The sequence below is a fragment of the Hyla sarda genome, chromosome 6 (assembly GCF_029499605.1).
Source record: "Hyla sarda isolate aHylSar1 chromosome 6, aHylSar1.hap1, whole genome shotgun sequence".
Taxonomy (NCBI): Eukaryota; Metazoa; Chordata; class Amphibia; order Anura; family Hylidae; genus Hyla; species Hyla sarda.
Window position 1 is genome coordinate 107360383 of NC_079194.1, and position 144179 is coordinate 107504561.

Here is a 144179-nt window from a genome sequence, read left to right on the forward strand (position 1 = left end):
TTTTAAATATTGGCACCACATTTGCCATGCGCCAGTCCTGGGGAACAGACCCTGTTACTATAGAGTCCCTGAATATTAAAAATAGGGGTCTGTCTATTACATTACTTTATTCCTTCAGAACATGAGGGTGAATGCCATCTGGACCTGGTGATTTGACTATTTTGATTTTTTGTAGGTGGCACTGTACTTCTTCCTGGGTTAGACAGGTGACCTATACTGGGGAGTTTACCTGTATCTCACTGTATTTCACCTGGCATTTAATTTTCCTCAGTGAATACAGTAGAGAGGAATATGTTTAATACATTTGCTTTTTCCTGATCCATGTTTATAATTTCTTCCTCATAATTTTTTAAAGGGCCTACACTTTCATTTTTAACCTTTTTGCTATTTATATATTTAAAAAACATTTTGGGGTTAGTTTTACTTTCTTTGGCAATGAGTCTTTCTGTCTCTATTTTTGTGGCTTTTATCTGTTTTTTACATATTTTACATTTTTCTCTATAGCTTTTAATGCTTCTTCACTGCCGTCCTGTTTTAGTAGTTTAAATGCTTTATTTTTGTCATTTATTGCCGCCTTAACATTTTTATTCATCCATATTGGTTTTCTTTTATTTCTGACCTTTTCATTCCCATAAGGTATATACATCTTACAGTGAGAATTTAAGATATTTTTAAAAGTCCTCCATTTAGTGTCAGTATTCTTGTTTTTGGGGACATTATCCCATTTTATATTGTTAAAGGCTTCTCTGAGTTGATCAAACTTTGCTTTCCCAAAGTTCATTGGTTTTGTGGCCCCTCTCGAGATTCCCTTATTGAAGAACAAGCTATAATATATTATATTATGATCACTATTTCCTAGGTGTCCTTCTACTTGCACATTAGTTACTCTGTCAGGTCTGTTGGTTAATATTAAGTCTAGTAGGGTGCCCCCTCTGGTTGGGCCCTGCACCATTTGGGACAGGTAATTGTCTTTAGCTATAGTCAGAAACCTGTTTCCTTTATGAGATTCACAGGTCTCAGTCTCCCAGTTCATATCAGGATCGTTAAAGTCCCCCATTATTATCACCTCATTCTGATTTGCTGCCTTGTTTATTTGCCTCAGTAATTGATCTTCTGGCTCTTCCATTATGTTTGGTGGCTTATAGCAAACCCCTATCAGGATTTATTTTTATTTTTATCTCCATATATTTCTACCCATAATGACTCCACATTATTGTTATCCTCCCATATATCCTCCCACAGTGCGGCCTTCAGACTCCCACATATCCTCCCACAGTGTGGCCTTCAGACTCGATTTCACATAAAGACAAACCCTTCCCCCTTTCCGTTTTGTCCGATCCTTCCTGAAGATACTATATCCCTGTATGTTGACCGCCCAGTCACAGCTAACGTCCAACCAAGTCTCTGTTATACCCACTATGTCATAATTCTCCTCAGACATCAACCACTTCGCTTCCTCTATTTTATTGGACAGACTTCTGGCATTAGTCAACATGCAATTCAAAGGTGTATGTTTTTTCTTCCCATGAACCATATTAACTATTTTTACCCCTCCCTCCACTCCACCCCCAGGCACATTAGCAAGTCCCCCCTCTCTATATTGTAGGTTCCCTCCTCCAGTCCCTAGTTTAAACACTCCTCCACCCTACTAGCCATCTTCTCCCCAAGCACAGCTGCACCCTCCCAATTGAGGTGCAGCCCGTCCCTATGGTAGAGCCGGTAACCGACAGAAAAGTCGGCCCAGTTCTCCATGAACCCAAACCCCTCCTTCCTACACCAGCTTCTGAGCCACTTGTTTACCTCCCTAATCTCCCGCTGCCTCTCTGGTGTGGCTCGTGGTACATGTAATATTTCAGAAAACATGACCAACTATCTGCCTGACTATCCTGCACCTCAGTCCCAGTATCCTCCCCAACCTCTACCCCAGAGAGTACTTGCTCAGTGAGCAGGATACTCCTCTCCAAGTTGTCAATGCATCTCAGTGTTGCCAGCTGCTCCTCTAGATCCAGGATCTGGGCTTCCAAATGAACCACTCGCACACATTTCGCACAACAATATGCACCCTCAAACTGCTATTCAAACATTGCATACATTGTGCAAGATGTGCACTGGACTGCATTTTCCAACAGGGAGGCCATACTTGATTTGGGGATTGCAAAAATTAATAATAAAAAAAAGCAAGCAAATAATTCAATTAAACTCCCTGATTTTAAAGTCCCTTAATTTTAAGACCCTCTCACTTTTATAGTTACATTCACTTGTATACTTCACACTTGTATACATATTGCAGGAAGTGGGAGTAGGACTTACCATGTGCTTTGTAAAGGAGAGAGGGAGAGAGCGTAAGAAAGTGTGGGCTGTGTACCTGCAAGCTGAGCCAATCTACAGATAATCCACACTGTTCCTCAAAAGTTAATCAAGGCTTCATTCTCATCACTGGCCACCCATAAAGCTTAAGACATCTGCCCCTTGTGTAAATAGCAGTGTACCTACTGCTGTATGTTCATAGTGTAATCTACCTCTCCCGTTAGCTTCTAACTAGCAGCAACAAAAACAGTTCAGTACTTAGTGTAACACTTTCCATGCTGTGATCCTGTTGCTATGTATTTCCTTTCTGCTCCCATAGCACCTTGAAAACCCAGTGCATCAGTAACCCCTTCACCCCCCACGTACCATCTAGTACTGTACTTTTTAAATCATTAGTACAGTAGTAAGTCTTGTGCACATTTTTCCAGCATTATGTCATGGCATAGAATAGAGTAATTTGTGCTTTGCTATGATTAGCCAGAGATATAAGGGAAAGGAAGTCCATGAATGTGTAGCTTTTCAATTTCTTGATTTTTGAAACATTTTTCAATACAGTCTAATTTGTGTTTCTTTCTTTATATTGACATTAAAGGTAGCTAAAATGTGAATAAAATGTAATATACAAAACATCTGAGACTGAAACTGAGGATGATAAAAAACAAACTTCTTTAATAATGAAATCAATGAAATCGGATTTATGGCAGAAAAGTCAATGTACTCTCAGTGATAACAAACTTCCGAAATCTCCATGGCAAGTTCCAAACATTCGCTTGATTCTTGGCAGGCGTCAAATATTCCGCAGTCAAAGTCACAGCCGCAGTTGCAGTCACTATTAGATTGTTCCTCATCTGACGTGTGGTAATACCTGTTAGACGGGCAGCACATGGTGGTCACCATACTCTCGCACACATTAGGTAACATAAGGAGGAAATCACAGAAGTGGCAGAACAAGCAGGCCAGGATAAGAGATGCACATTCCCCTGTAAGGAATAGCATACAACTACATGTATTAAAGGTGCTCTTACTTAGATTGTAGATTGCATATTTGTTTAAAGAGCTCTTCCATAATAACATAAATAAATAAATACACTAAGTGTGATGTTGAAGTCAAATTACTAATACTTTGCAGTTCATTTTATTTCTTTAATTCTTTTTTTTATTTTTTTATATGGAATGGCTGCTTAACCCCTTAAGGACTCAGCCCATTTTGGCCTTAAGGACTCAGACAATTTAATTTTTACGTTTTCATTTTTTCCTCCTCGCCTTCTAAAAATCATAACTCTTTTATATTTTCATCCACAGACTAGTATGAGGGCTTATTTTTTGCGTGACCAGTTGTCCTTTGTAATGACATCACTCATTATATCATAAAATGTATGGCGCAACCAAAAAACACTATTTTTGTGGGGAAATTAAAACGAAAAACGCAATTTTGCTAATTTTGGAAGGTTTTGTTTTCACGCCGTACAATTTCTGGTAAAAATGACGTGTGTTCTTTATTCTGAGGGTCAATACGATTAAAATGATACCCATTATTATATACTTTTATATTATTGTTGCGCTTAAAAAAAATCACAAACTTTTTAACCAAATTAGTACGTTTATAATCCCTTTATTTTGATGACCTATAACTTTTTTATTTTTCAGTATAAGCGGCGGTATGGGGGCTCATTTTATGCGCCATGATCTGTACTTTTTTTTTATACCACATTTGTATATAAAAAACTTTTAATACATTTTTTATAATTTTTTTTTTAATAAAATGTATTAAAAAAGTAGGAATTTTGGACTTTTTAAAATTTTTTTCGTTCACGCCGTTCACCGTACGGGATCATTAACATTTTATTTTAATAGTTCGGACATTTACGCACGCGGCGATACCAAATATGTCTATAAAAAATGTTTTTTACGCTTTTTGGGGGTAAAATAGGAAAAAACGGACGTTTTACTTTTTTATTGGGGGAGGGGATTTTTCACTTTTTTTTTACTTTTACATTTTTTTACATTTTTTTTTACACTTGTATAGTCCCCATAGGGGACTATTCATAGCAATACCATGATTGCTAATACTGATCTGTTCTATGTATAGGACATAGAACAGATCAGTATTATCGGTCATCTTCTGCTCTGGTCTGCTCGATCTCAGACCAGAGCAGGAGACGCCGGGAGCCGGACGGAGGAAGGAGAGGGGACCTCCGTGCGGCGTTATGAATGATCGGATCCCCGCAGCAGCGCTGCGGGCGATCCGATCGTTCATTTTAATCGCGAACTCCCGCAGATGCCGGGATCTGTATTGATCCCGGCACCTGAGGGGTTAATGGCGGACGCCCGCGAGATCGCGGGCGTCGGCCATTGCCGACGGGTCCCTGGCTGCGATTAGCAGCCGGGATCAGCCGCGCATGACACGGGCATCGCTCCGATGCCCACGGTTATGCTTAGGACGTAAATGTACGTCCTGGTGCGTTAAGTACCACCTCACCAGGACGTACATTTACGTCCTGCGTCCTTAAGGGGTTAAAGGGGTACTCAAATGGTGCCAGAAAGTTAAACTGATTTGTAAATTACTTCTATTAAAACATCTTAATCCTTCCAGTACTTATCAGCTGCTGTATACTTCAGAGGAAGTTGAGTTGTTCTTTTCTGTCTGACCACAGTGCTCTCTGCTTACACCTTTGTATGTGGCAGGAACTGTCTGGAGCAGGAGAGGTTTGCTATGGGGATTTTCTCCTGCTCTGGACAGTTCCTGACACAGACAGAGGTGTGAGCAGAGAGCACTGTGGTCAGACAGAAAATAACAACTCAACTTCCTCTGTAGTATAGAGCAGATGATACTGGAAGGATTGAGATTTTTAAAAAGGTATTTAAAATAGAAGGAATTAACAAATCTGTTTAACTTTCTGGCCCCAATTGATACAGAATTTTTTTCCCCACTGGAGTACCCCTTTAGTTGTTGTTTGTCATTGAATAAAATGTTGGTTGTCCTAGAAACGAACATGAGTCTGGCTCTACCTGACATTCACACATGTGACTGAATAGCTTTACTCTGGCGGAGTTACTGTTATTTGTGCCCCACAATGTTTTTCTGTCTCAAAACATTAAACCAACTTTTGTGTTATCTGCACAATCTTTCTTCTTTGTTTTTAGGTCAGCCGATCGCATCCAGAATTGGATCATGTTACACGTCATCGCCTCTACCACCACTGCCCTGCCATGTGTTCTGCCTGCTACCATTTCCATTTTCTTAATTTAGTAACCATACCTGCCAAATGTACTCTACACATATATCTAGAGTAATCCCCATGCATTGTGCAATTATATTTAAATACGTTCTTGCTGCTATAGCACTAGTGCACGTTGTGAGCCCCCATCTAGCTGCCTATCAACTTTGTATGTATCATCCTGAATAAATTTGACTCGTACCCTCTCTGTATGTATTTTGCACTTCATCACTTTGCATCTTTAGCACTACACTCGTTTCTGGCTACCAGACATAAATTCACAGAGTGGTCCTGATTGATACCTTTTTCTGCTATGGTATGACAACGTCGCAATAGTTTGGCACACATAGATAAACATACAATTTTTTCCTTTTTCGTTTGCCATTTATTATTTTTGGATTGAACCCTCGTGTTGGGGTTTTCCAACACATCCCTTTATACATAGTATCATTTATTTTGATTCATGCCCACTCAGTTCCATCTTTTACTGTATCATACACATATTCACTCTACGTATTTTTTGTACACACATCACGGCTTATTCCCCTTCTTTTTCACCTACACTTTCATTCTTTTTATGTATTATCCCATTTATACACTTTCACTATCATTCTTGCACATATATATTTTTCACATTCCATATACACACCCTTCTTTTGCCTCATTTGCCTTTTTCTCCTTTACACCTCATTCTTACATCACATCCACTATTCATCAGTATTATTTATTTTTCCTTCATGCATTTATTTCTATTAGTACTGTGTAATATGTACACCTTTTTTTTTGTTTCATGTGGTGGAGGTGGTCCCCTCACACTTTGTCACTTGGTGTCACCTTTTTCACACATATATTTTTTTTCACAGTTTTGTGGTGTGTCTTTCACTGTGTCTGTCATGTCTATATACTTCCCTGTTGTCCCCATGTCTAAGTTTTATGTCATACAGGTAGTGTTAGCTCAGTCTGCCATGCTCTATTTTGTTTATGCAGGTTCTTTGCATGCTTTTCCCAGTGCACTTCTCCTCACTCCATACCCATCAGTGGAGGTCCCTCCCACTTAATAGTTATGCAGTGGAGGTCCGTTTTCCTTTGGTGCTCGGCACAGAGCCTCGCTGTCTCCGCCCCGATCTCTGACGGAGTACGTCCACTGTCACATGATCGGAGTCCAGTCACGTGATCCGCCATCTGACCACTTCCAGCGCTTCCGCTTTTGGTTTCCCGTCTACTCCCCTATTGAGCACGGACCTGGTCTGGTACGTGTTGTATGTGCAGCGGACGCATTTGGATGACATCATTCGCCACTGGGGAAGTTCTATACTTAGTGCAACAAGTATGTTTGCTATTAGCTCATTTGAGAGGTTGCATAGTTATTTGTTGAGGTTGGAGCTGGTAGGTTGGCAGCACACATGGAGGATGTCTCATTGGTCTCAGCTGTTTTCTTTTTAGGTTCAGCTTCCTATATATGATCACTCTTTTTGTGTACATACCCTCTACCACTCTTTGCCAGTAGTTACACCATTGTGTTAAACCTGTGATACCTTTAAGTGATCTAACTGTTGGTTTATTTCCATAATCATTACTTCCCTGTACTCCCTGTTGATGTGCCTCCTATACCATCTCCCCTTTCTGTATTGTCATGTCAGTGCCTTTGTTTTAATATTTTATCCTACATTTTAAATGTCTGTCCTGTATTTTTATATATGTTTAATAAACTGAGTATTTTACACATCTAGTTCTGTTGTTGGTGTATATCTTTGGAGTCAACCAATTGTGGCATCTCCTTGATAGTCAGCTATACTTTGGAGGTATAATAAGCACCATGAACAGGTGTACTGGAAAGCAATACATGTAAATGTCCCCTGTTTGTAACAGTTTTTTTTTTTTTCTATGGAGAGTGGCTGTACACACATGGTCAAAAAAATAGTCCCTTACTCTAGGCACCCAACTAATCTACGATTGATGGCCTGTGGCAAAGCCATCAGTCGTATGGTCCCAAAAAACACCTAAGGGCTAATTCCATGCAATAAGGTCTTTGATATTAAAGGACTCTATCATTTGTTGTCTGTCAAAGTCTGCTAAAAGGAATTTTACTGTACTGTTTAAATCAGTATTTCCTTCTTCATATCCTGGGGATATATCACAAATGCCTCACAGGTGTCAGTTCTACCTTTGTGAACCTTATCTATTGAGAAAACAGAGGTCCTGCTTAATTTTTCTCATAAAAACCAATGTCGTGGTAGGCATGCTTATGCTTGGCTATCTCAAGAAAAGATCAAGACTGTCATTCCTCGATAGGTGAGGGCCCCAAGTTTGGGACAGACAACTATCAGACTTTTATACAGATATGGTAATAATGCCAAAGACTGGACATTTTGGAAGGTTTGGATTCTATAAATATAACTTTGCAACTTTTATTATGAGCAAACTGAACTCCAGTAATTCTAAGAATAACTGTCTCTGTAGGTTTACAGTGACACATTTAATTATATGAAATATATAAGGCAATATGCAGAAAACATAATTATTCTGTCCAGTAGCCCTTAGTGAAATTAACACTATCCATTCTACATTGGGAATATTACATTAATGATATTTCTTAGGGCACCTTAAGAGAAGACACTCTCTTGAAGGTGCTATATATGCAGATTGTATTATTAATATACATTTTTACATTAAATGTTCTGGGACTTTCCCTAGGGAATCCAAGATAGAACAGATCATCTTAAGATTTTACATTTTTATTTTGAACTGGGACCCACCAACAAAGCTCAATGTTTTAATAATAACATTGCAGCACGCAGAGTTGTGATGGGTTGCAAAGATGCTTTTAAAATCTCATCAAACCATACAGCATGAACTTTACTAATGGATGCAGCACGTTTTATAAAATCTGCATATGGGGCCTTTTTAGCTTGTTTTTAGAGTGGCAGCAAAGATAAATAATTGATCGTGACAATTAGGTATCTATGCATTTCCATATCTGGGGAGAAAATAAGTTTACCACAAAGAATGATAAAAGACTGTTAAAGTGGACCTCCAATGTTGCGGCCACTTTTATGATAGTGCAGCATTGTGCACAATAGTATTTTTTTGGAAATCACGTTCATTCTGCTTTCCTGCTACCACTGCTTATAACTGTGCTCTTCACGAGCCCAACGTTATGTGATTCTATGGCACTGGGTGCTATGGAGACAGGGCGAGAAGATCTGTCTCCTAATTTGCATTTATAAGTAGGGGGGAGCGATAAGAAAGAGCGCTCATTGGAGGTAATCCGGTACCAAATAAAAAAGAAAGGGATTTAGGAAAATAATTCTTATGCACAATGCTGCACTATCATCATCTTTCATAAATGTGCCCACAACATTGGAGGTAGACTTTCAAGTTCATGATATGATTCCGTTCCTACTGTGTAAGAGCAAATTTTAAAGGGGTATTCTGGGCAAAAACATTTTATCCCCTATCCAAAGGATAGGGGATAAGATGTCTGATCGCGGGGGGCCCGCTGCAGAGACCCCCCGTGATCTCCCTGCAGCACCCACATTCTATGCAGGTGCTGAATCTCCAGTTTCGGAAACCTCTAGGTTTCCAGGACTGGGGACGTGACGTCACACCATGCCCCCTCCGTTCATGTCTATGTTGAGCCGAGATTAGTAGGGCTCCCAGAGGAGAGAACCCCATTGATCATAATGTTATGGCATATTCTAAGGATTTGCCATTAGGCAATAAGATAGGAATGCTACTTAAGTCTTCATACAATTCCCTCACCTTCAGAGCCACCTTCAGAACTATCTCCCTATGGTTTATCCCTACTATCTCCTTCTCATGCCATCACTAGGGACATTCGTATTATCATCCATTCTGTTCTATCTTGCAATTTTGAAATAAGAAACAGTTCCTATTTTATGACACAGCTGGGGCTTGACATTACTTTTCTGGACTTGCATGGAGGACTGGGAACACTGGAGGTGAGAGATGTTGTTAGTAGAATTAAACTATATTATATTAATATGCCATTAGCTCATAAGATAGGGAAACTCCTTAAAGGGGTACTCCAGTGTAAACATTTTTTTAAATCAACTGGTGCCAAAAAGTTAAACAGGTTTGTAAATTACTTCTATTTAAAAATCTTAATCTTTCCAGTACTTATCAGCTGCTGAATGGGCCACAGGAAGTTCTTTTCTTTTTGAATTTATTTTCTGTCTGACCACAGTGCTCTATGCTGACACCTCTGTCCATTTTTAGGAACTGTCCAAAGCAGGAGAGGTTTGCATTGGGCATTTTCTCCTGCTCTGGACAGTTCCTAACATGGACTTAGGTATCAGCAGAGAGCACTGTGGTCAGACAGAAAATAAATTAAAAAAGAAAAGAACTTCCTGTGGAACATACATCAGATGATAAGTACTGAAAGGATTAAGATTTTTAAGTAGAAGTAAATTACAAATCTGTTTAACTTTCTGGCACCAGTTGATTAAAAAAAAAATTGTTTCCCAATGGAGTACCCCTTTAAGTCTTCAATCATTCTCCTACTCTTTTGTTCTCACAGAGATAAGCCACCCTCTAAGAGCTGTCTGCCAGTGGCTTATAGATCCTTTCTCCTTTTTTAATGTATATAGTGAGATCAGAAGAGATAGCTGATGTCTAAACACCTATTTAGGGGAGGGTCACAAGGAATGGATCGACAGCGTATTTTACGCTGCAGATCCACCGATGACCCGAGCCTAAATTGTGCCTCCAGCTGTTCCCCCCTGTGTGCTGCTCGCAGCTTCAATGCGCCACTCCGAGCAGCCACACGGGCCTGCGAGTTACTGTGCGTACTCACAGTGTACTCACAGACAACATTGAGCAGCCGCGATGTCTGAATACACTGTGCATGCACGTGATGACTTGCAAGTCCCGTTGTGGCTGCTCGGAGTTGCGCATTGCCGCTGCAAGCAGTGCACAGGGGGAAAAGCTGGAGGCACAATTTAGGGTTGGGGCATCGGCGGATCTGCAGCGTAAAAAACGCTGCAGATCCATTCCATGTGACCCTACCCTAAAGGTGAATGGTCACCTTTAAATACTACATTTATAACTGGAAAATTCTGATTTTGTGTACATTTTTGGAAAAACTGCAATTGTTGTTTATAGTGTGCACTACGCATATCGTTGAAGAAAAACATATGTGCTTCCATTGCATTACCATGTTATATAAAGAATCTTAGTTAAGCCTAAACGGGGGTTGTCAAGGATTAGAAAAACATGGCTGCTTTCTTTCACAAACAGCTCTTACTCTTGACTTTAGGTTGTGTGTGCACTGCAGCTCAGACACATTTACTTCAATGGAGCTGAGCTGCAATTCCAGACATCAGTCATGGACAGGTTTATCATTGTTTATGGAAGAAAGCAGCCTTAATTTCCAAATTCTGGACAACCATTTTAATGATCTAGGTCTAGATCATCTAGAACAGGTGTTTCCAAACTGTGGCCCTTCTAGATGTTGCAAATAGCGTTGCAAATAGCGTTGCTCGCGAATATTCGCAATGCAAATTTTATTCGCAAATTTGCGAATATTCGTGAATATAGCATTATATATTCTCAATTACGAATATTCGTTTATTTATTTATTTTTATTTTTTTCACAGTTCACATCACAGTGATCATCCCTCTCTGCTTCCAGCTTGTGTGGGTAAAGAAGGCTCTAATACTACTGTGTGAGACTGGCGTACGAACTTTCGCATATGCGAAAATTTGCATATGCTAATCTTTGCATATGCGAATTTCCGCTTATGCTAATTTGTGCATATGCTAATTTTCAGATATGCGAATTTTCGCTTATGCTAATTTTAGCATATATAAATTTTCGCATATGCGTATTTTCGATAATATTACGAACATGTGAATTTAGCGAATATATGACGAATATTCATCCATATATTCGCGAAATTTCGCGAATTCGAATATGGCCTATGCCGCTCAACACTGGTTGCAAAACTACAACTTCTTGCATGCAGCCAACGGCTGTCTGTGCATGCTAAGAGTTGTAGTTTTGCCATATTTGGAAGGCCACAGTTTGGAGATTACTGATCTAGAAGAAAGTAAGATGGTCACAAATTCATATATACCTTCATTGTCTGTCTGGTGAGTTGCCATCTGTTTTGCGTCTTTGTAGGAGAGAATTTTGCTACATTCTTCATTTGAAGAATATGTAACAAGTCGCTTCTTCTTATGACTGCTTTCTTGGAAGGACTCATCTCCCGTGTCTGGGCTTGGTGGTGGTTTGTGTTTCTGTGGCAACTTTTCTTTAGTTTTCGGTCTGTCTTCTCGGCTTCCACTGGCAATGTTCTTTTCTGCAACAGATAACTGTGGGTGGTCAAATGAAACTATTAACTACACGGAAAACAAGATAGGGTCCATTAGTTGCCTCATAAACAATGTTATCTCCTAACAGTCTAATATTATTTATGTAATGCTTTGTAATATGTTTCGATGACATCAGATTTTGTTTAGATGGTGACTAATATTTTCAAAATATATAACATTTTTATCAGACCATGAACAAAGCAAGGATGCCAGTCAATAAAACAAAATACAAATAAATAAATAAATAGATAACCAAATAAATACAATAAAATGCAAACTTTAATGGACCCTAAAAGTTCAGAGGTCCAGCAGAAGACAACCCAATGTGGAGGTGATAATGGAGCTATTCACTTGCCATTTCTTGACTCACAAATGATTTACAAATAACCTTATACCTTATTGATGATATACTGAGATCAAAGTGCAAAAGGTAACCCCAAAGCTAATGTGTTGCTACAGTATGGTGCAAAGGGTGATGCATGACCTTTGACGTATTCATCATAGAAGCAAACCAGGCTACGGACATTGATCCAGAGGGAGCAGGGCCGTTATCAGGGGGGTACAGCCAGTACCCCAGTAAGGGGCTCTGGTGCCCAGGGGGCCCAGGGCCACCGCTGCTACCCCTGCAGCAGCCCCAGCACAGAAGCTGAAGACCACTGTTAAAACAGCAGTCTCCTGCTTCCACTGGCAGCTGCCACCTAATACTTACTGCATCTGTCCTCTCCTCCCTGTATGAGCGGAGGCTCTTACAGGCAGCAGCAGCAGCACAGTGGAGCGATTAACTGACGAACATCAGGCTATGTATGGGATGGCAGATGACCTTCCATGATGTCATTACCATGTGATTGGTCACATGGGTGGAAGGAGCCTGACTTCTGTACTATGGAGGCCCAGGAAGAAGTTCCTGTATAGGGGAATGTGTATCATGAGAAGGTAACCTGTAGTACATACACACACACAAATAACTATGTCTGTGTTTTTCAAACAGGGTACCTCCAGCTGTTACAGAACTACAACTCCCAGCATGCCTGGAGAGCCAACAGCTGTCTGGGCATGCTTGTAGTTTTGCAACAGCTGGAGATACATTGTTTGGAAAACATTGCACTATAAAATTCACACGCACTGCATTATATATACAAACCACACATCCCCTATTTCCCATTTTTTTTAAATTAAATAATTTATCCAAACATGTGGTGTTGCCATGTGCGCAAATGTCCAAACTACTACAATATAACGTTAAATAACCCGCATGGTCAATGGCGTAATTGTAAAAAAAGAATACCAAAGTCCACAATTGCTAATTTTAAGTTATTTCATATACCATAAAAAATAAATAAAAAGTAATCAAAAAGTCCCATCAAAAACAAAAAATGGTACCAGTGAAAACTACAGATCAAAGCACAAAAGGTGAGCCCTCACATAGCCCAGTATATGGAAAAATTCTAAAGTTATAGGGGTCAGAAGAGGATGATTTTAATTATACTACTTTTGTACAAAAGGTTATTTAAAAAAATAGTTAAATAAAACAAAGCCTATAAAATGGTTATTAGTGTAATTGTATGGAACTACAGAATAAAGACAATATCATTTTTACTGAAAAGTGCACTTGGTAAAAACAGAATAAAGTGGCATCAGAGGGGGGGCAAATGATATAGCACAGGGGGTTGATCAAGGGGAGAGGGGATAAAAGTGCATGGTGTGGGTATCAGCCCGATTTGTAATGCAGATACTGGTATCATGTTGTACGTCGTAGGACGCGCAACATGATATGTGCAATTGGCAGTACTGTGAGGGGTGTTCAGGGGGCCCAGGCCCGAGCTGTGTAAGGGGCCCCAAAATTTCTGATGGCAGCCCTGAGAGGGAGATGTGGTGTTATGTCATGTCCTTTAGTCACCACTAGGGGAGCTTAATGCATTATGATTTTTACATTGTTTCCACCACTAGGGGAGCTAAATGTATTGTGATTTTTACATCTTTAGTTCAATAGTGACTTATAAAACTAAAAAATGTTGTTATGTACTCATATACCAGAACTCTACTCATAAATCAATCACAGTTCACAGGGGCATTAGCATTTTTCAGAAAAGGTTTAGACAAGCAAAAACAACTTACAATTTGACGTGTTTTTTGTATTTTTTCTTTTTCTTTTTCATTCTCCTGTTAGCTTCATGTTAATAAAGATAATAACAAACGTATAATTTCCTAGCCAAGATTTAAACACAACAAAAGCTTGTCAGGATCTAACGCATCGTGTTTTGAGGGGTCCACCCCCTACTCATGCGCACAAGTAAAGGAGTGGCCCCCCAAAAGATTGGTTCAGATCCTGACAAGCTTCTGGTATGTTTAAACCTCGGATAGGAAAGTATACATTTGTTATAAGAAAATAAGAATGAAAAGAGAGAAAGAAAAATACAAAAAAAGAACCATTGCTGAAAAACGCTAATGCCACTGTGAACTGTGATTGACAGCTCTCTCAGAAGTAGGCATATCATTTGGATCTGAATTGGTAAGATTTATCAATATATCGACAACATATTACAGTTTTCTGGCATAAATACAAATACAAAAAATGTGTTGTTCAGAATTAGTGCTATACTTATGAAGCTCCTTGAGTAACCAAGGCTCAAAGTGAACCAACCCAGAAGAACCAGGACAGGTGTGAGAGTAGTCAATTAGTTGGGGTCATAACCAGGAGAACATAGTAAATCAAGACAGGAGGCACAGGGTAAATCAGAAAACAGTCTACTGTTAGAAAGCCCAGACAGAAAACATAATACAAAATTTACCAGGCAAGGGATAATTATCGCAAATACTTATCCAAAGTCAGAGTATCAACTAAATGCCAATGCAAAGGTAAACAGCAGTGGGTATGAGCCAGAAAGCAGTAAAGAATCATGCAGTCAGATTGGCTGACCCCCAGTAAGCCAGGGGCATAGCTATAGGGGGTGCAGTGGTAGTAGCCGCACCGGGTCCTGGTGCCTAAGGGGGCCCAAAGGCTATCTGCCCCATAAGAGACCAGTATTCTAATTAGCACATTTTGCATCGGGGCCCAGAAGCTACAAGTTATGCCTCTTCATAAAGCCAAACATAATGGAGTGACCACTACTGGGAGAGAGCAGATACAACGAGAGTGTAAACAACAGTAGTTACACTTCAACTGATGGGCAAAGACGTAGTGCTGCTTCTTTTTTTATTTCTTATTTTTGGACTATTCATGGCATTAAAGATTATTTCATTTATTTACATTGCCAGTCATTTTCTATCGTTATTGCCCAGTCGACATTGCTGTTCCGTGACCGATCACTGTAAATGAGACGTTACAGGGATCGGTAAAGAACAATGCGTAAAACACAATGATTTTTACTATTTATACAGAGAAGTTAATAACAGTAACCACTTTTCTTTGTCTCCGTATAAACATTTTATTCACTACCCATCAAGATCAAAGAGTAACCTGTCTTCTACTTTCAACTGGCGGGCATACTACCAAACTGTATGTCTGGCCAAAAATTATGGGACAAAGCATCTGCTTTTATTTTCTGCAGCTCATGATGATGTGTTCTGTGTTCTCTCAAAAGTTTCCCCTAGATTTGTGCTTACAAAAGTATGAACTGCTTCAAACCTTTTGTCTTATTCTGTATAGTTTAAGAGACACGATGAAAATGTTTGAGGCTTGCTTCATCTGCATGCTCTGCCTATACATCTTATAATGGGGGTAGGGTTCTGCTTGAATATCAATATGTTATATTACCGTATATTCTGGCGTATAAGACGACTTTTTAACCCCGAATTTTCATCTGAAAAGTCGGGGGTCGTCTTATACGCCGGGTATTGAGGTCCGGGATAGAAAAACTTCTGATTATCTGCCCGGGCCACCTCCCGTGTGTGGTTGCAGGCGGGGGGCCGGCCAGTGCAAGTAAAAACTAATACTGTATACTAAAAACCAGGGTGCCTCCAGCTGTTGTAAAACTACAACTCCCAGAGCGGCAAAGGCTATCCGGGCATGCTGGGAGTTGTAGTTTTACAACAGCTGGAGGCCCCCTGGTTTTTAGTATACAGTATTAATTTTTACTTGCTCTGGCCGGCCCCCGCCTGCAGCCACACACGGGAGCCGGCCCGGGCAGATAACCATAGGTATTCCTATGCCAGACATCCCTGTGTCCCGAAAAATGTTTTCAGGACATAAGGATGTCCGCCGGTCACTTACCATTCCCCGCCGTCCTCCTGCGATCCTCCTTCAGTCCTCCGGCGGTCCGGTCCTCCGTCTCTATGGTTGTATGCATGGGACATCAGTGACGTCATGTGCCTACAACCATAGAGGCAGAGGAGCGCAGGACCAGGAGGACCGCAGGAGGACGCGCGCCGACTGGGGCCTGGTGAGTGACCGGCCGTGCTATCTTAAGTGATGCAGTCACCGCTCTCCGGTCCCGGCACCTACTGCTATGGTCCATAGGCCATAGCAGTAGATGGTGACCCGGGCTGGAGGAGCAGTGATCGGAACACTGTGGGGGCAGTACAGACATACAGCCTGCAGCCATACACTCTATATGGCTGGAAGCTGTATGTCTGTTGGGGGGAGCTGCCAATCTAATGTGGTAGGAGCTGTCTACTATTGTGGGGGAACTGCTGACCTAATGTGGGAGGAGCTGCCTACAAATGTGGGGGGAGCTGCCTACAAATGTGGGGGGAGCTGCCTACTATTGTAGGGGAGCTGCCTACAAATGTGGGGGGAGCTGCCTACTATTGTGGGGGAGCTGCCTACAAATGTGGGGGGAGCTGCCTACTATTGTGTGGGAACTGCCTACTATTGTGGGGGAATTGCCTACAAATGTGGGGGGAGCTGCCTACTATTGTGGGGGAACTGCTGACCTAATGTGGGGGGAGCTGCCTACAAATGTGGGGGGAGCTGCCTACAAATGTGGGGGAGCTGCCTACTATTGTGGGGGAACTGCTACTAATGTGGGGGAGCTGCCTACTAATGTGGGGTAACTGCTGACTTAATGTGGGGTAACTCCTGACCTGTTGTGGGGGAGATGCCTACTATTGTGGGGGAACTGCCGACCAAATGTGGGGGAACTGCCGTCCTAATGTGGGGGAACTGCCGACCAAATGTGGGGGAGCTGGCAATCTAATGTGGGGGAACTGGCAACCTAATGTGGGGGAACTGGCAACCTAATGTGGAGGGAACTATACTGCCTACCTAATGTGGGGGGAACTATACTGCCTACCTAATATGGGGGGAACTATACTGCCTACCTAATGTGGGGGAACATGATGCCTACCTAATGTGGGGGGAAATACAAGGTACTGTACATCGCGGTAGGAGGGGTAGTCTTATATGGCGAGTATATCCCAAACTCTATATTTTAACTGTAAAAGTTGGGGGTCGTCTTATACGCCAAGTTGTCTTGTACGCCGGCATATACGGTAATTTAAAAAGATCAGCACCTCCTCTGACAGACATGGAAAGAATATACATTATATGGTTTCAGCTTTCCAGGAGATAACTGCTTGCCCTTCCATACTGAGCAAAGTGTTGGGGCAGCAGCAAATGAAGAGTTGCCAAATAATTCTTTTAGTTTTTGTATGGCTGGACTGGAGAATAAGTGTATGCAATATTTTATATACTGTATTAAAGGAGAAGTATCATGCCCAAAAACATATCCCTTACTAGCAGGATAGGGGATAGGTTTTAGTTTGCAAGGGGTCCGACCGCTGGTACCCCCTGTGATCTCCTGTACAGTGCCCCGGCTCTACCCGGGAACGGAGTGTGTCAATCCCCGCACGAAGCGGCGGCTGACACGCCTCTTCCATATATCTCTATGGGAGAGCCAAAGATAGCCAAACAGCTCTCCCATAGAGATAAATGGAGGGGGCATTGCGGCCGCCACTTCGTGTGGAGCTCGACACACTCTGTTCCTTGAGAGAGCCAGGACGCAGTACAGGAGATCGCAGGGGTCCAACCTATCCTGCGAATAGGGAATACGTTTTGGGGCATGAGAAATGTCCTTTAATGTGAGCAACATTTTTCCATAAAGTGTTTGTATAAAATAAAGCATTATTATTTAGTATTTGTGAAATATTGATTGGAATTACAATGGAGAAATTATCGTAATATAGCTGATAGAATCTGGGTCAACTTTAAGGACAGTGTCCCCCATTTGCAGCATACAGGGAGTTGCATACAGTATATGTGATCACAGTTTATTATAGTGAAAAGGATATGAGGGAATAGCTGGTGTGCCTAAGGCCACAATGAAAGGTGACCTCACATGTACAGCCATCACTCTGCTGCAAACAGGGAACGTGGGACCTGGCAAATAATGTCATGACCTCAATTGAAGTCCCCAACTAAGGCCAACATAATGTGATAGTTGACAATCATTGTTATCACTGCTTCAAAAAACCTTTCAGATATTTAAACTTTTTAAAAACTTTAGGAAGAGTCCTAGTTGTTCCAAATATCTTCAATTAAAGAATTATGGGGCCAGTGTGCTTTTGGGAACTTTCAGTGCAGCAAAAAGGTTTTTGAACCCTTTTCCAGTTATGTGGCTCAACACAATCCTGTCTCTGAGTTCTACAAGCAAATCTTTCTACCTCACGGTTTGGTTTTTGCTCTGAAATAAATTGTCATCTTTGAGATCCATCTTACATATACAGGACTGTGTCTTTCCAAATCCTGAACAATCATATGAATTTACCACAGATGACTCCGTTTAAGGTGTGGAAACATCTGAGAGATGATCAATAAAAATGGAGCTAGAGATAATTTTTGAGCTTCATAGTAAAGAGTGTCAATGCAGTACTCTAGATTTTTCTATTCAATACATTAACCAAATATTTCTAACATTCTGTTTTCACTTTGTCTTTGTGGCTTAGTGAGTGCAGATAATGGGGAAAACTTATATTTTTTTATTTTAGCACAAAGCCAGAACATAACAAAATGTGAAAAAAATGTAGCAGAGTAGAAAATGCATTTTGATGGAGATTTATCATCTGCAGTGTTTTGTTATCGAATACATATATAAAGTTCTGCCAATTTTTAGTTTTCTGCATTTTCTAGGAGGTACACACCTCTTAGTAAAGTCCGCGGCTCTGTGGCTTTCGTTGCACCAGACACACTAATATACACAAGCTACGAGCTTAGGTATGTTTATGCAACTTTGTGTCGCATGAGAAGCGGGTGCAAACCCTGCATATCCCCTTCCTATAAAGCCTAGCCCGCTTTTAACACCCTTCCTGCCTTCGTCCTTTTTCGCCCTTGGAGCGATCAGTGCAAAACCTTAAAAATTTGCTACTTTTGAGGATTTGCAATGCTGGCATGGCTTAGTAAATGTGCCCTTTTATGTTGTTTATATACCTCTAAATAAATAAAAATTAAGCCAGCATACTGATCACCTTCAGGTACAGTATGTCCATGTATTCTAATGTTCCGTCCGTATTGAACACATATTGGATGACCATGGTGGCCAATCACATGCTGCAATGATAGCATTGTTATGTGTGCCACCTTAGAGCAGGGATAGGGCACTGGAGTTAAACAAGTAAGGTATACCCAAATTTATTTTCAAATTTTGGGTTATCCAGCAGGAAATTTTTTCCTATATGGCCAATGTGTAGAATATATATAAAAAATGTATCTTTACTTTCTAAGAGATGCTATTTTGGAATATCTTGATAAAAATAAATGTATGACTCCGTATCAGCATGGATTTATGAGGGATCGGTCATGTCAAACTAACCTGATCAGCTTTTCTGAGGAGGTGAGCTCCAGACTGGACCAGGGGCAATCGCTGAATGTTGTATATCTGGATTTTTCCAAAGCATTTGATACGGTTCCACATAAAAGGTTGGTGCATAAAATGAGAGGGATTGGGCTGGGGGAGAATGAGTGTAAGTGGGTAAGTAACTGGCACAGTGATAGGAAACAGAGGGTGGTTATTAATGGTACTTATTCTGATTGGGTGACTGTTTCGAGTGGGGTACCACAGGGGTCAGTATTAGGTCCTGTCCTATTTAATATATTTATTAATGACCTTGTAGAGGGGTTGAATAGTAAAGTAGCAATCTTTGCAGATGATATGTAAAGGGGTAAACACAATAGAGGACAGTGCACTGTTACAAATGGATCTGGATAGGTTGGAGGTATGGGCTGGGAAGTGGCAGATGAGGTTCAAGACTGATAAATGTAAGGTAATGCACATGGGGAGGAAAAATCCAGGCTGGGATTATGTATTAAATGGGAGCACAATTCGGACGACTGACGTGGAAAAGGACTTAGGAGTCTTAGTTAACAGTAAATTTAGCTGTCGTGACCAGTGTCAGGCAGCTGCTGCCAAGGCAAATAAAATCCTGGGGTGCATCAATATGGACATAGATGCCCACGACAAGGAAATAATTCTACCACTGTACAAATCATTAGTCAGACCACACATGGAATACTGTGTACAGTACTGGGCACCAGTGTACAAGAAAGATATAGAGGAGCTGGAGAGGGTTCAAAGACGGGCAACCAGGGTAATACGGGGAATGGGAGGACTACAGTACCCAGAAAGATTATCAGAATTAGGGTTATTTAGTTTAGAAAAAAGAAGGCTTAGGGGAGACCTAATAACTATGTATACATATATCAGGGGGCAGTACAGAGATCTTTCTCATGATCTATATGTACCCAGGACTGTATCTATTACAAGGGGGAATCCTCTCCGTTTAGAGGAAAGAAGGTTTCTACACCAGCACAGATGGGGGTTCTTTACTGTAAGAGCAGTGAGACTGTGGAATTCTCTCCCGCAGGAGGTGGTCATGGTAAACTCTGTAAAAGAATATAAAAGGATGCATTTTTGGCGAATAATAACATCGCTGGTTATGGATTCTAGATTTATAGGGACAGAACATTGATCCAGGGATTTATTCTGACTGCCATATTTGGAGTCAGAAAGGAATTTATACCTCTAGTATGAGGGTTTTTTGCCTTCCTCATGATCAATTCAACTCAGTAGTACCTTATTAGGGTTATAGGTTGAATTTGATGGACTCTGGTCTTTTTTCAACCTTATGAACTATGTTAATATGTTACTATGTTACTTACCTTCAGAGCTCCCACAGTGCCTCCAGCGTCCTGCTCTGGTCCCCCGGGGAAATTGTCTTCCTGAGCTGCTGTTGTCCCCAGGAAGCACCCAGGCCTAATGTGTCATGATGCAGACCACATATTTCTGTCTGAGGCAGGACATCTCTGTGGCCAGCAATTTGCTGAGCTTCAGTATGACACATTGGGCCTGGGTGCTTCCCAGGGACAACAGTCATGCTGCACCTCAGGAAGACAAAGGCTTTGATGGACCAGGCAGGACACCGGTGGCAACGCAGGAGCACTGGAAGTAGATGTTTATACTATTTATACTCCAAACAATGACCATAGTTAAAAAAAACAAGACCCTCACGCTTGACTGATATTCTTTCCCGATCTTTTGCAATGGAGAATTATGCAAATACAAATTTAAAAGTGCTGACCTCAAATCGGACTCTGATGTGCCCACATGATGATGGGAATGAGGTGCAATTGCAAACCTAGTGCACATTCAAAGATTAGAATGGGGGGGGGGCTTTGTCCCCCATCAGACACTAGAGCCCATGTGCCACTCTCACCTCTAGAGCATATATAGCCATATCCCTAAACTAACTCATATATATTCCTGTTCTACATCCTTCACAGTTTGCAAACAATAAGTACATTTCTCATGAATAATTTCCTCTTACTTCCTCCTTATTGGACAATTGTCACTGACATTACGAGTGTATGACTGATAATAAATTATATAAAAACAGAATAATGCCATGTGTCCAAGGGCACTCGAGATTAGTGCTATCTTATGTAGGATAAGCAGCTTCCAATTACGGAAACCTTAAAGTAAATAAAATGGATTAAACACCACACGCAGGCAATGTCCAGCTCTGTCCTGAAAATTGCATATTTCAGTTTTCTGACATACAAGTGCAAAGGTCAAGTTAGACACAGAACATAAATGTTTTTCTTCGTCTGCAAAGTGATATAGCTAAATGACCTCCGATAAAACACTATGCAAAATAAGCTTCCTTCTTCCATCGATATGTGCAAATTATAGCTTTCCCAAGAATTTAAATTGACTCAAATACTTGAAAATCAATGGTCAACTGTTATCCCTGTAATGAAAAAAGTACATTTCTTAATGTACACAAGATGAAGACATTAAAAATGTACATAATTTAGAAGATACGACTCTGTCTCAGTCAAATTTTATTCAGAAGATAATTATATGTGCATATAAATACATACATTTATAATCAACATGTTAACATTTAGGAACAGCTAATGGAAACATTTACCAAAGATCGTTGTGCAGCGAGATGGGGACATGACCATTCCACTGATGCATAATATGGTCGGGTACATGAGGGGAACTGAGCATAAATGAAAGTAGAACATAAAGATTACAACAGCAAGCAGGCTTTCTCTACAGACAAGGTGCCATATAGGATTTGGTATCCTGGGATCCCATTGATCACAAAAACAAAGCAACCAGGCTTTCTTTAACATTTTCTTTGCCCAAAGACATTCTAGATGAGGTGTTACTCTATGCAGAGGTTGGTAGGATGCTCTTTGGCACAAAAATTGATGGGGTCCCTAATAAGCATGTCATAAAATATGCTCTTGTAATATAATGATGTTCTCCCAACCTTGTATGCCAAAAAAGTCTGATAGAAATCATATCAGAAGTCTGGTTGCTTGATTTACCGAGAAGAAACTGCTGCTTGCTTGGCTCTTTCCATAACTCACAAAGACTTAATTATTCTGTAAATAAGAACTTAAAGGAGTTATTTAGTGAAATATAACTTATCCCCTATCTAAATGATAGGGGATAGGGGATAGGTTATAGATTGCGGGGGGGGGTTCTCCACTGGTTCTCCTGAACGGGGACCCTGCAGTCTGCTGGAAGGAGGCGTGCAAACCCCTTCCAGCAGGGAGTGGCGACTGACACACCTCCTCCATGTATTACATAGAGATTCATGGAGGGGGCGCATTGGCCGCGGCTTCCTGCGGGTGTCAGAACGGATGCTTCTGGCAGACTGCTGAGGCCCCATTCAGGAGATCGTGGGGGGTCCCAGCAGTCAGAGCCCCCGCGAGTTATAACTTATACCCTATCCTTTGGATAGGACATATGTTATATTTCACTGCACTACTCCTTTAACCCCTTAAGGACCCAGCCATTTTATACCTTAGGACCTGGCCATTTTTTGCACATCTGACCACTGTCACTTTAAACATTAATAACTCTGGAATGCTTTTAGTTATCATTCTGATTCCGAGATTGTTTTTTCATGACATATTCTACTTTAACATAGTGGTAAAATTTGGTGGTAACTTGTATCCCTTCTTGGTGAAAAATCACAAAATTTGATGAAAAATTTGAAAATTTTGCATTTTTCTAACTTTGAAGCGCTCTGCATGTAAGGAAAATGGATATTCCAAATAATTTTCCTTTTATTCACATTATTATTATTCACATATTCACATATTATACAATATGTCTACTTTATGTTTGCATCATAAAATTGATATGATTTTACTTTTGGAAGACACCAGAGGGCTTCAAAGTTCCGCAGCAATTTTCAAATTTTTCACAAAATTTTCAAACTCACTATTTTTCAGGGACCAGTTCAGGTTTGAAGTGGATTTGAAGGGTCTTCATCTTAGAAATACCCCACAAATGACCCCATTATAAAAACTGCACCCCCCAAAGTATTCAAAATGACATTCAGTCAGTTTTTTTACCCTTTAGGTATTTAATAGGAATAGCAGCAAAGGGAAGGAGAAAATTCACAATCTTCATTTTTTACACTTGCATGTTCTTGTAGACCCAATTTTTGAATTTTTACAAGGGGTAAAAGGAGAAAATGTATACTTATATTTGTAGCCCACTTTCTTTCGAGTAAGCACATACCTTGTATGTCTATGTAAATTGTTCGGCGTGCGCAGTAGAGGGCTCAGAAGCGAAGGAGCGACAAGGGGATTTTGGAGAGTATGTTTTTCTGAAATGGTTTTTGGGGGGCATGTTGAATTTAGGAAGCCCCTATGGTGCCAGAACAGCAAAGAAAAACCAAATGCCATACCATTTTGGAGACTAGACCCCTTGAGGAACGTAACAAGGAATAAAGTGAGCCTTAATACGCCACAGGGGTTTCACGACTTTTGCATGTGTAAAAAAAAAATTTTTCACTAAAATGTGTGTTTCCCCCCAAATTTCACATTTTTTGCAAGGGTTAATAGCAGAAAATACCCTCCAAAATTTGTAACCCCATCTCTTCTGAGTATGGAGGTACCCCATAAGTTGACCTGTAGCGCACTTCGGGTGAACTACAATGCTCAGAAGAGAAGGAGTCCTATTTGGCTTTTTGAGAGCAAATTTTGCCCGGGGGGCATGTCACATTCAGGAAGCCCCTATGGTGCCAGGAAATAAAAATAAAAAAACACATGGCATACCATTTTGGAAACTAGACCCCTTGAGGAATGTAACAAGGAATAAAGTGAGCCTTAATACCCCACAGGTGTTTCACGACTTTTGCCTATGTTAAAAATAAATTAAAAAAATCACAAAAATTTGTGTTTCCCCCCAAACTTCACATTTTTGCAAGGGTTAATAGCAGAAAATACCCCCCAACATTTGTAACCCCATCTCTTCTGAGTATGGAGGTACCCCATAAGTTGACCTGAAGCGCACTACTGGCGAACTACAATGCTCAGAAGAGAAGGAGTCCTATTTGGCTTTTTGAGAGCAAATTTTGCTCAGGGGCATGTCGCATTTAGGAAGCCCCTATGATGCCAGGACAGCAAAAAAAAAACACATGCCATACCATTTTGGAAACTAGACCCCTTGAGGAACATAACAAGGAATAAAGTGAGCCTTAATACCCCACAGGGGTTTCACGACTTTTGCATATGTAAAAAAAAAAATAATAATTTCACAATCGGGCTTGAGGACCGGTCCCACGGTACCTCGCACAGGGACAGGGGTGCTGCCATTCCCATGAATAGTGGTCAGCATAAGGACATCCCTCTTATCCTTATACTTCACCAACAACAGGTTATCATGGGTCAGGGCACGGGACTCACCCTTGGGGATAGGCGTCTGGACCAAATTGTGTGCGGGGGGGGGGGGGGGGGCAGGGAAGTATGTACTGTGTGGTGCTTGGTGTAAAAAGTTTAACAGTAATAGGAAAAAAAAAAAAGCTGCTGCCCAAAAAAAAAAGGGGTGGCAAACGCAGCTCCCTGAACCCCTAATAGGACCAGGGGTCAGGGATCAGACCCTAATAGGACCCTGGGGACCTATTAGGGGGTCGGAGGGGGGGGTACTTTTTTTTTTTACTTTTTTTTTACTTTTATTTAACTTATTTTTAACTGATTTACTCCTACCTTTCCCTGCAAACCGCTGTCCCTATTCTAAGCCTCCTGATTGGGCTCCGGAGCTCTGAGGGGTGATCCAAGGCTTCTTCTCACTGCTGCACCCGCTGACTGAACGAAGAGAGCGGGTGCAGCAGCGGAAGGAGCCGTTAACTCCTCCTCTGCCGCTCTGCTATTGGCTGGACGATTGCCAGCCAATAGCAGCGTTGCTGGGGCGGCGACAGTGTTGTCACCGCTCCCCAGCAACGGCAGGTGATTGGCGGTGAATTGTACACAGCCGATCACCATTTATTCCTGGGTCATCGGGTCACAAGTGACCCGAATGACCCGAATCGCCGAAGATTCCTTGCGTGATTTCGCAAGCGATCTCCGGCGATCGCCGACATGTGGGGGTCCCGGGACCCCCCTCGGCATTTGCACGGCATGCCTGCTGAAGGGTATCAGCAGACATGCCGTTCCGATCTCTGCCCGGCGCGCGGCAGGGACCGGAATATGCCAGATTTTTTATATATCAACTGGCTCCAGAAAGTTAAACAGATTTGTAAATTACTTCTATTAAAAAATCTTAATCCTTTCAGTACTCATGAGCTTCTGAAGTTAAGGTTGTTCTTTTCTGTCTAAGTGTTCTCTGATGACACATGTCTCGGGAACCGCCCAGTTTAGAAGAGGTTTGCTATGGGGATTTGCTTCTAAACTGGGCGGTGTCATCAGAGAGCACTTAGACAGGAAAGAACAACCATAACTTCAGAAGCCCATAAGTACTGAAAGTATTAAGATTTTTTTAATAGAAGTAATTTACAAATCTGTAGAAATTATAAATATAAAATATTTATGTGAACCAGTCCTCAAAAGCACAGGGGAGAGAAAAAGGAAAAGACTAGTGGAGATGGGATCCAAGAAATGGTCTTTATTTTATAAAAAGGATATATATGACCAATCGCCTAGCAGGGCCCTTGCTAAAGGCGAATGGAATATACTGGGTAAAAAATAGATATCATAAAAAATACAGAATATAGTAGGATTAAAATGAAATAAATATGATGGGTAAGTAGCACCAAAGAAAATTCATTAATTAAATATCTGCTGCATATATCAGGAGAAAACGTTCTCAGTCCATGTAATTCATAGGGATATTTCAATGAAAAATCCACAAGAAATGTCCAGAATGAAAAGTCACAATTAGTTTGGGTGTGTCCGGAGTAACGGTATATGGTAGTGAGTGTAGCGACAATAGCTACAATAGGAAATTCATGGACAGGTAATGCAGACAATGTGGCAAACACTGTCAGCGATGAAGATGTCAAGTCTCGGTGCACAGCACCACTCACCCTCCTTTGTAGTCCTCAGGTCCGGGCTGGCACGGCTGAGTCCGGCACTCTGGATATCAATGCCCGCCTGGGTGGTATGCTGGGTGAATGGCTGAATCTCCGGGGGTCCGAGTGTCCTGGGCTGGCACGGGAGGCGTCCGGCCTTGGGGAGGATGATGTCCAGGAGTAACTCTGCCGACCGGGGCTGTGAGAGGATGCAGGTAACAGGTGGTGCGGATTGCACGTATGAATAAGGTGCTAACAGCGCGCGTTCAGCAGTGGTCCCGGAATCCTGGGCATCCAGCTGTTGCAATTGGAATATGGCAGATACAGTCTATTTGAAGTGATATACACTTATGGATAAGGTGCAGATAATGGGCTATGAATTACATGGACTGAGAACGTTTTCTCCTGATATATGCAGCAGATATTTAATTAATGAATTTTCTTTGGTGCTACTTACCCATCATATTTATTTCATTTTAATCCTACTATATTCTGTATTTTTTATGATATCTATTTTTTACCCAGTATATTCCATTCGCCTTTAGCAAGGGCCCTGCTAGGCGATTGGTCATATATATCCTTTTTATAAAATAAAGACCATTTCTTGGATCCCATCTCCACTAGTCTTTTCCTTTTTCTCTCCCCTGTGCTTTTGAGGACTGGTTCACATAAATATTTTATATTTATAATTTCTACATATTACATTAGGCCTTTTGGGTGAAGGCAACACCTTTAACCTCAAGCACATTATTTCTTTTATCCTAAGTGAGCTACACATATTTTACATTTCCTAATTTACAAATCTGTTTAACTTTCTGGAGTTGATATATAAAAAAAGTTTTTTTCCCGGATAACCCCTTTAACCCTTTAATTCATCATAGTTGAGTGCTCTGGATTTTTTTTTACAGTTGCCCATGGGTTGAGGAACCTACTGAGCACTTGTTTTACATAAGCTGTGCAGTACCATATTTTCTGCTTTTTATAATGGTCAAGTGAACCTATCGCTTTGTGGTCAAATGTGACCCAATATGGGCAAAGACATCTAATGATATATAAAGAGTTCAATATCTAATAAGTATATGTAACTCCTAGGGTCTGATGCTCAAGATTCAGGGGTCTTAAATCAGGAAAACAAACAAACAAAAAAAAAAGCATTATTGATTTCCTGCAATATTCTAAAGTTTATTGTTAATTATCTACATTATAACTAAATAATAATACACATTATACATCTTATTCTCCTTTTCTTTAAATAAGGTACATTTTCTACATATGTTTTTACAATATTGTGCAAAATCACACATGTGAAGCTGCTGAAACAAAGGCAACTTGTGGTGATTGGTCGGCTTGTGCCGCCTCGTCTTCTTGGGCCCATATATTAAATAGATGGGCAGGAAGGGTTGGCAGATAGAAAATCTTTGATGATTATGGAGATTGTGGAGCTATTTACTTGCAGAGTTAATTAACAATCAATCCAAATTATCACACGGAGCCAGACTGCATGTCATCTCAGCACCTCTCCTGAAGAATTCCTATAGAATAGAGAGTGCGTAAGACAAAAGAGCCATTCTAAGACAGAGATGTAAAAAACAAAGTTAGTCAGCACCTTCTAATCTAAAGAAATGAATAAAATATGCAGATGTAGCAGAGCTGATTGCAACCCAGATAAGTTTATTGGTTAACTCATGGTAACATCCGCAGTTTTCAATAGGGCTGCAGATAAACCTACTAATTCTTCAAGAATGAAGCAAATTTTGTAATTCAAGGGGTATTCCAGCTAAAGGTATTCTTCAGACCCAAGACATCCCATGAACACTACAGGCACCCAAGACATTCCATGAACACTATGAGCACCCAAGACATCCCATGAACGCTATGGGCACCGAGGATATACCATCAACACTATGGGCACCGAGGATATACCATCAACACTAAGGGCCCCAAGACATCCCATGAACACTAGCAATTGAAGTGCTTGGATTCACCATGCATCACAAAGGGCACCTACTATCTTGGATAAAAATCTAAGTTTATTCCTTCTTCTTTCATACAAATCTTTTTTAATTTATCATCCATTTTCTGATAACTATTGTAGTTCTTGATGGTTTGTTACACATTGAGCAGGGCAGGCCTACAGTGTGCGCCTTCACTTCAGTAAAACCCATTCAATTCACATACTACTTCAGCGGTCTTAAAGGGGTGCTCCAGTGGAAAACTTTTTTTTTTTTTTAAATGAACTGGTGCCAGAAAGTTAAACAGATTTGTAAATTACTTCTATTAAGAAATCTGAATCCTTTTAGTACTTTTAGCAGCTGTTTGCTACAGAGAAAATTCTTTACTTTTTGAATCTCTTTTTTGTGTTGTCCACAGTGCTCTCTGCTGACACCTCTGTCCGTATCAGGAGCTGTCCAGAGCAGCATAGGTTTTCTATGGGGATTTTCTCCTGCTCTGGACAGTTTCTGATTTGGGCATCAGGTGTCAGCAGAGAGCACTGTGGACAACAAAAGAAAAAATAAATAAATAAATAAAGATTTTCATCTGTAGTATACAGCTGCTAAAAAGTACTGAAAGGATTAAGATTTTTTTAATGGAAGTAATTTACAAATCTGTTTAACTTTCTGGCACCAGTTCATTTAAGACATTTTTTTTTCCACTGGAGTACCCCTTTAAACTTTGGCTCGCCAGATGTTGCAAAACCTCAACTCTCAGCATGCCCGGACAGCCAACGGCTGTCCGGGCATGCTGGGAGTTGACGTTTTGCAAAATCTGGAGGGCCACAGTTTGAGGCCACGTCACTACTTTATCCTCTCAACCTCTTTTCTGTGCAGTTCCTATATTTCCAAATAAGTCTGTGGGTTTGTCTCTGCAGTCGCCCATGAATTTAATGCTGGATGTGATAGTGTGGAGAGGTGGAGAGCTTCAGCTTGTCCTGTATAATGAGTGGTTAAACATTCTTTATTTTATTTCAGGCTGCACTCCACGGATTAATAATGGCCCAAGTGCTTGGAAACACAAATGAAGCCAAATAGGCTTTTAACAAAGCATTATGTACAAATTGAAAACATTTAGTGTCAATGTTATATATGAAGCTAAAAAATAACAGCGTAATTACAAGGGAGGCTGAATGTGTCCTCACAGCAGCTACAAACAGTATCAATGGTCGGCATGTAAGCGCTACCAACGTGTCACCAATTAAGAATATTTCCATCTCTCTGCCTTTTTACAGACGTGATGGCGGTGAATTAACCCTTAGCGGTATTCCCCAAACGAATGCAGAGGACTAGAGTTTTGTAGCTTTTGAATGTGTATGTCTTCTGTCGAGGGCATTACCTGAAACAAATCATTTGAAATAAAAGGAGCATTTTCTTTCTAATTTAAGAGCATTCAACACATCTCTGTGTTACGCGCACATTATATGAACTTTTAAATTTGCTTGTTATATATATTAGAATAGACTTCACCCCTTATGGACAATGGACGTAAATGTATGTCCTGATGCGGTGATACTTAACACACCAGATCGTACATTGATGTCATGTACATGACGTAAGCACTGGTCCTGGTGCTCACATAAAGCACGGCAGGTCCCGGCTGAAATCAGCAGCCAGGGACCCGCCGGTAATGGCGGACATCAGGGATCGCGCTTATGTCCACCATTAACCCCTTAGATGCCGTGATCAATACAGATCACAGCATCTGAGGCAATGCAGGCGTAATATTGGATGATTGGTGCCGCAGGGAACCGATCATACAAAATGGCGGACGGAGGTCGCTCTCTTGGGGTCTTCTGCTCTGGTCTGATATCGAGCCGACCAGAGCAGAAGATCGACGATAATACTGATCAGTGCTATGCCTATGCAGAACACTGAACAGTATTGGCAATCAAATGAAAGTTTAAATGATAGAAAGTTTAAAAAAAGTTTAAAAAAAATTGAAAATTCCCCTCCCCAATAAAAAATGTAAATTGTCCCCTTTTTCCCAATGTACCCCCAAAATCGTGAAAAGAAAATCAATAAACATATTTGATATCACTGCATGTGTAAATGTCTTAACTATGAAAGTATAATGTCAATGATTCTGTACAAGGAACAGCATAAACGTAAAAAAAAAATTGCCAAAATTGTTGCTTTTTGGTCACATCACATTCACAAAAAAAAAAAAAATGAAAAGAAACTAAAAAGTCATATGTACAAAAAAGTGGCACTAATAAAAATACAGGTCGTCACACAAAAAATGTAGCCCTCATACATCCCCGTATACTGAAAAATTGTCAAAATAGGGCGATTTGAAGCATACTTATTTTGTTAAAAAAAAAATTGAAATTTTTTAAAAGCAGTACAATAATAGAAAAGTATGTAATGATGGGTATCATTTTAATCGTATTGACCCACAGAATAAAGAAAACATGTCATTTTTTTAGCGTAAAGTGTACAGCGTGAAAACGAAATGTGAAAAATTGCAGTTTTCATAGAAATTTTCTTACACAAATAATAATTTTTGGGGTTTGTCATACATTTTATGGTAAAATGAGTGATGTAATTACAAAGTACAATTGGTCACGCAAAAAACAAGCCCTTATATGGGTCTGGATGGAAATATAAAAGAGTAATGGATTTTAGAAGGCGAGGAGGAAATAACGAAAATGCTAAAATATCAGACATCTTATCCACTATTCTTTGGATAGGGGATAAGATGTCTAGGGGCAGAGTACCCCTTTAAGGCCAAAATGGGCTTAGTCCTTAAGGGGTTAAGGAAACCCGTTGTTACAAAAATGCTGTCTAATCTATCAACATCATTTTATAGAACAGGTAGAGCCTAGGAAATCGATACATATGTTTGTGGGAAAAGATTCAGTATAACTTGTCACTTATTGATTGAAATCCCTGCTCATTGTATTGGACAGCGTCACTCAATGATAGGATCACACACTGGACTCTATAATCAGACACAAGATCAGAGATTTCAATTAGTAGGTTACAAGTTATGCTGAATCTTTTCCCATATATATATATATATATATATATATATATATATATATATATATTCAGTTCTTTCTGCTCTATAACATGATGCAGAAAAAACGGGTAGCATTTTCATAGTGACAGGTTCGCTATAAAGTGTACCTGTCATATCACAGACAAAAAATGCTTCTATATGCTACTCACTAGGCCATGCAGATGCTTTATGTGTCTTTTTTATGTGTTTTGCTTCTGTATTTGGCTAATAAATTACTCTTTTCTGCTGCTCACTCATTCTGAAATCCACTGCTCAGGAAAGCATGCGTTCCAGGCAGGCACTGAGCCGGCCCTCACTCATTATGTATTCACTTCCTTCCTGAATTTGCTGTTCTGTGCTGGGTCTCTTCACCCAATCACTGCAGGCTGCACTGTAACCTCCTCTCTGTTTTCAGACAGGAGTTTGTAGGACAAGGGTGAGTACAAAGGATTGCTAGTCCCGCCCTCACCTATTAAATTTTGTCCCAGCTTGTACTTCAGCTTGGACAAAGATGATTCTGGAGCCAGAAAGGATAATATTCTGGATGGTATGAGAACCCCTATTGGTCTTTTTTTTTATAAACTATGATTTCTAGAAAAAAGAGATAATTTTTTTAATGAAATGAGAGGTTAATGTTTTGCCAAGATGTGCAACATATAAAAAAAAAAGCCCATTGAAGTATTTTTGCTCAAGAAGTCTAATAGACTAAAAGGAATTGTCTGGGGACATAAAAATGTGTAAAGATGTTTTATAATGTAAATTATAAGTACCATTTCTAACCTACTTTGGATTTTTCCTGAACTGCGCCCGAACTGCGGCCGGAAATTTGCATATACGAATATTTGCAAATGCAAATATTTGCATAAGAGAAATTTTGCGCATATTGATCCCTCCCTTCTTTTAGCTCTTTTATCACACGATATTGCGCATGCAAATTTTTTGGTGAATGCGCATGCAAATTTTATGGCACATAGTAAAAAAGGCAGCAAATATTGCGAATATGCGAATTTTGCGAATATATGATGAATATTCGTCCATATATTCACGAAATATTGTGAATTTGAATATGGCATATGTCGCTCAACACTACTAATGAACTGATCTGGTCAGCCACCTCCCTTCAAGTGCATCACAGCCTCTGAAAGGGAAGGAAGCTCTTTGCCTGTGACAAAACAAATAAGGACCACTGCATCAGCACTGAAATCCGGTACATAAAATCCTATTAGCAAGTTCTATTTATTTTAAAACATCTAAACCACATTTTAGGAGGCATTTACTAAGAACGGTCTTTCACAGGCACTTTAGCAGCTGAGAGTCTGAAACACTTTGAAATCTATGGTAACTCTGAGCTAGCATAGATTTAAGATAGAACTTATGCTTGCTCTTTAGTGTAAATTAGAAATCTGGCATTTAAGGGAGGCTACGGACTCTTTCCAGTTACTTTACAATAAGCCCCACCTATTTGGCATATGTAGCGTGAATGAAGTTCAACAAAGACGCACATTTTTGAACAAACTTAATGCAAGTTTTTGATTACTGAAACCATATTGGCTTTACAAATTCCCATTTATGTCCCTACACAACCATTTCTTTAAAGACCTTTTATTTTACTCCACAATTTTTATCCCCTCATCAGAGGATAGAGGGAAAATGCTTGATCAAAGAGGGCCCGCTGCTTGCTATCACCATCCATCACTAGAACAGGAAGTTTCAAGTTCTCCGTTTACCCTCACAGGTGGGATTTTGGTGAGGAGAAATTTCAAGGGTAAGCTGTACACCATTTGTTCCTGGAAACTGTAATAAACTATTGACAATTAACTTTATTTATTTATGCATTTATTTATTCATTAAAAACGGTACTCCGCCCCTAGACATCTTATCCCCTAGCAAAAGGATAGGGGTTAAGATGACTGATCACGGGGATCCCGCTGCTGTGGACCCCTGCGATCTTGGCTGCAGCACCCCAGACATCCAGTGCACGGAGCAAATTTTGCTCCGTGCCGGATGACTGGCGATGAGGGGTGGAGGCTCGTGACGTCAAAGCCACGCCTCCTCAATGCATGTCTATGGGAGGGGGGGTGAATTCCAATAGACTTGCATTGAGAGGACATGGCTGGGATGTCATGAGCAGGGCATCACCATGACATTACGAGCCTCGGATGCTGCACCCGTCTCTCTAAACGAACGCCGGGTGCAGCAGTGAGATCATGGGGGCCCCAGTGGCGTGACCCCCGTGATCCTTTGCATAGGGGATAAGATGTCTAGGGGGCGGAGTACCCCTTTAAGTATTTATTTATTTTTCTTTATTTAGAATTTAAATGTAGCCAGTCAACAACCATACAACCTCCTGTATAAGCAGAGCCAATAGGGATTCCCCTATTTCCTAGCAAAGTGCTTTTGCTTAAAACAAAACCCTCTTGGTTCCAGTGGTGGCTCCAACTCCTAGGACCCAGGTCCCCACACCCTACCCTTCCCTCTTAAATAATACAAATATAATAAATGAATTGACTATATTTTCCATTTAATTTCTGCATTTGTTTTGCTACTTGCATGAATATAACTCTCATGTAGCTGGTAAACTGATATGTGCAAAATAAGGTTTACGACTATTTCATCCCATAATCAAAAGAATTATCAGCTTGGCACTCCTGTCAGCTCTATTAAAGCACCATGGGGATTATTTCAGTCCCACTTTTCCTAAAAATATGAAAATCATTTATCAGCTTTGTGAACAAAATGACATAGCTGTTTGCACCCTTTGTATATCCTGTTTCCCACCGCATATTATTTGACATGTTCTAAGCAAACTCCACCTCCGCTACATACACGCAGTCTGTTTTGTCTTCCTTGTGTGAACTGGTGACAAGAATCTTTCTGTACGGTGAGAATATATCAGTCTTTTATCCTGTACATGCTAGAGAAAATAACATTCTTGTTAAAATATCAAGAAGCTGTTCTTCTTTAAACTGCGACCAAAGCAAGTGTCACATGAAAAGCTGCAACATTTGTCTGTTGCACGTGCAGTATATAAATAAATGAATTATTATTATTATTACATTTATTGCAAATTCACGTTTTTACCTTCAATAAGAAAGATTCTGTAGTTATTTAATACATTTACTTTCTATATAAGGTAGTTAGAAAGAAAAATTGATTTAAAAAAAAGGCAGGAAAGCAGCACAGTCAGGCGTGATAAAGGTGGTGTTTAGGGATGAGCGAATTTACAGTAAATTCGATTCGTCACGAACTTCTCGGCTCCGCAGTTGATGAATTTTCCTGCATAAATTAGTTCAGCTTTCAGGTGCTCCGGTGGGCTGGAAAAGGTGGATACAGTCCTAGGAAAGAGTCTCCTAGGACTGTATCCACCTTTTCCAGCCCACGGGAGCACCTGAAAGCTGAACTAATTTACTGTAAGTTCGAATTTACTGTAAGTTCGCTCATCTCTAGTGGTGTTATCAGGTAATATGGATTTTGGTCAGAGCTCCTCCATAAGAAAGAAATACATTTTTGTCACTATACCATCCGTGTTCTGTTGGACTCTACTTCTTTTAGATAGATAGATATGAGATAGATAGATAGATAGATAGATATGAGATAGATAGAGAGATAGATATGAGATAGATAGATAGATATGAGATAGATAGATAGATAGATATGAGATAGATAGATAGATATTAAATAAATAGATAGATAGGAGATAGAAAGATAGATAGATAGATAGACATGAAATAGATAGATAGATAGTATCTGGATAATGGGCAGCACTGTAGGTGAGGAGGACGTGCAGGCTGGAGTGACCTGGTCAGGGTCCGATATATCCACAATGAAATCAGCAGCACGCTGGACTTGTGAAGTAGTGTGGCTTTATTCACCAAAACATCACAGACGCGACCTTTCAACCGTCTCGCACGGCCTTTCTCAAGGCTTGACAAAGGCCGTGTGAGATGGCTGAAACTTCGCGTCTGTGATGTTTTGGTGAATAAAGCCACACTACTTCACAAGTCCAGCGTGCTGCTGATTTCATTGTAGATAGATAGATAGATATGAGATAGAAAGATAGATGGATGGATAAATGGATGGATAGATAGATATTAGATAGATAAATAGATAGATAATAGATAGATAGATAGAGTAGATAGATAGATAAAAATAGCAGTACATCCATCCATTACATCACTAACTAGCATAAAAATGATAACAAATGTGTGATGTCCCAGTACAGCACCTAGTCCTGTACTACCCTTAGGCCCTGTCAGGTTGAGACCCTCAGTGACCTGGTGGGCTCCCCTGCAAGTTCTCCCCCTGTTGTTTCCAGAATGTTGTGTATATTGCTTTGATGCCTATACAGGATCCTAATATATAGCTAGTCTAAAGGACCTGCGAGTTGTCTCAAGGACCTGTGAAATGTCACATGTTATGTTATGCAGTCACATGATTTGTTGTCACATGTTCTCCCAGAGAGCACCAGCTTAACCTATGACCCGCAGTTTGATCAATGGGCTTTAGTCCAGCCCCCCACTATTTAAAGGGGCTGCCATTACAATTCTTTTCTTTTCTGCTGCAAGCAGCTCATGGAGATCAAGTCTTTACTGAGCACAAATTGCAATACCCTGAGATGGGTCCTGGGGTGGGCTGGGCGGTCTCCTGGTCCTGTTTTCACTCACACATATTCACATTTTCACATATACACAATTCTCATTAACCCCTTCCCGACCTATGACATACCTGTACGTCATGGGTGGCAAGGTGTTCCCGACCCATGACATACAGGTACGTCATGAACATTACTGCCGCTACTCGCGGCATCCCGCAGCGCCCGGAAAGATGGTGGCTATCACTGATAGCCAGCCATCTTACCGTGCAACCACGGGGGTTTCGTCCCCCCCCCCCCCCCCCCAGCGATCGCTGCTATCAGCTGGTCAAATCTGACTAGCTGATAGCAGCGTTTCGCTATCAGAATACTTAGCAGCGCGGTGCGTGAGTCCCGATCACGGGGATCGGGACACACACCGCTCTGCTAAGTGTCCCTGACCCGTCCCCCGGCGTCACTTACGCGTCCGAGCGGTGTCCCGAGCGGTCCCGGCGGTCCCGGCGTCCTCCATGCGGTCCCGGCTGCGCTGCGTCCCGGCGGTGAGTTTCCGGCAGCAGTGCGGCATCTTCATTGGCAGCAGTGAGATCGCCGTAAAGCGATCTCACTGCTGCCTCTGAGAGTTTCAAAACTGCAACTTCCAGCATGCCCAGACAGCCTTTGGCTTTCTGGGCATGCTGGGAGTTGTAGTTTTGCAACATCTGGAGGCCCACAGTTTGGAGACCACTGTATAATGGTCTCCAATCTGTGCTCTTCCAGATGTTGCAAAACTACAACTCCCAGCATGCTCAGTCTGTCCAGGCATGCTGGGAGTTGTAGTTCTCTAACATCTGGAAGAGCACAGATTGGAGACCATTATACAGTGGTCTCCAAACTGTGGACCTCCAGATGTTGCAAAACTACAACTCCCAGCATGCCCAGACTGTCCAAGCATGCTGGAAGTTGTAGTTCGGCAACATCTGATCCTTCAGATATTGCCGAACTACAACTTCCAGCATGCCTGGGCAGTCTGGGCATGCTGGGAGTTGTAGTTTTGCAACAACTGGAGGCACACTAGTTGGGAAACGTTGTCCGTTTCCTACCTCAGTGCCTCCAGCTGTTGCAATTGTTGCAAAACTATAACTCCCAGCATGCACTGACAGACCATGCATGCTGGGAGTTGTAGTTTTGCAACAGCTGGAGGCACACTGGTTTGGAAACACTAAGTTTGGTTGCAAAACACTTGAAAGTTTATTACTTAACTTAGTGTTTCCAAACCAGTGTTCCTCCAGCTGGATGTTTGCCCCCTCCCCCCAATGTGAATGTACAGGGTACACTCACATGGGCGGAGGTTTACAGTGAGTGCTGCAAGTTTGAGATGGCGCAAATTTTGCGCTGCAGCTCAAACTTCCAGCGGCAAACTTGCTGTGAACCTCTGCCCATGTGACTGTACCCTAAAAACACTACACTACACTAACACTAACCTAAAATAAAAAGTTAAAAACACTACATATACACATACCCCTACACAGCCCCCCTCCCCCCCAAAAATGAAAAACGTCTGGTACGCTACTGTTTCCAAAACGGAGCCTCCAGCTGTTGCAAAATAATAACTCCCAGTATTGCCGGACAGCCATTGACTGTCCAGGCATGCTGGGAGTTTTGCAACAGCTGGAGGAACCCTGTTTGTGAATCATTGGCATAGAATACCCCTATGTCCACCCCTATGCAAATCCCTAATTCAGGCCTCAAATGCGCATGGCGCTCTCTCACTTTGGAGCCCTGTCGTATTTCAGGGCAACAGTTTTGGGACACATATGGGGTATCGCCATACTCGGGAGAAATTGCCTTACATATTTTGGGGGGCTTTTTCTTCTTTAACCCCTTATGAAAAGGTGAAGTTGGGGTCTACACCAGCATGTTAGTGTAAAAAAATAAATTTTTTACACTGACATGCTGGTGTTGCCCTATACTTTTCATTTTCACAAGAGGTAAAAGGGAAAAAAGACCCCCAAAATTTGTAACGCAATTTCTCCCGACTACGGAGATACCACATATGTGGGCGCAAAGTGCTCTGGGGGCGCACAACAAGGCCCAGAAGGGAGAGTGGGCCATGTACATTTGAGGCGATTTGCACAGGGGTGGCTGATTGTTACAGCAGTTCTGACAAACGCAAAACAATAAATATCCATATGTGACCCCATTTTGGAAACTACACCCCTCACGGAATGTAATAAGGGGTGCAGTGAGCATTTACACCCCACTGGTGTATGACAGATTTTTGGAACAGTGGTCTGTGAAAATGAAAAATAAAATTTTTAATTTGCACAGTCCACTGTTTCAAATATCTGTCAAACGCCAGTGGGGTGTAAATGCTCACTGCACCCCTTATTAAATTCCATGAGGGGTATAGTTTCCAAAATGGGGTCACATGTGGGGGGGGTCCAATGTTCTGGCACCATAGGGGCTTCCTAAATGGGACATGCCCCCCAAAAACCCTTTCAGAAAAACTCACTCTCCAAAATCCCATTGTCGCTCCTTCCCTTCTGAGCCCTCTACTGCGCCCGCCGAACACTTTACATATGCATATGAGGTATTTCCTTACTCGAGAGAAATTGGGTTACAAATTTTAGGGTGATTTCTCTCCTTTTACCCCTTGTAAAAATTCAAAAATTGGGTCTACAAGAAAATGCGAGTGTAAAAAATGAAGATTTAGAATTTTCTCCTTCACTTTGCTGCTATTCCTGTGAAACACCTAAAGGGTTAAAACACTTACTGAATGTAATTTTGAATATTTTGGGGGGTGCAGTTTATATAATGGGGTCATTTATGGGGTATTTCTAATATGAAGACCCTTAAAATCCACTTCCAACCTGAACTGGGCCCTGAAAAATTACGATTTTGAAAATCTTGAGAAAAATTGGAAAATTGCTGCGGAACTTTGAAGCCCTCTGATGCCCTCCAAAAGTAAAAACTTGTCAATTTTTTTATGCAAACACAAAGTAGACATATTGTATATGTGAATCAATATGTAATTTATTTGGAATATCCATTTTCCTTTCAAGCAGAGACTTTCAAAGTTAGAAAAATGCAAAATTTTCAAAATTTTCATGACATTTTTAGATTTTTTACCAAGAAAGGATGCAAATATCAGTGAAATTTTACCAATTACATAACGTAGAATAAGTCACGAAAAAACATTCTCGGAATCAGAATGATAAGTAAAAGCATTCCAAAGTTATTAATGTTTAAAGTGACAGTGGTCAGATTTTCAAAAAATGCCCAGGTCATGAAGGTGAAAATGGGCTGGGTCATGAAGGGGTTAATTATAGAAGTCCCATTGAGTCCATGTGGGTCATCATACATATTTTTAGTCACATGCACACACACACACAGAGGTTATGGACACAGTTTGGTCACATTTGCTGTGGGGTGGTTCCCCTTGTTTCTTATTATATCATTATGGGTGGAGGATTAGTTCTGAATGGCTTGGATCCAATAGTACCCTTGTTATCATATTTTATACAATATATTTTATTTTTACTCTTGATTTTTCCACCATCATTACACATTTTGTATATGTTATGGGTGGATCCATTGCAGGCAGAGAGAGTCCACTAGAATTGAGCTCCAAATTAAAATCAGCCCAAATCAACACCAATGCAAATCCCACCTAATACTGGGCCCTACATAAGTATTAGGACATTCTGCTATAATGACATAAGATTGGTTGATTTGGACTATGACGTTCCCTGGGAGGAATAAAATAACATGTTATAATATAGTATTTTCCTGCTTACAATCTATCATTATATAATACAGACATATCTGATGGTGTTGAGAGATGGGGACCGCGGGGCCATAAAGTACATTGTGAGATGACAACTCAGCCCACATATAGGAATGTCAGAAGAGACCACGGCAGGATCCCAAGGGAAGGGAGAAGTGACAAAGGATGGATGATCAAATATCTATTAAATATGGACTCTCATTCGTACAAGAAGGAAGAAACCATGGCATACTTGAAGGAATTTCTCAAACAAGCCATGCAGGTCTGGCAATAGAAATAGCAATCATGGAAAAACAATGGATTTATCTATGGCTGGCTATCCAGGATTTGAGATTCCCTAGTAGACCCTAAGCAAGGGGAGCTTTTGTTTGACTTGCCAAGATAAAGAATGGGATTTAAAGGGGAGGTTTTGGGATGTGCCAAAATGGGACTCCTACTCATGGGTCCGAGGTATGCTGGACTCATATTAATATGAGACGTCTTTCCGACAGAGTTACAAAAACAATCTAAACGGTAAAACTATACATTACGCCAAGAATTAGAATAATTTTAATTTTGAATCATCCATTATGAATATCTAGAAACTGCTTATAAAGATATAATTGCAATGTCAATATGGCCACATTTATCTTATTGTGGATGGTGTATATTGCCTGGCAGGTGTGAGATATGTGACACGTCCGATTAGAGTTTACCAATTACTCTGGGACTAGTCGTTGCCCATGGTACTGTCAATATGTTAAGGATATTATAATTGCAATATGTTGTTTTGAGGTGATAGTAATACAGTTATAAGATAGTATATCACAAATCGGTTTTAGAGGGGTATATACACTAATAACAACACTTGTAGATACATAATAGTACTAATAATAAAGTAACAAAAAATAAATAAAACTAAAATAATAAATAAAAAAAATTAAAAGTATAAAAAAATCTAATAAATAAAGAAAGAAAATACAAAAAAGTAATACATAACATAGTATAAACAATAAGGATATAAAATAATATTCTATAAAAATATTTTTATAAAAATAATAAAATAACAAAAAATGAATAAATAAAACAATAAAACATAAAAAAGATAATAAATAATAGAATAAAACATAAATAAATACAATAATCAGTTATGGAACATCTTATATTTAGGAAAGGGTTGATATAATATTATTTATACTTTATAATTTTAGCACTATCACCAAGCTAAGGAAAGATTTGGAGAAGCAGGTATAACTGTGGCAATTATGGGACACTATAGATAACAATGTATATGTATATAACACTATGGTGATTGGGTTTATAGACTTATAAGATACACATGAATTTATTGCATGCTTGGTGGCAATTCACACTATACTAAGAGATATCACATTATAATTCATTCACTCATATAGGGTTTAGCGTAAAGAGAATGTAATAAAATACAACTATACAGTTGCCATGGGTAACAATGTTTGCAGAATTGATTATAATGAGAACCATTCGCAGTATGTGCAGTTTTTCTGTGTGGCTTATACACACATGGTGGATGTTAACAGCAAAAAGCACATGCGCCAGTAGCATAGTGTTGGACCTTGACCACTGGGTATAACACAGACAAGGGCGCATGCACGTCATATGACGTGCATCATGTGACAGTAACCAGCGCTGCGCGTGCGCGGAATTGATTCTGCGCATGCACAAAATGGCTCTGACAACCTAACATGATCCGGGATCCGGAAACCAGAATAGCAAGGTGCACACATGGGACGCGCTGCTCCACACTTGCCAGGTATCTGTTTAATCACAAGATATGTTAAATCAGTCTAAAGCATGATATCCACAACACCCCTGAGGAAGTCGCTTGCGATGGAACGCGTGGGGTCCGTGGCTCCGTCCTTGCTTCTGCAATCTGTGTCCCCTGGCGCCAATTGTTTTGCTATGTTCATAGACTGTACCTTTATATTACACCTTGTTTAATATTTTCACTAGATGTTGCACATGCATGATTATTGCAATTATTATTGTGCATACCAGTAAAGAATCAGATACCATTATTTCTATCTTTGTGCATGGTGATTTTTTATGTATTGTGATGCATATATGTAGCATAGTGTCTGGAGCCATGTAAAATCTTATCATTTGCTGCAGGACGGGTGTAGGGGTTCATGTCCCTGCCCTGGGGTGGTGTTGTGGACCTTGGTGAGCTTTTTAAATGTTTTTAAATGTATGTGATCTATGTCATTGTTATTTAATAAAAATCATGTGAATTAATTGTAAACATAAGATGTCTGATTGCGGGGGTCCCGCCGCTTGGGACCCCCACAATCTAACATGCAACATCCACCTGTAAGTACTGCCCGAAGCACTGGAGGTTTTCAGTTTTTTGCCTCCCGACCACAGGGACGGATTATCGTGATGTTACGCCTCTGCCCCCGTGTGAAGTCTTGCATTGAGGGGGGCGGGGTGTGACATCACATGGGGGCGGAGTCGTGACATCGCGATAATCCGTCCTCGTGGTCAGGAGGACAAAGCCTGAGAACCTGCAGTGCTTCCGGTAGTACTTACAGATGGGTGCTGCATGCTAGATTGCGGGGGTCCCCAGAGGCGGGACCCCAGCGATCAGACATCTTATCCCTTATCCTTTGGATAGGTGATAAGATGTCTTGGGGCTGGGGTACCCCTTTAAGATTACCTCCAAACTTGGGACCAGTCACGATGCCACGTATAAAAACATTTGCAATTTTTTCTTCCACGAGGGTGATCTCAATCATTTATTATATATCGTGGGGAAATACTTTTGGGAATCCAGTTTGATTTGTTCTACTGTATGTGGGAAGATATGGGTACTTCTTCCAGAATTCAGGGATGCATGGATCAGTGTCTTGATTGACAGTTCACCTGACAGTGTCTGTAAGGGGTTGTCATGTAGTTACAGCCGGAGGGGTCTGTGTTCTATGGATCTAATCCTGAGCTGTCCTAAGCTGTCCCATTAATTGGAAGATTGCTCTGCTTTAATCCCCATGTTGAATGTCATTGTTTGTTTGGGACTCCCGGTGTATTTTCCCTACATGTGTCATATAAGCAGACATAGCTCTCTCTTTTTGCTTTCATTTATTCATTCATTCGTTCCTGTGTGCTGAACAGTGGTATGATGCCTATGAAACTGCCGTACTAATTTGCCTCTAACATGTCGGCGATCATCTATTCAAGAATATGCTTTGTATATCAAGTTACATTGTAAGGGGCTCTGCCTAGGCTGAGATAGTGATGAGAGTTCACCTCTGCATTTTGAGCATGCGCTGACCTGCGCAGCCAACCAGAGCGGGTTACCAAGGATGCTCCTGTTGTCAGAGATACGATCCCCTCTCACAAAAGTCTTTAAATACAGAACTAAAGAAAACATAACAAAAGTCCACCTGTAATCCTTAGGTGTTTGTTCACACCTGAGTCCATGCCATGCGGCATCAAGCAAGTCTTTTCCAGGCCTCAGGACAGACTGTGCACCAGCTTCCAACCTTGGAGCAAACAGAGGGAAGAACTCCACATACAGCTCTCTCTGGCAGTGTGAGCTGCAACTAAACCGGTGAAACAGGTTGCCTTTAAGGCCAACAAAAGGTGGACTAGATTGTGGGGAATGACCCCCACCCTGCACTTGGTCATTCCCAGTAAGAGCCGTCCTGGATTGGCCTTCCAGCCATACTACGGCCACAGTTTCAGACCTCATTGCAGCACAGACACTGACTAAATAATACCGGCTCTTACTTCACCAAGGCCAGGAGCCTTGGTGACACATAACGCCCATCCACCACGATGCCTTTAACCTTCTCACTATATATATATATATATATATATTGTGAGATAGTGACAGGCAGAGTTATTGAGGGAATGTATATTTCTCCTAGGATGCTCTCCTATGCTGCTTTAGGCAGCTTGTGGACAGATACGTGTCACCGAAATGCCTGGGTTTCGGTGAAGGAAAACCGAAGTTATGTGTGTCAGTGATACTATGTTACTGGCACATTCTAGTTGTAGTATAACGGATCCAACCCGATTAATCCAGGTCGGTTTTTCCTGGAGTGACCAAGTGCCGGGTGGGAGGTCACTCCCACATACCAGGTGAGGCTGATTGCAGGCTCCATAAACCTGGGTCTGCAGGCCTGTGTGCGGCTGCTGGAATGTTAAGAACCATGATGTAAGTGGCCGTGTTCTACTGTTTTGTTTCACGTTCGGGGGCACCTAGTGTGTCTCTAGTATAGTTAGGGTCGTACCTTGTTTAGTCAGAGCTCAGCCGAGCAGGTATTTATTTTGTATGTTTGGCCTGATGTTAAGGCCGTATTATTGTGTTGACACTTAAAATAAACCCAGACACAGCCTGGACTTGGACTTTACCTACAGTGTCCCTGTCTCTACTTGTGAAGCCCAGGCTGCCAAGCGACATTTGATGCTGTCCCTCTCTCTCTCTCTCTCTCTCTCTCTCTGTATATATATATATATATATATATATGTATATATATATATACAGTACAGAACAAAAGTTTGGACACACCTTCTCATTCAAAGAGTTGTAGATTCACGCTGAAGGCATCAAAACTATGAGTTAACACATGTGGAATTATAGACATAACAAAAAAGTGTGAAACAAGTGAAAATATGTCATATTCTAGGTTCTTCGAAATAGCCACCTTTTGCTTTGATTACTGCTTTGCACATGCTTGGCATTCTCTTGATGAGCTTCAAGAGGTAGTCACCTGAAATGGTCTTCCAACAGTCTTGAAGGAGTTCCCAGATATGCTGAGCACTTGTTGGCCTTTTGTCTTCATTGGGTTCAAGTCTGGTGACTGTAGAGGCCATGTCATCTGGCGCAGCACCCCATCACTCTCCTTCTTGCTCAAATAGCCCTTACACAGCCTGGAGGTATGTTTGGGGTCATTGTCCTGTTGAAAAATAAATGATGGTCCAACTAAATGCAAACCAGATGGAATAGCATGCCATTTTCAAGATGCTGTGGTAGCCATGCTGGTTCAGTATGCCACCAATTTTGAATAAATCCCCAACAGTGTCACCAGCAAAGCACCCCCACACCATCACACCTCCTCCATGCTTCATGGTGGGAACAAGGCATGTAGAGTCCATCCGTCCACATTTTCTGGTCGGAAGCAAAAATCTCAAATTTGGACTCATCAGACCAAGGCACAGATTGCCACTGGACTAATGTCCATTCCTTGTGTTCTTTAGCCCAAACAAGTCTCTTCTGCCTGTTGCCTGTCCTTAGCAGTGGTTTCCTAGCAGATATTCTACCATAAAGGCCTGATTCACACAGTCTCCTCTTAACAGTTGTTCTAGTGATGTGTCTGCTTCTAGAACTCTGTGTGGCATTGACCTGGTCTCTAATCTGAGCTGCTGTTAACCTGCCATTTCTGAGGCTGGTGACTCAGATGAACTTATCCTCCACAGCAGAGGTGACTCTTGGTCTTCCTTTCCTGGGGTGGTCATCATGTGAGCCAGTTTCTTTGTAGCTCTTGATGGTTTTTGTGACTGCACTTGGGGAGACTTTCCACCTAGAATATGACATATTTTCAGTTGTTTCACACTTTTTTGTTATGTCTATAATTCCACATGTGTTAATTCATAGTTTTGATGCCTTCAGTGTGAATCTACAATTTTCATAGTCATGAAAATAAAGAAAACTATTTGAATGAGAAGGTGTGTCCAAACTTTTGGTCTGTACTGTGTATATATATATATATATATATATATATATATATATATACATACATATATGTGTATATATATATATATATATATATATATATATATATATATATATATATCCTTAAGAGGTCATGCACAATTGTATGGGTACGGATTTAACATATTTTCATGATATGTACACAATACTCACTTTGTTAATATATGCTAATTTATTGATTGATGATGTCATCCAATGATTGTGGGCAGTGTATAAAAGCCCAACAGCTATCACTTGTAGCCACTTGAGAAAGCCAGTGTGAGGCTGGTGAAACGTTGTCTGTGATACATTATGGAATAAACTACTCACGTTAATTCTACGTTCGTGGGGTGCTGCATCTATGTTGATATTTAGATAGATAGCTACAACATTGATAGATATATAGATAATAGATAGATAGATATGGGATAGAAAATAGATAGATAGATAGATAATACAAAGATTCAGAAAAGCAGCACAGCCAAAGTGCATAGGTGCAGGTGCCCGCAAACAGACAGCCTTGGTCCAGGACTATTCAGATACAAAAAAATAATAATTTGCAGCACTCCAACAAAATAGTTATGAGCAGCAGGGGCCATATTCCAATTCACGATATTTCACGAATATATTGACAATTATTCGTCCTATGTTTGCCAAATTTGCATATTCGCTATGTTCATTCACTTTTTCTTCCATGCGAAAATTCGCATAAAGATTTGCATGTGAAAAAAAATGAAAATTTGCATGAAAAATTTGCATTCGTGAAAACAAACAAACAAAAAAAAGAATATTTGTCATTACTAATATATAGCACTATATTCTAAATATTTGCACAATTGCGAAGTGCCGATTTTCGTGATAAAAGTTTGCTTTACGAATATTCGTGCTCAACACTAATTGTGACCATTTTCAAGCATGCTTGAAAATGGTCGCAATAGGCATCCGAAACGTCGCACTTTGGATGGTATGAATGTCTATTCGTTTTCAATTTAACTATTTTGTTGGAGTGCTGCAAATTATTCTTTTTTTTTTTTTTAGATAGATACAGATAGTAATAAACATGACGTTTTAAATATGTTTAAAAAAATGAGGTTTTAGTGGACTACAAGACAAGGGTGAGTGCCATCTATTTTATTTGGATACTTACCGTAATTGACAATTGAGCACCACTCAGTCTGTTTAGCTCTCTGCTTATTTTACATTGTATAGTAATTCTGAAATACCTGTTGCTTTGCCGTCTCTATCTTTTTGCTGGACTGTTTAAATATCAATGCAAAACATTTTTTTTTCAAAGTAGGAAACCATAATAAAGTCAATATAACTTTGTAACTTTGTTATTATTCTAATCATACTGTCCCACAGGATAAAGTCCACATCTTATTTTTACCCCAATAATAAACTAAAAACATAAACTACCATAAGCCTCATGTCATGCCTCCCACTAATCTTTCAACAAAGTCTCATTTTGCAGTTCACCAACATTTACCGAAAATGACACCCAGCAATTTGTCAGTCAAAATGCAAGAAAAATTTTTTTTTGCACATTTTCGCACCTACGCATCCAGCTCCTTTACCGTATTATTTTATTCTTCAAGCAAGTAGTTTTTTTTTACAAAAATTCTAATTCCTCATCCAATTATTAACACAATGCAATGAGCATTGCTCTAAATGCTTTCTGAAATTATGAGTGCAAGGTTATTAATTCCTCCAGCCAGTGTAAACCTAAAGCCAAGCAAGAAGTTTGAGTTTTTATGACTAATAATCACCTTCCATTACTGTATGAGATGAGTTTAATAGTTCTGGTGATCTCTGGGGTAGTGATTCAACTGATACAATGCAACTATAAAATGTTTTATAGGTGTGATAGGTGCATGGAACCGTGTACTAGTAAGTGCCTAATGGCAGCACATTTCTATTCAACTACAGCAGCGACAAAAAAAAAAAAAAAAAAAAAAAAAAAAAGACATATTACCCTAATACTGATAGGGCTGTTTGTAATAATCTTTAATGGGTCTGAACAGGAATATTGCATGCAAGCTCAGCATTAGGCTCTGTTTGGCTATCTTAATGATTTTTCCAAATTTTTGTGTTTTAGGAACATTGAAGAAAGCTAAATATCAAAGGGCTCATTGAGGACATATACATAATTTTGCCATGGTGGGGGCTTGATGGGTATGGTTATGCACAAACTCAAAGAGATGTACGCACACACAGTCAATTCCTACATTATAAAACAAATTAATAATTTGCTATACTGCGCATATAAATTATGCTGCCATGCTGTACACATAGCTAATTCCTGATATAGTTATACATCCAGCAAAAAGCACAGACACACAGTTTTGTGAAATAATATTGCTACATAATAAACACATAACATACCCATATCACAAAAGCAGAGTGTCCTCATTAAAAGTGTCATCTTAGGCTCATACACAATAGTGTAGTAGTATTCTATGTTGTGGTCTAGAGCAGTAAAGGGGTCAGTTTAGAGCAGTTTTTAAGTGAAAAACCCTCTACTCAAATACATTTGTGGTGGACCACGAGTGTATGGCGGGACCACGGGTGTAGTGGTGTAGGTGGTGGGATCAGATGGTATTAACCCTTAGTGTTTGTGATGCCAGAGTGGTTTTGGGTACCGGAACCACCCAACGGTATCTCCTCTATTCCAATGGCTAGTAGTGAAAGGAGAGTCCAAAACCAGTCATGATTTAACCCCTTAAGGACGCAGCATTTTTCCGTTTTTGCATTTTCCTTTTTTCCTCATCACCTTCTAAAAATCATAACGCTTTCAATCTTGAACTTACAAATCCATATGATGGCTTATTTTTTGCGCTACCAATTCAACTTTGCAGTGACATTAGTAATTTTACCCAAAAATGCACGGCAAAATGGAAAAAAAATCATCGTGCGACAAAATTGAAGAAAAGATTTCATTTTTTAACTTTTGGGGGCTTCCGTTTCTACGCAGTGCCTTTTTCGGTAAAAGTAACACTGTATCTTTATTCTGTACATCCATACGGTTAAAATGATACCCTACTTATATAGGTTGGATATTGTCGTACTTCGGAAACAAATCATAACTACATGCAGGAAAATTTCTATGTTAAAAATTCTCATCTTCTAACCCCTAAAACTTTTTTATTTTTCCGTGCATAAGGATGCATTTTTTGTGCCGTGTTATGAAGTTTTTATCCGTACCAATTTTGTATTGATCGGACTTTTTGATCGCTTTTTATTCATTTTTTCAGGATATAAAAAGTGACCAAAAATACACTGTTTTGGACTTTGGAATTCTTTTGCGCGCACGCCATTGACCGTGCAATATAATTAATGATACATTTTTATAGTTCGGACATTTTCGCACGCGGCGATACCACATATGTTTATTTTTATTTTTATTTACACAGTTTTTTTTATGGGAAAAGGGGGGTGATTCAAACCTTTAATAGGGAAGGGGTTAAATGACCTTTGTTAACTTTTTTTTTTTTTTCACTTTTTTTTTTGCAGTGTTATAGCTCCCATAGGGAGCTATAGCACTGCACACACTGATCTCCTATGCTGATCCCTGCAAAGCCATAGCTTTGCAGGGATCAGTCAGATAGGGGCTCGATTGCTCAAGCCTGTAGCTCAGGCTTGGAGCAATCAATCCCCGATCAGACGCCGCGTAGAGAGGTAAGGAGACCTCCGCCTGCGTCCCAGCTGATCGGAACATCGCAATTTTATTGCGATGTCCCAATCAGCCCGACTGAGCTGCCGGGAACTCGCCGCGTCTGAAGGGTTAACAGCGCGCGGCACAACGATCGGTGCTGCACGCTGTTAGCCCAGGGTCCCGGCTATCGTTATCAGCCAGGACCGACCCGGTGTGATGCGGGGTCTTGGCGTGACCCTGTTTTTCACACCGGGCTTAGGGCGTACAGGTATGCCCTACGTCCTTAAGAGGTTAATGGAGGCTTGACAGAGTTTAAGACAGATGGAATTATCTTCACAGCTAGGCCAGAATCACAGAGAGGTGTCCAGGAACCCAGAAGGACCTCGCAGCTTGCTGGACCAATATACTTGTAATTAACTTGACTCGAGATTGGACTTGACTTGACTATATGCAGGACTTGACTAGTTTCAGTGACAGCAGACATAAACTTGAGACTTACTGGAATGACTGTAGCTTTTGGGGTCTTCCAGATGCTGATCCCTTGCACTGAGATCTCTGGTGCTAACTGTTCCTTAGCAAAGGTCATTAGGAGACTGTCTAGGCATTAAAGCAATACACACAACTCTGGAAACAACAGGGGGAGACCCTGCAGGGGAGGGGAGGGGGAGACCCTGCAGGACCATGTCCTGTACTGGGACATTACACATTACTCCAAATGGCCCCAAGGATGTGATCTTACAGTATGCTTTCTATTAGAAGCTCAGCATTAGCACATTGAGTAGGGTGAGCACAATCTAGGAAACAGGGCATGTACCCCCTAAGGAACAGGAAACCCAGGTTTAGAACCTATGGTTTCTGTTTGTTATTGGAGGTTCAAATTGTCAATTAATGTAAAAATACAACCCTATAGAGGATCGGATACAGAAGTCCAAAATCCTTGCATCTATCCACAAAACTATTGAGTTACATGATGGAAATGTGGATACCCATAGTCACCACTAGAGGGAGCTCACTGAATACAGATTTATTCAACCTTTATCGAAATCACATGGGGCTACATGAAAGCACTTTGTAGTGGCACCCGACTACAGATAGGTATTTGTCATGATCAAAAACAACTGAGGACTAAAGGGAGAGGCTTGACCCCCCCCCCCCCCCCACACACACACACACACACACCTTATGTAGTCTAGGTTCTGTAATGGCATGCTGGTAGTTGAGGTTTTGCAATAGATGGAATGCTATAAGATTAGACTCATCTAGAATGTTTGCCAACATTCGTAATCCAAGTGCCCCACATTCAAATGAGTCAAAATACGAAAACTACCTCCAAGATAATGATCATACACTGTGTCTACTAAGGGCATCACACATATATGCATTGATATGGCCTAGTAAACTGGAGACAAGTAATGCAACAACTGTTTGCCAAGTGCTTTATTGTCCACTGGCAAGTTATTTCTATAGGCCAGATGGGGGAAGATCAAGAGAAATAAAGTTCCACTGACAGTTATTGAAAAATGATGGACACCCTTAGGCTTTAACATTATCAGATGGACATTCAATGTCTTTTTGCATAGTGAGAATGTGGTAGATCATTCATAACAATGAATATTAGACATAAAAATGATCATTTCTAAGAGAAGGTTGGAAATTGGGGGTTAAGTTTATCTTTCACCCATAACTGACCTGAGAAGGGATGGGGTAATGCTGATGTATTGTATTCTCCAGTCTATTTATCTCCTTGTAATACAAATTGTTCGTGTCTTGTACAGCAGCGTAGGTGTTAACTTTTTAGTGCTAATTCCACGTTCTTTTCAAAATGATCAACTCAAGCTGACACACTTAGTTTTGTCTGGGAATCACTCTGCCTTCATGACACAAAAGACGAAGATGGCAGGGAATGAATGTCAAATAAAATCTTTAGATTGCATCTTTTTACATGATGATAACATTTGCCAGCCACATGGGGTTCATTAATTTTGACTAAACGCAAGAGGTTTTTTGCAATGAATTTCAAAAAGTAGAACACTTGATTTGAAAATGTCAGTCTATGGGCTTCTGATAATACATCTCATAACTATACATTCGTAAAATATAGTGTTGTTTTTTTTTTTTTTTTGAGATGCATATGGAATTTTAACTAATAGACCTGACATTCAATGCAGTTTTATCTAAGGATTTTTTTTTAGGGGGGTAGATATTTTATTAAAAAAGAAAATATTCTTCACTTCCAGATAATCAGACATTCCAATATTTTTATACAGTATTTGAGAAAAGTGATTTCAGAAAAATCGTCCTAAAAATTGCAGTTAAAATAAATTAAAAAAAGAGAATTTTTATTTTCCAAGATACATAACTATGTGAAACAATATGAAAATAAAGCTTTGTCTTACTATGTAAGATACAGTGAAAATGCATTACTTTTCCTTTACCTTTTGAGAATTTATTTATTACATTCCTTTTTTTTTTGCAGTCTATATTGTTTTTACATTTTTTGGAAGGGTATGTACATGTTTGGAAAAAAATAAAAGGAAATAAAAAATAATATTAATAATAACAATAATAACTTTTCTGACTGACTACAGTGCTCTCTGCTGACACCTCTGTCCATGTCAGAAAGTGTCCAGAGCAGTATAGGTTTGCTAAAGGGATTTGCTCCTGCTCTCGACAGTTCCTGACATGGACAGAGGTGTCAGCAGAGAGCACTGTGGTCAGACAGAAAAAAAATTCAAAGAGAAAAGAACTTCCTGGAGCATAAAGCAGCTGATAAATACTGGAAGGATTAAGATTTATAAACAGAAGTAATTTACAAATCTGTTTAACTTTCTGGCAACCGTGGATTGAAAAAAATTTTTTTCCACAGGAGTACCCCTTTAACCCCTTAACAACCACGGATGTATATTTACGTCATGTGGCCAGCTCCCGATCTGTGAAGCACGCTCAGAAGGTGAGCGCCCTTCACATCTGCGGGGTCCCGGTTGCAATCAGCAATCAGGACCCGCGGCTAATACCGGACATCGCCGATCGGGCTGACGTGGTATTGACCCTTTAAAGTTGATCACAGCGTCTAAAACAGTAGAATACACTGCCGGTTAGCTCAGCGGAACTGTTCGGGACCGCCGTGGTGAAATCGTGGTGTCCAGAACAGCGGGTGAGTGGACAGTGGGAAGTGTCTTACCTTCTTCCCGGCTGTCCGATCGGCGTTTCATTGCTCCAAGCCAGAAATCCAGGCTTGAGCAATCAAGAGCAGAAAACACTGATCAATGCATTCCTATGACAATGCATTGAACAGTGCCTGTAATCAGTATATGCAACATTACAGCCCCTAGAGGGGGTTATAACACTGCATAAAAAAAGTTTTTTTTTTTAAAGTTAATAAATGTGATTTCCCCCCTTCCATAATAAAAATCAGAATCACCCCCCTTTTCCCATAAAAAAAAAGTGTAAATAAAATAAAAACAAACATATGTGGTATCGCTGTGTGTGTAAATGTCTGAACCATAAAAATATATTGTTAATAAAACCACATGGTCAATGGCGGGCACACAAAAAAAAAAATCCAAAGTCCAAAATAGCATATTTTTGGTCACTTTTTATACCATAAAAAAATGAATATAAAATCGATCAAAAAGTCAGATCAAAACAAAATGGTAGCGATAAAAACTTCAGATCACGGCGCAAAAAATGAGCCCTCATACTGCCCCATTCATGGAAAAATAAAAAAGTTATAAGGTTAGAAGGTGACAATTTTAAATGTATTAATTTTCGTACATGTAGTTATGATTTTTTTTCCAGAAGTACGACAAAATCAAACCTATATAAGTAGGGTATCATTTTAATTGTATGGACCTACAGAATAATGATAAGGTGTCATTGTTACTGAAAAATGTACTGCGTAGAAACAGAAGCCCCCAAAATTTTCAAAATTGCGTTTTTTCTTCAATTTTGTCACACAATGATTTTTTTTCCGTTTTGCGGTAGATTTTTGGGTAAAATGACTGATGTTATTACAAAGTAGAATTGGTGGTGCAAAAAAAAGCCATCATATGGATTTTTAGGTGCAAAAAACGAGGAAAAAACGAAAGTGCAAAAACTGCAAAATGCTGGGTCCTTAAGGGGATAAAGGGATTATTCTGAAGCAGAAAATGTATTACCCTTCTTCACTCCTCGGCATTCTACTTCTACCTTTTTTTCATCTTGATCATCACAAGTGGGCTAAACCATGACTGCATGCAGTGACTATTTTGGCTGCACGACAGCAGCATTGGCAACTTCGTGTGGCTATTGGTCATGTTTTGCATGGGTTTCCTCCCATTCTCCATATTTATAGGCTAAAGCGTCTTGCTAATGACTTGGTCAATTTTCTAAAAAATATAAAAATTACTACTGTTTCAAATTAGTAGTGAAACAATTGTTAGCCGTGCAAAAAAGACTACTATGTGACTTTTTCAAGTTGACATCTATTTCAATATCTGTGCCTTAATCCCCTCCCTACTATGTATTAATGTTCGCTATGGGATAGACCTTCCTGCTCAGTCTTCACAACAGTCATCTCCAGCACCCATAGAATCATGTTACACTTCACGTTGGGGATGGAGCAAAAAGTTCTGTCTTGTAATGTAGAGCGATATGCTGCGGGATCGGGGAGAACTGAATTTTGTTTGGGCATTTAAACCCTATTGTGCATAGTGCTGATCGATAGTTATTGTGAGCTACACTGGGGACAGTAAGTGATGACAAAATACTGCAAAATGTTTCAGTGCTATATAAACAATGCAGTTTAGGTTATAAGCGTCATTTTTGCAATTGATTTGTTTGATTTGGGCTCATATTTATTTATTTTTTTACTAATATTTTATTCAATGGCAGTTGCTCAGCCAAGAATTACAGCACATCCAAAACATTATTAAAATTAAAATATATCCTTTTTTTTTTCTTCAAATATGTATGGTATATAGAGTATGGCAATACTTAACAGAGCTTTATTTTTTTTTTTATTTTTTTTTTTGTTGGCTTCATTTTCATTACATTATTTTAATGCTTTATTTTATTAACAAAACTTTCACTATGAAGGCTGTGCTGACTATTTAGTGCCACAGCTTACCTTGTATACAAAGAACTGTATATATATATATATATATGTATATATATAGTGGTAGGGAAAGCAAGGATAAGGATTGTTATGTAGAGGGTGCCTGACAGTTAGGCACCTGAGCCACATTTTATCAATGTGCAGCTATTAATCTACGGCACAAAAAAGATGCATTGGTAGTCAATAAGTGGAAAAAGGTCTGCTATCTAAGTAAACCCTTTCACTGCGTAGGGTATTGTACAGTACCTGGGGCTGGAGAACAAATTTCCTGCCATTAACAAATCTACAAGGTTGCCCCCAGCCTTTAAAGCTTTATTGACACTAACAGCAGTGAGTGATAGCTTGTAGAGCATCAATTAGTCTGGATGTTCCTTTGTCTGTGTCTCATGCAGGCTCCCAGGACCAGGCTGTCAGACAGCCACCTCCTCTCTTTGGGATCAAACTGTCAATGCAACTAGGCTTTCTTTTCATTCTGAGCTAAGACACCCCCAGAGAGTGAAAGCTTTCAAAAAAGCTTCACACTAAATTACATGATACTAGCTTTAGCTGAGCAAGCTGACAGACCTTTAAAGAACAATTACAAAGGTTTGTTTTGAATGACTTGTTAACTGTAATGAATAATTTCTGAAAGCTTCAGAAGTAAAGACTTACCTACATTTGACCTGAGAAAAGTAAATCTCATATACCTGAAGGTATGCCGAGTACAATATGTTCAGGAAAAAATACCCAAGTTTTGATGCAAAGTCTTTATTTCAAAGCAAAGTGTCATTATAGTAATGAATTGTAGGCACATGCATCCACGGAATAATTCCTCTGCTGTGAAGCAGAATGCAGGCGAGTGTCACTCTTTAACCCTTTGAAGACTGAGAAAACAGATAATATCATTAAAGGGTTATTCTCATTTGAGATATTTTTAGCATGTCCACAGGGCACTCTATAAATGTATGATAGGCGTGGGACGGACATCAATTTGGGGATCAAGTCCCCCCTGACCCCTCCGGTCCAGTTGTGGCACCTGGAGGTTGTCAGGAAGTCAAAACAGCTAAAAGGGCTATGTTAGGCTGGGATAACATATGTCCGGCATAGGTAAACTCAGCCTAAAGCAACTGATGCCACAACTGATGACAATGTGAGTCGGCATCCATTGTTTCTGGCACCGGACAGGGGAATGCAGCAAGTTGCATTCCCCTGTCCGGTGCTGTCCAGCATGTCAGACCATCCGGTGTCAAAATTGGGGCGCTGGATGATTGTAAACAGTCCCATTCAAATGAATGGGATACGTTCTAGCATCAGTTTCCCTCCGGTGCATGCCGGAGGGAAACTATGCCAGACAAGTGATATATGTGAACTCAGTCTTACTTAGTTTATGTACTTGTAGCATCCACCAACTAGATTACAGTGGTGCAACCTCTCACCAGTGCAGTCCATATCTCAGCGGTGCTATCTACATGGTGCCCTATACTACCCGTAACCTTTTCTGAAATCTGTGCATGATCAAAGGAATAAAACTGCCTTTACGCTACCTATGTTAAAGAGGTGCCCAGCCAACAAAGTCCTAGCATTCATAGTGCTTCTTCACTTTGGCACCTAGCCTAACCGTTCTGTCTGTATACTAGAAGTGTAGCATGCTACACCAAAAAACAAGCCAGCCAAGTAGCACCACACATGACCTGGTACCGATTGTAAAGACAAACAATAGTCAAGTAACGACTTATCTGCAAGGCATCTTATCAGTGAAAAATGTCAACCCCAGTGGAAAATAGGCAGCCTCTGACAAATACACATCTACATCTGAGGACTTATTTTAAACAATGGGGTTCCTATATATAACAGACTATATATAAAGGAAAAAAAAAGTAAAACTGAGAAAAAAAATTGTTAAAATAATTATCACTTTATTAAACTACGCATTTAACCACAAAAGTATGTCATAAAAATACATAGATAAGACACCAGGCAAAAAAAGCAAAATGTGTTGGGTGTGATAAATACTTTTCTTTTTTTTTGACCATTTTATTTCAGATTTTTCTGTGTTTCCAATAGGTATGCCTATAATTGGCAATTATAAAAGAAAAGCTGCGAATGCAGACATATATTCAAAGATTACGGCTGCATACAGTCACCACTATGAGGAGCATAGGACCCTCCTGCATACTGTGTTATTATTTAGTTTAATGTATGAACAGTATGGTGGCTTTTGAAAAATTTTATAAAACTATTTATATGCAGGAGATTTGGAACTTTGTATGAGAAAAATGGAGCTCCAGACACTACAAAGATTTATTAAGAAATAAATCAGCACAGATTTTATTTTAAATCTAAATTCACTTAACACATTATTAAAGAATACCATTCAAAACTAAAATAAATGTCCCCTTTAATTCTCAAAAAACCCTTAAAAGCTTGCACTATAACTGGAAAAAAAGAACATAAGGTTGACTGATGAAAAAAATGAAACTGACAAAAATAATATAATATCAAGTTGCAAGTCTCTTTAGGGCAAATGCAATTAACTTTGAATAATATGATCAAACTGATGGCTGAAAATGCATTTTTTTTGAACAATCACAGGCTGAATTATTATGGCCTCTTTTGAATGGTGCTAGTGTTAGGTAGCGTACATTAAAATATTGTTTTTTAAATGGCTGGCAGTCTGAAGTAGGGAACGCAATTAAAAATATGCATACACAATTGTCATCTGTATTTTGGCTATGATATTAGTTTTAATATCCGCAGCTACCTGATCTAATCAAGAATATAGCCAGTCAAGTTCGGGAACGTTTGTCGCCGTCGATACCCCCGCACTTTTGGGATTTAAAATTACTAAGAAGGATGCGGGCTACAGGTTGAAGAGGAGAAGTTATTATTGAAACACAATCTCAATCTCTATACTTTAATGGGTAATTCAAATTGTTCATTTAGAAAACGACTTGGCTATTTATTAATTCTCCAATAGGCTTTAAATCTGAGCGCTTTAATAATCCTATTTTAACAAATTATTTCATTTCTAGAATACTTAAAAAAAAAATTAAAGCTTTTTATTTTTTTTTTAAATAAAGATGCTTGTGGCAATGACGTTCTTGAAAAAGAATGAGTTTATTTCTGATTTCCTATTGAGAGTTTTTAATATTCTGAATAGCGTGCAAGGAGCCAACTTAATTTTTAATTGCGACCTTCACTAAAGTGGCAACAGTTTTATGAGTGTAATTGAGATAATGCGAGAAGAAGCGAAAAACACATAACCATTTATTTTTTATTTTTATATATATTGCAGAGCATACAATTAAAAAATACATTAATAGACACTGGTAGAAAAATAAAAGTCATAGAAAAATATATGGCCTGGATTCGCTCGGTAATAAAATTGGGAGTTAGCTGTGTTTTTTTTTCTTCATAATTTTGTTTGGTTTGTTTCCTGGTTCTTCTTTTGTGACAAAATTACAGTAGTTTTTCCATTTTGAAAGAAGTTTTAACCCCTTAAGGACCCAGCCCATTTTCATCTTAAAAACCCGGCCATTTTTTACACATCTGACCACTGTCACTTTAAGCATTAATAACTCTGGGATGCTTTTACTTTTCATTCTGATTCCGAGACAGTTTTTTCGTGACATATTCTACTTCATGTAGATACTTGCATCATTTCTTGGTGAAAAATTGAAAATTTGGTGAAAAAATTGAAATTTTAGCATTTTTCGAACTTTGAAGCTCTCTGCTTGTAAGGAAAACAGACTTTCAACATAAATTATATATTGATTCACATATGCAATATGTCTACTTTATGACTACTTGATAAAGTTGACATGTTTTTACTTTTGGACAGCATGCAAGTTTAGCAGCAATTTCCCAATTTTTCACAACATTTTCAAAATCAGAATTTTTCCGGGATCAGTTCAGTTTTGAAGTGGATTTCCAGGGCCTTCTTATTAGAAATACCCCAACAAATGACCCCATTATAACAACTGCACCCCTCAACATATCCAAAATGACATTCATTAAGTGTGTTAACCCTTTTGGTGTTTCACAGGAATAGCAGCAAAGTGAAGGAGAAAATTCAAAATCTTAATTTTTTTTACAGTCGCATGTTCTTGTAGACCCAGTTTTTTTAATTTTTACAATTGTAACCCAATTTCTCTCGAGTAAGGAAATACCTCATATGTGGATGTCAAGTGTTTAGCGTGTGCAGTAGAGGGCTTAGAAGGGAAGGAGCAACGATGGGATTTTGGAGAGTGAATTTTGCTGAAATGGTTTTTGGGGGGCATGTCGCATTTAGGAAACCCATATGGTGCCAGAACAGCAGAAAACCCCCACATGGCATACTATTTTGGAAACTAAACCCCTCAAGGCACGTAACAAGGGGGCCAGTGTGCCTAAACACCCCACTGGTGTTTGATGACTTTTCGTTAAGTTGTAAACACATGTGGCCTTCAATTCCAGACTAAATTTCTCTTCAAAAGCCCAATGGCGCTCCCTCTTTTCTGAGCATTGTAGTGCACCCGCAGAGCACTTTACATCCACATATGGGGTATTTGTATACTCAGAAGAAATGGGGTTACAAATTTTGTGGGGCTTTTTTTCCTATTTTCCCTTGTGAAAATGAAAAATTTAGGGTAACACCAACATTTTAGTGAAAAAAAATAATTTTTTTCATTTTCCCACCCAATTTTAATGAAAATTCTTCAAACACCTGTGTGGTGTTAAGGCTCACTATACCCCGTGTTACATTCCGTGAGGTCACATGTGGGTATTTTTCTTTTTTTTTTTGCGTTTATGTCAGAACCGCTGTAAAATCAGCTACCCCTGTGCAAATCACCAATTTAGGCCTCAAATGTACATAGTGTGCTCTCACTCCGGAGACCTGCTGTGCGTCCGCAGAGCATTTTACGCCCACATATGGGGTATTTCCGTGCTCAGGAGAAATTGCGTTACAACTTTTGGGAGTCTTTTTTTTTTTTCCTTTTACCGCTTGTAAAAATAAAAAGTTTCCTGCTAGGAATTTGCGCTGCAGCAAAAAATTTGCCGTAGCTCAAACTTGAAGCAGAAAACTCACTGTAAACCCCCACCCTTGTGAATGTACCCTGCACATTCATGTGGGGGGCAAACCTCCAGCTGTTTCAAAACTACAACTCCCAGCATGCACTGACAGACCGTGCATGCTGGGAGTTGTACTTTTGCAACAGCTGGAGGCACACTGGTTGGAAAACCTTCAGATAGGTTCTGTTACCTAACTCAGCATTTTCCAACCAGTGTGCCTCCAGCTGTTGCAAAACTACAACTCCCAGCATGTACTGATCGCCGAAGGGCATGCTGGGAGATGTAGTTATGCAACAGCTGGAGGTACGCAACTACAACTCCCAGCATGCTGAGACAGCTGTTTGGGAATGCTGGGATTTGCAGTTTTGCAACATCTGGAGGGCTACAGTTTAGAGACCACTGCACAGTAATCTCCAAACTGTAGCCCTCCAGATGTTGCAAAACTACAAATCCCAGCATGCCCAGACAGCAAACTGCTGTGTGGGCATGTTAGGAGTTGTAGTTTTGCAAGATCTAGAGGGCCACAGTTTAGAGACCACTGCACATTGATCTCCAAACTGTAGTCCTCCAGCTGTTGCAAAACTACAAATCCCAGCATGCCCAAACAGCTGTCTCAGCATGCTGGGAGTTGTAGTTTTGCAAAATCTGGAGGGCTACAGTTTAGAGACCACTGTATAGTGGTCTCAGACTGTAACCCTCCAGATGTTGCTAGGCAACTCACCGGCTTCTGTAGGATCCAGGGAGCCGCATCGCTGTCCTCTTCTGCCCCCGATCACTGCCGCTGATCGCCGCCCGCTGCCGCCGCTGATGGGTGGGTGGACTTCGGCGCCGGTCCCTGTCGATTTCCCCGTTCTGCCCCACCTATTGTGGGTGGGCAGAATAGGGAAACTGAAAGTTAACCCCCGCGCCCCCGATCTGCTATTGGTCGTCGATTCTTGACCACCAATAGCAGGGATAGGAGGGGTGGCACCTCTGCCACCTCACTCCTATCCCTTCAGGAGGATCGTAGGTGTCTTAGACAACCGTGATCCCCCTAATTTTCCAGGTCACTGAGTCACCATAGACCCGTATAACCCGGAATTGGCGCAAATCGCCGGTGTGAATTCACCGGCGATTTGCAGCAATCGCCGACATGGGGGATCTCAGGACCCTTTTGGGCATTTGCAAGGGATGCCTGCTGAATGATTTCAGCAGGCATCCCGGTCCGGTCTCCGCCCAGTGCGCGGCGGGGATCGGAATTCCCACGGGCATATGGTCCTTAACGATCGGAATCCAGGGTGTATCCATACGCCCTGGGTCCTTAAGGGCTTAATATATATATATATATATATATATATATATATATATATATATATACAGTACAGACCAAAAGTTTGGACACACCTTCTCATTCAGAGTCTTCTTTATTTTCAAAATTGTAGATTCACATTGAAGGCATCAAAACTATGCATTAACACATGTGGAATTATACAATTGTAGATTCACATTGAAGGCATCAAAACTATGCATTAACACATGTGGAATTATATACATAACAAAAAAGTGTGAAACAACTAAAAATACGTCATATTCTAGGTTCTTCAAAGTAGCCACATTTTGCTTTGATTACTGCTTTGCACACTCTTGGCATTCTCTTGTTGAGATTCAAGAGGTAGTCACCTGAAATGGTTTTCACTTCACAGGGGTGCTGGTGTGGAGGAGGTGTGATGGTGTGGGGGGTGCTTTGCTGGTTGACACTGTTGGGGATTTATTCAAAATTGAAGGCATACTGAACCAGCATGGCTACCACAGCATCTTGCGGCGGCATGCTATACCATCTGATTTGCATTTAGTTGGACCATCATTTATTTTTCAACAGGACAATGATCCCAAACACACCTCCAGGCTGTGTAAGGGCTATTTTACCAAGAAGGAGAGTGATGGGGTGCTGCACCAGATGACCTGGCCTCCACAGTCACCGGATCTGAACCCAATCGAGATGGTTTGGGGTGAACTGGACCTCAGAGTGAAGGCAAAAAGGGCCAACAAGTGCTAAGCATCTCTGGGAACTCCTTCAAGACTGTTGGAAGACCATTTCAGGTGACTACCCCTTGAAGCTCATCAAGAGAATACCAAGAGTGTGCAAAGCAATAATCAAAGCAAAAGGTGGCTAGAACCTAGAATATGACATATTTTCACACTTTTTTGTTATGTATATAATTCCACAAGTGTTAATTCATAGTTTTGATGCCTTCAGTGTGAATCTACAATTTTCATAGTCATGAAAATAAAGAAAACTCTGAATGAGAAGGTGTGTCCAAACTTTTGGTCTGTACTGTATATATATATATATATATATATATATATATATATATATATATATATATATATAAATATATATATATATATTTCCTATAAATCCTCTGTGGACTCTTTTTTACATTGGTCTCTTTGTTTAACCCCTTAAGGACCAGGTCCATTTTGGCCTTAAGGACCAGGACAATTTTATTTTTGCATTTTTGTTTTTTCCTCCTTGCCTTTATATTTCCATCCACAGACCCATATGAGGGCTTGTTTCTTGCAGCACCAATTGTACTTTGTAATTATAGCACTTATTTTGCCATAAAATGTACGACACAACCAAACAAATATTATTTATGTGGGAAAATTGAAAAGAAAACCGCAATTTAGCAAATTTTGGAAGGTTTTGCTTTCACACTGTACACTTTACGGTAAAATTACATGTTTTCTTTATTCTGTGTGTCAATACGATTAAAATGATACCCATGGTTATATGCTTTTCTTTCATTGTACCACTTAAAAAAAAATCTCAAACCATTTTAACAAAATTAGTATGTTGAAAATGCCCTATCTTTGCCACCTATAACTTTCAAATTTTTCCGTATATGGGGCGGTATGAGGGGTAATTTTTTGCGCCATGATCTGTAGTTTATTAGTAGAACTTTTTTCTTAGGTTTTACTTTACTTTACTTTTTATACATTTTTTATTTATTTTTTTGGGAATAAAATTGGACAAAAAAGCAGCAATTTTGGACTTTTTTTTTCTTTTTTTTTACGTTTTTGCCGTTCACCATACGGGATAATTAACAATATATTTTAATAGTTCAGACTTTTACGCACGCACGCCATACCAAATATGTGTATTAATTATTTTATTATGCTTTTAGGGGGGTAAAATGGGAAAATGGACGTTTTACTTTTTTATTGGGGGAGGGGATTTTTCACATTTTTTTACTTTTTTATTTTAAACACAAATAAGCCCCAAAAATTGTGTGTTAGTACAGCCTGGGTTACAGGAAATGAAAGGGTTTATCCACCGTAAGTGATTTCAGTATGTACCTGTCAGACAGTAATGGACATGCTTAGGAAGGATCTGTTTGTCTTGGGGCTAAATGCTATGTTGTGAGATTACCATAACGTTGAGGCTATCTTTTTGTGAACTGGGTATTTCCCTTTGGAGTTCCTTCTCTCAAACTGCAAATCCCATAGTCCCTTGTTTATTAGTGTGAGGTCACTTTCCTCCCTCCCATACATTAGCCACCCCACCCATTGAAACACAAATGAGCTGTATTCCTTTCAAAAGACCAGTGTTTTCTAACCAACATGCCTAAATCTGTTGCAAAAGTACAAGTTGTAGAATGATCTCTCTCCCACCCAGCGGTGGCTCCACACACTAAAGCAAGACAGCCTCCCTTCGCCCATCTGACTAGTGATGTTATGTCTTGGCCGCATTGCAACCTGGGAAAACATGAGACATGAATAATTTTCTATGCTGTTAAATATAAACAATGGGGTGAAAAATAACAGGAGAATTGCGAGACCACTGTTTCACACAGGTACAGACACTATATTATCAACTACACTAACTTTACAGCCCGTGAAGCATAGTTAAAATAAAAATAAAAAAATCCTGGAATGCCCCTTTAAGACTAATAGGAGCTTGTACAGTTACAGCTGCATAAATGACATGGGCTCATTTTAGTATTTATAGTTGCCTACTGTTTTGACTTGACTACGGGGATGACAAGAAAGAGTTGGCCACTGCACTTGACATCTTCTGAAATGCCCTTTTGATAATTGTTATTAACCAGCCATGGACAGGAGTGAAAACTCCACAAAGAATACAGTTATGCATGCAGCCTTATACTAACTATAAATACATACGTATATGAAGATTCAGTATATGCAAAAGGACAAAGCTGCACCATTGTCCTATGTGAAGTCTTATTGTTGTAATATTTCCTATAGTTGTGGAATACATAGCGAAGTAAGAAAGTGTGCTTTTATGTATGTCTCCCTAATATGAATATTAATGTACACTAATGTGCATGCCCCCTGACGAAGCGCATTTGGCACGAAACGTACCTAGGGGTAAGTGTAGGAGGTGCATGGCTCTGCATTGGTAACCCCTCTTTGATTCATCTCTGTGTTGTTTGCGAAATATCGCAAATTCAAATATGGCCAATGCCGCTCATCACAATACATGACAAACAAGTTCTACATGAACTGGCAATGCAATATTCCTTAAAGCTAGCGTATAACATTACCTAAGAGCTCTGAAACCCTGTATAACACTGCTAGGTCATCAAGTTAAAGTACCATATTTATTGGTGTATAACACACATTTTTTAAACTAAAATATGATGCAGAAATCCTACCTGAGTGTTATACGTGAAAACTGCATGTTATATGGCAGTCCCGGCATATAACACGCCGCAAGGAGCTGCCCAGGCTTCCCCTGAACAGCGTTCATGTGCGCCCTCTCTGATGCCAGGAGCAGGGTTATGATGTTGCTCCGGTCTCGACATCAGCACATATAGAATGTGGCATACGGGCCTCTAAAAAAGACCTAAAGTTAACCCCTTTCCCGACTCAGGATTAACCCCTTCCTGACATACATGTATGTCATGGGTAAGGTGAGGGAAGCGTGACGCAGGACGCGAATCAGATCTGCCCCATAACCTGCAGATGCCCGCTGCTATCAGCAGCTGACATTTTCCAGTAATGACGGACATCAGAGCTGGCTCCAATGTCCATCATCTAAATGGTTAAATGCTGTGATCAATTGCGATAATGGCATTTAAACACTAAATGCTGGTAGAATCCCTGGTGTCTAGTAGACACATCTCCACCATGCAATGTAATCACGTGTTGGAGATGGGTTGCAGGGGAAGCTCAGGGCCTAACCGAGTCTTCGGCGACTTCCTCGGCTCTGTTTTTTTAAAATATAAAGAAAACTCCCCTCCACAATAAAAATGTTAATCACCCCCTTTTCCCATTTGTTCTTTAAAGAGTACCTGTCATCAAACCATATTTTCTAAACTAACTCAAACTATATTCCATAACTACTCCAAACACCCCTCCTGCCCTTAATTTGTTCCCCCCAAGCTTTAAAAAGCCCTGTATCATACCTTTCCCCCTTGATCTCATTGTGTGAGCTCCTGGCAGGAGAAAGTGGCATTCCCCAGGAGGCGCATCGTCACTGAAGCCTGTGAGAGCTGTGCCTCGCCATGTCCCGCACACACTTCCTAAGTTTGGTCTCCTGCCAGGCCGGGAAGAGACTAAACTAACTTTGTTTTTGCAGAGACAGCACTGTGTCTGATTTTCTGCATCTGGTGGGATAGAAAAGAATTTCCACACCCAGAAAACTGTAAAGTGGTGGGTACCTCACCATCCGACTGTGCCCCTCCTCTGAAAGGCTTTTTTTCCAAGCTTTAGATGTAGCAGCATCACCGTCACCTGCTACTGAGCTGATCATACTTGCAGGACTGTGTCTGGTATGTTAAACAGATGTTCTGGCCATACCTCCGCTCCGCTCTTCATCACTGATATCATCATCAAACTCCTCCTCATAGTCCTCTCCATTCCTGTCAGTATGAACTTCTGATGGTTGATCGTGGGCTCCTTATTTTTAATGCAATTTTTAAAGAAGAGCAATATACATTTCTGTCTCTAGGGGGGCTGCAGTGAAAAGGTTTCCATTTAGTTTAGCTGGGCTCCATCTTGTTGGCATAGATAAACTGATTATTGGTATTAGGCTGCATTTCCACTTGGCAGTTCTTTGGAAATGTCATGTCATGCCCGCTCTATTCATGTATATGGGTGGGGATGATGGCTGTATACTAGCCATCATGCCCCGTCCCATAGGCATGAATGGACGGGGTTTGGCATGCCATCATGAACACGAAAGCCCCAGACGTCCGTTTTCAGAACGCCACAATGAGGGGGGTCCCCGTGTCTAGGGGCAGAGTACTCCTTTAATGTTCTGCCACGCAGATGTTTGCCTATTTTCTAAATCTGGCTATTTAATTTTTTTTCTTTTCCTCCTCTCAATAGAATGGAGAGACCAGCATCCAGCATTGAAATGATTTTCAATTTCTAAAACTTTTTAACATTTTTTAGAAAAAAGTGTTTTTTTCCATGACTTCAAGATTTCCAGAAATATTACATCTCTAATCATGCCTACCAGCATCAACCACACTGGTGCTATGCTTGGCCTCTGCTTCCACCCCTGCCACCTCAACTCATTTGGCTGACATGGAATCAAAATGCCATGTGTTCCTCATACCTTCTGCTATAATAGCGCCGTTGCCATGCTCGCATGAGCCAAGCCTGGCAAAGTTTTAATGTTTGGCAAAGGCAATTTTGACCAAATTTCTGAGAGAGACCGGGTTCGGCAGACTCAGCTTACTTATGTATACTCCTAAGGAGACCAATGCTGTCATCTTCTAGTCACCAGAAGCACTGGTGCCACCATAAGCTATGCATAAGGAGGTCTCCAGAGAATGTTTCTTCTGTACTTCGGTACTGCTCTTAGAATTTTAAGTTCTGGGTCCCTGCCACAATTTAAGACAGCCCACAATGCACCACTGAGATACACATTATTTGCTAAGTTGCACCCTAGTGACTGGTTCTAAGGCAGGCTAGCTCCAGCCTAGTTTCTCCTTTCATGCACCTCATGAGGTTCCACCATGCTCTCATCCTGTCTGGCACCAAACATTTTGCCGCCTCCAAACAGCATTGTGCTGAAATATCCTGGAGCTGCAAGTCTCACATCTACATCAGTATCAGGCTTTGATGCAGGAATTTCCAGCTCAGAAAAACGTTTACCTTAAAGGGTAGGATAGGGGATAAGAAATCTGATCGTGGGGGTGCCGGTGCTGGAGGCCCCGTGATCTTGGCTGCAGCACCCCAGATATCCGGTGCACAAAGCGAACTTCGCTCCGTGAAGGATGACTGGCGATGTGGGACGGAGGCTTGTGAATTCACGGCCCCACCATGCTCGTCACGTCATGGCCACACACCCTCATTGCAAGTCTATAGGAGGGGGCGTGACGTGACATACTGTGAAAGGACAGCCAAAAGTCATCACTGGCTGGTGTTTTACTCAAATAATTTTTGAAACGTACAGTAGTGCATTTTTCTGCCCTCATAAGTGCATACCACATACATACATCTAAGTAGTGTACTATTTTGTACCTGTTAATATGTTAAGGGCCTAGATACTGTGAAAGTCCAGGCAAAAGTAATCACTGACTGGTGTTTTACTAAAATAAGTTTTTTTTTGCGTACCGGGGCCCTAAAACTTGGGAGTTAAAATTTAAATATCAAAATCCTCAATTTCAATTTCAAAACCTTAAATTTCTATTTAAATCTCCTCATGCTTCTACCAACTCCAGGCTGTGTCATTCAGCCGCTCTATGGTCTCCTCATGCTTCAGCCAACTCCAGCCTGTGTCATTCAGCCACTATGTTTTCTCCTCATGCTTCAGCCATGGTTTACTGATGCTGCTGGGCCTAGGCCTGGGCCTAAAAATGTTTATTTCAAAATTCATCTTTTAATCTTAGGGATTGTGAAGCCTTAGTGTCTACTCATGCTGCTGCCAGCTCCAGGCTGTGCCATTTAGACATTATATGGTCTCCTCATGCTCCTGCCAACTCCAGGCTGTGCCATTCAGACACTATATGGTCTCCTCATGCTGCCAACACCTCCATGCTGTGTCGATCAGCCACTATATGGTCTCCTCATGCTTCAGCCACATCCAAGCTGTGTCATTCAGCCACTGTATGGTCTCCTCATGCTGCCAACACCTCCACACTGTGTCATTTAGTCACTCTATGGTCTCCTCATGTTGCCAACACCTCCACGCTGTGTCATTCAGCCACTATATATGGTCTCCTCATACTGATGCCACCTCCAGGCTCTGTCATTGTGCCGCTCTGCAGCAGTGATTCTAAAAGCGATGCCTGTAATCTGCATGTCATTCTGAATAACAGTTTTGTTTCACTACCCCAGCACCGGGATCACCGAACAGTGTTTTGTCATCCTGGCGCTCAAGTTCGTCACATCACGGATCGGGTTGACAGGTTGCTGGTTGGTATATATTGGCACCAATGTCAAAGTAAGAGGTAGGTGGAGTGTCCTTAAAAATGATTTCAGGGACTTAGGCCGCAAGCTTAACCCCTTAAGGACGCAGGACGTAAATGTACGTCCTGGTGCGGTGGTACTTAACGCACCAGGACGTACATTTACGTCCTAAGCATAACCGCGGGCATCGGAGCGATGCCCGTGTCATGCGCGGCTGATCCCGGCTGCTAATCACAGCCAGGGACCCGCCGGCAATGGCCGACGCCCGCGATCTCGCAGGCGTCCGCCATTAACCCCTCAGGTGCCGGGATCAATACAGATCCCGGCATCTGCGGCAGTGCGCGATTTGAATGAATGATCGGATCGTCCGCAGCGCTGCTGCGGGGATCCGATCATTCAGAACGCCGCACGGAGGTCCCCTCTCCTGCCTCCATCCGGCTCCCGGCGTCTCCTGCTCTGGTCTGTGATCGAGCAGACCAGAGCAGAAGATCACCGAAACACTGATCTGTTCTATGTCCTATACATAGAACAGATCAGTATTAGCAATCATGGTATTGCTATGAATAGTCCCCTATGGGGACTATTCAAGTGTAAAAAAAAAATGTTAAAAAATGTAAAAGTAAAAGTAAAAAAAAAGTGAAAAATTCCCTCCCCCAATAAAAAAGTAAAACGTCCGTTTTTTCCTATTTTACCCCCAAAAAGCGTAAAAAATTAATTTTATAGACATATCTGGTATCGCCGCGTGTGTAAATGTCCGAACTATTAAAATGTTAATGATCCCGTACGGTGAACGGCGTGAACGAAAAAAAAAAAAAGTCCAAAATTGCTACTTTTTTTTATAAATTTTATTAAAAAAAAAATTATAAAAAATTTATTAAAAGTTTTTTATATGCAAATGTGGTATCAAAAAAAAAGTACAGATCATGGCGCTAAAAATGAGCACCCATACCGCCGCTTTTACGGAAAAATAAAAAAGTTAGAGGTCATCAAAATAAAGGGATTATAAACGTACTAATTTGGTTAAAAAGTTTGTGATTTTTTTTAAGCGCAACAGTAATAGAAAAGTATGTAATAATGGGTATCATTTTAATCGTATTGACCCTCAGAATAAAGAACACACATCATTTTTACCATAAATTGTACGACGTGAAAACGAAACCTTCCAAAATTAGCAAAATTGCGTTTTTCGTTTTAATTTCCCCACAAAAATAGTGTTTTTTGGTTGCGCCATACATTTTATGATATAATGAGTGATGTCATTACAAAGGACAACTGGTCGCGCAAAAAACAAGCTAGTCTGTGGATGAAAATATAAAAGAGTTATGATTTTTAGAAGGCGAGGAGGAAAAAACGAAAACGTAAAAATTAAATTGTCTGAGTCCTTAAGGCCAAAATGGGCTGAGTCCTTAAGGGGTTAAAGGGGTATTCCAGGCCAAAACTTTTTTTTATATATCAACTGGCTCCGGAAAGTTAAACAGATTTGTAAATGACTTCTATTAAAAAATCTTAATTCTTCCATTAGTTATTAGCTTCGGAAGTTGAGTTGTTGTTTTCTGTCTAACCACTCTCTGATGACTCACGTCCTGGGAGCTGTGCAGTTCCTATGGGGATATTCTCCCATCATGCACAGCTCCCGGGACGTGACATCATCATTGAGCAGTTAGACAGAAAACTTCAGAAGCTAATAAGGATTAAGGAAGGATTAAGATTTTTTAATAGAAGTAATTTAAAAATCTGTTTAACTTTCCGAAGCCAGTTGATATATATAAAAAAAGGTTTTGCCTGGAATACCCCTTTAAGGCAAGGACCTCCAAGGTAATATTCTCTGAAATATTACGTGTACCACAAGCCACACCAGAGAGGCAGCGGGAGATCAGGGAGGTAAACATGTGGCTCAGAAGCTGGTGTAGGAATGAGGGGTTTGGGTTCATGGAGAACTGGGCTGACTTTGCTGTTGGTTACCGGCTCTACTGTAGGGATGGGCTGCACCTCAATGGGGAGGGTGCAGCTGTGCTTGGGGAAAAGATGGCTAGAAGGGTGCAGGAGTGTTTAAACTAGGGAATGGGGGGAAGGGAATCTACAACATAGAGGGGGAAAATAGTGTAGATAGAGAGAGGGAACTTATTAATGTACCTGGGGGTGGAGCAGAGGGAGGGGTTAGAATAGTTAATAGGGATAGGCTTCCAAGGAAGAAAAAACATACACCATTGAATTGCATGTTGACTAATGCCAGAAGTCTGACAATAAAACAGATGAACTGGAGGGGTTGATATCTGAGGAGAATTATGACATAGTGGGTATAAGAGAGACTTGGTTGGATGATAGCTGTGACTGGGTTATAGTCTATTCAGGAAGGATCGGAAAAGGCCACACTGTGGGAGGATATATGGGAGGGAAACGATATTGTGGAGTCAATATGAGTAGAAATGTATGGAGATAAAAAAAAAATTCTGATAGGGGTTTGTATAAGCCGCCAAACATAATGGAAGAGGCAGAATATCAATTAACGAGGCAAATAAACATGGCAGCAAATCAGAATGAGGTGATAATAATGGGTGACTTTAACTATCCTGATATAAACTGGGAGACTTGTGAATCTTTCAAAGGAAACAGGTTTCTGGCTATAGGTAAAGACAATTTTCTGTCCTAAATGGTACAGGGCCTGACCAGAGGGGGTGCCCTACTAGACTTAATATTAACCAACAGGCCTGATAGAGTAACTGATGTGGAAGGACACCTAGGAAATAGTGATCATAATATAATACATTATAACTTGTTCTTCAATAAGGGAATCTCTCGAGGGGCCACAAAAACAATGAACTTTAGGAAGGCAAAGTTTGACCAAATCAGAGAAGCTCTTAACATTATAAAATTGGATAATGTCCTCAAAAACAAGAATACTGACACTGAATGGTAGACTTTTAAAAATATCTTTCTCTCACTGTAAGATCTATATACCTTATGAGAATAAAAGGTTCAGAAATAAAAGAAAACCAATATGGATGAATAAAAAGGTTAAGGGGGCAATAAATGAAAAAAATAAAGCATTTCAACTACTAAAAGAGGACGACAGTGAGGAAGCATTAACAAGCTATAAAGAAAAACGTAAAGTATGTATACAAACAGATAAAAGCCGCAAAAATAGAGACAGAAAGACTCATTGCCAAAGAGAGTAAGACTTACCCCAAAATGTTCTTTAACTATATAAATAGCAAAAAGGTCAAAAATGAAAGTGCAGGCCCTTTAAAAAACGATAAAGAAGAAATTATACATAGGGATCAGGAAAAAGAAAATATATTAAACAAATTCTTCTCCACTGGATTCACAGAGGAAAATGAAAAGCCAGGTGAAATACAGCAAGATAAAGTAAACTCCCCAGTAAAGGTCACCTCTCTAACCCAGGAAAAAAGTACAGTGGCGCCTACAAGAAATCAAAATAGACAAATAATCAGGTCCAGATGCCATTCAACCCCATGTTCTAAAGGAATTAAGTAATGTAATAGACAGACCTCTATTTTTTATATTCAGGGACCTGTTCTTTTAACCTCTGTTGTATGTAAATTGTTTGGGGGTTTTCTAAGAGATGCTATTTTGGAATAACTTGATAAAAATAAATGTATGACTCCATATCAGCATGGCTTTATGAGGGATCGGTCCTGTCAAACTAACCTGATCAGCTTTTATGAGGAGGTGAGCTCCAGACTGGACCAGGGGGAATCTCTGGATGTCTTATATCTGGATTTTTTCAAAGCATTTGATAGGGTGTCACATAAACGGTTGGTGCATAAAACGAGAGTAATTGGGCAGGGGGAGAATGTGTGTAAGTGGGTAAGTAACTGGCTCAGTGATAGGAAACAGAGGGTGGTTATTAATGGTACTTATTCTGATTGGGTGACTGTTACTAGTGGGGTACCACAGGGGTCAGTCTTGGGTCCTGTCCTATTTAATATATTCATTCATCACCTGGTAGAGGTGTTGAATAGTAAAGTAGCAATCTTTGCAGATGATACTAAACTCTGTAAAGCGGTAAACACATTAGAGGACAGTGCACTGTTACAAATGGATCTGGATAGGTTGGAGGTTTGGGCTGGGAAGTGGCAGATGAGGTTAAACACTGATAAATATAAGGTAATGAACATGTGGAGGAAAAATCCGGGCTGGGATTATGTATTACATGGGAGCACACTTGGGACGACTGATGCGGAAAAGGACTTGGGAGTCTTAGTTAACAGTAAGCTGTAGTGACCAGTGTCGGGCAGCTGCTGCCAAGGCAAATAAAATCATGGGGAGCATCAATATGGGCATAGATGCCCAAAAGAAGGAAATAATTCTACCTTTGTACAAATCACTAGTCAGACCACACATAGAATACTGTGTACAGTCTCTTCTTCCAGTTCTATAGCCTTCACCTGGGCCAACTAAACCTAGCTTTATTTACATGCTCTCAAGCAAAAAGAGTTAAAAATATACATTACTATTATTATTTTAATATGTGTGGTTTAGAATAGTAAGGCGGCATAATATTTTTTTTTCAGCTGAATACAATTTGAAAGAATAAAAATTGTGTGCTCCTGTGCAACTATTCATTTCCTATAAAAAAAAATCAATAAATTTTGATGTTATATAGTTTACTGGCATTTTTTTTTTCATCATTTACAGCCCTGGGAAGTATACATAATGTAAATTCATTGTTTGCTGGCTCTTTAGATATTTACATTTGAATCATTCGTAACTGTATTACAGAGATACAAAATCACCTGTGAAGAGAAGCTGTATTTAAATATTTCGTAAATACATCATACGAACTAAATGTAAAATATCCATTCCTTTTAGAATGCAGTTGTAAAATATTTATCACCAGGAAGGAGACATGCTGAGTATACACTAATACATTTCCCATTGTACATAAACAATGAAGGCATTGTGCAACTGTATATGAGCTGTATTTACAGGTCAGAAGAATGTCTATATAATGTGAGCGCAAAAGAAAACCCCTAAGCGGCTATGAAATGTTAATGTTATAAACAGATATTATCACTGGAAATATTTGCATAAAACAAAAATATATGCTTGACAGCAAAAATCATAAAAATACCATTTAAAATATATACTCGGGCCATTCAATATAACGATTTTTACATAACAGAATAGTTTTTTTTTATTAAGAGTTTGAAAAATATTTTGAGCATATGTTTTACCACCCCAAATTCAATCATAAACTGCATCTCAAATGTATTTAACCCCTTCACGACGAGTGACGTACATGTACGGCGCCGCAAAGTGTCACTTGACGCGCGGCGATGTACATGTACGTCGCTGGGTTCCGGGAGCGCCGCTTCACCGGTAGCGGTGATCGGGCCGGGATGACTGCTGTTATCTAACAGCAGGCATCCCGGCACATCGCCGAGGGGGGTCCTGAGACCCCCCCATGACCGCAATGCGTGCAAATCGCAGGTCAATTCAGACCTGCGATCTGTGCAATTCCGGGTCATACGGGTCACTGGTGACCCGGTGACCCGGAAAATAAGAGGGATCGGGGGTGTCCGAGACACCCTCGATCCCCCTAAAGGGATAGGAGTTTGGTGGCAGGGGTGCCACCCCTCCTATCCCTGCTATTGGTCGGCCGAGTGACCGACCGATAGCAGACCGGGGGAGGGGGGGGGGGGTAAAGTTCGGTCCACCCGTTTTGCCCACCTATCGGTGTCCGGGCAAAACGGGGGAACCGTCCAGGGAAGGTCGGCGCCGAAGGTCCCTTACCTGGATCCCGGATCCCCGTTCGCGATCCCCCCCACGTGCGGTGGCGGCAGCGGCAGCAATACTTCCGGGTCCTGCTAGGTGAGTTGTTGCCTAGCAACATCCGGAGGGTCACAGTTTACAGTGGTCTCTAAACCGTGGCCCTCCAGATGTTGCAAAATTACAACTCCCAGCATGCCCAGACAGCTGTTTGCTGTGTGGGCATGCTGGGACTTGTAGTTTTGCAATATTTAGAGGGGTTCAGGTTGTAGATCACTAAATGGTCTCAAACTGTAGCCCTCCAGATGTTGCAAAACTACAACTCTCAGCATGCCCAGACAGCAGTTTGCTGTCTGGGCATGCTGCGAGTTGTAGTTTTGCAACATCTGGAGGGCCACAGTTTTGAGACCACTGGACAGTGATTTACAACCTGAACCCCTCTAAATCTTGCAAAACTACAACTCCCAGCATTCAGGAACAGCATAAGGCTGTCTTGGCATGCTGGTTGTTGTACTTGCGTGCCTCCAGCCATTGCATAACTACATCTACCAGCATGCCCTTCCGCAGTCAGTACATGCTGGGTGTTGTAGTTTTGCAACAGCTGGAGGCACACTGGTTGGAAAATACTGAGTTAGGTCATAGAACCTAACTCAAGGTTTTCCAGCCAGTGTGCCTCCAGCTGTTGCAAAACTGCAACTCCCAGCATGCATGGTCTGTCAGTGCATGCTGGGAGTTGTAGTTTTGACCCCCATCCCATGTGAATGTACAGGGTACATTCACACTGGCGGCAGATTACAGTGAGTTCCCCGCTACAAATTCGAGCTGCGGCAAATTTTCCGCCGCAGCTCAAACTCCTAGCGGGAGACTCAGTGTAATCTGCCTCCAGTGTGAATGTAACCTAAAAACACTACACTACAGTACACTAACATAAAATAAAGAGTAAAACACTACATATACACACGTACACTGCCCCCCCCACCCCCCCCCCCCCCTCCCCAATAAAAATGAAAAACGTATTGTACGGCAGGGTTTCTAAGATGGAGCCTCCAGCTGTTGCAAAACAAAAACTCCCAGTATTTCTGGACAGCAATTGACTGTCCAAGCATGCTGGGAGTTTAGCAACAGCTGGAGGCACCCTGTTTGGGAATCACTGGCATAGAATACCCCTATGTCCACCCCTACGCAAGTTCCTAATTCAGGCCTCAAATGCGCATGGCGCTCTCACTTTGGAGCACTGTCATATTTCAAGGCAACAGAATAGGGTCACATATGGGGTATCGCCATACTCGGGAGAAATTGCCTAACAAATTTTGGGGGGCTTTTTCTCCTTTTACCCCTTATGAAAAGGAACAGTTGGGGTCTACACCAGCATGTTAGTGTAAAAAAATAAAAAAATTTACACCAACATGCTGGTGTTGCCCTATACTTTTCATTTTCACAAGAGGTAAAAGGGAAAAACGCCCCCCAAAATTTGTAACGCAATTTCTCCCGAGTACGGCGATACCCCATATGTGAGCGCAAAGTGCTCTGGGGGCGCAAAACAAGGCCCAGAAGGGAGAGTGCGCCATGTACATTTGAGGTGATTTGCACAGGGGTGGCTGATTGTTACAGCGGTTCTGACAAACGCAAAAAAAAAACACACCCACATGTGACCCTATTTTGGAAACTACACCCCTCACGGAATATAAGGGGTACAGTGACAATTTACACCCCACAGGTGTCTGACGGATCTTTGGAACCCTGTGAGGGGTCTAGTTTCCAAAATGGTATGCCATGTGGGTTTTTTTCTGCTGTCCTGGCACCATAGGGGCTTCCTAAATGTGACATGCCCCCCGAGCAATCTGCTCTCAAAAAGCCAAATATGACGCCTTCTCTTCTGAGCATTGTAGTTCGCCCGCAGTGCACTTCAGGTCCACTTATGGGGTACCTCCATACTCAGAAGAGATGGGGTTACAAATTTTGTGGGGTATTTTCTGCTATTAACCCTTTCAAAAATGTGAAATTTGGGGGGGGAAACACACATTTTAGTGAAAATTGTATTTATTTTTTTTACATATGCAAAAGTCGTGAAACACCTGTGGGGTATTAAGGCTCACTTTATCCCTTGTTACGTTCCTCAAGGGGTCTAGTTTCCAAAATGATATGCCATGTGTTTTTTTTTTGGCTGTCCTGGCACCATAGGGGCTTCCTAAATGCAACATGCCCCCCGAGCAAAATTTGCTCTCAAAAAGCCAAATATGACTCCTTCTCTTCTGAGCACTGTAGTTCGTCCGCAGTGCACTTCAGGTCCACTTATGGGGTACCTCCATACTCAGAAGAGATGGGGTTCCAAATTTTGGGGGTCTTTTCTGCTATTAACCCTTTAAAAATGTGAAATTTGGGGGAAAACCAACATTTTAGTGAAAAATTATTATTTTTTTTTTACATATGCAAAAGTCGTGAAACACCTGTGGGGTATTAAGGCTCACTTTATTCCTTGTTATTTTCCTCAAGGGGTCTAGTTTCCAAAATGGTATGCCATGTGTTTTTTTTTGCTGTTCTGGCACCATAGGGGCTTCCTAAATGCGACATGCCCCCCAAAAACCATTTCAGAAAAACGTACTCTCTAAAATCCCCTTGTCGCTCCTTCGCTTTTGAGCCCTCTACTGCGCCCGCCGAACACTTTACATAGACATATGAGGTATGTGCTTACTCGAGAGAAATTGGGCTACAAATATAAGTATACATTTTCTCCTTTTACCCCTTGTAAAAATTCAAAAATTGGGTCTACAAGAACATGCGAGTGTAAAAAATGAAGATTTTGAATTTTCTCCTTCACTTTGCTGCTTTTCCTGTGAAACACCTAAAGGGTTAAAACATTTACTGAATGTCATTTTGAATAAATACTTTGGGGGGTGCAGTTTTTATAATGGGGTCATTTATGGGGTATTTCTAATATGAAAACCCTTCAAATCCACTTCAAACATGAACTGGTCTACTTTATGAGGGAGAGAATCCTGGAAGGGGTGGCTGAGTATTTAAACTAGGTGAGTGGGGGGAGGATAATAAAGCAAAGAAAGCAGACAGTGGGATGGATAGGTTAGAGAGGGGTCAGGACATAATGGTGGGTGGAGAGGAGTCCTGTGGGGGGAGGTTAAGAGCAGTGGATAAGGTGTTTCATGCATTACAAACCAGCTGTAAAAATAAATGTAGCCCGAAAAATTGTAATCCCAATAATTCAAAAAATTCCATTAGCCCCAATAACTCAATAACTACAATAAGCCCCATTAACTCAAAAAATACTGTTAGCCCCAATAACTTAAATAACAACGTTAGACGCAATAACGCAAAAAATCCCATTAGCCCCAATAACTTAAATAGTACAATTAGCCCTTATAACTCAAATAATAACATTAACCCCAATAACTCTGAAAATCCCATTAGTGAGACTATATGTGTAAAACTTAATGGAAATGTAAAGTGTATGTTCACAAATGCCAGAAGCCTAGCAAATAAAATGGGGGAGCTTGAGGCCTTGATACTGGAGGAACATATTGATATAGTTGGGTTCACTGAGACATGGCTGGACTCCTCGCATGACTGGGCCGTTAATCTGCAGGGGTTTACATTGTTTCGCAAGGATAGAATGAACAGAAAAGGTGGTGGAGTCTGTCTGTATGTAAGAAGTGGTATGAAAGTCAGTGTGAACGATGCCATAGTGTGTGATGATTCTGAGGAGGTGGAATCACTGTGGGTAGAATTACAAAAGGAGGGAAATACTGAAAAAATAATATTTGGTGTAATCTACAGACCCCCTAATATCACTGAAGAGATAGAAGGTCGGCTGTATAAACAAATAGAGAGGGCCGCCCGGACAGGTACAGTGGTAATAATGGGAGATTTTAACTATCCAGGTATAGATTGGGGCCGGGGGCTGGCTAAAACTACAAAGGGGAGAAAATTCCTAAATTTATTGCAGGATAATTTTATGGGCCAGTTTGTGGAGGACCCAACAAGAAGTGATGCCTTGTTGGATCTGATCATTTCCAACAACGCAGAGCTGATTGGTAATGTAACTGTGCGGGAAAACCTTGGTAATAGCGACCACAATATAGTTACTTTTGACTTCAAATGTAGAAAACAAAGAAAGACGGGGAAAGCAAAAACATATAACTTTAAAAAGGCAAATTTCCCTGGGCTCAGAGCTGCACTACAGGACATAGACTGGGGGAGGTGTTCTCAAATACGGATACAGAAGGTAAATGGGACATCTTTAAATCAACTCTAAATAACTGTACAGCTAAATATATACCAAAGGGGAACAAATATAAACGATTAAAACTAAATCCTACATGGCTGATAAATGAGGTTAAAAGAGCAATAAACAACAAAAAAATAGCCTTCAAAAAATTCAAATCTGATGGGTCAGCTATAACATTTAAACAGTACAAGGAGCTTAATAAAATCTGTAAAAATGTAATAAAAACAGCAAAAATTCAAAATGAGAGACAGGTGGCCAAAGAAAGCAAAACTAATCCTAAATATTTTTTTAGATATATAAATACAAAAAAACCAAGGACAGAGCATGTAGGACCCCTTAATAATGATAATGGGGAGGTTGTCACGGGCGATCAAGAGAAGGCGGAGCTACTGAATGGGTTCTTTAGTTCTGTATATACTATGGAAGAAGGAGCTGACATTGGCCAGGTCAGTGCTGGTAACACATCATATAATGTATTACACTGGCTTAATGTAAAGATGGTACAAGGTAAGTTAAGTAAAGTAAATGTAAGCAAATCTCCAGGGCCGGATGGACTACACCCAAGAGTTCTTAGAGAGGTAAGTTCAGTAATATCTGTACCCTTGTTCATGATATTTAGAGATTCTCTGGTGTCTGGTATTGTGCCAAGGGACTGGCGCAAGGTGAATGTGGTACCAATCTTCAAGAAGGGCTCTATGTCTTCGCCAGGCAATTATAGACCGGTAAGTCTAACGTGCATTGTGGGTAAATTGTTTGAAGGACTTATAAGGGATTACATACAGGAATACATAGGGGATAATAATATTATAAGTGATAGCCAGCATGGGTTTACTAAGGATAGAAGTTGTCAAACCAATCTAATTTGCTTTTATGAAGAGGTGAGTAAAAGCCTTGACAGAGGAATGGCTGTGGATATAGTGTTTCTGGATTTTGCCAAAGCGTTTGATATTGTCCCTCACAGACGTCTGACAGGTAAGTTAAGGTCCTTGGGCTTGGAAACTTTAGTTTGTAACTGGATTGAACACTGGCTCATGGATTGTACCCAGAGAGTGGTGGTCAATGATTCGTACTCTGATTGGTCCCCGGTTATTAGTGGTGTACCCAAGGTTCTGTACTGGGCCCGCTGCTGTTTAATTTATTTATCAATGATATAGAGGATAGTATTAACAGCTCTGTTTCTATCTTTGCAGATGACACCAAGCTTTGTAGCACGGTACAGTCTATAGAGGATGTGCATAAGTTACAAGATGACTTGGATAGACTAAGTGTCTGGGCATCCACTTGGCAAATGAGGTTCAATGTGGATAAATGTAAAGTTATGCATCTGGGTACTAATAACCTGCATGCGTCGTATGTCTTAGGGGGGATTAAACTGGCAGAGTCACTGGTAGAGAAGGATCTGGGTGTACTTGTAGATCACAGACTACAGAATAGCATGCAATGTCAGGCTGCTGCTTCCAAAGCCGGCAGGATATTGTCATGTATCAAAAGAGGCATGGACTCAAGGGACAGGGACATAATACTCCCCCTTTATAAAGCATTGGTACGGCCTCACCTGGAATATGCTGTTCAGTTTTGGTCGCCTGTTCATAAAAGGGACACTGCGGAGTTGGAAAGGGTGCAGAGACACGTGACTAAACTAATATGGGGCATGGAACATCTTAGCTATGAGGAGCGATTAAAGGAGTTACAATTGTTTAGTCTTGAGAAGAGACGTTTAAGGGGGGATATGATAAACGTATATAAGTATATAAATGGCCCATACAAAAAATATGGAGAAAAACTGTTCCAGGTTAAACCCCCCCAAAGGACGAGGGGGCACTCCCTCCGTCTGGAGAAGAAAAGGTTTAGTCTAAAGGGGCGACACGCCTTCTTTACCGTGAGGACTGTGAATTTATGGAACGGTCTACCTCAGGAACTGGTCACAGCAGGAACAATTAACAGCTTTAAAACAGGGTTAGATACATTCCTGGAACAAAATAACATTAATGCTTATGCAGAATTATAAAACTACATCCCTTTCCCTTATCCCCTTACACCCTTCCCTTCAATTCCCTGGTTGGACTTGATGGACGTATGTCTTTTTTCAACCATACTAACTATGATGACTATGACTGTGATGCAATCATAAAGTATACATATTGTATATGTGAATCCAAGAAAAAACATTTTTTGGAATATCTATTTTCCTTACAAGCAGAGAGCTTCAAAGTTAGAAAAATGCTAAATTTTAAATTTTTTCATCAAATTTTGGTATTTTTCACCAAGAAAGGATGCAAGTTACCACAAAAATTTACCACTATGTTAATGTAGAATATGTCACGAAAAAAAATCTCAGAATCAGAATGATAAGTAAAAGCATTCCAGAGTTATTAATGTTTAAAGTGACAGTGGTCAGATTTGCAAAAAAGGGCTTCGTCCTAGAGGTTAAAATGGGCTCCGTCCTTAAGGGGTTAAGCTGTACATAGTAGATAAGGTTATGACCATGCTAGGCCAAATAATGGGTTAATGACTGTAGTCTTGTACATGTAAATGTCTAAAATGATAATGGCACCTGGTTGTGGTCAACACAAGACTCAAAAAAGTTTGCATGTGTGAATATAATCTAAAACCCCTAGTTCACATTGGTGTTCCTAGCCTAGAGAACCAGAAAAAATTAAGGGGTACTCCGGCTATGAGACAGCTTATCCCCTATCCAAAGGATAGGGAATAAGATGTCTCACCTGCCGCTGGGGACCCCCACAATCTTGTATTCCCCACCCACCTGTTTGAGCTGCACGCCGCGGTGCCAGCTCACAAACAGCCGGGTGGCAACCACGCGGCCGGAGTATCGTGACGTCACGACTCCGCCCCCATGTGACATCACCTCCCACCCCCGCTATGCAAGTCTATGGGAGGGGGTGTGATGGCCATCACGCCCCCTCTCATAGATTTGCATAGCGGGGGCGGGGGTGACCTCACACGGGGGCAGAGTCGTGACATCAGGATACTCCGGCCGCGTGGTCGCCATCCGGCTGTTTGTGAGATGGCAAATTTCAAGATTGCGGGGGTCCCCAGCGGCGGGACCCCCGCGTTGAGACATCTTATCCCCTATCTTTTGGATAGGGGATAAGATGTCTCAAGGCTGGAGTACCCCCTTAAAGGATAGGGGATAAGTGTCTGATCATGGGGGGGGGTACAGTCGCTGGGATCCCTGCAATCTCCTGCCCGGCACCTTGGTAATCTGGATGCATGGAGCAATCTTCACTTTGTGCCAGATTACTCTCGACCACAGCCTGAAGCTGTGCTCAACATGCTTCCTCCGTATATATTCCTATGGGAGATCTGGAGATACACGAACACTTGGAGATATAGGGGGCGTGTCGACCACTGCCACTCTGAAGCCTAGCACAGACGGCATTCAGAACACAAGGGTGCTGGGACGGACACCTCAAGGGTCTCAGCGGTTGAACCCATCCCTAGTTCCAGAGTTTCCCTTTAAGGATTTTGAAAATAAATGGATTATATACTATAAATGGCCCATGGTATATGCAGGGCCTTTTTTCAAGCTTTTTATTGGTTCGTAGAATGAACAAGTTTTGCCTTTTGATATAATGACTATATACAGTATATATCATTTATATACATAATAAATAAATATATATATATATATATATATATATATATATATATTGTGAAAAGGTGAAAGGGATGGTGATTGAAGGACGATATGTGTCACCAAGGCTCCTGGCCTTGGTGGAGTAAAGCCGAATAGTTTTCCAGTGCAGCCTGAAGCTGTGTTTTTAGTATGGCTGGAAGGCTAACATGGGACGGCTTTACTGGGAATGACCAAGAGTAGGGTGGGGGTCATTCCCCACAATCCAGGACAATTTTTCCTGGTTTAAAGCCAGGCTCCCTCACCAGGTAAGGGGGATTGTTTTTTGGCAGCTGACACAGATAGGAGAAGTGGTGTGTTTGAACTCTGTGCTGGATAACAGGAAAAGCCATTGCTTTGTGCCATGTGCCACAAACCCCAGTGTGAACTGTCACCAAAGGACTTTTGTTTTGCTGTTTCATTTTTCCCGCGTTAAAGACTGTGCTTGCCATTTATTTGAGTGTGAATAAAACACTGGACTTTTGCTTTAAAAACGCTGTCATCGTACCTCAATACTGCCAACTGTACCTCATGACAAGAGCGAGTCGTCATAATATACAGAGGGAGAGAGAAATATATATATATATATATATATATATGTACAGTGACCCCCCGACCTACGATGGCCCCGACATATGATAATTTCAACAGACGATGGCCTCTCAGAGGCCATCACATGTTGAAGACAGCATCAACATACGATGCTTTTGTATGTCGGGGCCATCGCATAAACGTCTATCCGGCAGCGCAGACTGCTTCAGCTGCTGCTGGATAGCCGTTTAAGGTGCCCTGTGTGGTCTGGTGACGATCACTTACATGTCCCCGGCGCTCTGGACCGTCCTCTTCGGGATCCCCTGCATCGCCGCCGCTCTCCTTCGTCGTCATCACATCGCCGCGCACGCCGTCCCGTCATCCAATAGGAGCGGCGTGCGTAGCAAAGTGATGGCGGCGATAAGGAAAGACGATTCTGTGCAGCGGAGACGCTCTGGAGCAACGGGGACACCACGGGGACGGGGCGACAGCAATGGAGGGCGACATCCAGGGCAGTGGTGACGGTCCGGAGTGGCGGGGACAGGTGAGTATACCTTCCTTTATTTAACATTGCACGGATCCCTCAACAAACGATGGTTTCAACAAACGATGGTTCATTTGGAACAAATTACCATCGTATGTTGAGGGACCACTGTATGTGTGTATATATATATATATATATATATATATATATATATATATATAAATTCCAAAAATAAGCAGCACATCAAGAAAAATGAAGGTCTGCAGGCAGGGTGCACGCATGCTGGAGCTGAACACGTCGGATAAATTTGATAGAGCATGTGACAAGATGGCTAGACAATTCCTACACAGAGGTTACCCGGCTGAAATCATTCATCATCAGAGATGTAAAGCCAGAGAAAGACAGATTACTAATTTTATTTCCAAAATTAACAATAACATGCAGCGTATTCCATTCATTTCCACTTATAGTGAGAGCTCTAATGCCATAGCTAAAATTGTGAGAAAATATTGGCACTTGATAAAAAACAGTTATCCACACATCCACGCATTTCAGAGCCCCCCTCTTATGTCATATAGGAGGGCCAGAAATCTTAGAGACCACCTAGTAAAATCAGATACATCCAGATACAGTGGATCTACCCAAAAATATCTAACTGTACAGGCAAAAGGCTGTTCCCCTTGCAGACACTGTGTCATTTTGTGGTGCCCATGTGACTTAATATATGTGGGGGAAACGAGGAGAGATCTAAAAACCAGACTTAACCAACATCATTATTCCATAAGAAAGGGGAGGAGGGACTTGCCAGTTTCTAATCACTTTACGGAAATGGGTCATAAAGAGTTTGATCTGAAATGCATGGTGGTCGACCATATTCCGCCCCCTAATAGGGGGGGGGGGGGGGGGGTGATAGAATCACCATGCTTAAAAAGCGAGAATTAAAATGGAACTTCGATTTAAACTGTCTCAAACCCAATGGGTTAAATATTGAATTTATTGTCTCTCCGAAAATGATGAAGTAATTTGATGGTCTAGCCCCGGCTGGGGTATAACGGTCTTCCCTATGTAGGGTGATCTGTGATACATTATTTAACTACTTCTAATTTGTTCTAATACTCTATTTTAATCATGTATTTTCTTTTGTTTTTATTTAGGTTGCCCTCTTCCTGGGGGACAGTCACGGTGCCGAGCCAGAACACTGCGTCAATACATCCTCCGTCACTATGGGAATCAGATCGCTTGGGCTTGGACATATAATTCTGACATTATATGGGGTAATGAAACTGTGGGTCAGTGTGTATGTGCCTCTGTGTGGGGGAAATTTGAGCGCTTCCACCAGCACTAAGAGGGGGGTGAATTTGTGGATTGTATGACGGATCCTGTAACAGTACCTGTGCGGGTCTGCCTTCTCCGCACACTGTAGGTACCTTACCCTCATTAGCAGGACGAATGCTGCGCTCACATCCCCAGTGTATGCATCTGTTTGTGACGCCAGATACATTCCCCATTTATGTTTGCATAGTAATCTATTTTTACTTTATATCATGGACCTCTACATATGATGGATGCCTTATCTTACATCAGCTACATGATGTTTTCATGATTATTACTATTAGTCTTTGTTTTTATGGACGCTGTGGCTACCAAGCACTGTCACTATGCAACGCGATGCTCAGCGCTGCTAGTATCGCGATCTTCTATGAACCGGAAGTGACGGACCGGATGTTGTTCTCTGCTGACAGTGCGATGTCGCTGACTCTGGCGTTCCACAAGAATCGCGGCGGGAGGCTATGGACACCGTGGCTGGACCCCAGAGGCAATCTACACTTATATTTTCACAGTAAGATGTACACTATTAGCTATATTACCAGTGATGGACTATAATATATAGCAAGTCTGGGTCTGGATTTGATACAATGATCTATATTTAATGCACGATTATGTCTTCTGATGTTTATTTATGTATGCTAATACACTTATGATGTCACTAATTGTTGGTGGGCGGTGTGTATATATGCCCGATTGTATCACTCATTATCACTTGAGAATGCTGGCGTGAGGCGGGCGAAACGTCGCTTTTGTACCACATGGAATAAAGCACTTTGCATGACATTTCGGTGTGCTGCATATTACTACTGTTATATATATATATATATATATATATATATATATATATATATTAGGGATGCACCGATATATCGGCAGCCGAAAATAGCTATTTTGGGGAAATGCCGAAACAACAAAAAATTTGCCGATAATGACCCACCTCCCCTGCGTGGGAGGGAGCTGCCTACAAATGTGGGGGAGCTGCCTAATATTGTTAGGGGGAGCTGCCTAATATTGTGGGGGAACTGCCTACTATTGGGGGGAACCTGCCTACTATTGTAGGGGAAATGCTGACCTAATGTGGGGGAGCTGCCTACTATTGTGGGGGAACTGCTACTATTGTGGGGGAGCTTCCTACTATTGTTGGGGAGCTGCCTATTAATGTGGGGGAGCTGCCTACTATTGTGGGGAAATCCACGAAACAACGTTTGTTGAGGTGCACGGGGTCTCCTGATGGTCACTAGAAGTATGCCTGTCACAGGTAATGCATTGATGTATTATTCTAATCTTATAGGGTCTATGGTTGACATTATCTTATAGTGTTATATGGAGGAGGTATTTTTGTTATCTGGCATACTCCACTATTATGGTTGATGGTACCTGGGATCCCATGCATAATTTGGGGTATATGTTTTTTATGGGTTAGGGGTTGTCTGTCCAGTTGTCATTATATTGTTCTATATATTTTTCTATTAATAAAGTTTTCTATTTTTGCAATTTATGGTAGTGATTTTTTGGGGTGACAATTGTAGGTGCATATACTGTGAGTTGTTTTGTCACTTAGTATATGAATTGTTTAAGATTATTTTCCTAGGAGGATTGTAGGTGTTATATTGTGGGGGAGCTGCCTACTATTGTTGGGGAGCTGCCTATTAATGTGGGGGAGCTGCCTACTATTGTGGGGGAGCTGCCTATTAATGTGGGGGAACTCCCGACCTAATGTGGGGGAGCTGGCAATCTAATGTGGGGGAATCTAATCTAATGATGTGTATGTACGGTATATATATTTATATTGTGCGTATATTTATATGTGTGTGTATATATATATATATATATATATATATATATATATATATATAAAACCTCTGGGTCAACAGTTTTATAGTCTAGTGGATTATCAAAACTTGTGCAGCCTTTTTGATCACCAGGTATTTTACTAAAATAATGTACTGCTAAGGCATTGTACTGTGTGTCCGACAATTGCAATAGAAAATTCTAACGAATACTCACACAACTTCAGGGAAAAAATGTACTATGCAGACACATATTCCACTTAGAAAAAGACCTTTGGCATTGGCTTCTCTTCACCTATTGAAAAATTGTTATACGTAAAGAAGACACGCGTTGAGACAATTGGCGATGAACTTTCATCCTGCAATAATTGCTGTACGTTCTAATGTGTTTGAGATAATAACCCAGCATTCTGCTCTAGTGAGACTGGTCAGGAGGGCAAAGACGGACTGAAAATATAAATACATAAATAGGAACCAAATGACAATTGCTGTCATCAGTGGGAAATATACAGATGTTGGAGTCAGACACAAGGGTAGTGGTTTCCAACCTGTGGCTCTCCATCCGCAACTACGACTCCTAGCATGCACTGACAGAGTTAGGCAATGGAAAGAGCTTCATACAATGTGTTTAATAGATAATGTCTTGAGGCTCTATAATGGATTCACAGCTTTGAAGTACCAATTGAATGGATGCCAACAGTCTTATTGTTTGTGGTGTCAAGGAACAGAAGTTACAAGGCAGTGCCATGATCTTATTACTTTTACTATTGTTCTCTTAAAGATCTTTGATAAACCATGCTCTCTCTGTCCCTTCCACTGTGAGTGCAGATCATCTAAAAGTTGTTTAACTTTGCGCAAACCAAGTGGTTTGTGCAAAGTTAAAAACTTTCACTGGCCTGCGCTCGGTAACAGGCTTTCATGAATTTACCCCAATAAGAATAGAGCTCTACAAGTCCATTGAGGCATGAGGGGCGGGAGTGTATGATTTGATATCAATTTGAGCACTGGGAGAAAAAATTGTGTTTAGTTGGATTTGAACAATAGTAACCACTGAGCGACCATGCTGCCTTATATACTGGGGTTTAACAGTATAACTCAAATTTCAGAAACTAGGTTCTGATTTCAGAAATGTATATGGTATGTGTGGGGGTCCAGGCTCTGAAACTTCCTACATCCACTAGTATGGAGCTTGGAGGGCATAACTTTCAGTGGCTTTATACAACATTACTACAGACAACAAAAAATGTCTGATGGGCCAGAGGTCCCCAGCCCAGTCCTCCAGTCTCCCCATCAGTACAGGATTTTAATTTATCCCTGTTCTATTCCAATGGAGTAACTGAAAAAAAATGTCAGAATGTCAGTGGGCCCTATGTACTTGGTTGGGGACCCTGTGATAGACCATTATTTAATTCAACTTGTTGCATTACACAGGGTAGGGGATACACAGGATAGGGAATAAGTGTCTGATCCTGTCTGATCTCCTAAACAGGGCCCAAATCTCTTGGAGGAGCATGTGCTGGGGACAGCATGCACTTCATTTATCCTTTTTTGGAGCACCACAGATGTTCAAGTACAGCACTCGGGTCTCTTCAACACTCCCATAGATGATGAATGGAGAGCATGCTGTCCCCAGCTCATGCCCCTCTGAGAAACCCAGGGCTCATCCAGGAGATCATGGGGGCGGTTGGACCCCTCACGATCAGACACTTATCCCCTATACTGTGGCTATGTTACTTTTCTCTGTACAACCCCTTAAAGTTCTCCTGAGTAAAGCCTGGAAAGCCAAGAGGAGTTGAATTTGATATGCCCTACAATTTAGTAGTTTTATTCTTAAGGATGGTAGAAGGACTTGGAGCCTGGATCCACCAAATGAAAACTTCAAATACAGTACAGACCAAAAGTTTGGACACACCTTCTCATTCAGAGTTTTCTTTATTTTCATGACTATGAAAATTGTAGATTCACACTAAAGGCATCAAAACTATGAATTAACACATGTGGAATTATATACATAACAAAAAAGTGTGAAACAACTGAAAATATGTCATATTCTAGTTTCTTAGTAGCCAACTTTTGCTTTGATTACTGCTTTGCACACTCTTGGCATTCTCTTGTTGAGCTTCAAGAGGTAGTCACCTCCACAGTCACCAGACCTGAACCCAGTCGAGATGGTTTGGGGTTGAGCTGGACCGCAGAGTGAAAGCAAAAGGGCCAACAAGTGCTAAGCATCTCTGGGAACTCCTTCAAGACTGTTGGAAGACCATTTCAGGTGACTACCTCTTGAAGCTCATCAAGAGAATGCCAAGAATGTGCAAAGGAGTAATCAAAGCAAAAGGTGGCTAGAACCTAGAATATGACATATTTTCACACTTTTTGTTATGTATATAATTCCATATGTGTTAATTCGCAGTTTTGATGCCTTCAGTGTGAATCTACAATTTTCATAGTCATGAAAATAAAGAAAACTCTGAATGAGAAGGAGTGTCCAAACTTTTGGTCTGTATTGTATGTCTTAATGACATATCAAAAGTTTTCATCAACTAGATTAACTCTTTCACCTCTGCAAATTTACTTGCAATCCTAATATATCATAAACTTGTGAAAATTATGTCAAATGACTCTGCTTTTTCTATTTTCTTACTTTTTGAGTTATTTCTCACTACTTTATTTTTTGGACTATGAGGGGCATTTATGAAAGTTTGCTTGGGTATGCTATTTTTTTTTTCACTTCCATTCTGCTTACGTGTGACAAATTTACTATATTGTTGCACGGCGTTAATAAATTTTTCGCAGGTATGCAAAAGCGGGAGTCTTTTCTCACCTAAGGGAAAACAGTAGTCAGTTTCTGTTAGTTAAGCCAAGGTTCGTCTGGTGTATATTTAGTAGGTTTATAAAGCCTTAGCAACTTTTGCGAATGTCACGGTTGATACATTTCTGACTATGGCAAGTCAAAATTGTAGAAACGCTTGTGTACGCCGATTTAAAAAAAGAAAATGCTTTTCTCACTCTTGTGGCAGATTGTCACACGAAAGAAGACAGTGGCGCAATTGCTAATTTTTGCGACAATTTTATGCGAAAAACATTGGGTAAATCTGTTGATAAATGTCTGTCTATAAGCTTAGGAGGATGGAAAAAATGTTGAATCCCCAAAAGAAGTCATACAAAAAATGCCATATGTTAAAGGCTCCACTAAATCTACTCAGTTATATTACATAAATACAAATACATAAAGCAGCAACTTACCACAAACCACATTGAGCTACTCAACGTGCATTAGACGTTTATGCAAGAAAGCATTTGCTAAATTATAGACCAACAAATAAGGACTGATTCCTATCACATTGGCATTCTATTACATAAAATAATAGTTTTGGGATACTTTCCCAAATATTAATATTTATGCAAGGTGAAAATGACAAAATCTGCCACTTTCAGATGAACATTTAACATTCTGATAGTATATACTTTCTATAACCCAATACTATTAGTGCACTATAAGAGATAAGAAGTACACAAAAGTCCAAAGGCTTAACTTACACAGCGTTTTGTATAGAAATCAACATTAACGCAACCTACCTTCTGCCAGCCAAGCGATGGTCTCTTGCTCATTTTGAAAGATGACTATACCTTTATTAGTCTTGGTTTCTGACATCTGAAGAAAGAAGAATCCCTTAGAATGGTGCTTTAAAATTCAACAAGAACTGTAAGCCAGGCAATACTTCTACCTGAGGATCTGACCATTCAGAATTAGTAATAATATAATTATTTAAAAAAAGAATAAAATGAAGAGATTGGTCGGGACTTCACCTGCTCACTGAGCGGACTTGCTTTGTTTTTTGTGTTGTCCAGGCTCTCTCATACTGACAGCAGTGAATTGATCAGGATGCACTCACTACACAGTGCCAGAATTGTCTTAGTGCCAGGATCATCTAAGTTACTACCGAGGGGATTTTGCAGACAACATTAGATGAGATGTTTAAAATCAACTCAGCATTTGCAAAGCTTCCTAAGCATAAAAACACAACAAGGCATATTAACCATTTCAGCAATGACGGGGATTACCTAGAAGAACCTTGATTGTAAATACCTTAATAACTTATTTTCTATAAGTTGTATAGTGCTGACATATTCTCTAGTGCTGTACACAGAAATTGCTTCTGTATAAATTATATATTGCTAAAGTATTATACTATAAAGTGTTTATACTATTTATACACAGTTAAATGTGGGTATGATGATGTCATCCCTTATATTGAAAGAGACATTATGTGACCCGTTCACTGCTTAGTGACATCATAGGTATTAAAATGAATACCGGGGGGGAATTATAAAGTTCTACTTATAAAAAATAATGATACTTGTATATAAAATATAGATAGAAGATGGTGACATATATTAACTTTAAAACTAGACCCAAACATAAACCCTTGTCCCATAGAGATCATTTTGCAGTATGAATCACAGTAATTCTGTAGTGTTGCGGTGGAGACCTAGCCTATTTGACTTGCACCTCCATTTTTATTTCTCAACAAAAGAAAGTAACAGTGTCCCCATAACATTGACAGCCACAGTGTCCCTTATAATAGTAACAGCTGCAACTAACAGCAACAGACACAAAGCCTCTATACCAATGTTTTTTATAAAAGCTAAAAAATAAAAAAGGAATCAGTGCACAATACCAATATATATATATATATATATATATATATATATATATATATATATATATATGTTGGCTATGTAGATTATAGTGCTGCTATATGAAGTGACTCACAGGTGACATCATCTCTGATCGGAGTCACTCACTTTCCCTTTTGTGTATCCATCAAGCCTAGACAGTCATGTTTACTTCTTCCAGCCACTTGTCCAAGGTAGCTAGGACCCCCATGTAGAAAGTTGATGGGCTCATTTTAACTTTATCAACTAAATAACTATAAAAAAAGGGCTTGTAGACTAAACTCCTTGTACAAAGTAAATTTTTAATTGACATGTTTAGCAATGACATGAGAGAGTTAAAATTAGTGTAGTTTAAAAACTATTCATGTTAAAGTGTACCTGTCATCAACAAAAACATTTTACATAATGTAGATAATACCATTATATTTGTAATATATATTGTATATTTTTGTCCCTGCAGCTATTGTTTGTGAGCCTCTTTGACAAGACCAAATTTAGAAAGTGTGTGTGGACAAGCAGGGCTCTGTACACTGAGGACAAGCAGGGCTCTGTACACTGAGGACAAGCAGGGCTCTGTATGATGAGGACAAGCAGCGCTCTGTACACTGAACACAAGCAGGGCTCTGTGCAGTGAGGACAAGCAGGGCTCTGTACACTGAGGACAAGCAGGGCTCTGTGCAGTGAGGACAAGCAGGACTCTGTACACTGAGGACAAGCAGGGTTTTGTACACTGAGGACAAGCAGGGCTCTGTACGCTGAGGACAAGCAGGGCTCTGTACACTGAGGACAAGCAGGGCTCTGTGCAGCAAGGACAAGCAGGGCTCTGTGCAGTGAGGACAAGCAGGGCTCTGTACACTGAGGAGAAGCAGGGCTCTGCACACTGAGGACAAGCAGGGCTCTGTGCACTGAGGCTCTATGACACACTTCCAGCTCACACAGCCAGGAGTCTGCACAGAGCCCTGCTTGTCTCGCCCATGCTTCCTATATTTGGTCTCCTCACAGGGACACACAGACAATAACTACAGAGACAGCATTTTTTTCACCCAAAAATGTACTCATTTTTTAACCAATGTATATTACAAATATACATATAATAGTATCTACATTATATAAGAAGTTTTTGTTGATGACAGGTACACTTTAAGTTGTAGAATGTCACATAGCACCACCTAAAGTGTATTGCAGTCATCATGCATACTGTGCCTAATGAAAGACACTTCAACCATCCAGTGTTGTTGTGAAATTGTGTAAAAAAAAGAAAAGTAAAATTATCTGTTCATTTATTTAACCATCCCCTTAAAATTGTGTGCAGGTCTTAATACCAGCTTCCCATTGCAGTGACATATGCATCCCATCACAACAACTACAGCTCTTCCCCTATGCCTTTGCAAATTTTTACTGTGAATATCGGCACTTCGCGATTATGCGAATATTTAGAACATATGGATATATATTCGTAATGACGAATATTTGATTGTTTTATTTTTTACTGTACACATCACAACAATGATGTGTACTGTGTAAAAAAAAAAAAAAAAGTGATCATCCTTTACTTCTTCCAGCTTGTGGTCCAAAGAAGTCTCCAATATTATTTACTGTGTAAGTTGGTGTAGAGCGTGAATATTTCGTATATGCGATATGCAAATATTCGCCAACACCATAGGTAGCATCGAGACTCTGAAGCTTTCTTTCAAGATGAGGCACGTTTTGGTTGAATATGGAAACTTCTTTGGAAAGTTGAAAACTAGCACTTGCATTCCTGTTAATGCACTTTACTGGAAAATTCTGACCATTAGCAAGAACGATCCCATGTCCAAGTTACAGAAAACACTCACTTAGAATGACAGTTGGCACTATATGGAGTTTGATAAAAGCTTTTTACTTGTTTTCCAATTAAAATGTTTACTGACAACCAGGAGCTCATCCATAGTACAATATCAGCGGAAAATTCTGGACTTTCCTGGATTGAGCAATGATGAACAATTGAATTAGGGTTCTTTTCACATCATTTTAACCATTATGTTCAGCATACTGTACAGTATCTGCTGGAGAAAATTCTTGATATGTACTGAACTTAAAGGATAGGGGATAAGTGTCTGATCACAGGAGGTCCAAACGCTGGGACCTCCCGCAATCTTCTGTATGCGTCCCCAGCAGCTCTCCCAAGCATGAGGCATGTCTGCAGCATGACACTGTGGCCGACACACCCCTTCAATTTATCTCTAGCAGCGGTCGTGTATCTCTCTGGCATAGAGCTGTATGGAGGGGGAATGTCTTCAACCTCAGTGAGATCGACGACATGCGCATTAGCTGCGGTAATGCCGAGTCCCCATACAGGAGATCGCGACACTCATCCCCTACCCTGTGGATAGGGGATAAGTGTCTATGGCTGCAGTACTCCTTTAAAGCTCACGTCATATACAACTGCAAACCCTATTTTATTCTCATTGTGGTTTATTGTTATTCTTGTTATGGCTTGTACACTTTTATACATTGTACAGCACTCAATATTAGTGATGAGTGGCAAGAGCCATATTCAAACTCGCAATAATTCGCGAATATATGGACGAATATTCGTCCCAAGTTCGTGAAATTCACATAATCGCTATGTTCGTTAATTTTTTTTCCATGCGAAAATGTGAAAATTTGTAATGAATTTGCATAGTGTAATGCAATTCACATAGTGTGCATGTGCGATTATATCTTTCACCTAAAAGAAGGGAGGGATCAGTGTCCTCTGGAAGTGCAGACATTCACGAATATTTGCATATCGCATACACAAAATATTCACGCTCCACACCAACTCACACAGTAAATAATATTGGCCCACAAGCTGGAAGCAATGAAGGATGATCACTTTTTTTTTTTTTTTTACACAGTACACATCATTGTTGCGATGTGTGCTGTGAAGGAAAAAAACAACAAATATTTGTCATTACGAATATTGTTATGTTATGCGCTCCGGCCGCACACGCTGGCAGCGAGCACATAGTCCCATTAACAGCTGCTGCCGGCGGGACAGAGATTCGCATCGCGGGATGCGCCCACATGCAAATCCCAATCTGTCACTCACCTGGTGCTTCTCTTGCCCCCGCCTCTGCCTCTCTGCTCCGGCGCACATGTACCCATCCCCCTAGGGCACGTGTGTGCCAGAGCTTTAAGATTTAGACAGTGCATCCATTAGTGAAGTAACACCTGTGGCTCATTGATAAATTCCTCCACCTCCCACACTTCCCTGCTAGATCTTGGTTGCCCTAGAGCCTTAGAGAAAGCATTCCTGACCTTACCTTGTGCCTGCCTACAGACTATTTGGTACCTTCCTGACTACGCTACTGTGCCGCCTGCCCTGACCTCCTGCTATTTAGACCACGAGTTGCCTTATCCCACCTATGCCTCGAATCTCCTCAGTCGCCTGTGTGGTCGAGCCATGCCAGTGGTAGCAACCTGGGTGTCGCCTGCCGCAGCAAGTCCATCCTGCTTTGCGGCGGGCTCTGGTGAAAACCTTAGCGACTCCTTAGACTTCCTGGTACGGTCTGAGTCATCTACCATACAGGTCCGCAGGACCCACTATCATCAGTGTTCCAAACTACTGAAACGTGAGTGTTAAAAATATATATCGGTATATTCTAAATAAGCGCAAAATTGTGAAGTACCGATATTCGTGGTAAAAATTTGCATTTCGAATATTCGCGCTGAACACTAGTCAGTATTAACATACTATGTTAAAACTGTCTGACATGATTACAAAAATTGGTCCCTAGCCTATATGCTAGAAAACCACCTTAACAGGCACCTAACAATGCCAGCACCCCCAGAAAGACCAGGGTAGTATCTGAGCCTCACCTTCTGTAGTCAAACTCTATTCCAAATGTATAAAATACCCCTTTATTTACCTTTTATTTGTCTCCTGATTTATGTGTAATATGAAATAAGTACAAAATGGTTTATAATTATGTTTCTAAACCTGAAATTTCCGCAATCATAAAAAAGGATGGGCTGTCTATAATCCCTTCTGTGAAAACTTTCTTCCCGGCTGCCCTTTACCAACAACTAGGGGGCGTACCTATCAATTGCACTAAGATGCACTGCTCTAAACATTTCCTGACAGCATACATAAAAAAGAATATTGTGCTCCTGGTATGGAGACACTGCAGATGTCTTAAGCTGCACATTCCTTTAACTAGAGGGTTCCTTAAATAGTTAAATAGCAACTAGCCACTTTTAAGGGGTAGTTAAGATGGTCAGGTTGGTTGGGGGGTATAAAGGGTAATGTAAGGAAACATATTGCTGGTACAGGACTCTTCTTCATTACTAGGCAAACTAGGTCACAACAAGATTACAGTAGACGTATAAAAGTACCTTCTACCCAGCTGTGAATCTAGCCTCTCTGCTGCCTGATGCAAGCTAAAGGTGCTTCCCTATATTAAATTGCCTATATTTTTCCCTTTATAATACAGTACACATGCAGAATGCCTGATGAAGCAGCAGAAAGCTGTGACATGCGTTACATTCTGGGTCATACACTTTTCTTAAGCATAAATCTTCATGTGGATGTCCCTTTAGAGTCAATCCTGCTATCCTCTGGAGGAAAAGTTTGTATGTTGCCCAATCTAACAGTAGGAAGGCTGCAGTGGAATTAACATACCTGTCTTACATACCTTGTTCAGTGTTGTGCAACCTTGTCTGGTAAGCTCTTAATGATTTGAGGCATTTAATTGTGTTGGTTTTATTTCACTATGGAGTGCTTTTCTACTCTTTCCTAAATTTGGAAAGTCACTCTTTGACAAAGGACTATATGTAATTCTGGAGAAGCTTTTGCCATTTTGAATTGACTCTGGTACTCCGGTTGAAAACAATTTTATTCAAATCAACTGGTGCCAGAAAGGTATACAAATTTGTAAATTATTTCTATAAAAAAAAATCTTAATCCTTCCAGTACTTATCAACTGCTGTATACTACAGAGTAAATTGCATTGTTCTTTTCTGTCTGACCACAGTGCTCTCTGCTGACACCTCTGTCCATGTTAGGAACTGTCCAGAGTGGGAAAGGTTTGCTACAGGGATTTTCTCCTACCCTGGACAGTTCTTGACACAGACAGAGGTGGCAGCAGAGAGCACTGAGGTCAGACAGAAAAGAACACTCTGAAGTATTAAGATTAAGACTTTTTAATCTGTTTAACTTTCTGAAGCCAGTTGATTTGTATAAAAAAAAAAAAGAAATCCACTGGAGGACCCCTTTAGCCACAAGTTAACTATGTCATACAAAACTTCCTGGGATTAAATAATTACTAGAGCTAGTTGTTTCTTCATTATTCTACTCTTGTCTCATAATCATAGACATGACCAAGAAGGGGTAAAATTCCAAGGTATGGACTCCATAGGAAGCACTTCTTTCAGCATTTCTTCTTTCATAACCACTTTAATTCTATGAAGAAAAATATCAAAGCTGGTGTTCTCTTCTGCTCTTGTGAACCCTTGGATTCTTAGAGTATGTTCACACTGAGAAATTCAAGAGGAATTTACTTGAGTTATTCTGCTTGTTTTTTTCTGTTCCAATTTATTCCTCAAGTAATTTTTCCATTGACTATATTGGACCTTCTGCTGTCGTTCATCCTGAGGAATTTCCGCTAGCGGAACTCCGAATCGCTGAATTCTGTTCTGCCTGAACATGTTCAGCCTTCAGGCGGAATCCATGTTCATTCTTCAGGCGGAATCCTCGAGTAAAAGCCCATGGAGGTTTTTTACCTGACAATCTTTTTTTCATGTGGAATTTGCGCAGAATTCATGCAGAATCCAGAAAAGTAGAATTGAATAGTGTGAACATACCCTAAGGAGACCATATGGTGGCTGAATGACACAGCCTGGAGTTTGTGGCAGCATGAGGAGACCGTATGGTGGCTGAATGATACAGCCCTGAGGTGGCGGCAGCATGAGGTGACCATAGAATGGCTGAATGACACAGCCTGGAGGTAGCGGCAGCATGAGGAGAACATATGGTGGTTGAATGACACAGCCTGGAGTTTGCGGCAGCATGAGGAGACCATATAATGGCTGAATGACACAGCCTGGAGTTTGTGGCAGCATGAGGTGAACATATGGTGGCTGAATAACACATCCCTGAGGTGGCGGCAGCATGAAGAGAACATATGGTGGCAGAATGAGACAGAATGGAGGTGGCAGCAATATCATCAGGAGTCCTGAAAGTGACCTGGTGACAGAGTGGTGCAGTGGGTGGCAATAACAGTACCCGGTGACAATGGTGGGTGAAAAAAAGGTCTGATGTGGAGGAATGTTTGTAACTGGGGATCAGCACCTTAAATCTGTTTTGCACTATCCGTATTTGTGATGTGTTGGTGTGGCACCATGGTCAATCTACTCTGATGCATCAGGCATTGGTGGGTGGAAATTCTGTCTGATCCATGCCTGATTCATCTTCAGAAAGGTCAGTCTCTCCACATTTTTCATGGACAGATGAGTTCTCCTTTCGGTGACTATGGCCCCTGCTGCACTAAAAAAACGTTCTGATGGCACACTAATGGCCGGGCAGGACAGCTTTTCCAGTGCAAACTCCAGTTGCAGCCACAAATCAAGTTTGGCTGCCCAGAAGTCCAGCAGATCTTCAAGGTGTGTTGGCAGGGTCATGTTAAGGTATGCCAAAACCTGCTGGTTCAGGTCTTGCTCACGGTCTACCTGCTGCTGAAGAGTTGCTTCACTATGCGGGTGAAGAAAGGTACTCACCAGCGACTGTAGACTCAGGCTGCTACTGATGGAGCTGGTACTGCTCCTGCTACCCCACCACTCCCCAGCAGCCATGGCAGTGGAAGGTGAGTGCAGAGGGCCCCTCAGTTAGACCTGCGAGAGGATGGTTGATGGATGATGATTGCCTAACTGACTATGTAGGATGTCTACATAGGAAATTAGGCAGTGGATTGATGTTTTTCATTCTGTAATCCTGGCGACTGACTAATAATGTGGCTTCCTTAAAGGGCCTGGGCAAACAGCAGGTGTCACGTATGAGCTGCCACTGGTTGACATTGAAATTACAGAGGGGAGTCCCCTATCCCCTTGGATCATAGAGAAATCGGTGATGGCTTTTCTCTCTTCGTATCGTTGGTCCAACATATGGAGGGTGGAATTCCAATGTGTGGCAACGTTGCAAATCAGACTATGTTGGGGGATACCGTTCTGATGCTGCAGCTAAAGGAGGGTGGGCTTTGCGGTGTACAAGTGGCTGAAGTGCATGCAAAGTTGCCTTTCCAGTGTTAGGATGTCTTGCAAATGGGTGGAACACTTCAGGAACCACTTGACAACCAGATTAAATATGTGTGCCATGCAGGGCGCATGGCTCAGACTTCCTTGTATCAGTGCAGACAAGATGTCCTTCCCGTTGTCAGTCAACATGGTTCCCATTTCCAGCTTTCATGGAGGGAGCCATGCTCTGATTTCTTTATGAATGATGTTTAGAAGTTCCTCCCTTGTGTGACTCCATTTGCCAAGGCAAACCATGTGAAGAACAGCATGACACTGCCGTGCCCTGCACACATGGTATGCTGAAGGGGCACTGAGACTTGTCCGTGCAGTGGAGGCTGAGGACATGGTGGAGAATGAGGATTCGGAGTAGAACACTGTCACAATACCAACGGCCTGAGAGCAAGGCAGAGGAAGCGGCGTGACCTGTCCAAGTTGCTGTTGATGCTGTGTGGGACCCACATTCACCCAGTGGGTGAATTGTCCCTGACATCTATTGTCCCTAACCATAGTTACAGCTCCAGACTTTGTCGCTGCCGTGCACTTTGGTACACACCGACAGGCTCAAGGACTGGACTACCTTCTCTTCCACAAAATTGTGCAGGACTGGTACTGCCTTCTTCGCAAAGAAATAACGGCCTGGGACTCTCCACCTCGGCTCGGCACAGTTCTCTGAAAGGTGCAGAGTCCATCACTTGAAAAGTGAGGGACTGCAGCAGCAGCCACTTGGACAGGAGCACATTCAGTTTCTGTGCCGCTGGAGGAGTTGGCGCATAGTGTTGTCTCTTAGGCATGGCTTTGCTGGTATATTGCTGGTGGAATGACTGACTCAAAGTAGGAGGAGCAGGAGCATCTGCTGCAACAGAAGGAGGGTATGACACACAGCTCCCTTCGGCTGAGGTGGAGCCTTGGCTGGCTGAAAGAGGGAGCGGCGTGCCACTGGGTGATGCCGCAAGCTTGACCACCACATCGGAGCCACGGTTCTCCCAGGCGGCTTTATGGTGGCGCAGTATATGTTGATACAGGACCATGGTGCCAACATTGGGACCCTGACCACGCTTCACCTTCTGCCAACACATCTTGCATGTGGTTATGTTAACCTCCTCCGGATGCTTGCTAAAGAACTTCCACACCTAAGAGTAGCTGATTTTGCCACCAACAGTCCGCACTGATTGACTGCTACTGCCGCCATCTCCAGGAACCCCTGTTCCACTACCTCCCGGGAAGGTAGGCTGCTGCGAAGCAGGTGGTCTCCCCCGGGCATGTTTGGCTCCAGAATTTCCACTTCTGCAGCCATGCTGACTGCCAACCATGCTACCACCTTAGTGGCTCAGTTGCTGCCTCACAGGCAACCTGTAACCCTCTTCTCTTGATGATGATGAAGTCCCTTCTGCACTCGGCTACCAATTGCGATCGGCTTCATCATCATCAACAAGTGTCTGCACGTCACTGATGTCCTCCTCAGGTTCCTCAACAGTGTCTGCTTCAGGACACTGAAGGCTGGCAACACCACTTCCCTTACGTCACTCTCCTCATCACTACTTGCCTGCCTAGCGGAGGAAGCGGGGGATGTCTCCTCCACTTCTTGGCAGGGCAGTAGCTGCTGACTGTCCTCTATTAGATCGTCCTCACTGAATAGTGGAGCTCAACCCACAGCATAACATACTTCTGTGGGGGAGGGAACAGCATAGGACAGTTGCAATGGGAGGGCAGGGACTGCTCCCAGGCCATGCCAACTGAGGGTTGTGTCTGTATCTGATGTCACTTGTGATGAAATGGATGACAGTGTTAACTAATCGATGACAGCAGATGGGTTGCTGGTCGAGACACCACCGTTAGCTGATACCGGGAGATCAGGCCTCTTGCTGCGACTCCTGCTGCCACTCGCCCCTAGTCTGCTGTGACCTCTGTTTGCGCCTGATGAATTTAGGCCTCGACCACTCCTCTGTGCACGTCCTGGCATTTCTCTGCCTGACATACTTAGTGTGTATATGAGCGGAGTACAATACGCTTCACTATGCGTAAAACAGTATTTGTGGAGGAGGACTTGCACTAGAGGACTGGTAAGTTACCAGCTGCACGTCAGCTTCGGTGCTCCGAACACCGCCCCTCCTGTCCCAGGACCTACTGCTATGGCCTATAGGCCATAGCAGTAGTTTGTGACCCCTGACCAGAGGAGCAGTGGACGGAGCACTGAAGTGGGGCAGTACACAGGCATACAGCCTCCAGCCATACACTGTATATGGCTGAAGGCTGTATGTCTGTGGGGGTACTATACTGCCAATCTAATGTGGGGGAACTATACTGCCAACCTAATGTGGGGGGAACTATACTGCCAACCTAATGTGGGGGAACTATACTGCCAACCTAATGTGGGGGAACCACAACCTAATGTAGGGGAACTATACTGCCAACCTAATGTGGGGGAACTACAACCTAATGTGGGGGAACTATACTGCATACCTAATGTGGGGGACCTACAACCTAATGTGGGCGAACTATACCGCCAACCTAATGTGGGAGAACTATACTGCCAACCTAATGTGGGGGAACTGTACAAAAATATAAAATTGTACTATTCGGATCCCTATAACTCTTTTATTTTTCTGTGTATGGGGATGTATGAGGGTCATTTTTTGTGCTGTGATTTGTAGTTATTGGTACCATTTTTGTTTTGATGGGACATTTCAATAGCTTTTTTGATATTTTTTATGGTATTTGAAGTGACAAAAAATGTGCAAATCTGATTAGTGCACTATTACGACTTTTGGGGCCCCACTTTTGATTTTGCCCACGGCCAAGCTAAGCCTAAAACAGGCCCAGCTTAGATGTACGTATGTGGTATGCACTTATGAGGGCAGAAAAATGCACTACAGTACGCTTAAAAAAGCATTTGTGTACAACACCAGCCAGTGAGTACTTTTGCCTGGCCTGTCACAGTATCTAGGCCCTTGAGACTTTAACAGGAACAAAATAGTACATCACTTTGGTGTACGTATGTGGTATGCACTTATGAGGGCAGAAAAATGCGCTGCAGTACGCTTAAAAAAGTATTTGTGTACACCAGACGGTGAGTACTTTTGCCTGGCCTTTCACAGTATCTAGACCCTTGAGACTTTAACAGGAACAAAATAGTACACCACTTAGATGTACATTTATGCAATGCATTTATGAAGGCAGAAATTATTTTTTCCTGAAATTCGTAACTAATTCGGATTAGTCACATTCGATTCGCTCATCCATAGTTGGCTGTATGGACTGCCCTTACATATTGTCTTAGAAAAGGGAATACACTTCACCTTCCAATTTGAGGTTCTTTCAGTAAGATTCCTACTGTTTTTATCCTCAGACCAACAACCAGCTAGATTGTTTGAACCAAGTTCTTGGTTGTACATACGTACATCTAAGTGGAGTACTATTTTATTCCTGTTAAAGTCTTAAGGGCCTAGATACTGTAAAAGGCCTAGCAAAAGTACACACCGGGTGGTGTGGTGTGTGTGGTACACACCGTGTATTGTACTCCCCTAATATACGCACCAAGTATGTCAGTGAGAAGTGCCAGGACGTGCACAGAGGAGTAGCAGTAGAGGTTGCATCAGACTAGGGGCGAGTGGCAGCAGGAGATGCAGCGAGAGGCCTGAGCTCCCGGTATCAGCTAGCGGTCGAGTCTCGACCAGCAACCCATCATTGATTGGTTAACTCGGTCATCCACTTAATCACAAGTGACATCTGACACCCCCAGTCAACAGTCGGTGGGTTCCTCAGACACAACCCTCAGTTGGCATGGCTCGGGAGCAGTCCCTGTCCTCCCATTTCCTCTGTCCTATGCTGTTCCCTCCCCCACAGAAGTATCTTATGCTGTGAGTTCAGCTCCCCTATTTAGTGAGGATGATCTAGAGGACAGTCAGCAGCTACTGCCAAGCCAAGAAGTAGAGGAGACATCTGCCGCTTCCTCTGCTAGGCGGGCAGGTAGTGATGAGGAGAGTGGCGTGGGAAGTGGTGTTGCAAGCGTTCAGGCTCCTGAAGCAGACACTGTTGAGGAACCTGAAGAGGATATCAGTGACGTGCAGAAGCAACTCGATGACGATGAAGCCGTTCGCACTTGGGAGCCGGGTGCAGAAGGGGCTTCATGATCATCAGGAGAAGAGGGTTGCAGGTTGCCTGTGAGGCAGAAGCTGAGCCAGCAAGTTGGTAGCATGGTTTGCAATCAACTTGGTGGCAGAAGTGGAAAGTCTGGAGCCAAAAGCCCGGGGTAGACCACCTGCTTCGTGGTAGCCTACCTTCCCGGGACATAGTGGAACAGGGGATCCTGGAGTTGCTGGCAGTAGCAGTCAATCAGTGTGGACTGTTAGTGGGAAAATCTGCTACTCGGCAGTGTGGCAGTTTTTCATCAAGCATCCGGAGGAGGTAAACATGGCCACATTCAAGATGTGTCGGCAGAAGGTGAAGCGCGGCCAGGGTCCCCATGTTGGCACCAGGGCCCTGCGTCAACATATGCAGCGTCACCATAAAGCGGCCAGGGAGAACCGTGGCTCCGATGTGGTGGTCTAGCCTGCTGCATCACCTAGCGGCAAGGGCTCCCGGTTTTAGCCAGTCAAGGCTCCACCACCTCAGCCAAAGGGAGCTGTATCATATCCATCTTCTGTCGCTCCAGATGTTCCTGCTCCTCCTACTTCGAGTCAGTCATTCCACCAGCAATCCATCAGCGAAGCTATGTCTAAGAGACAACACTATGCACCCACTCATCCAACGGCGCAGAAGCTGAATGTGCTCCTTTCCAAGTTGATGGTGCTGCACTCCCTCCGTTTTCAAGTGGTGGACGATGCACCTATCAGAGAACTGATGGCTAGTGCAGAGCCAAGGTGGAGAGTCCCAAGCCGTCATTTCTTTGCGAAGAAGGCAGTACCAGCCCTGCACAATTTTGTGGAAAAGAAGGTGGGCCAATCCTTGAGCCTGTCGCTGTGCACCAAAGTGCACGGCAGCGCCGATGTGTGGAGCTGTAACTACAGTCAGGGACAATACATGTCCTTAACGGCCCACTGGGTGAATGTGGTTTCTGCACAGCAACAACAGCAACTTGGAGAGGTCACGCCGCTTCCGCCTACACCCTCTCAGGCCATTGGTCCTATGACAGTGTGCGATTCCACCTCCTCATCCTCCACCGTGTCCTTAGCCTCCACTGCACGGACAAGTCTCAGTGCCCCTCCAGCATACCATGTGTGCAGGGCAAAGCGGTGTCACGCTGTTCTTCACATGATTTGCCTTGGCGAACGGTGTCACACAGGGGAGGAACTGCTAATAGTAATTCATAAAGAAATTGAATCATGCCTTACTCTACGAAAACTGGAAATGGAAACCATGGTGACAACCACACAAAGAACATCTTGTCTGCGCTGCAACAAGGAAGCCTGAGCCATGCACCCTGCATGGCACACAAGTTCAATCAGGTTGTCAAGCGGTTCCTGAAGTGTTTACCCCATTTTCTGGACATCCTAACAATGGGAAGGAAACTTTGTGTTACACCTAGCACTCCCCTGTTCTGTCCACTTCTGCTGATGGGCCCAGGATTTGCATCTCGGGATGTGCCCACAAGCGAATCTCGCACGTGTTCCCACCTCTTAGGGAGCGCGGGCGCTGGTGCTTTAAGATTTAAAGGCCCAGTGCAATCTTGATTGTTGCTTTCACCTGTGCCTTGTCTATAAGTGTGATCACATCCTTGCCAGATCTTTGTGCCTAGTTCCTCAGAGAAAGCAGTCATTGTGTTTGCCTTCCTGTATTCCTGACTACTCCACTCGAAACCTGACTACGCTCCTGTGCCGCCAGCTTACTGACCTCGCTACGACTTGACTATGTATCTGTCGCGCCTGTCCTGCCTTCCTGCCAGCCTCTCTACTTGTCATCTCTCCTGAGTTAAGATACACCTAGCAGCCTGTGTGGTCGAGTCGTGCCAGGGGTAGCGACCTGAGTTCCGCCTGCCACAGCAAGACCATCCCACTTTGCGGCAGGCTACAGTGGAAACCAGCGGCACCTCAGACTCCGCTCCCTAGTATGGCTCATGTCATCTTCCACACAGGTCCAGAGGATCCTTTTCCACCTGCCGTAACAGCAAGATCCGGCCTTGGATCACACTGAGGTGCCTCTGCCAGATGTTATGGCTTTTTCTACCATTGTGGCTCAACAGTCGCAGCAGTTAACTCGTCAGGCACAACAACTGAATGGTGCAACAGCTTCTTGCAGCCCAGCAGCAACAAGAGCAACTGCAGCCGAAACCTGCTCCTGTGTCTCCTCCTGTACCTGCAGCTCCTTCCGGATCCAAGCTTCATTTATCCTTGCCCACAAAGTATGAAGGGGATCCTAAGTTGTGTAGAGGCTTCGTGACTCAGTGCTCTATTTATTTGGAGCTCATGGTGGATCAGTTTCCTACGGAGCGAGCTAAAGTGGCCTTTGTGGTCAGTTTTTTGTCCGGTAAAGCCCTGGCCTTGGCTACTCCCCTCTGTGATCGTAATGATCTGGTGTCTTCAAACCTGCAGGCCTTTCTCTCAGAATTCCGCGATGTCTTTGAAGCACCCGCACAGGCCTCCTCGGCCAAGACGGCACTTCTGAACCTCAGCCAAGGGAATTCCTTTATTGGTGACAACGCGGTTCAATTCCGCACTCTTGCCTCTGAACTGGCTTGGAACGACAAGACCTTGTGTGCTCCATTTATAAAAGGACTGTCTTGTAGAATCAAGGATGCTCTCGTTGTTCGTGAGGCCACTTGAATTGGTGTGCGTTTTGCTGAGAGGCAGGAGGAACTTCATCTGGAAAGAGAACCTGTCCGAACACGGCAATTTCCACATCTGGCACTCGTTTACCAACGTCCACCTCTACTGTCTCCTTTGCCTCCTGCCGAAGAGGCAATGTAGGTGGATGCTGCCACCAACTCCAGGCTGTGTCATTAAGCCACTATATGGTCTCCTCATGGTGCTGCCAACTCCAGGCTGTGTCATTCAGCCACTATATGTTCTCCACATGCTGCCGCAAACTCCAGGCTGTGTCATTCAGCCACTATATGCTGCCGCCAACTCCAGGCTCTGTCATTCAGCCACTATGTGGTCTCCTCATGCTGCCGCCAACTCCACGCTGTGTCATTCAGCCACTGTATGTTCTCCTCATGCTGCCACCACCTCCACGCTGTGCCATTCAAGCACTATTTGGTCTCCTCATGCTTCCAACACCTCCAGGCTGTGTCATTCAGCCACTGTATTGTTAGGATTCGGCTAGGTGGATGTGGATCCTCTGTGTCAGCGATGGATTGGCGTGGACCGTGTCGGTGGACCGGTTCTAGGGTTGCTACTGGTTTTCACCAGAGCCCGCCACAAAGCGGGATGGTCTTGCTGCGGCGGTAGCAACCAGGTTGTATCCACCGGCAACGGCTCAACCTCTCTGACTGCTGAGAAGGCGTGGGACAGAAGGACTAGGCAGAGGCAAGGTCAGACATAGCAAAAGGTCGGGGCAGGCGGCAAGGTTTGTAGTCAATGAGGATAGCAGGAGATCTGGAACACAGGCTTTGGACAACACTAAATGCTTTCACTGGCACAAGGCAACAAGACCTGGCAAGGAAGTTCAGGGGAAGTGAGGTAAAATGGACAGGGAGCAGGTGGAAGCTAATAGGCTGATTGGGCCAGGCACCAATCACTGGTGCACTGGCCCTTTAAATCTTAGAGAGCTGGCGCGCGCGCGGCCTAAGGAGCGGAGCCGCGCACGTCAGGACGAGACAGCCGGGGACCGGGACAGGTGAGTGACTTGGGATGCGATTCGCGAGCGGGCGCGTCCCGCTATGCGAATCACATCCCCGCCGGCAATGTCAGTGCAGCGCTCCCGGTCAGCGGGTCTGACTGGGGCACTGCAGAGAGAGGAACGCCGTGAGCGCTCCGGGGAGGAGCAGGGACCCGGAGCGCTCGGCGTAACATGTATGTTCTCCTCATGCTGCCGCAAACTCCAGGCTGTGTCATTCAGCCACTATATGCTGCCGCCAACTCCAGGCTGTGTCATTCAGCCACTATATGGTCTCCTCATACTGATGCCACCTCCAGGCTCTGTCCTTGTGACGCTCTGCGACAGTGATTCTAATAGTGACGCCTCTGATCTGTATGTAACAGTATTATTTCACTAACCCAACACACACCCTATGCGTGTTACAGCAAGGCAAAGTGTTCTACACCCCTATTGAGGCTCTCTGTAGGCCAGAAATAACAATGTTTAGTGGCAATTCACCGCAAATAAATTCAGACAAAAAAATTTTGTGGGAAAATTTGATGAATCGGCCAAATCAAATTTTTCAAAAATTCGCTCATCTCTAGTGGTTATCCCCATCACTTTGTAGCTTGCCACTTCCTATAGCTGTATCTTCCAAAACTCCTGCTGCCAACTCTCTGGTCTGAGATTCAAAGACATCTGGCAAGCTACCAAATATTCTTTTTCCCCTGCTAAGTCCCGCTACATGGCTCAAGCTGACAAGAAGTGGCCTTGTGCCGATTACAAAAGATCTAATATTGACGCATTGGTGCCAAGGTACCACTTTCTTTAGTAAGAAAAAAAAAGGGTTATGAAATGTTTTGATTTTATGCTCCCTGACAAAGCTCCCAATAGCGAAACGTGCGGTCTGGTAGGTAGGTATGGACTTGTTCCACACATGGTTTTTGAAGTTACTCCTTATTAGTTTCTCGGAATCTGTTGTATATTTGCCATTTTTTCTCCCCACAGTAGTGTTTTTCTGCCATTTTCAGTGTTAGATTAGTATTTTGGCTTTATTTGTCCTCTCATTATCTATCTTATATGTATCCTGAGTCCCAGGGTTTGTGTTACTTTCCATACATGTCATCCAGTATGTTTTTCGGTGTCTTCACTTCTTATGCGGTTATGTTTTAATCTGAATTTGCTTAAATATAGGCATATTTTATTACATTCAGTTTTTGTGCACTTTTTTGGTCAGCTAGTGTAAGTAGTGCACATACTAACCTGCTATTGATGGTAGTGTTTTCTGTTGGTGATTAAGAATCAAGTTGACAAGAATCAGCCTTGTGCCCATCGGGAAAGATCTAAGGTTGACGCAATTTCGTTTGTTAAAATTTCGTTTGTTAAAAAAAAAAAAAATTAAATGGTAAAGCTTTGATTTCAGAGCTGATTAAATGTTGATGTCATATGGAGGCATATGGAGGTTTATACAAATTTTACATAAAGAACAGTGTTATGTGTTCCAATGCATGCGGTATGTCTGAAGGTATTCTAAAAGAAAAATTCCTAAAAAAAATGACAGAGCTGGCTCCTTACTACATGAGCTGTACAGGCTCTATGCCAGTGTGCATGAGCTGTAAATGTAAACATGTAGCAAAACATTTTGTATCATACCTGTCCTTTACATTGTGACATTTAGAAGATTGTATAGCTACAGGCAGTCATCCCATGCCAGTGTTTTCTAAGCACGGTGCCTCCAGCTGTTGCAAAACTATTACTCCTAGCATGCCCAAACAGCTGAAGGCTGTCCGGGCATGCTGAGAGTTGTAGTTCTTCAACAGCTGGGTATAACCTGCTTGGGAAACGCTGTCATATACAATGGTCACTCATTCATTTCATACAATGTATTTTTATATTGTTACACTGTTCTTTTCTCAACTGCCCTATACATCACTTTTTTACAACCTTAAAAAACGTTCCATCCCTGCGTATTTTCCAGCAACACATCCACGCTTATTGCACCGATTTGATCTCCGAATGTTACTATTTGTACAGATTTGAAAAGCTGCCGGTCTGTGCCCAGAAAATTCAGAGATGAATGGTTTTCCTCCTTTCTCTATATTTGGCTTCATTTTTCCCACTAAGTGATTTAAAAAAAAAAAAAAAAGTCATAAAAACCCCATTCCCTTGCATTTTCTCACAGATGTGACCTTAAAGATCAGAGCGTAGAGCGCGCATGGCCCACGTTCTGCTTTTGCTTGTCTCGTAATCTTCAATAATGCATGGTAATTCCTCAGTGATGTATATTGATGTTGTATGAAGAGGAATTTATCTTTACACAGAGATCTTCCAACCTTTCTAGATTATTGTTTAGAGTGCATGATCAACATCTCCAGAGTAAATAAATACCCGAGTCTATCAGTCAACTGATTGATGGCAACTACCAGCTCAATTATATAATTGACTACGGCTTACAACTGCTGGAAACGGTCTACGGAGCCGATCATCTCCGAGCTTTTCACATGAATGGTTTTACGCTGCTCAGCCAAGGAAAGGCACAATGCTGAGCTGGCTTTGCATCTTTATGTTTCTTGGATGAAAAAAAAAAAAAGAGAAACAGTATAAATTTTCAAACCTTCTGTGTTTTAAATGAGAGGTGTAGTAGTGCTGAGTTTGTCTTTCAACAAACCTCAACCTGACATCACGAGGGTAATGTTCACATTAAATCCATTATGAAATGTCCAATATTGTCCAATAATGGAGGGGCCCCTGGACCAAATAAATCAAAGGCCCCCTGTGAGACTCCACCCCGGACCATGCCTCTGTCATGCACGATTTCCACTCAAATCCCTCCTCATGTCCTACTCCTATACACACACACAAACATGTTAACGTGGGTAAGATCATTTTCCATGACCAATAATACCAGTATACATGGAGGAAATATACATACCGCTACACAAGAACTGGATAATACCACCATACTGTACTGAATAAAACCACTATACACAGACCAGTAATCCCCCATATTTTTGTGGATACCAGCTGTACACAAGATCTGCAGACCATATAAGTGATTACATACATTCACCATATAGAGGTATATATATCAGCTGTACACAGGATTTGTATACCATATAGATGATTATATACAGGCCATATAGAGGTATATACCAGCTGTAAACAGGATCAGTATACCATATAAGTGATTATATACAGGACCATATGGCAGTAGATATCAGCTGTACACAGGATCTGTATACCATATAAGTGATTTTATACAGGACCATATAAGTAATTATACACAGGGCCAATGAGCTAGTTACCAGCTGTCCATAGGATAACTATACCATACATATAAGTGATTACAGTTACATCTAGGGAACTCACAGTTGTCTTTTTTGATCAGCAGCATTCTCTTTCCTTTTCTTTTTCATTCGCATCAGACCGCCATGTCCACTTTGTCCATCCAAAACTCAGCTCTGCAGGATAAGTATGTTATAATCTGCATTTTTTCAGTGCCCATTCCTCCTCCACACAATCTCCCCGTCTATAGGCCCTGAACTGTTATAATGCTCACCCTGGTGTCCTGCACAGAAAAGGGCAGGTAGGTAGCTAACTATGTAGTTAAGTAGCCAGATATGCAGGTAGATAAATAGCCAGTTGGGTAAATAGCCAGGTAGGTAGGTAGCCAGGCATGTAGGTAGGTAGCTAGCTAGGTAGCCAGGTATGAAGGTAGGTATGTAATTAGGTAGCCAGCTATGTAGGTATCCAGGCAGGGGCAGACTGACCAGCCAGTCTGATCGGACGTGGTCCGAGGGCCCGGCTGGGTAAAGCGCGGCCGCTGCTACTGAGGATCCAGGACACTTTTCCAAGATTCCAGACAGACAAACAGCACTGCCTTCTGCTGTATGTGCGGCACACACACATATAGCAAAAGGCATCCCTCTGTGTGAGCCGCATCTGTGGCCTACACAGAGAGGAGACGTGACCTCCGCCCCCCGCAGCATGCAGTGCAGGCGCCAATGATGTCACTCATCGGTGCCCGCACTTTGAAGTAAAGAAGATGTTGGCCCTTGCTGCACTTTGAAGGTGAAGATCACTGTGTGGGACATCAGGTGAGCATATATTTTTTTACGACCTGGGGAGGGGAAAAAACTCTGCTGCCTACACCTACTGGGGGAGAGAACTCCGCTGCCTACACCTACTTAGGGAAGGGGGAAAACCCTTCTGCCTACACCTACTGGTGGGAGGAGGAAAACTCTGCTGCCTACATCTACTGGGGGAACTCTGCTGCCTACACCTACTGTGGGGGGACCCTGCTGCCTACACCTACTGTGGGGGAACCCTGCTGCCTACACCTATTGTGGGGGGACCCTGCTGCCTACACCTACTGTGGACTGTGGGGAGACCCTGCTGCCTACATATACTGTGGGGGGGCCTGCTGCCTACACCTACTGTGGGGGAACTCTGCTGCCTACACCTACTGTGGGGGTACCCTGTCAGATTTGGGCAGGGAAGAGTGAAGCCCTAAACTCACCCGCTTCCACTTGCCCTGCCTACTTGCGTACCCGCCTAGTTGCGTACCCGTACTCTAGGCGACGGGTCCACAAACATGGTGACAGTCCCTGCCTGAATAAGCATAGGGAGTAAAACGTCAACAAAATAAACTTACAATACAGACGGGGGTCAAGACACTGTATGGAAACACACACACTAACAGAAATAATAACTTAGCATACACACACAATATGTCACAGTCCACAAGCCAAGTCAGTACCAAGAGATGATGGAAAAGCCAAATCGCAGAAACAGGAAAGGAGTCAGAGCAGAGCCAATGGGTCAAATATTCCAAAAATATAAGATACAGTACAAACATTAGCTAGGAGTATGAGCTCTTTTGCAGACAAGGCCTGGATGAATACTGAGGGTTTAAATAGGATGCGTGCAGGTGAAAAGCCAACAAGGTCAGCTGACCATCCAGAGAACAGGGGGTTTCCTCAGTAACCAGAATAACAAAAGACCTCAGTGCAGATTAACCCTACGGGTTCTTTCAGCAGCTGTCTGGGGGATTTACCTACAGGGGGCATGACTACCTACCTGGGGGGACATTACATATCTGAAGGCATGATCTACTAGGAGCCACTACATCTGGGGACATTACCTACCTGTTACTTCCATAAGCAACACCTTATTTTCTGTCCGCTAACACAAAATACTCTGACAGTGCCCCTGGCGAGACTAGACTCTGGATCCGCCATGTGGAGGGAGGTTCTGGCTACCTACTTGACTAACTACCTGGCTACCTATCGATATACCTGGATGCCTAACTACTTATCTACATATCTGGCTATCTAACTACCTACATACCTGGCTGCCTAACTACTTATCTACATGTTTTGCTACCTACATACCAGGTTTCCTAACTATTTACATACCTGGCCTCATACATGGTGCTTAACTACCTAGCTAGCTACCTACCTACCTTGCCTTTTACTGTGCAGGACACTAAGGAGGGCCTATAGATGGGAAGATTGTCTAGAAATAGGGAGGGCACTGGAAGAATGCAGAGTCTAACATGTTTGTTTTGCAGATGTTAAGAGATTGACATGGCGGTCTGATCCGGACGGAGAAGAAAAGGAAAGAGGACACTGCCAATCAGAAAATACGTAATTGTGAGTCCCTAGATGTAACTTTCATCACCTATATGGCATGCAGATCCTCTGTACAGCTGGTATCTACCGCTATATGGTCTTGTCCATAACAACTTACAGTATAAAGTATGCAGATCCTATATGGTGTACTGGTTGGTGTATAGTGGTTTTATTCAGTACAGTATGGAAGTATTGTCTAGTTATTGTGTGGTGGTTTACATTTACTCCTTGTATACCGGTATTAACCCCTTAAGGACCAAGGACATACTGGTACATCCTTGGTCCTGCTCCCCTGATATAACACGGGGTTACACGGTAACCCCGCATCACATCACGGCGGGCCCGGTGTCATAGTGAAGGCTAAAACCGAAAGTGAAAGCTGCCGGTTAACTCAGTGGGCTGTTCGGGATAGCCGCGGTGAAATCGCGGAATCCCGAACAGCTTACAGGTCAGCGGGAGGGTCCCTACCTGCCTCCTCGCTGTCCGATCGCCGAATGACTGCTCAGTGCCTGAGATCCAGGCATGAGCAGTCATGCGGCAGAATCGTCGATCACTGGTTTCCTATGAGAAACCAGTGATCAATGATGAAGATCAGTGTGTGCAGTGTTATAGGTCCCTATGGGACCTATAACACTGCAAAAAAAAAGAAAAAAAAAGTGAATATCATTTTAACCCCTCCCCTATTAAAAGTTTGAATCACCCCCTTTTCCCATAAAAAAAACAGTGTAAATAAAAATAAAAATAAACATATATGGTATCACCGCGTTCGGAAATGTCCGAATTATAAAAATATATCATTAATTAAACCGCTCGGTCAATGACGTGCGCGCAAAAAAAATTCCAAAGTCCAAAATAGTGCATTTTTGGTCACTTTTTACATAATTTAAAAATGAATTAGCCCTCATACCGCCCCATACACGGAAAAATAAAAAAGTTATAGGGGTCAGAAGATGACAATTTTAAAAGTATTAATTTTCCTGCATGTAGTTATGATTTTTTCCAGAAGTACGACAAAATCAAATCTATATAAGTAGGGTATCATTTTAATCGTATGGACATACAGAATAAAGATACGGTGTCATTTTTACCGAAAAATGTACTACGTAGAAACGGAAGCCCCCAAAAGTTACAAAACTGCATTTTTTTTTTTTAATTTTGTCGCACAATGATTTTTTTTTCCGTTTCACCGTAGATTTTTGGGCAAAATGACTGACATCTTTACAAAGTAGAATTGGTGGCGCAAAAAATAAGCCATTATATGGATTTTTAGGTGCACAATTGAAAGAGTTATGATTTTTTAAAGGCAAGGAGCAAAAAACGAAAATGCAAAAACGGAAAAAACCCAGGTCCTTAAGGGGTTAATGGTCATGGAAAATTATTTTCCCTACCTTAAAGTATTTCCTATATATAAAGTTTATTTTATTTTGTGTGTAGGGGTGGGGTAGGGATTTTGTTGGAATAGCGGAAGAAGTGTGACCAGCGGCAGAGCATCACAGGGGCCCTTGCTTTTTTTGGTCCGGGGGCCCTGAGTGTTATCAGTCTGCCCCTGTATCCAGTTAGCTAGCTAGGTAGTTTGGTAGCCAGGTATGTAGGTTGATAGTTCTGTAGCCAGATATGTAAGTAGGTAGTTAGGCAGCTAGGTATGTAGATAGGTAGCCAGGTATGTAGGTAGGTAGTATGGTAGCCAGGTATGTAGATAGGAAGTTAGGCAGCAAGGCATGTAGGTAGTTAGGTAGCAAGGTATATAGGTGGTTAGGTGGTTTCATAGCCAGATATGTTGGTAGGTAGTTATGTAACAATGTAATTAGGTAGCCTTGTATGTAGTTAGGTAGCCAGGTATGTAGGCCAAGTATGAATGTAGTTGGATAGCCAAGTATGTATTTAGATAGCCAGGTATGTTGGTCAGGTACAAAGGTAATTAGGTTGCCAAGTATGTAGGTAGGTGAACCCCCTTCCCCCTTTGCTGCAGGTTGAGTGTTGCCTTTGGTGACTGCACTGTGCAACAAGGGCGGAGGTTACGTCTCTCGGTGTAGTGTGCTGCTCACACTGAGAGGAGGCTTTCAGCTGTATGCATGTTAACCACGCATAAAGCTGAAAGCAGCGCACGCCGGTCTAGGGATCCAGGGTAAGTGGATCCTGGATCCACAATAACACCATCATACAGCGGGCCTTTTACCCAGCCAGGCCCTTGGACCATGTCCGAACAGACCAGCCAGTCAGTCCGCTCCTGAATGGATGTCATTGTTAACTGATCTATAACTGTTTAATTAAATAAAAAATAATTAACTGTTAAAGGGGTACTCTGGGGGGGGGGGGATCCCCTGAAGCATATAGGAGCAAATAAGTACAGGAAGGCTTAAGATTTTTATTTTTTTCTTTAAATAGTTTTTTTTATTGAATTTTATCCTAATAGAAAACATAAACATGTATAAAGGACAGACACAGCTGTCAACTTATTATTTTACGACAACAAACACAGCGAACATTTGTTTACTGTATATAGGTAGACGTGGTTGTCGATTCAATCTTATATATGAGGCAGTTGTTTAACCAAACCAAAAGGAAAACAGAAATAAATAAAAATAAATAAATAAGAATAAAGGAAATATAACATCTCCGACATGACATACATAGTAGTATGCGTGTGTACCAATAATGTTATATATTTTCTTTTTCTTTTATCCTTATATATCTGATGCATGATGAATCGTAGTAGAAAAGTGAAAATGCCAAGACAATACTTATAGAACAAGATGATGATAAGGTTTAATTCTAATAATGGATGTCAATGTGCCTCTTGTAACATAATGTCTTTGCGTGAGTATCATGTCAGTGGAAAAATCACTGTTACTCAAATATCTCTACAATGAGAGGACAGAAACCATGATAACCATCTGGTGTTAAATTTATCCAACTTTCTAGAACCCCTAGCTATAACATTTTCGAATGAATAGTATTTATTTTATTCAGGACGATATCAAAACCAATGGAGTTTTCCAGTTACTTAGTAATGTGTTTTTGGCAATTATCGTGATAATACAAAATAATTATCTTAGTGGAGGGGGTATATTTTGTAAACCTATATAAAGAAGGGCTAGTTGGGGATTCCACGGAATGGAACAGTTAAATATAGATGTCAAGAGATTTTTGCACTCTGACCAGAATATTTGGATGATTGGGCAGTTCCATAGTATGTGAAGGAGAGTACCTTTATGACCGCAACCCCTCCTACAAAATTTTGAAGAACCAGGATAAGCTTTTGCAATCTTTTCAGGAGTAAAATACCATCTGAGGATAGTTTTGTAAGCGGATTCAATGTGAGAAGAGCAGTGAAATGATTTATGCATATATTTAAAGGCGTATTGCCAGTCTTCTGTTTCTATGTCTAATCCTAAGTCTCCTTTCCATAACTGGAATGGGTAGCTTTTGTAAAATGTATCACATTTAATATACAAGTTATATAAAGGTTTTTATGTCATTTATAGGGGATGAGAAATATTGTAAAGTGCTACTATCCAATTTTAGCTGAGAAGGCATAATTGTATTTATAAAGTGTCTAATAATTAGGTATTTGTGAAATTCGTTATTATAAACATGATAACTTGAATGAATATCTTCCTTCGAAAGGCATGATTTCAGTGTTTCATAATATGTCTGATGTGGGTGATCCCTCTATCAAACCAACTTTGTAGGTCCAATTCAGGGGAATTGACAATGACTATGGAGAGGGGAAGATCCTCTATAGTTTATAAAATGTATATAGTTTATAAAAATTCACTAGCATCGGTTATGGAAAATATAGATACATTTGGATTAATATCTTATTACCATCTAAATAATACATAAACCCATGCTTTACCATTAAACATTACTCCTTATGCTCTTTAACTTCTGAAATCCCATTATAATTTTGATTGGCAAAATAATAGTATTCAATATTTAGGGGTACACTTATCTTATCCCCATGACTCCCTATATACTATTAACTATGAACCCCTGTTAACCCATATCTCTTCGGAAACAAAAAAAAAATCACAAAATTGGATATCTCCTGGATGGGAAGAATAGCCACATTCAAAATGTTCCTGCTTCCAAAATTCTTATACCACTTTAGGACCCTTCCTATCCTCCTCCCTAAGTCCTTTTTTCAGAACTTTATCTGGGCAGGCAAATAACCTAGAATTTCATTATCTATTCTTACTAAATCCAAAAGGGCTGGTGGATTAAGCACTTCGGATATTAGAGGATACTACATCACAACATTTGTTTCTTTACTGAAGCATTGGTGGAATGTAGATACAATTTCCTCATGGGCCATGATTGAACAGCTTTCTACTTATCCATACACATTATATGACATGCTCTTCCTTCCTGCCTGGAAATGACCAGTCCCTAAATTATATAACCCGTTAGTCAGAGCCTCCTACAAAGCCTGGACACAATATCTATACTCATTAACCCTCCTTAAATATTCAACTATAGACAGTTTTTTTTTTTTTTTTTTTAATCAACTGGTACCAAAAAGTTAAACAGATTTGTAAATTACATCTATTTAAAAATCTTAATCCTTCCAGTACTTATTAGCTGCTGAATACTACAGAGGATATTTTTTTCTTTTTGGATTTCTTTTCTGTCTGTCCACAGTGTTCTCTGCTGACACCTCTGTCCATTTTAGGAACTTTCCAGAGCAGCATATGTTTCCTATGGGATTAGATCTTTCTCTGGACAGTTTCTGACACGGACAGAGGTGTCAGCAGAGAGCACTGTGGTCAGAAAGAAAAGAAATCCAAAAAGAGAAGAATTTTCTATGTAGTATTCAGCAGCTAATAAGTACTGGAAGGATTAAGAATTTTTAATAGAAATAATTTACAAATCTGTTTAACTTTTTGGCACCAGTTGATTAACCCCTTAAGGACGCAGGACGTAAATGTACGTCCTGGTGAGGTGGTACTTAACGCACCAGGACGTACATTTACGTCCTAAGCATAACCGCGGGCATCGGAGCGATGCCCGTGTCATGCGCGGCTGATCCCGGCTGCTGATCGCAGCCAGGGACCCGCCGGCAATGGCCGACGCCCGCGATCTCGCGGGCGTTCGCCATTAACCCCTCAGGTGCCGGGATCAATACAGATCCCGGCATCTGCGGCAGTTCGCGATTTAAATGAACGATCGGATCGCCCGCAACGCTGCTGCGGGGATCCGATCATTCATAATGCCGCACGGAGGTCCCCTCTCCTTCCTCCGTGCGGCTCCCGGCGTCTCCTGCTCTGGTCTGTGATCGAGCAGACCAGAGCAGGAGATGACCGATAATACTGATCTGTTCTATGTCCTATACATAGAACAGATCAGTATTAGCAATCATGGTATTGCTATGAATAGTCCCCTATGGGGACTATTCAAGTGTAAAAAAAAATGTAAAAAAAATGTAAAAGTAAAAGTAAAAAAAAAGTGAAAAATCCCCTCCCCCAATAAAAAAATAAAACATCCGTTTTTTCCTATTTTACCCCCAAAAAGCGTAAAAAACATTTTTTATAGACATATTTGGTATCACCGCATGCGTAAATGTCCGAACTATTAAAATAAAATGTTAATGATCCCGTACGGTGAACGGCGTGAACGAAAAAAAATAAAAAAAAGTCAAAAATTCCTACTTTTTTAATACATTTTATTTAAAAAAAAATTATAAAAAATTTATTAAAAGTTTTTTATATGCAAATGTGGTATCAAAAAAAAGTACAGATCATGTCGCAAAAAATGAGCCCCCATACCGCCACTTATACGGAAAAATAAAAAAGTTAGAGGTCATCAAAATAAAGGGATTATAAACGTACTAATTTGGTTAAAAAGTTTGTGATTTTTTTTAAGTGCAACAATAATATAAAAGTATATAATAATGGGTATCATTTTAATCGTATTGACCCTCAGAATAAAGAACACATGTCATTTTTACCATAAATTGTACGGCGTGAAAACAAAACCTTCCAAAATTAGCAAAATTGCGTTTTTCGTTTTAATTTCCCCACAAAAATAGTTTTTTTTTTGTTGCGCCATACATTTTATGATATAATGAGTGATGTCATTACAAAGGATAACTGGTCGCGCAAAAAAAAAGCCCTCATACTAGTCTGTGGATGAAAATATAAAAGAGTTATGATTTTTAGAAGGCGAGGAGGAAAAAATGAAAACGTAAAAATTTAATTGTCTGAGTCCTTAAGGCCAAAATGGGCTGAGTCCTTAAGGGGTTAAACAAAAAAAAAAAATTTCCACCGGAGTACTCCTTTAACTTTCTGGCACCAGTTGACTTGAAAACATTTGTTTTCCTCTGGAGTACCCCTTTAACATTAGTTATTATAAGTTAAAACATTCATTTATCTCTGTTAGTGTTAGTTATCTTTTAACCAGTTTTTTTTTTAGAGAGGAAACATGTCAAGTCTTAAACAACATTTCACAGTAATAAAAACCCAACACTCTTAGTAAATCAGGGCCACTATGTTTGATACCATATAGTGTCTCTGCATGGCTCCATGTTCTCCACTATAACTGGTATTCTCTTATATGGAGAGAATGTTGATCCCACACAGGCACTTTGGGCTGTGTACTTTATTCTTTCTTTTCTTTCTCTTTTATTCTTTCTTTCTTTCTTGTTCTCCAATGGTCAGTGTGAGGCAAGCTCAGTATAAAACAAGAGCATTTTGTGAAGAGTGGCCCTTTAGGAGCCTCAGGCCATAGGAGGCCACTTATACCACCAGTCATGAAGCCACATTGCTCCAAGCAGGCATATTTTGGGGATGGGCTAACATTGCCCCTGATATTTCCTTCTGGAACTGACCTCCGCTTTGACTTTTAACTACACTTTTTGGTTCTTGTTCTGCCTGCCCATCTTTTGCTACTCTGGATAGTTGACTAGATCCCCTCCTCCGGTTGCCAAGGCCCCCTGTGTATTAATAGAGAAAGAGAATGTTGTCTAGTTTGGGTCATCACCACTTTGGATGAGGAAATTCCAAATAAATAGGGACAAGGGTGCAGGTGGACTTTCCCGGCTGCACTTTCCTGTCTAATACATTATAGAAGGAAGGATATTATTCCATATGTCATGGACTTGGTAAATCACACCTGCTATAGAATCATGGAATCAGTTATGAATATGATCAAGAGCAGTAAAACTTCAAACAAAAGACTGTTTCCTGTTTTCAAAAGTCTCCATTCTTGGGCGTACTTCATGATTTATATTCTTAGTTTTCCTTTTTTAGGTCTAAACATTATAAAAGTCTGTCTAAATAAGAAGAATAGAGGAATGAAATGGAAACATAAAGACGCTAGGATACTGTAATTTTCTGTCTTCACGTGGTTGGAGACCAATTGTGGACAGTAGAAGCTGCCTCTCTCAGTCTGGCACAAAGCTGGAATCATTGTGTAATTATAAGTACTTACCTTCAACAACCATTCAGATATTTATGCTAAAAATACAGTACCGGACTCACTAAGAGATTAATCTTGAAAGGGATTTGGAGGACTGCATCTTTAAAAACCATTATTAAGAATGTTGCGTTTTACCTTCGAAACGGCTTAAAAATGCAAACTATGCTTGGCTTTAATGACAAGATTATTCATCTACTCAACAATAATAGATAATTGCCACATAATATGTATCTTATTATTATTACCCACACACTCGTTTGTGCTAAAAGCTAAGAAAGACAGGAAGAGAAAATTATAGGAAAAAATCTTTTTATTATAAAAAAGAAATTGATCCGGTTAATTTCAAAGTTTCTCTTGAATCTTGATCTTCTCTGTTAATACTCCAGCAGGAATTTCTTACAATTCAGTTATATCAGTTTGGGGTATGATATACAGTTGTCTATCACAGCAAGAGAGAGATACAGGAGCATACCAGAAAATAACAAGGGTTTACCTCACCAATTCCTTAAACAAATGAGACCTAATATCCTATATCAGAGGCATAGCTATAGACGTAGCAAAGGTTGCAGTTGCACCGGGGCCTGGTTCCTAGGGGGCCCCAAAGCACATCTGCTCCATTAGGGACCAGTAATATACTGTATTTGGAATATGGGGCCCTGTTTCAGATTTTGTATTGGGGCCCAGAAGCTACAAGCTATGCCTCTGCCCTATATTATTATTTAAAACCTTTTAGAACATGCCTGTTATTTTCATAGAGCTAGTATAAATCTGCAACACAACTTTCGCTATGGTGGCTATAAAAAATTGACTAATGTTAGCTTAGCCTTCCAATATTTAGCAGGATTGGCCAAAAATGTATTGTGTATTTGTGCCTCTCAACTCTACCAGGGGTGTCTGGCTTTTTCTCTTCTCCCCATTTACAACACGTGCACCATCAACCCATCTGAGTATGCAAATGAATGACAGAGCCAGGAAGAACAGTTGAAGACTTAAAGGGGAATTTCAAACTGGAAAAGTTATCTCAAACAAGGATAGAGGACAACTTTGTGAATTGGAAATACCCCTTTACCAATTATAAGCTACTGTATCTGAAGTATACAGCCAGCCTTATAATACAATTTACTGAGTTGTGGAATAATTACATAGAAGCTGCGCCTTTTTAGGGGTCAAAAAAGAACAATGATCCAAAACATTAGCTATATGCATTTTATGATCTTGCAATGAAATAGGCATGCCTAAACACACGTGGTTATGGAAAGGTCGGGGGACATAGCTGTGTACCAGAATGAACACCATCATCCTATGTGTATGGCCAGCTTTGGCACATGTTGTTTGAGCACGTAACGTAAAGGGGTTAGCCATGTTTAAAAAAAAAAAAGTCCTAAATGTAATATAATAACAAAAAAATATTTATTCCCCTTTATCATCCCAAGGGTAAAAGCTCCATGAGACATCGTGAAAGCAAGCTTGTGACCACTAAAGCCAACTTGAACAACCCTTTAAAGCTTTAACACTGAATCATCAATGGCAAAATTGCTATAGATTTATGTGTGGGTGGTAAAAGAAGTTATAAGGGGTTACTTCTCTGGAACATACGCTAGTGGGACTTAATACAGTTTTTAAATTTGGAACTTTTTTTATCTGGGCAGAAGCTTTAACCATCAGTAAGGTTCATGGAACAGTTTAAAGGGAACCAGTCATTAGATTTTACCATATATAACGTGTGGTAAAATCTTTTTCCCCACCATTAGATAATAAGGATATGCAGCTTGAAAGCCTAGAAGTAGTCTCTGGGCGGTCGTGCATGATTGACAGCACAGACACAACCCGCGTCATCACTCGGCTCTGCTTAGGAAGCAGAGTGGTGATGAGAACTGTCAATCACACCGAAGGGGTGAGATTACAGCTGCAGCAGATGGGACTAGCTGAGGATGTTTCCCCGCCCAGGGGACTTATTACGAGTCATATACAATGCGTTGCCTTGTATTATATGGTAGAATCTGATGACAGGTTCACTTTAACTCTCACCCCACAAAAAAAATAAAAAAAGCCAATGACGCCCTCATGCAACTTTGATAAGAAACTTACAGGTCTCGGCTTCTTACTAAAAAAGCATTATCAAGGGAGGCATATATTAAGCAAGCTTGGGAAAGTTTATATAAAACGAATTTCTTTGTCTTGCTTGCCTAGAATCCCAGACTTTTTTAGCCTTTGTTTGTTAAATGAAGTGATTGAAAAAATAAAGCCAAAATGGAACATAAATCCAGAAAACACTTAACAGTATGAACCTCATTACTGTCACATGCAGGATTGCATAATAAAGTACACGCACATTTTGTCAACAAGTATATTATAAGTATATTATATACAGCATGTCAGCCAACACTCCATATGTTTAAGGGTAACTCCAACGGAAATCATTGCCATTCCTCCATTCTGCTCATCAGAGGGGAAACACAACTCAGTTCTTTTTTCTTTTTTTGGCAGGGGGCTCTCAGATGCAGAAGCTGTGGCTGTTGAGAGTCCCTTTCCTGTATACCAGTTAGGTGCTTTGACTCTGATATATGACTCTCAGGATACGTGCATCATTGTATATTCTATGCAGATCCCACACCTTACTGCACCTGAGGAAGAGCATTGCCCGAAACGTTGCTATTAAATTAATTAAAAGGGCCAGAACACCCTGCTCTGTACTGACGAGGGGCAATCACCCTGCGAAAAAGCTGTCTGCAGATGGGTCCTCTTCCCTTCTGGGGAGAACTCTGACTTGGCATAAATCCCAATCAGCTTCTGAGACTTTGTAACCAGAGCCAGAGCTGATCAGAGGGCACGCTACCTTATATGGTGGTGTGATGAGAAATTTTGCATACTTATTAAATTAATGTAACATATGAAACACAGCCAATGCATTGTGATATGCATAATAAAATGTTAGCACATTACATGTACACTTCCTCAGGAGTGCCGATGTTACGCCGAGCGCTCCGGGTCCCCGCTCCTCCCCAGAGCGCTCGCTTCTCTCTCGCTACCGCAGCGCTCCGGGCAGCTCCACTGACCCGGTGCGCTGCGATACCGTCTCCAGCCGGGATGCGATTCGCGATGCGGGTAGCGCCCGCTCGCGATGCGCATCCCGGCTCCCGTACCTGACTCGCTCTCCGTCTGTCCTGTCCCGGCGCGCGCGGCCCCGCTCCCTAGGGCGCGCGCGCGCCGGGTCTCTGCGATTTAAAGGGCCACTGCGCCGCTGATTGGCGCAGTGGTTCCAATTAGTGTGTTCACCTGTGCACTCCCTATTTATACCTCACTTCCCCTTCACTCCCTCGCCGGATCTTGTTGCCATTGTGCCAGTGAAAGCGTTTCCTTGTGTGTTCCTAGCCTGTGTTCCAGACCTCCTGCCGTTGCCCCCGACTACGATCCTTGCTGCCTGCCCCGACCTTCTGCTACGTCCGACCTTGCTTCTGTCTACTCCCTTGTACCGCGCCTATCTTCAGCAGTCAGAGAGGTTGAGCCGTTGCTAGTGGATACGACCTGGTCACTACCGCCGCAGCAAGACCATCCCGCTTTGCGGCGGGCTCTGGTGAAAACCAGTAGTGACTTAGAACCGATCCACTAGCACGGTCCACGCCAATCCCTCTCTGGCACAGAGGATCCACTACCTGCCAGCCGGCATCGTGACAGTCGATTTCTTTCTGATGAATATATATTTGGTAGAATGAGAGTTATGGGAACTCTCATTCTATCAATAAGTGGGATCATGATATCCAATATGTACGTCATATAACACGTTAAATGTTATGCGTTAGAATAAACAAGATCCTTCCACTTTTGCAGACTAAAGCTATGTATGTATTGCATTCCTACTGGAAAGACCACCTTAGGAGAACTGCATGACCGACCATGGCTTCCCCCAATAAATTTAACTGTTAACCCGGGGTTTTGGTAGCCAGACAGAGCACACATGATTACCAGTTTGGCTCCTATTAGGTCAAATGTCTGATGGGACAATCCCTTTAAAGGCATATACTGTGAATATTGTCTGCAATCAGAAGACCCCCTTAAATTCATAATCGAAAAAAAAACCTTTAAGCATTAGGCCCATATACTACATGCAAAACATCTTCATCAAAAATGTTCTTTCTATTTCAAAATGACATCTTCACTATAGAAAAATAGAGGACAACAGACTTAGAAACTTTTGTTGAAGCCAAGATCATCATCGTCAGCAAAGTCTTTAAAGAATTCATTATTCTTGCTTGGCTGCCCTCTGCTGGAATTTCTGAATTATTAACTTTAACAACTGAGCACAGAAGATGAACCAGAAGTTTAAAACGGGTTTATACGGACAGTAAAGCTAAGCTATCCATACCAACCAGGGCGTCAGAAGGTATTTATGGAAGCAAAGTAAAAGTAATTGAACATCAAAGGAGAGGAGATATTCAGATTTGATTTAATTATCCATGAAAACTTGTAACGCTTTCCGAGAATCGGAGAAAATAATTATACAGCAGAAGAAAAAAAAATACATACATACACATTGCCACAAAATGGAATGGCATTTTCATGAAACTAATAGATAGACCAGGTAGCAAATGGAGTAGGAAAGATCTGTGTTATATAAACACACATTTGCAAATGTAAAAGTATCTGGAATAAATAATGAAGAAATAATAACAGTGTTAAATAAACCATTTTCTCCGAGTTTTGGTAAATGCACTTCTAAAAGCCAAACATCAGAGGCTTAGAGTCTGAAGATTGCAGCTTTGAATCTTCTCTTTATTAAGGGATAATTCAAGGAAATAGACCAGGACTTGATTTACTTTTATGGTGGTTATCTATTTAGAGTCAAATCCGAATTCAAGTCCAAGTAATTTCTTCTGCATAACCTGTCTTAATGGACCTTTGCACCTTTACTATGAATGTCTCTTTGCAATGTCCAATGCATAGAAACAAAAGAATGAAGCAGCTTTGAAATAATAGTAAACATCTTTGAATAAACAAAAAAAGAACAAAAAACTCTTATAGTTTGATGTTTACAGCTCCTTTACAGGTCTATGTGTCTCCATGGTTACAGACTACAAACTCTCTGTGTGGTCTGATCATGCATAGTTCAACTTTTTCTTAACCTGATAACCTATTAATCTACAGTAGAAGAGGGGGCAGATGGAATAGAGTAACACACTTAGGGTCTATTCACACGGCAGTATTTCCACTTGCTGAATTCCCCCTCAAATTAAAGCCCATAGATTTCTATGGGATTCTGCACACTCATTCACACTTCTGAATTTCCGCTTGCGGAATTCCGCAAGCGGAAATTCAGAAGTGTGAATGGGAGGGTGGAATCCCGTAGAGGTCTATGGGCTTTAACCCCTTAAGGATCATGGACGTATGAGTACGTCCCTGCGCCCTGGGTCTTAAGGACCAGGGACGTATGAGTACGTCACAGCGAATTTCGCATCCCGCCGCGCGCAGGGCGGGTTGCAAAACCGGACACCTGCTGAAATCATTCAGCAGGCGTCCCAGGCAAACGCAGAGGGGGGTCCCGGGACCCCCACATGTCGATGATCACCACAAATCGCAAGTGAATTCACTGCGATTTGAGCGATTCCGGGTCATTACGGGTCTATGGTGACCCGGTGACCCGGAATATAAGGTTAATCGTGGGTGTCTAAGACACTCACAATCCCCCTGAAGAGATAAGAGTGAGGTGGCAGGGGTGCCACCCCTCTTATCCCTGCTATTGGGGGTCTAGACGCGACCACCAATAGCAGATCGGGGGCGGGGGGGTTAACTTTCGTTTTCCCCGTTCTGCCCACCCACAATAGGCGAGGCAGAACGGGGAAACGACAGAGGACCGGAGTCCACTTACCGATCTGCGGAGTCTGCGGGCGACGATCGGCGTCGGAGATCGGCGGGCGGAGATGTCGTGCAGCAAGCTCCCTGGATCCGACGGAAGCCGGTAAGTTGCCTAGCAACATCTGGAGGGCTGCAGTCCGAGACCACTATATAGTGGTCTCTATACTGTAGCACTCCAGATGTTGCGAAACTACAACTCCCAGCATGCCCAGACAACTGTTTGCTGTCTGGGCATGCTGAGATTTGTAGTTTTGCAGCATCTGCAGGGCCGCAGTTTGCGGTGGTCTCTATACTGTAGCTCTCCAGATGTTGCAAAACTGCAAATACCAGCATGCTGGGAGTTGTAGTTGTGATCCCTCCAGCTGTTGCATAACTACATCTCCCAGCATGCCCTTCGGTGATCAGTACATGCTGGGAGTTGTAGTTTTGCAACAGCTGGAGGCACACTGGTTGGAAAATATTGAGTTAGATAACAGAACCTAACTGAAGGTTTTCCAGTCTGTCAGTACATGCTGGGAGTTGTAGTTTTGAAACAGCTGGAGGTTTGCCCCCCAATGTGAACGTACAGGGTACATTCACACGGGCAGGCTTACAGTAAGTTTTCTGCTTCAAGTATGAGCTGCGGCAAATTTTTCGCCGCAGCGCAAACTCCTAGCAGGGAACTCACTGTAAACCTCCGCCAGTGTGAATGTACCCTAAAAACACTACATTACACTACACTACACTAACACATAATAAAGGGTCAAACACTACATATTCACCCCCTTACACTGCCCACACCCCCCAATAAAAATTTTAAACATATTTTACAGCAGTGTTTCCAAAACGGAGCCTCCAGTTGTTGCCACTGACTGTCCAGGCATGCTGGGAGTTTAGCAACAGCTGGAGGCTGGAGGCACCCTGTTTGGGAATCACTGGCGTAGAATACCCCTATGTCCACCCCTATGCAATCCCTAATTTAGTCCTCAAATGTGCATGGCGCTCTCTCACTTCGGAGCCTTGTCGTATTTCAAGGAAACAGTTTAGGGCTGCATGGGGTATCTCCGTACTCGGTAGAACATGTTTCCAACATGTGACCCCATTTTGGAAACTACACCCCTCACGTAAAGTAATAAGGAGCATTTACGCCCCACAGGTGTCTGACAGATTTTTGGAACAGTGGTCCGTAAAAATGAAAAATTTAATTTTTCATTTGCTCAGTCCACTGTTCCAAAGATCCGTCAAATGTCAGTGGGGTGTAAATACTCACCGCACCCCTTATTAAATTCTGTGATGGGTGTAGATTCCAAAACGGGGTCACATGTGGGGGGGTCCACTGTTCTGGCACCACGGGGGGCTTTGTAAACGCACATGGCCCCGGACTACCATTCCAAACAAATTCATTCTTCAAAAGCTCAATGGCGCGCCTCCTCTTCTGAGCATTGTAGTTCGAACGCAGGGCACTTGACGCCCACACATGGGGTATTTCCATACTCAGAAGAAATGGGGTTACAAATTTTGGGGGGTATTTTCTGCTATAAACCTTTGCAAAAATTTGAAATTTGGGGAAAAACACACATTTTAGTAAATGTTTTTTTTTTTTTACACATGCAAAAGTTGTGAAACCCCTGTGGGGTATTAAGGCTCACATTATTCCTTGTTACGTTCCTCAAGAGGTCTAGTTTCCAAAATGGTATGCCATTAGTGTTGAGCGGCATAGGCCATATTCGAATTCGCGAATATTCGCGAATATATGGACGAAAATTCCCATCCGCGAAAATTAACACATGCGAAAATTAGCATATACAAAAATTAGTATAAGCGAAAATGCGCATATGCGTCAGTCTCACACAGTAATATTAGAGCCTTCTTTACACCACACAAGCTGGAAGCAGAGAGGGGTGATCACTGTGATGTGTACTGTGAAAAAAAAACAACAAACGAATATTCGTAATTACGAATATATAGTGCTATATTCGCGAATATTCGCAAATGTGCGAATATGCGATATTCGCGAATAAAATTCGTATTGCGAATATTCGCGAGCAACACTATACGCCATGTGTTTTTTTTTTTTTTGCTGTTCTGGCACCATAGGGGCTTCTTAAATGCGACATGCCCCCCGACCAAAATTTGCTCTCAAAAAGCCAAATATGACTCCTTCTCTTCTGAGCATTGTAGTTCACCCATAGTGCACTTCAGGTCAACTTATGGGGTACCTCCATACTCAGAAGAGATGGGGTTACAAATTTTGGGGGGGTATTTTCTGCTATTAATCCTTGCAAAAATGTGAAATTTGGGGGGGGAAACACATTTTAGTGATTTTTTTTTTCTACATATGCAAAAGTCGTGAAACACCTGTGGGGTATTAAGGCTCACTTAATTCCTTGTTACGTTCCTCAAGGAGTCTAGTTTCCAAAATGGTATGCCATGTGTTTTTTTTTGCTGTTCTGGCACCATAGGGGCTTCCTAAATGCAACATGCCCCCCAAAAACCATTTCAGAAAAACGTACTCTCCAAAATCCCCTTTGCGCTCCTTCGCTTCTGAGCCCTCTACTGCGCCCGCCGAACACTTTACATAGACATATGAGGTATGTGCTTACTCGAGAGAAATTGGGCTACAAATACAAGTATAAATTTTCTCCTTTTACCCCTTGTAAAAATTCAAAAATTGGGTCTACAAGAACATGCAAGTGTAAAAAATGAAGATTGGGAGTTTTCTCCTTCACTTTGCTGCTATTCCTGTGAAACACCTAAAGGGTTAAAAAGCTGACTGAATGTCATTTTGAATACTTTAGGGGGTGCAGTTTTTATAATGTGGTCTTTTATGGGGTATTTCTAATATGAAGACCCTTCAAATCCACTTCAAACCTGAACTGGTCCCTGAAAAATAGTGAGTTTGAAAATTTTGTGAAAAATTGGAAAATTGCTGCTCAACTTTGAAGCCCTCTGATGTCTTCCAAAAGTAAAAACTTGTCAATTTTATGATGCAAACATAAAGTAGAAATATTGGAAATGTGAATAAAAAAATGTATTTGGAATATCCATTTTCCTTACAAGCAGAGAGCTTCAAAGTTAGAAAAATGCAAAATTTTCAATTTTTTCATCAAATTTGGGGATTTTTCACCAAGAAAGAATGCAAGTTACCACAAACATTTTACCACTATGTTAAAGTAGAATATGTCACGAAAAAACTATCTCCGAATCAGAATGATAACTAAAAGCATCCCAGAGTTATTAATGTTTAAAGTGACAGTGGTCAGATGTTCAAAAAATGCTCTGGTCCTAAGGTGTAAAATGGCCTGGTCCTTAAGGGGTTAAAGAGCTACTCCGGTGAAAAACTTTTTTTTTAAATCATCTGGTGCCAGAAAGTTAAACAGATTTGTACATTACTTCTATTAAAAAATCTTGATGCTTCCAGTACTTATTCATTTTGGAACACAGAGCTCTCTGCTGAATCACGAGCACAGTTCTCTCTGCTGACATCTCTGTCCATTTTAGGAACTGCCCAGAGTAGGAGAAAATCTCCATAGCAAATATATGTTGCTCTGGACAGTTCCTAAAATCGACAGAGATGTCAGCAGAGAGCACTGTGCTCCAAAAAGAAAAGAATTTCCTCTGTAGTATTCAGCAGCTAATAGGTAAAGGAAGGATTGAGATTTTTTAAAAGAAATAATTTATAAATCTGTTTAACTTTTTGGCACCAGTTGATAAAAAAAAAAAAAAAAAAAATTTGAGCCAAATTTCTGCTGTGTGAATAGACCCTTAGGGATCAGACCAAACAGTTGATCTGTAATTATTGGAGGACATAGTGTTTCTCAAAGAAGGCAAAGTAAATCAGGCACTGCAGCGCTGCTGACAATCATATGTGTGGGATAAACGCACATAGGCTATGTGAGACAACCGCATATAGTCTCTATTGGGGGTGCACAATTAAGTAAAACAAAGTCCAGGAAATCCAAATGAAAGAGAAAAATGAATAAGCAGCACTCACCCCACGATTACTTGTGCAAACAGGAACAGTTATTTTATTCCAAATAGCGGTATAAAAGGGAGAAGAAAATCTTATAGCGGGGAGAAAAAGACCGTGTCCACGGTCGGACGCGGGGGCACACCAATGAACAGCAACTAGTTTTGCGTCATGCTGACGCTTCTTCTGGCTGCAGGTGTACGCCTCCTCTAAGCAAGTAAGTCACAAGATAATGCGATAATGCGATAATCACAAGAAGGAAGAAAAATCATGTCTTTCATTAAGTCCGAGAGGACCAACGGCATTCAACTTAAGTATCCACAGCGTCTCTTGCTTCCTTCTTGTGATTATCGCTTATGCTTTTTCTAAGTGTTTTTAAATATGCACATTCTATTCTTGTTATTGTTTTATTTTGTCTCACTTTTTTGTACAATGTATTATGAGAGGGTGTGTATATAAGAGACTTACCTGCTTAGAGGAGGCGTACACCTGCAGCCGGAAGAAGCGTCAGCATGACGCAAAACTAGTTGCGGTTCATTGGTGTGCCCCCGCGTCTGACCATTGTCACGGTCTTTTTCTCCCAGCTATAAGATTTTAATCTCCCTTTTATACCGCTATTTGGAATAAAAGAACTGTTCGTGTTTGCACAAGTAATCGTGGGGTGAGTGCTGCTTATTCCATTTTTCTCTTTCATTTGGATTTCCTGGACTTTGTTTTACTTAAGTGTGCACCCCCAATAGAGACTATATGCAGTTGTCTCCCATGGCCTATGTGCGTTTATCCCACACATATGATTGTCGGCAGCGCTGCAGTGCCTGATTTACTTTGCCTTCTTTGAGAAACATTATTGTTTGTTGGGACTTGTTCACATACAATCATGAGCACGCAACCTGATACTGCCATGGAAGGTGCGGCGAATATGGTGGTTGATACCGAGCACACACCTGAGGCCATGGACACAGGGATTAGAGCGGGTCGAGCTGACTTGGGGGCATACTTTCAGTCCAGCGATACACAAGATGACCTCCTGAATTTAAGTACAAAGAACCTTGAACATGGGGTCTTTTCCTTGGGGGAAAAAGAGGTGCGTCTATATTGGACTATACAATATTTGAATGTACATGTTGAAAGTCAGCGCGTGCCAAGAGGTTTGCGGGCGTATAAAGCCCCGTCACAATTCACAGAGGATGCGGCTTTTGTTGCGGCTTGGCAGCAGGCTTACTTGGAACATTTTTACAAGTTACAACTACTAGTGGTCTGCAAAAACGAAGCCAAATATGAACGTGTCACTGAACAATTGTGCCGAGCGAAAAATGCATTAAAAACGTGCCTATCTGACACTAAGTTTGCAACCTCAATGAAAAACCTAGAAAGAAAGATAGCTGCTCTGCAAGTCGACATTAAGGAATTAACCCCTTGGGGACGGAGCCCATTATGACCCTAAGGAAGGGAGCATTTTTTGCAAATCTGACCACTGTCACTTTAAGCATTAATAACTCTGGGATGCTTTTACTTATAAATTTGATTCCGAGATTGTTTTTTCGTGACATATTCTACTTTATGTTAGTGGTAAATTTTCGGCGATACTTGCATAATTTCTTGGTGAAAAATGCAAAAATTTCATGAAAAATTTGCAAATTTTGCATTTTTCTAACTTTGAAGCTCTCTGCTTATAAGGAATATGGATATTCCAAATAAATTATATATTGATTCACATATACAGTATGTCTACGTTATGTTTGCATCATAAAATTGATGAGTTTTTACTTTTGGAAGACACCAGAGGGCTTCAAAGTTCAGCAACAATTTTCCAATTTTTCGCAAAATTTTCAAAATCGGAATTTTTCAGGGACCAGTTCAGGTTTGAAGTGGATTTGAAGGGTCTTCTGGTTAGAAATACCCCATAAATACCCCATTATAAAAACTGCACCCCTCAAAGTATTCAAAATGACATTCAGTCAGTGTGTTAACCCTTTAGGTGTTTCACAGGAATAGCAGCAAAGTGAAGGAGAAATTTCAAAATCTTCATTTTTTTACACTCGCATGTTCTTGTAGACCCAGTTTTTGAATTTTTACAAGAGGTAAAAGGAAAAAAATCCTCTCAAAATTTGTAACCCAATTTCTCTCAAGTAAGAAAATACCTCATATGTGTATGTCAAGTGTTCGGCGGGTGCACTAGAGGGCTCAGAAGGGAAGGAGCAACAATGGGATTTAGGAGAGTGAGTTTTTCTGAAATGGTTTTTGGGGGGCATGTCACATTTAGGAAGCCCCTATGGTGCCAGGACAGCAAAAAAAAACCACATTGCACATTATTATGGAAACGACACCCCTCAAGGAACGTAACAAGGGGTACGGTGAGCCTTAACACCCCACAGGTGTTTGACAACTTTTTGTTAAAGTCGGATGTGTAAATGAAAAAAATTATTTTTCCACTAAAATGCTGGTTTTTCCCCAAATTTTACTTTTTTACAAAGGGTAATAGGAGAAAATGCCCCCCAAAATTTGTAACCCCATTTCTTCTGAGTATGGAAATACCCCATGTTTGGATGTCAAGTGCACTGCGAGCGAACTACAACACTCAGATGAGAAGTAGCGCCATTGAGCTATTAGAGAGATAATTTGTTTGGAATGGAAGTCGGGGGCCATGTGCATTTACAAAGCCCCCCCGTGGTGCCAGAACAGTGGACCCCCCACATGTGACCCCATTTTGGAAAGTACACCCCTCACGGAATGTAATAAGGGGTACAGTGAGCATTTACACCCTACTGGAGATTGACAGATCTTTGGAACAGTGGGCTGTGCAAACAAAAAAATTACATTTTTCATTTTCACAGATCACTGTTCCAAAAATCTGTCAGACACCTGTGGGGTGTAGATGCTCACTATACCCCTAATTACATTCCGTGAGGGGTGTACTTTCCAAAATGGGGTCACATGTGGGTATTTATTTTTTTGGGTTTATGTCAGAACCGCTGTAAAATCAGCCACCCCTGTGCAAATCACCAATTTAGGCCTCAAATGTACATGGTGCGCTCTCACTCCTGAGTCTTGTTGTGCGCCCGCAGAGTATTTTACGGCCACATATGGGGTATTTCTGTACTCAGGAGAAATTACGTTACAAATTTTAGGGGTCTTTTTTTCCTTTTACCTCTTGTGAAAATAAAAAGTAAAGGGCAACACCAGCATGTTAGTGTAAATTTTTTTTTTTTACACTAACAGGCTGGTGTAGACCCCAACTTTTCCTTTTCATAAGGGGTAAAAGGAGAACAAGCCCCCCAAAATTTGTAGTGCAATTTCTCCCGAGTATGGAGATACCCCATATGTGGCCCTAAACTGTTTCCTTGAAATACGACAGGGCTCCAAAGTGAGAGAGCACCATGCGCATTTGAGGACTAAATTAGGGATTGCACAGGGGTGGACATAGGGGTATTCTACGCCAGTGATTCCCAAACAGGGTTCCTCCAGCTGTTGCTAAACTCCCAGGATGCATGGACAGTCAGTGGCTGTCCGGAAATGCTGGGAGTTGCTCCGTTTTGGAAACACTGCCGTACAATACATTTTTCATTTTTATTGGGGGGGGGCAGTGTAAGGGGGTGTTTATGTAGTGTTTTACTCTTTATTAGGTGTTAGTGTAGTGTAGTGTTTTTAGGGTACATTCACACTGGCGGGTTATGGTGAGTTTCCCGCTAGGAATTTGCGCTGCGGCAAAAATTCGCCGCAGCTCATACTTGAAGCAGGAAACTTGCTGTAAACCCGCCCGTGTGAATGTACCCTGTAACTTCTCATGGGGGGGAACCTCCAGCGGTTTCAAAACTACAACTCCCAGCATGCACGGTCTGTCAGTACATGCTGGGAGTTGTAGTTTTGCAACAGCTGGAGGCACACTGGTTGGAAAACCTTCAGTTAGGTTCTGTTACCTATCTCAGTATTTTCCAACCAGTGAGCCTCCAGCTGTTGCAAAACTACAACTCCCAGCATGCACGGTCTGTCAGTACATGCTGGGAGTTGTAGTTTTGCAACAGCTGGAGGCACACTGGTTGGAAAATACTGAGTTAGGTTCTGTTACCTAACTCAGTATTTTCCAACCAGTGTGCCTCCAGCTGTTGCAAAACTACAATTCCCAGCATGACTGATCACAGAAGGGCATGCTGGGAGATGTAGTTATGCAACAGCTGGAGGTGCGCAACTACAACTCCCAGCATGCCGAGACAGCTGTTTTCCGTGTGGGCATGCTGGAATTTGTAGTTTTGCAACATCTGGAGTGCTACAATTTAGAGACCACTGAACAGTGATCTCCAAACTGTGGACCTCCAGATGTAACAAAACTACAACTCCCAGCATGCCCAGACAGCAAACAGCTGTGTGGGCATGCTAGGAGTTGTAGATTTGCAAGATCTAGAGGGCAGTATAGAGATCACTGTGCAGTGGTCTCTAAACTGCAGACCTCCAGCTGTTGCCAAACTACAAATTCCAGCATGCCCACACAGCAAACAGCTGTCTGGGCATGCTGGGAGTTGTAGTTTTGCAACAGCTGGAGGGCTACAGTCTAGAGACCACTATAGTGGTCTCAGACTGTAGCCCTCTAGATGTTGCTATGCAACTACTCACCGGTTTCCGTGAGCCATCCTCTTCTTACCCCTCCGGGAGCCATCCTCTTCTGCCGCACGCCGCCGCAGATCTCCGTCGCCGCCCGCCGATCCCCGTCGCTCCGCTGCCTCCGGAGGGGTAAGTGGACGTCGGCGCCCGGTCCTCTTCGTTTTCCCCATTCTGCCCCGCCTATTGTGGGAGGGCAGGAAGGGGAAAACGAAAGTAAAACCCTCCGCCCCAGATCTGCTATTGGTGGTCGCGTCTAGACCACCAATAGCAGGGATAGGAGGGGTGGCACCCATGCCACCTCACTCCTATCGCTACAGGGGGATCGTGGGTGTCTTAGACACCCGCGATCCCCCTTCTATTCCGGGTCACCGGGTCACCATAGACCCGTAATGACCCGGAATCGGCGTAAATCGCAAGTGTTAATTCACTTGCGATTTGCGCCGATCGCCGACATGGGGGGGTCTGATGACCCCCCTGGGCATTTGCACAGGGTGCCTGCTGATAGATATCAGCAGTCACCCCGGCCCGGTCCCCGTCAGGCGCGCGGCGGGGACCGAAATTCCCACGGGCGTATGGATACGCCCTTCGTCCTTAAGTACCAGGACGCAAGGGCGTATGCATACGCCCTTCGTCCCCAACAGGTTAAAGCGTGACAAGTATGTCCTCGACAAAAACGATTTTGAATCTAACCAGATCTTTGTATGGAAGAACCTACCTGGTGTGAATAGGAACAACAAGAGACATAGCGCCAGCCAGAAACGCCCAGCTGAAAAAAAGGCTCATAAAAAGGCCACTGATTTTCTCACTACAGAGTCAGACTCTAGCCCCTCTGACAACACCGGCGATGAAGTTGATATTGGTAGACTGCCTACTACCGCTGTTACTAAGGGAAACACAGCGGTCCCTTTGGGGGACAGGCCCGTAAGGGCAGACGAACGAGAAGGGGCAGGGGCAGGAAAAATAGACGGTCCTGTGAAGAGATAGAATATCTCCTGGCGGACCTAAAGAGAAATCCGGATAATGTGATCAATCTAACTGACACTGAGCTTAATTCAGACACAGGTGAGTTGCTATTGGCCTTTGATGGCTTTAATTGGCAGGACTCCTACAAATTGGTGTCTATTGACATCGAAAGCCTGTACACCAGCATTCCTCACAGTGCGGGTGTACAGGCTATGCACACCTTCCTTTCGAGTGGTGACAGATCCCCTAGCTTTGTTTATTTTGTTTGTGAGTCGCTCCTCTTCGTCCTACAAAATAACTCCTTTTTACATGACGGGCAGTGGTACAGGCAAGCCCATGGCACGGCCATGGGCACGCCTGTATCATGCACGTACGCCAATATTTGTTGGGCTGTTTTTGAACAGGATTTAATTTTTTCCACCAGGAACCCATTCATTCATTTCATTAAGTATTACTTACGTTATGTAGATGACGTCCTGTTGGTGAGGAAACACACTTTAATGCTTTTTTGCACTACATGAACGAGAAGAACACAGTGAATATGCTATTCCCTAGTATGTTTGGAGATAAGAAGTTGGACTTCTTGGGTGTTTGTTTAGAGATCAATAATGGCCCGTTAGTCACATCTGGAGACCGTAAGGATGTAACAAAAAACGCCCTGTTGCACTATGAAAGTTCCCACCCCAGGAATGTGAAAGACAACATTCCGTATAGTCAGTTTCTTCGACTAAACAGGGTCAACAGTGACCCCGATACTTACCTGATACAGGCTGATGTTTTGAAAAAGCGTCTAATGGAGCGTGGCTATCCTAAAAAAGTCATTGAGAAAGCTTATAAAAAAACTGAAAAAAAGACACAAGCGGAACTACTCGCCCTTAGAAAACATAATGTTAGCAACAATGAAACAAAAGACGACAGACGCTTTACTTTTTCCTTTGCCAATTCACCCACTAATTATTTAGTCCGTAAGGCCATATATGATAATTGTTTTATTTTTTTCAACAATGATGACGAATTGGGCCAGTGGCAAAAGAAAAACCTATAATTACCTTCAGGAGATCAAAGACTTTAGGTGATGCAGTTAAAAGAAATGAAAACAAGAAGGTCAGGGCCGTTACCAACTGGCTCAGTGACTCAGAACCCAAGGGGAATTTTGCATGCAGAAATTGCAAGTATTGCCGTTATAATTTGGCAAGTAGACAGTTTTCCCTGGGGGGTACTGAAGTTACTGTAAACCAATTGATAACATGTAAGTCCACCTACATGATTTATTGTCTCATTTGCCCTTGTAGGTTTTTCTATGTAGGAAAGACGAAACGGGCATTATGTACACGTTTTAGGGAACATCTCGCTCAGGTTGGGCTAGGGCTCACCCAGGTTTATCTCGCATATGGCTGAAAGCCATGGAGGTAGCCCTGATGGATTGAGGTTTGCTGGCCTGGAGCGAGTAGGCCCCGCCCCCGTAGGCGAGGACAGGCATCGGTATCTACTACAGCGAGAGACGCTGTGGATACTTAAATTGAATGCCGTTGGTCCTCTCGGACTTAATGAAAGACATGATTTTTCTTCCTTCTTGTGATTATCGCTTATGCTTTTTCTAAGTGTTTTTAAATATGCACATTCTATTCTTGTTATTGTTTATGTATTATGGGACGGTGTGTATATAAGAGACTTACCTGCTTAGAGGAGGCGTCAGCATGACGCAAAACTAGTTGCTGTTCATTGGTGTGCCCCCCCGTCTGACCGTGGACACGGTCTTTTTCTCCACGCTATAAGATTTTCTTCTCCCTCTTATACCGCTATATGGAATAAAATAACTGTTCCTGTTTGCACAAGTAATCGTGGGGTGAGTGCTGCTTATTCCATTTTTCTCTTTCATTTGGATTGGAGTACATAGTTCTGCATAGGAGAAGAGCTTTTAAAGGCTATTTGCAAAGTTGTTGCTTTTTTAATTTATTTATCATCCATACTCTGGAATAATGGGTGCAAACGTGTACATACCTCTTCAGATCTGTCTATAAATGACCAGTTATGGAGACTAGCTGATTGCAGAGCATGCACAAAGAACAATATGAAGTTCATGACATTCATTGAAATAATTGGGCTACATTAAAGAGTACCTGTCACCAAACAAAACTTTTAAAATATTGTTCCTTATGTAATTATAAGACACTTTGCTGATTTTATCTACTGACACCTCATAGTAGCATGTCATAAGATATTAACTTATAGGGTATGTGTACACAGTGCAGATATGCTGCAGATTTTCTGTGAAAACCTCAGTGTGGAAAACCTGCAGTGCAATACAGTAAGTGCAAAACTTGCAGAAATCCCATTCACTGCATTAAAATTGTGCAATCTAATGTGGAATGTGACTTGTGGTCCATCCCATGTCCCATCATTTACCTTCAGTGGAGGTTTCTTTGAAATCATCCAGCCTACTACTTTATCCTACTTCTGAATCCTAAAGTGATGGCTGGGGTGAAATACAAAGGGGTCAGTTGTAATTTTTGTTAACTCCTATGCAAATTAAGGGGTTTCCATATGAGAAATGGTCTTACCAAGCAATTCAAAAAGTTTTCAATTTTTTTTAGTCTTTTGCTTGAATGTATTTATTTTTGCACCCTTGACCAAATGGATACATTAAGAGATTATCACAATTAATACGTTTTATTGTTTATAGTCAACACCTGAGCAACTTCTCCTGAGCACTGGGCCACACAAGGGCTGGATCATCATTGGCGTTCATGGAGCACCTGCTCCGGGCCCCATGCCCGCAGGGGGCCCCGTCACATTCGGGACATCCCTGCGGGCTGCTTAGTTGCGGATCGGGGCACCCAATAGCCCGGCCGCGGCCACTTTAAAACAGTGACCAGGGACGGCTCCTGTGAGCCCGCCCCGGACTCCTCCTGCTTTTTCTATATTTCATATTTTCTTACCTGCCCGTGTTCGGCAGGCTCAGGTGATGCGTCGGGTCATGTGGGCTGTGACGAGGGACATCTCCTGCGGCTCCTCTGCACAGTGTCAGGGACGTCACTCCTCATTTCCGGCAGCTGCACCACTACAGGGCACAGTTTTCTTCATTACACCCCAGCGCTGCAGGAAATGATGAGTGACGTCGTGCAGAGGAGCCGCAGGAGACGTAACTCGTCACAGCCCACGAGACCCAACGCTACCTGAGCCTGCCGAGCATGGCCAGGTAAGTAAATATGAAAAATAGAAAAAGCAGGAGGAGGGGGGAGGATGATGAGGCAGAGGCGAGGGGGGGGTAATGACGAGCAGGGGGGTATAATGACAAGCAGGGGGGTGTAGTGACAAGCAGGGGGGTGTAATGACGAGCAGGGGGGGAATGATGAGAGGGGGGGGGAATGATGAGCAGGGGGGGAATGATGAGCAGGGGGGAATGATGATAATCATAATGAAGTGCTCTGTCTTCCAGGCAGCCTTAATCTGGCCCTGGGCCACACCTACCATGTGCTATTTCAAGGAAACCTGTCATCACTTTCTGCCTGAAACATGGGTGGTCCCCTGTGGCTTCTCACCACCCCTCAAGCCTTAATTCATAGATCTCTCCCCTTATGGGTATAGGGAGAAATCTATCAATCAATTTCAGGAGGGCAGACAGAAGCCACTAAGAACTGCCCCAATGACTTGCGGTTCAAGCAGCATGACATTTATGACAAGTTCCCTTTAAAATAATGGCGTCACCATTATTGTGACAGACTCCATATAGCTATGTACTGGAGCAGAAGTAATGCTTGCCTTGTAACTGAAATTCTAGGAATGGCTTTAACCGTTCATATTCCTCATATCAAAATCCACAACATCAATAAGGATGAGTTCAATCTGCCAGAGCATCTGGATGTTGTATGAATAATCTCTGAAGTTGCCATCAAATCCCTTGGATCAATAGGAAATTGCATAATTGAAATATTCTATTGTTGGTTAGGTTGACGTGTTTGTAATAACTGCAGCTATTGTTGTTTCTTGCTGATCAGTCTGACTCGCTTAATTAACAAGATAGAAAAAACCCAACTTGGAAAGAAACTGATTTCACATCTCAATGTTTAAGATGTTTTTACAATCTGATAATGTCTTAATTAATTGTTTATGGTTTAATCCGTTAACCTGACAAACCAGGCTGTACATAACAGTGAGATAATTAAATGTTATTCTGTAATAAACACTATGTGGCAGAAATAGATGTCTTATTTATTTGTTATACGATATACAAATTAGATTTTGCAACTAAGTAATATTTCATTACTCTACGTAAAAAGGAAATTTAAAGAGGTATTCCCATCTTAGACATTTATGATATAACTGATAGGACTGCACCTATCTCCAGAATGGGGCCCCTACTCCATCTTACTTGATAATGTGGCCTCTTGCTATCACATGCAGATAGGAAATTAACTCATCACAAATTTACTTAGCTCTGTTCTTATGGGTGACAACCTCCTTTTCCAGAAGAGGTTAAGCATGGGATATTAAAGTGATTGGAATGATTTTGGAAACAAATCCGGGATCCAAAAGGTATCTTTTGGATCTACCCTAAACATGTTCAACTATAATAACTCTTTAAGGGCGTCTTATAGCATTAGACAAACATGGTTTCTATCTTACAAAAACAATACTGGTTCTCCTCATCTATCAAAGGGGATAGGACCAACTAGGGAGGGACATTATTTTTTCAAGGCCTCTCACCCATAAAATCATACAGATTCTTAGTTATAAGAATCTAGTGGAATTTGAAATGTGTTGGCCATTATATGTTCACCCATTCATGATTTTATTATATCTCTCTCATTTTTTGTTTTTAGATAAAACTGGAAAAGTTGTAACTACACATGTCTCTGGAGATGCTGAATCCCTTTCCTGTGATTTAGCAATATTGCTATATTGCCTTTTGTGTGCATAGACAGAAACCTGCCAAGCATTGAAGGGTGCGAGGTGTAGAATTCTATGGGCTACAAAGCACACACTCTATATACATAATTTTTTACCAAGATTATGGCATAGATAGTACCTAAATCAGATTCCTTGTTACTAGGCTCATGCTGCCTTCAGATAAGGCAGCATAACCCTGGTGACAGATTCTCTTTAGAAGACTGAATTACCCCTTTAACACTTTCCCCCATCAGTGATTTCTGGCACAAACATTTGTAACTCCTCACCTTCTAAGAGCCATAACCCTTTTATAGCAAAACCCAATTTATATAAAAGTTTCTTAAGCTTTAATAATAAAAAAAAAAAAAAAAAAAAGATCCCTGTAAAATTACTAACTTATTTTTTGGTCTACAAAGCTATATGTATTTTTATCGTTACAATTTTTCTGGGTCAATAGGACTTTTTAGTGGCTCACAATTCCATCTTTTTCTGGGATGTGATGTGACCAGAAATGTATAATTCTAATTAAAATTTGCATTATTGTTTTATTTTTTTCTTATACAGGTCACTACCATACTATGGGAGTAAACTTTCAAATCGGTAATCTTTCAGCATAGTCTGCCTGAGACATGTTTGTCGCAGGCCTCCGACTGCAATGGCAACCAACCTCACACATGCCAACTCACTCCCTACAAGCCACGATCGCTATATAGTGGCATCTAGAGGGTTAAGATGCTGGGATTGGGCTAAAGTCCAATCCTGGTAGTCGCAGGAAGGTGTCTGCTATAAGTCACAGCAGGCACCTGTTGCATATAGAGTGTGGCTCATTATTTAATCCCCGACAAATGCCCATAAAAAGGCCTATTAATAACATCACCTATATAGGTATATAATCATTTCTAATGATATAAAATATATTAAACGCTGTGATTTTACAAGAGCAAAAACATTGATATACAAAAGAATTCTGCTTACCAACACATCCCAATAGAGGCAAAAATGTTATGAAAATATGCTACAAGAAAATTTTGCCCTTAAATGAGATTGTTCTAAATTACTCTACGTTAAAAGCACTTCCAGCCAATTTAAGTGCATGCCATGAAAAAAACTCAATAAGGAATAAGAGGTTGGGGGCTTTTTTGCATAGATTTCACACTTTCTTGATAATGATCGGCTTGTGCAAAATTATAAAATAAAATGTTACGGGAACAAAAATAACAAACAAAGCCCTTTTATGTAGCGTCGGATTTCCAGTGTGCTTTAGGCCACGCTTGGTAAGCAAAATTAAGAGTCACTAAAAAAGAAATAATTCATTTTTTCAGGCAACAAGTAATTATTGAAGAAGCAGTTTAGCAAACAGCAACACTCCCATGAGAAAACTGGTAATCCAAAATGAATATATTATTTAGCTCTGTTACCAGGAGGAAAATATGCCAGCCTTTTAATAAATCAAACTCACAATTACTACTAAACAAATTATTAGGTTATCCTGGTAACTCATTCAATACCACTCAAAGGACAAAAGGCACCAAGAAGTAGTATTCTGTAGAAGATAGAATATATGATTCCAATAAGCGGGGGTGTATGCTTATGAGGGAGGGGCATATGAGGAAATCGAGATAACACCAGTAGTGTAACGGGTTACAGCCTGTGTGGATGATGATGGCAGCCGTGTCAGGAAGCAGAGTCTAAGATGCCGCTGCTTTTCACTGGAGCAAAGGGGGATGGTCTTTCTGCGGCAGGCGGCACCCAGGTCGCTACCCCTTGCACGACTTGTCCACACAGGTTGCTGGGATGTGGTGTGGCACAGAAGGGAACTGGCAAGACATGGTCAAGGAAGCAGTAGGTCAGGGCAGGTGGCACAGGTGCAGGGTTAGGTAACGGAACAAGGATAAGGAACACGGATATCAGGAACACGGGAACACAGTATGCTTTCACTTGGGCACAAGGAATCAAAGATCCAGCAGGGAACAAAGGGAGGAGCTGAGTCATTAAGGTGTAAACACTTCATTAAATGAGTACTGGTCCTTTAAATGTAAGAGCTCTGGCACGTGCTCCCTATGAGGCAGGGGCACGCATGCTGGAGCTGCAGGAACAGAAAGACCAGGGAGGTGAGTGATGGGCCCAGCCCCGCCGGCAGCGGGGACATGACAAGAGAGCGCTCATGGCCAGCGTGTGTCACGATGCCGGCTGGCAGGTAGTGGATCCTCTGTGCCAGAGAGGGACTGGCGTGGACCGTGCTAGTGGATCGGTTCTAAGTCACTACTGGTTTTCACCAGAGCCCGCCGCAAAGCGGGATGGACTTGCTGCGGCGGTAGTGACCAGGTCGTATCCACTAGCAACGGCTCAACCTCTCTGACTGCTGAAGATAGGCGCGGTACAAGGGAGTAGACAGAAGCAAGGTCGGACGTAGCAGAAGGTCGGGGCAGGCAGCAAGGATCGTAGTCAGGGGCAACGGCAGGAGGTCTGGAACACAGGCTAGGAACACACAAGGAAACGCTTTCACTGGCACGATGGCAACAAGATCCGGCAAGGGAGTGCAGGGGAAGTGAGGTGATATAGGGAAGTGCACAGGTGAACACACTAATTGGAATCACTGCGCCAATCAGCGGCGCAGTGGCCCTTTAAATCGCAAAGACCCGGCGCGCGCGCGCCCTAGGGAGCGGGGCCGCGCGCGCCGGGACAGGACTGAGGGAGAGCGAGTCAGGTACGGGAGCCGGGGTGCGCATCGCGAGCGGGCGCTACCCGCATCGCGGATCGCATCCCGGCTGGAAGCGGAATCGCAGCGCCCCGGGTCAGTGGATCTGACCGGAGCGCTGCAGTGGGGAGAGTGTAGCGAGCGCTCCGGGGAGGAGCGGGGACCCGGAGCGCTCGGCGTAACAGTACCCCCCCCTTGGGTCTCCCCCTCTTCTTAGAGCCTGAGAACCTGAGGAGCAGACTTTTGTCTAGGATGTTGTCCTCAGGTTCCCAGGATCTCTCTTCTGGACCACAACCCTCCCAATCCACTAAAAAAAAGGTTTTCCCTCTGACCTTTTTAGATGCTAGAATCTCTTTGACGGAGAAGATGTCCGAGGAGCCGGAAACAGGAGTGGGAGGAACAGATTTGGGAGAGAAACGGTTGATGATGAGTGGTTTAAGAAGAGAAACGTGAAAGGCATTAGGAATACGAAGAGAAGGAGGAAGAAGAAGTTTGTAAGAGACAGGATTAATCTGACACAAAATTTTGAAAGGACCAAGATAGCGTGGTCCCAACTTGTAGCTAGGGACACGGAAGCGGACATATTTAGCGGAGAGCCATACCTTGTCTCCAGGGGAAAAAATGGGAGGAGCTCTTCTTTTCTTATCCGCGAACTTCTTCATGCGTGATGAAGCCTGTAAGAGAGAATTTTGGGTCTCTCTCCATATGATGGAAAGGTCACGAGAAATTTCATCCACAGCGGGCAGACCAGAGGGCAAGGGGGTAGGGAGGGGGGGAAGAGGGTGACGGCCGTACACCACGAAAAATGGGGATTTGGAGGAAGATTCAGAGACTCGGAAGTTATACGAGAATTCGGCCCATGGAAGGAGATCTGCCCAGTCATCCTGGCGGGAGGAAACAAAATGTCGTAAATAATCACCCAAGACCTGGTTAATTCTTTCTACTTGTCCATTGGATTGGGGATGATATGCAGAAGAAAAATTTAATTTAATCTTGAGTTGTTTACAGAGAGCCCTCCAGAATTTAGACACGAATTGGACGCCTCTATCCGAGACTATCTGTGTGGGCAACCCGTGAAGACGAAAAATGTGTACAAAAAATTGTTTAGCCAACTGAGGCGCTGAAGGAAGACCAGGAAGAGGGATGAAATGTGCCATTTTGGAGAATCGATCAACGACCACCCAAATAACAGTGTTGCCACGGGAAGGGGGTAAATCAGTAATAAAATCCATACCAATCAGAGACCAAGGCTGTTCGGGGACAGGCAGGGGATGAAGAAAACCAGCGGGCTTCTGGCGAGGAGTCTTATCCCGGGCACAGTTAGTGCAGGCTCGTACAAAGTCCACAACATCCGTCTCCAGAGTCGGCCACCAATAGAAGCGGGAGATGAGTTGCACAGATTTCTTGATGCCCACATGACCTGCGAGATGGGAGGAGTGACCCCATTTGAGGATTCCGAGGCGTTGGCGTGGAGAAACAAAAGTCTTTCCTGGAGGAGTTTGCCTGATGGAGGCTGGAGAAGTGGAAATCAGGCAGTCAGGAGGAATGATGTGTTGCGGAGAGAGTTCAACTTCCGAGGCATCCGAGGAACGAGAGAGAGCATCGGCCCTAATGTTCTTATCGGCAGGCCGAAAGTGAATTTCAAAATTAAATCGGGCAAAGAACAGAGACCACCGGGCCTGGCGAGGATTCAGCCGTTGGGCAGACTGGAGGTAGGAGAGGTTCTTGTGATCGGTGTAAATAATAACTGGAAATCTTGATCCCTCCAGCAGATGCCTCCATTCCTCAAGTGCTAATTTGATGGCTAGAAGCTCTCGATCCCCGATGGAGTAGTTCCTCTCCGCCGGAGAGAAGGTCCTAGAAAAAAAAACACAAGTGACAGCATGCCCGGAAGAATTTTTTTGTAAAAGAACAGCTCCAGCTCCCACTGAGGAGGCATCAACCTCCAATAGGAAGGGTTTGGAAGGGTCAGGTCTGGAGAGCACGGGAGCCGAAGAAAAGGCAGACTTGAGTCGTTTAAAGGCGTCTTCCGCTTGAGGAGGCCAAGACTTGGGATCGGCATTTTTTTTGGTTAAAGCCACGATAGGAGCCACAACGGTAGAAAAATGTGGAATAAATTGCCTGTAATAATTGGCGAACCCCAAAAAGCGTTGGATAGCACGGAGTCCGGAGGGGCGTGGCCAATCTAAGACGGCAGAGAGTTTGTCTGGATCCATTTGTAGTCCCTGGCCAGAGACCAAGTATCCTAGAAAAGGAAGAGATTGGCATTCAAACAGACATTTCTCAATTTTGGCATAGAGTTGATTGTCACGAAGTCTCTGAAGAACCATACGGACATGCTGGCGGTGTTCTTCTAGATTGGCAGAAAAAATTAGGATATCGTCCAGATATACAACAACACAGGAGTATAAAAGATCACGAAAAATTTCATTAACAAAGTCTTGGAAGACGGCAGGGGCGTTGCACAGGCCAAAGGGCATGACCAGATACTCAAAGTGTCCATCTCTGGTGTTAAATGCCGTTTTCCATTCATCCCCCTCTCTGATGCGGATGAGATTATAAGCACCTCTTAAGTCCAGTTTAGTAAAGATGTGGGCACCTTGGAGGCGATCAAAGAGTTCAGAGATGAGGGGTAGGGGGTAGCGGTTCTTAACCGTGATTTTATTAAGACCGCGGTAGTCAATGCAAGGACGTAGGGAGCCATCTTTTTTGGACACAAAGAAAAATCCGGCTCCGGCAGGAGAGGAGGATTTACGGATAAAGCCCTTTTTTAAATTTTCCTGGACGTATTCAGACATGGCAAGAGTCTCTGGGGCGGACAGAGGATAAATTCTGCCCCGGGGTGGAGTAGTGCCCGGGAGGAGGTCAATAGGACAATCATAAGGCCTGTGAGGAGGTAGAGTCTCAGCTTGTTTTTTGCAGAAAACATCCGCAAAGTCCATATAGGCCTTAGGGAGACCGG

General features: G+C 41.9%; 1 protein-coding gene across 1 annotated transcript; it reads right to left on the minus strand.

Annotated features, from left to right (window-relative positions):
* Positions 1–3017: 3017 nt before the first annotated feature.
* MDFIC2 (MyoD family inhibitor domain containing 2) lies at positions 3018–89241 on the minus strand. The gene is made up of 3 exons (XM_056528290.1): positions 89134–89241; positions 11624–11848; positions 3018–3287 (listed from the first exon to the last, which is right to left on the minus strand). Exons 1-3 carry the CDS (start codon positions 89207–89209, stop codon positions 3028–3030), a joined length of 561 nt encoding a protein of 186 aa, XP_056384265.1. The 5' UTR covers positions 89210–89241; the 3' UTR covers positions 3018–3027.
* Positions 89242–144179: the final 54938 nt, after the last annotated feature.

Coding starts and splice junctions, on each gene's coding strand:
- MDFIC2 (XM_056528290.1), bottom strand. CDS start 89,209: ATGTCAGAAACCAAGACTAATAAAGGTATAGTCATCTTTCAAAATGAG. Junction 11,849..89,133: donor CATCGCTTGGCTGGCAGAAG/GTAGGTTGCGTT, acceptor TATCTGTTGCAG/AAAAGAACATTGCCAGTGGA. Junction 3,288..11,623: donor TCACCAGACAGACAATGAAG/GTATATATGAAT, acceptor TATTCCTTACAG/GGGAATGTGCATCTCTTATC.